Here is a 144,179-nt window from a genome sequence, read left to right as displayed (position 1 = left end):
CAGTCGTGGCTTTGAAGGGGATTCAGAATAAGTAACCATAGCTCTCTACATAATCAGAACATAATCGCAGCCCCAGGCCAAAGCCTAAATGTAATCGAAAGCCGCAACATTTGAGCTGTCATTCAGTGGCTTCTTTAAAAATGCAGCGTACCATCACCTGTCTTCCCCGCGCTCTCACCAAGACGGAACGGCGCTGAGTGTCCCTCGCTGCTAATTCCCATGCAGATTAAACAGCGCTACCCGGAGTGACGAAACGGATCTCGACAACTTCAACGGCAACATAACAAGTCAGTGCAGGCGGAATGACGGTGCCGATGTGAGAGATGCAGATGCAGCGGTCATAAAAGATCCAAACACTGACTCACAAAGTGTTTGGAAGTACAAGAGCCTTAAATCAGAGCGATTAAATGAAACCGACTGTGTGAAGGTTTGGATTATACCAAGAACAAACAGTACTGATCTACGCTCATCTGCCTACAAATGAGTTCCTGCTTCCTTCCTTTAAATGGATCCCTGTTTTGTTCTCCAAATGAGATAGAACACAGTCGCTGCTGCGTCAGGATGTTGCTGCATAAATTTGAAATGAAACGGCTCAGAGTGCAGCATTTGCTGCTGCAAGTTGAATGCTAAAGATCGTGGATCAGCCTCTCTGTCCGCAGCATCCACAGCAGCCGGTTCGTCTGGACCAATCGCTCCTGTCGTCTCAAGGCTTCCGTCACAGTTTCTCAGAGTAAACAACGCATGTTGAAAGTGTCTCGTTATCTGGTTGCTTGGCAGGAGAAGCGGTGCTAAAAAGTAAACCTCAAACTTGCGAGATGTTGCAGGACTGGAAAGCAGAGCTGTGAAATTTAATTTTCCTGCGCTGTTTTCTTGTAAACGTCGACAAAAGGAAGGCTGGGACTAAAGCGCAGGTGGCTTACATCACAAATTGGATTTCACAGCCAAAACTTTTATGATTGAAAGTCACTCAAAAAAAATTATATGTAATTAGTCACATTCAATAGAACAGAATATGCTTTTTGGTTAGGCTCATTTGTCAGATTCACAGTACATTTTGAAAGTTACAACCTTTCAGCTGATATTGAGCATAGTTTTCATTAAACCCATATTTCTGTATTACATTTTTTCATTTTATTAGTCTGATGATATATTGTAATTTTAAAGTGGAAAATTATAATTAACAGAAGTAAAAGGTGGATAATACCACCTTTTGTGTAATAATCTATATGATGCGTCTCACTAAGCAATAAATATTCTAATTATGTATTTTCCACACCCATTAGTGTCATTTTATAACACAATCAGGTAACCATGTTAACTTAAGTTGTTATAACAAAATACTACATATATCAAGGATGACTTAAAATAAATCCGAATTTGCAATTTAACACTTTGAAATTGGGCCTCTGTCTCTTTAAGAAGCTCCTGCTCTTTCTGAAACTCCGCCTTCGGGAAGTCATCACAACACGGCTCCTTTATTAACCCTTTAACTGGCTAGTCTGAAGGAGCTGAGTGGGGACATCGGAGGGGAGCTTGGAAACTTGAAAATTGTAGCTCAGAGGAGGAGCTTTGTTCTCAAAGGCAGAGCTGGGTCGACCCAGATGTTTTGGACAGCTGAATGGTTGCCACGGGAGATTAAAGGATTTATCAAACATGCAAAAAAAAAAACAAGGCAATACACCAGGTGTGTTTTTGATGAAGGAATAACAACATGATTTGAAGCTCAAAAAAGTTGATTTTACATAACACCGCACCTATAGTATTCAAAATCAGAGACATGTTGCCAGAGCAAATGAAGAAAAAATAAAAAATAAAACAAGCCCACCAATCTGTAATAAAATAATTACTTAGACTTTTTGCAAAATACACAAGTTCAAGTCATGAAGAAACCATCATATGGTTTAAGTAGCAGTTCCAGAGGTTTTAAAACGGAAAACTTTGTGTTTGAATTCAGCTTGTATACAGACAGAATCTGAGCCTGTTTCAGGATGTGGGCAGAAACTCAAAGCTGATTATTGGCTATTCATACACTTTTATTACTGCTTTTGGGCAATAAGGTGCAGGTTTGAAGTAAACATATGGCTCTCATTAACATCTCCAACACATCACTCAGGCAGAAGGAAAAAAAGATCAACATCCACCAGAAATTTACTGGTGAAAAGAAAACGACACCAGGACTTCAGTGATCGAAGGAATTCGTGTCTGCAGGAAAACGTCTCAGTTTTGTGTGTCTGAGTGGCTTGCGGCTCTAGACGCAACAACATGGTTACCCGGGGGATGAGCAGCGCTGTGCACCGCACAGAGCAGCTGCATCTAGTAGCTGTAACACCCAAATTAAAATAATTATAAACGTTGGACTTGTTTTCAGGCTGAAAGGAAACTTTGTCTAACATGTTATATTCATCTTTTGCTCGTCCAGGAGAATCCTGAGCCGTTTCCCGACCAGAAACAAAGCCCCTCCAGTGGTTCAATTCCACTAAAGTTCAGAGGTCACACGTATGATTCCGTGACAGAAGCTCACAGCTAGACAAGCCAAACAAAAGCTCACTCCCAGTTGTTCATGCTGTTGCTGCTCATGGTCCAGCCTGGCTGGACCATGAATTCTGCAGACGCACAGAGAGGCGATAGTGAAACATTTACTGAGAACTGTGTACTTTCATAGACCACTGGAACGAAACACGTAGACAAAAAAAAAAATTACGGATGAGGGAATAACAACATGATTTGAAGCTCAACATCATTATATTACTCTGAGTTTTGTTCAAATTTGCCAGATGAGGATTTGAATTTCCAACCTCCCTGATTCCATTGTTGGATTTTACTTTTCATTTCCGTACTGGGACATCTGACTTTATATTTAAACTTTGGAGGGCACTGCAGTAAAACTGATTGTGCACATGAACGGTATAAAAGAAGAAGAAGAACAAATCAGAAGCCAAACTAATGCTGAGGTGGGACTGGAGCGTCGTTAGCTCATCCTCTCACCATTTAAAGGAAAGCTAACAGGAATATTTTCCCTTCCTGAAAGGAAACTACCAGCCTCTGTTGGCTCATGGTTTTCAGTGCATCAGCTTCTCTCCCATCGTTCCTGGTAGCTAACGCTTCTCACAATAATTTAGAGAATCAGCCCATCTATATGATAAATGATTGATCGTGGTCATTAGCGAGGTGGAACGTTAAGCTCTCTGCTGCGCTCCAAGCTAATTGTGGCCTCCAGCTTCTTAGTGATTCAGGTGATTCACGCCACACTTCCACTTTTCCTGCCGACTCTCAGAGCCGCTCGCTGAAATGACCCCGGCGTTCCAGGCTTCCCCCTCGCCTCTAATAACAATCATCTGTTATCCTCCCGAGCGAGAGGAGAGGAGAGATCGTCTCTGTCGGACACGAGTCGTCGCCGCGGCAATCACAATCAGGTCTTAATCCGAGTTCAAACACATGGAAGGAATCTAATTTACGGGGACAAAACGTCTTCGGATTGCGGGGATTATGGCTGAGAGCGTTTTGGCGGTGTTGTGTTGGGAGCGCGCTAATGTTTGCTGTTATTAGAGAAAATACAGAATCACTAACGTTTTACCTTCATCTTGCTCCCAACATCCACTGTCGGCTTCGTTTAGTTTGGTTTACAGGAAATAAACCAATTTGTTTTCCAATTATTTGGTCATTTTTTTTGTGTGGATAGAAATTAAAGATTATTGAGTCATGAACAAAAAGCCGCAGTTTGATCTCATAAATGATACTCAAGTCAAAGTCTGATCACCTCACCTCTGGAATAGCGTCTAACTCGTGTTTTATGCTTTCTACTTCCTCTTTGACTTTATTTCTTAATGTTCCTAATAGGTCTGTCGTAATAAACGATATATCAGTTAATCGCACGATGAGTTAAAACAAACTCAATAAAGTCCATTTGTATGAGTTAAGTTTATTTTCCTTCTCTCTCTCTGGTGTTTTGTTCTCAACTAGTTTTTTCTTTTTTCTTCTTTTTTTTTTGAAGGATAATTTTGTTTGCAGAGACTTCATAATTCATTTTATTTGTCGTTTTTGTTGTTTTCTTCATCTGGATTATTTAAAATGTCTTCCAGTACCAGTGGTTAAATGTTGGTTACATTTGAACTCTTATTGATTGTTGAGAATGTCTTCTTGCGTCATTGTGTCATTACCATTATATTAGTTGAAATATAATGGTAATATCATTTATGGCAATAACTTCTGGGGTAATTTATTGTTATCGGGACAGGCATGAAGTCCAAACATCCAACACCAAAAAAATAAATCTATACAAAGGGATAGAACTAAAAAGCTTAGCTCTAAATAAGCTTTGATTAAACATTTTTGCTCCTCTAGAAAGAGCAGAAATGACTCTGATCCATTTCTGCACTTCCTGAAATAAAACCCTAACTAACAGCCATCACTGGTTTTATTAGACTCATAAAGCACTTTCTGAAGGTCTCGTGTCAGAATACGATATGTTTTTCTTCACACCATTTCCCTCCTAAAGGTTTCCGTGGTGACAGACGGCGCCACTGCAGATTTCATCTTCTGCCGTGTCCTCTCTGATGCTCTGCTGCTTCAGCATCACACCCTCACAGGTGATGAAATGATTTCAAGTCGTCTTTTCAGACCGGCGGTTTCCAGGCCCGTTCTTGTTCTTTGTTCGAGCCTTTTCTTTTTTCTTGTTGTTTCCACGGATTCCCAGTTAGATTCTTTTTTTTTTTTTTTTTTTTTTTTGGGAGAGGGGGTCAGAGGTTCAGTCAAAAGATTAAATATCCACTTAAACGCTTCAGTCATGACTCACACTGCTGTACCAAAAACAAGCCTTTTATATTCACTCTAAAATGCTAATTTGCCAAATAGAAATAAAAAAAAAAAAAATCAAAATCTTTTGTTCCAGTTGGAGTTTGAAACAAAGCAAATATTTCATAATATTGTGATGGTTATTGCTGCTCTCTTTTCCCTGAGCTAATATTCTTCTTTTCTTATCAAGCCGTGTGTCAAAAGGACCAGCGGGACTCTGATCCTTTGGCCAGATTGTCCAGCTCTGAGTGTCATAACTCTCCTCTTACTATTATCCCTGTGACTCCGACTTGTTATTCTTATAGGTCCTCACCTGAATTTTATTTAAGAATTTCTTTTAGTTTTTTTTTTTCTTGCTGTTTTTGGTGCACTTAAAGGTTTACATCGTCAAAAGGAAAAGCTTTTTAAATTTTTAGGAGTGTTTTTTTTTCTTCCTGAAATTCAAGAAGTGATGAGAAAAAGTCACTAGCTGCGTTTCCTTTGACCGTATAATTGTGCAATTTGACATTTCGAAAATAAGTTTGCTTAATGGAAATGTGGCAATTTGGAGCAAAACCTCTCGTTTCTTGCTAAAACGTTTTGGTGCTGGGATGACGTGGTTTTTAGGCTGAAATTGGTTTATTTTGCAAAACTACAATGGAAACACTTTTTCCCATCACATGAGTCACATGATCAATAACAGGATGTCACTACTGGTGGAAACCACGAAGGAGAAAACAATAGGAAGTATAACATACACCTACACAGCCTTTGCTTATTAGGTGTGGGCATTCACAGTACCTAAAACCTGTGTGTAGGAAACAAAAGATCCCTGACCGTCGTATCCGTCCAGTGAACCGTACACACCTTGTTCTCCCAGGTCCTCGGGGAAAACTGTTGTGAAAGTTTTAAACATGTTCCTGCTCCAACAAACCTGAACAAAACAGCTGAATTACCTTCATGGCCCTGTATTGAGTTATTGACCGGTCGATTTAAACCGGCTCCACATTTAAAGTTTGGACAAACGCGGCCTCCAGACGACTGGACTTGGGGATGGCCAGCATGCAGAACGAGCTGAAACTCTGCCGTTCCAAAGCCGGCATAGGAACGAGTCCTCTCAGAACGGGAGCAAAATCTCTGCTGGAGAGACGGACGTACGCTTTGTCTCTCTGTCCAGCCACAACACCAACTCCAAGCTTTCATGATTGCAGGTTTTTGCTGAGGTAATTGAAATGGGGGAACCAACTGCAATTACATTTTTTTTTTTGGCCGATCTTTAAAAAAGCCTGACCTGCTGAATCTGATTTAGGTCTATACCAGTTTCTTTTTGTCTGAAACGTTGCTAAATATATCAAGAAAGTTGAGTTGGCAACAGTGACTATTGTCAACTGATATTGTGCAGATGTGACCCTGGTGGGCCGGTCAGTCAGTCAAACAAACCGAGTCACAGAAGACGGTGGTTCATTTTTAGCTGAGATCATTGGAAAAGATCGGCTTTACATGCAAGTATCAGCCGACCACTGAGCTCCCAAAATGAAGGAAATCGTCACCGATAAATCACCAGTTCAACTGACCTCCATCAACTTATTATACTTTCAGAACCTCAAACTGTATTTTATTAAGATTCTTGAGCTAGACCAACAGAAAGCAAACTAAAGTTGGGATAAAATACCAATCAATTGGTTGCTCAATAATAATTGAAAATTGTATTTTTTCAATCAAACAATGTACATAATCACAATACTTTGACCTATTTGAAATCTGCACCTAAAAATGAACCAAATGTGAACAAACTAGAACTGCTGTAACTAAACAAAACTAAACTAAACGATATCAAACTAACAGCAACAAATAAAAACAAGCACTCTCTAAAACTGAATTAGACAAAGGAAAAGTTACTGTAATATAAAACTAAATTATAATGAAAAGCCCAAAACTATTAGAACCCAAACGGAGTACACATGGATACCAAGCCAGATGTTTTAATTTGTCTCTTTTTCCCTCCACCCGGCAGCTACGTAATGTGGCAAAATGAGAAAAAGTTCAAGGCATCTGAATATTTGCAAGGCGCAAATAGACCTACTTGCTCAGGCACGCTTCCGTCAGAGAATAACGCGAGCAGCAAAATGTCGGAGAGAGAAACGTGCAAATGTGAAGATTAGAGCGCGTAAAAGGTGTTAATAGCTTCATTTGCACCTGTTTATATTGATGTAACTGATGAAACAAAAGCAGCTTTGTTCCCCCCCCCCCCCCCAACAGGACAGGCTTCTGAAATTCGCTCGCTGTCATGTGCGACCTTCAGCCGCCTGCCTCTTCCTCAGGAGGAGACGGGTCAGCAGTGAGACGAGTCGCAAACGTGAGGCGACTTCTTCCCGCTCTCATTCACAAAAAACACGAAAAGTATTTTCGGTCCAGCTTCTACTGCAAAATATCTTAGTAAACATGAAACAAGACAAAATAGTATCTTTACAATAAGGCTCCCCTTACGGATGGCTAATATGTAGTTCATAATAGAAGTACTTCCTAAATCATTAGTTACTGTTTATTTCACATTAATTAATGGTAAGAAGGAGACAAAATCTATTGGTTGCATGTAAAATGGTGTGTCAAATCTTTTCGCCAGTACATTTTGTCTCGAGTTGTTATACATTTCAGACCACCTTGTTGCACTGGAAAAAACACAAAATCGAGTAGTTTTGGTCTAGATTCAACTGTAAAATATCTTACACTTGAAATAAGACAAAAATAACTTACAAGTTACTTTTCAGCAAAACAAAGGCAATAATTCCTTGATATTTATGAAAAAGAAGAACTTTCACTTAAGGGGAAAATGTGTAGTTATAAGTGAGATAACCTGCCAACGGAACTAGCACTTCGTTTTCATCTATATCAAGGAATTATTGCTGAAACGTTTTCTATGAGTCAGTTTTGTCTCATTTCAGTGTAATAAGATATTTGCACTAGAAACTAAACTGAAACTACTTGGTAAGATTTTCTGCTTTAGCAGTGTGAGCACAATTAGCATTTGAAAGCTTAATTTGTTAGCATATTGTCGACTTCTTGCTCTTAATTAATGAGAAACAAACAGTTATTAATTTATAAACATGTTTATGGATGACATACAGCATGTCTACAGCTCCACTGGCAGATTATTTCACTTATAATGAGACATTTTTCAGATGCTGTAAGTGAAATAATCTACCAGATGATCTGGTGCTTTCTCATCAATATTCAACAATTATTGACTTAAAACAAGCTCCTATATTTTTTTTGCTAAAACGTTATTTGTAAGTTAATTTTGTCACATTTCAATTGCACCAAGGTATTCACAGCAGTCATGATTTGGGAAGACTTTGGTTGTTTTTTTTGCAGTGTGTCCCATGGAAACTCAACCGTATCCACCGTTAGCAGAAACGCGCTCATGGCGGCGCACCCACTTGCAAAAGATTGAAAACCCTTGATCGTTCAGAACCCCGTGGAGAGCTCTCAGCGCGGCGGATCTGCATACAGACGGTTCCCTTGCCAACCGTGACAAGCACGCACACACATCCACACACACAGACGCATGCAAACGTACAGTGGTACCTAATAAATTGTGTTCAGCCACTGCCCTGCTGTGCCCTGTGGGTCAGTGTGTGGAGTAAAGAGCCATTAATCATATTGATGGGGTGTGTGTGGTGCATTAGCGTGGTGTGTGTGTGTGTGTGTGTGTGTGTGTGTGTGTGTGTGTGTGTGTGTGTGTGTGTGTGTGTGTGTGCGCGTGTGTAAATTTTGAAGTATTTGGGTGGGTGTGAGGTTTAGCGTGTCGTTAATGTGGGACGTTAAGGTGCGGTATCTCCTGCTGTCTATGTGTCTCTCCTCTGCGGTGGGTTTCATGTCTGTGGTAAACGCTGATGGACCTCTGCCTGCCCTCAGGCCTGCTGTAGCTCTTCACTACGGCTTTATTACTTTTTCCTCTCCAGCTTCGTTTCGACTTTTCTTCCTACTTTTATGACACTTTTTGTTCAAGTAATTCATTTCCCTCACTGATTCCCTCCCTGTAACCACTCCCCACTGGGTTGTTTTTTTTCTTTTCATTTCCCTCGCCCGTTAATCTGGCTCTTCCTCCCCTCATGCATCATCTATGGGCTTGCGGCTCGTCGGGTCGCCGGCTCCTGCAACGGGAGACGGGCGGGCCGGATTGCACGGCGTCTCGTTAATTCGCTGCGGCTAACTGTTGGCGCATCCGAGAAGAAATCGATGCGCCGACTTCGACCTCCGTCTCTGTGGCGTCGTCAAGAAGAAGAAGAAAAAAAAAAACACCGGTTGCCCTTTCATGGTTTCTTATGTCGACTCGGACATTAATGTCAGCTGATGTCCTTCCATCCACATAGAATTCAGCCTTACAAAACATTTTTTAAAAACCAATCAGAGCCACGAGGAGGGTCTTAGCACTGCCAGTCATGCTTACGTACGCCCAGTTCACACTGTTAGCTCTCTGCTACGCTTCCCCGCAACACAGCCTGCCTTCAATGCTAGTTAGCTAGTTAGCATGGCCACTGAAGATGGCAGGTAAACAGAATTTCCTCTAGACTAACTGTTTTTGTTGCCATTAGCACAGCCGAAGCAAACCGACAATCTTGAGCAGCGCATACACGGATTTCATTGACAGCAGTAAGACCCTCCTCCTCGTTCTGATTGGTGGTTTCCCCCCCAGATGTGGTGTCTTTCTGCAGCTGGCAGTAGAAGGCAGAGAAGCTTCATTTTTTCACAGATTATCTCTGTGAAAAAGAGTTGTTACTCTATCTGATAGAGTAACAACACGGTGGCAGTTCTAACAAATATGTAAAAAACAACATTTTCATTAAAGATAAATACTGCAGCTTTAACTCTAAACATATATATATATATATATATATATTTATTTTTTTATTTTTTATTTACAATAATTCCTAACAGCTCAACCAATCAGATGTTCCACTGCCAGTTCATTGTTTTCAACACCACAGACAACCTAGCATGTCCTTTGGGACAGGCTGAGTTTTTGTGACTTTCACTTTGAGGTGTAGCTGCTTCCTCAGCGTCGCTGCATGTGGTTTTATTCCTTGAAGGCCGCGGCCTCTTTCAGGAGGGAAGAGAAGCACAATTAGTTGACCTGGCAGTCAAATAGATCGGATTCCTAGACAATCACGCGTGATTTGTTGGTGTATAAAAGACGGCGATTTTACATTTAGCTCGACAGAATTTCAGTATTGTGCGGTTTGATTAAATTAACGTTTGATTCACATGGGATTTCAGTCTGCCTCAGCTGGTTTTGTGTTTAGTCCTAATTATCCATGCAAAGTGACTGAGTGGAAGTGATCATATTCTGGGACATCAGGAACTCAGATGCTGTCCACTACAAAAACACTAAACCCTCTAGATTTTATTTAAAAATATCTTGAAATAATGCAAAACTAACTCACAAGTAACTAACATATAGGATACAGGAGATTGTTGTAAGTCAACAATTCCTTGATATTGATTAAAAATGACTAGATCCACTGGCAGATTACTTCACTTATCACCAGACATTTTTTCCCACGTTATTGGGAAAAAAATCTCTTGCATGTTCCTTTATAGCCGCGCTGCCACTGTGGAACAAGTCAACTAGCAAAATGAAACCTGGAGATGTGATTCAGTGCAGCGTGCCACAACAGAGGGCAAATAACAGAACATGTTCAAGAACAACTCAAAACCATCCGTCTATCCTTTTCTTTTTTAAATCGCATGTACATAAAGATTTGGCCTGTGATGTGGCACCGTTTGCATCCAGCAGGGAGCTGTTGGGCGGGATCTTGCGCATGTGATGTAACGTTGCAACGTGTCTATAAGTGAAATAATCAGCCAATGGAATTAGGACTTTTATCAAAATTAAGGAACTACTGACTTAAAATAAGCTCCTATGTATTGCTGAAAAGTTACTTGTAAGTTAGCTTTGTCTTACTGCAACTGTATGTGCAGTAGAAACTAGATCAAAAATATTTGGTAAGATTTATGTTAATGTGGTGTACAGCCTACCCAGGCTAGGTAACACTAACACTAACCGGCTGCTGTTAGAGCGTCCCTTATTTATTTCTTTTTAGACTACAAGGTTTCTCTGTTACACTGCAGCCTTTCTCTGATCAACATTTTTCCGCTTCTTCTGAGATTTTTTTCCTTTTCTCTCTCTTTCATTACGTGGAATCGTCAGACGCCGTCGCACCTTAGAGGATGGGAAAATTTAGTTTTCCTGCCCACGAATGATCAAGGGGAACCAAACGATGCCGACGTCCGACTTCCCTCTCATCTCGTCCCCATCGGTCAGAATCAAAGCGGCGAAACGCTCGCGCTGACAGACACTCATTATGCGCGCAAGAAAATCAGGAGAATGAGTCTCCATTGTGATCCTGACCGAGGAGTTTCTAAGCAGAATTGGGGGCGGGAGGGATAAAACTAATTATGATTTGAGATGAGGAACAAAAACAAAAAGAGAAGTATGATTTTGTCTCCGAGTCAATTCGTCACTGCGGGGTTTTGTATCAGGAATCTTTGTCCTTCAGCAGAGGTCGCAAGAAGAAATGTTTTGATGAAGTATGCATCAAACAGCGACGCTGCCCTCATCAGCGAGGCTCTTCGCCGAGCGTTTCCTCACCGAGGCGTCGAGCTGGATGACAGGCCGGCGTGGCTTTTTGTTTGGTTTGTCCCCCCATGTGGAAGGAAGCGGAATGGAGGCAGATGCCAGCTGAGGACTTGAGCTCGCTTCCTAATGCCATTCTGTTTGAAGCAAATTAAAGCATTTCTTTTCAACATTTTTCATTCTAATGAAATATTTAAGGCAAACAAGACTGTGAGGAGAGTAATTAAAACGGAGCCTAGCACGCGGAATGATTTTTATTTATTTTTTCTTCTTCTTCTACTACATCGTCTTTCGTCTCATTGTCTGTGATCAGGAATGTTCTCTTGTACTTCAAGAACACAGGGAATGTTTTCACCAGACTGGAAACTTTCCGAGGCGGATTCAGACATCCTGGCTAATTAACATATTGATTGGCATCAAAAGAGCTGGTGTCATAATCGGGACAATTAGCACACATAGCCTCTGATTCCCCTTCTCAAGACGACATGAAGGGTGGCGAAGGTTTCCGAGTTCCCATCTATCTCTGATAGATTACATTACCACATTCCTGTTCACCTGCGTAGATAGTTTGACTGATTGCTTTAGTTGCTATTTAAGAACCCTTATTTACTGTAAAATAACAAATAAATAAAACGTCCTCCATCATCAGTGGCTGTGCTAACTAGCTAAACATTGCATTACGAGGAAGGTACATGTCTAACTACTGGTAACCATGGAGAAAATATCCTACCATCTATTAGCCTAGTATGTACGAAAAGAACAGGTTAGCCTCTAGATTTTCGTACACTTTTAAGTCTGCTTTGGCATGAAAGGAAACGCTGTCTATGACATATGATATAAATCATGTGGTGTGAGAATTCAGGCAAAGTTGGCAATTTGTTTAAGCCAACAGGAAAGAGAAAGTATGTCGGTTTCTAAGCTAGCTGTTTTAAACTTTTGTAAATATTGTTGTGATTTACATAACACGCAGGTGTTAGACTGGACCGCACTGCCCCAGTCTAACCAGGTGTTAGACTGGACCGCACTGCCCCAGTCTAACCAGGTGTTAGACTGGACCGCACTGCCCCAGTCTAACCAGGTGTTAGACTGGACTGCACTGCCCCAGTCTAACCAGGTGTTAGACTGCTCCAACAGTTAAGGCAGTCTGTGAACAACCACTAGGTTTGCTACTTCCACAGACAGCTTAGCTCAACTTGGACAAGTAGATGGCTAAAGTGGCAAAATCCATTCAACATTCCCATCGCTCATTTCTGATGTCTGTCATGGCGCCTTGTCATGGCGCTCTGGCAGTCCTTAGAGGGGTGACGCAATTGCAAAAAATCAATACTAAAAATTTTGTAGTGTCTTGTGGTAAAGCTAATTATAGATCTCGGTTATAACAGCTGCATGCCGTTAGCATGAAGTGGGAAAAATTCAGACAGATTAAGAAACGACTGTCTGCGTGAAGACTCAATGCTGCAGCCTAATGAGGATTCCCTTCATATTGGTGCTCTTCTTCAGTCTGGCTACCGCACCAAAACGCACATAAACACACACAAACACACACTGTTACACTCATGCATCAGTATGAAAAACAACAAGGTGTCGTCGTCTTACCGGGAGAGAGCGTGGGGGAGAAACGAAGGAGGGAGGGAGGCATTTGTAATTTCTTATCAGCCACTAATTACAGCGGTAACAAGACCCAGGAGAAGTGACGGCTCCTGGTTTAGACGTCTGCCAGCCTGACAGCAGGGTTAATTAACAGCCTTCCACTAAGATTAAGACGGGACAAGAACTAAATACATCAAGCTACATATACATGGTTTGCTGTGGCGCTCACTGAACAGACCTTCCATTAGGCACTTAAATCAAGATAGCCGCACCACCCTATCTATTTCAGCAGAAAATTAGCCTCCTGTTCTGTCAGACGGGTTCAGCCAACCCACAGACATTTGCCTCATACCTAATGCATTTATTTATACGCTGCCGTGACTTATTGATACTGGCATATTCACAGGAGAACAATTTATTTATTTATTTATTTATTTTTGCAGATGCTCCTAACGCAGTTTAAAGCAGTGAAAGTAAATGGCGATAAGAGGTTTGCCTGGAAACCCTTCGGCACTTCATATTGTAGTCCCTGCTGAGCGCGCACAATGCTCCCATCCATCTTCTTTTTGTGTAATGTCATCACTTGAGGATCTGGGTCTAAAAGATTTGTGTAAGGCCTGCTCTAATATGCCCCCCCCCCCTCTTCCTAACCTTGCCAGTTGGTGGGTGTGTTTGTGAAGACATGGAGGCTCTCGCTGCCAGGTTAATGTGGCACCTCATTCATCGAGCCGCGCTGCCTCCCTCACCAGCTGTTCACATGCAACCCCTTTTAGAGGGGCTGCGTACCAACAGAGTGCTTGTATGAATAAAAGAACGCGCCATCCCGAATGTTTTCTCTCCGTATCCCCGACCTCCGCTCCCGTTTGCTTTCTTCGGGCCCCTCGGGGCGAGAGCGCGGCGGCGTGGAGATGTGCCGAAATGAGGGGAATGACGGATGTTTGAATTAGTCAAAACAGATCAACATTTAAAGCTGCAATATGTCGCTTCTGTTTCAAAATAGTTTTTCTTTTTTTTTTAAGTTTTAACTACCACTGTGTCGTGACAGCATAGCATGAGACGGGTAATCTGTGAAAAAGAAAAACATTTTTAAAAATCCAGCTCCTCTGCCTCGTCATGGAGCTGTCATCTCCACAAAACACCGCTCCATCAGAAACAACCAATCAGAGCCGGGAGGCGGGTCTTAGTGCTGTCAATCATCCTCAAGTAAAAGCTGATCACTTTCTCCCTTGTCTGTCTGTTACTCTACAGGTAATTCACCACAGCCATAGCTTGCCACAAATGCTAAGGCTAGTTAGCGTAGCCACCAACGACTGCAGATAAACAGTTTTCCAATTACGGTACATTGTTTCTCTGCCATTAAAACATTTACAAGCGCGTACACAGGTTTGATTGGCAGCACTAAGACCCTCCTCCTGGCTCTGATTGGTTGGTTGTGAACAGGAGCGGTGTATTTCTTCAAACGCAATTGTGGCACTGTGAGGAGGTTGAATTTTTCACAGATTATCTCTCTCATATTATACTGTTATGACATGGTGACACTTTGAACAAGATGTAAAAACATTTTTGCAAAAAATGACACACTGCAGTTTTAAAGTTTTTCTTTGCTGGATGATATCCATGTGCCACCCAGGTTGTCGAGGGAGTGATAAAATGACAATATTCTCACACGTGTGGTTTGTCACCCAAAGTACGTTCATTTTAATCCTTTTATGAGTCGAGCAGGGTCATTTCCACGGTAATGAAAATATTAATAATACATGCGCACTGATTTATAACATAGATTAAAAGTTGAAAATTGAGGTGTCTTCTTAAGTAACTTTAGACCAGGAAATGAAAGTACCTTTCTGAAAGTTGTTGTAATCTTATCTCAGCTAGCATCACGCCTGGACTTCTCCATGTGAAGTGATAATGTGTTCGGAGTGAGAGGGGTGGAGAGGTTTGGAAGGTTCTGTTCAACACTGACGCAGGTCAGAAGCTTCGGGTTCTTTGCAGCCATGTAGAGCAGTGGTTCTCTGAGTGTTGTACATGTCGCCCTACTTGTGGTGATTGGTCTACCTTTAGAGGTACTTAGCAGAGGTTTTGGTAATGCTTATGTGCAAGATGAGTACAACTAGTGGAGAGAAAAATAATAAACACAAAACAACACAAAAAAAAACTTGTTCCAAGCTCATAATTCTTTGTTTCATCACAAATCTGTGAAAAGTGGTGTACTGTGAACCACATCGAAGAGCTGTTGGTTATTTATGCCTTGTCATTTACTGCAGAAGTTGGAATTTGGATTTGGGAATAGCTAGCGTACAGTAATTGTGTTCCTTGTCCAAGTTTAGAAAGCTGTTGGATTTGCTGATCTGCGTGTTCAGTGGTCAGGCTAGCCACAAATAGCTAAACAAGCTAGTACCTCTCTGTATGTTGTTCTAGCATTAAGCCTATTGTGAAAGATTAGATAAGATAAAAATAATCAAAAAAGCAAACTAATGAGGGCTATTGCTTGGAAGGGATTTACTTAGTTGGAGTTCTGATGACTGTTTCTGTTAATTTTTCAAACATGACACTGATATTTTTCCTTTTGAGGATAAATCCACCCAACTCATATAAATAAAGTTGATTGATTACATTTCATCCTTCAAACAATCATCAAAATGAACTGGTGAAGATATGCAATACAGTACAATGTCTAAAATCTGAGGCCTGTTGAATTACTGTCTAAAATCATAAGGGTTGGTGGGACAACTGGAGGCTCTTGTCATCTGTTTGGGTGTAAATGTGTAGAAATGAGGGACCATCAAGTCCTGCCATGTTTAATAACTAAAAATGTCACCGATTTATCCAAAAATGTTAGTGCGTCTTTCAAGCCACTTGAAGCATTTCTTGATCCATTGTAAATGAAACTTCTTTAGCGCAGACAGACTGTCGGCATGGTTTAGCGTGAGATTAAGTAGTGCAGATTTAAATATTATTATTATTGAGTCATTGTTGCTTAAAGTTTAAGCAGAAGATGAATTCAGTAGAAGGGCTGTATTTGAAATCAATGACCAAGCATTTGCAAAACTTGAGGCAAGGAGGTTAGCTGTCTGATTCAGGTGTGTTGGAGTTTGGATGCATCCAAAGGTTGCAAGATATTAAGGACAGGAGTCACAGGAAGGGGCTGGAAAGGGATTTACTTACAGCTGAATGTCTTCATACATCATTTAAACTCAAGAAAGATATGGAATAGCGGGACAGGTATATTAGTATTCACCAATATTTACCCCTCATACAAAGAAGGCTTGTCAAATGTGTCTGCGGGGAAACAGGGGGAGTTAAGAAGGGATGTAGAGCAAAACTCAGCTAGGAAAGAAGTGCAGACATTTTTGGTTGGCATTGTGCAGTAATTCCCATGTAGCGTGAAAACTTTCACAAAACGAACCTCCATGAGGCTGGCAGAATCCTACTGACAGGAAAAAACTTGGGACCAGGAACAACAGTAAAAAACCGGCAAGGAGTAGTTTGAAAAATGTGATAAATATTAATAAATACAGAAAATCAGCGATTGGTAGAGTAAGGGACCGTTGAGTCTTATTAGCAGAACAAGCAACAGAGCATGTGAGGAGGGAGGTTATGTGAAGCTGAGAGAAAACACAAAACCTTACCTGCTGTTTTTGGTCTAGTATCAAATACCTTAGTACACCTGGAAAAAGACAAAACTACAGGAAAAGAAACTTTTCAGCAAAATATAGGAGCTTGTTTAGAGAGAATAATTTCTTGAATGGTAAAAGTACAAGTTATAAGTGTAATAATCCACCAGTGGAACTAGGACTTTTTCATCAATATTAAGGAATTACTGCCTTAAAACAAGATCCAAATTTCTTGTGGAGAAGTTACTTGTAAGTTAGTTTTGTCTTATTTCAAGTGTACTAAGATGTTTGATTTAAAAACTAGAGCAAAAACACTTTGTAAGATTGTGTTTTTGCAGTCGCAAACTGAAGAGGCTAACAAAACGTACAAAATACATTAAATATGTGCAAGTGCTGGGAATAATCAAAACTACAACTGAAAAGAGAGAACCGTTAAAGTCAATATCAGGTTGCATGTGGGGCCATGTTATTTTCTTTCGCCATACTACGACCTTCTTGAGTGTTGAAGGGTATGCCAACTTTTTCTCAATGTTCAAAGGTAGTTGCTCTGAAGAGAAACCACAAATAAGGATCTCCTTTTTTCCCATCACAACTGCAACATTTTGACCGGCTCCGTTGCTTTTCCCTGGCAACAAAACTTCCAGAAAAGGGGTCCACTAATGTCCCACCATTTAGCCAATGATCCCAAGCAGATTAGGCCTTCATCTCCACCGGAGACACCACGCATCGGACATAAACTGCAGACGTTCTCTCCTGATTCATCGCTGCATAAATGGTGCTTTCTGCAATCTATAATGCAAAGCCAGGGTTTATGCACAAAAGGGAAGAGACTGCCGGTCCCATTAGAGAGGGAAAAAAAGTTGCAGTGGCATGGCTGCAAACAGTTCCTCGCCCCCTAGAGAGTTGTGACTTAGCGACAGTACTGTGCTCAGAAAAAGAATCGAGAGAAAGGAATCGGAGATGGAGGGGGGCAGAAGGATGGAACAAAAAGAAAGAGAGAGAGAGAGAGAGAGAGAGAGTCGTCTGACCTTAATGTGAGAGGAGAAAAAATTGCGGAGAGGAAAAAGCAGCCTGAGGGAAGGAAGGGCGGTTAAATTAAAGAAGACGAGTTTGGGTGTTGGGAGCTGGTGAAGGGAACATGGACACTGCAGAAGAGACAAGAAAGAGCTAGTGGTAAGTAAAAGAGGAGAGCAGAAGAGCTGGGGGGTTAGGAGGGAGAAGTTTTATAACGGCATCACAATGGAGGCACCACATCTCCCCTCCGCCATCTGCGAAAGAGGAAATTCCTCTGGGGCGGCTGATGCAAGGCTTGTGTGCATTGGTGTGCAATGGGAGTTGGTGCGTTGTGGGGGACTGGAGGACAGGACGTCTGTCTGGTCGGCCAGCTTGTTCTCAGTAATTCACATAACAGTGAATTCAGTGGGGAAGGGGAGACAGGAATGGAAGAAAAGCAGACAGAACGAGAAATAACCCATGTATCGTAGCTCTTACGGCATAATTCATGTCCCTAAGCTCTGCAATACATATCGCCCTCTGAAAACTCTTTTCTTACTGCATCCTGTTATGAAGCAATCGCCTTGGTTCCTTTTGGTGTCCATCTTTATCTGTAGTCCTGTGCAGAAGTATTTACACCCCTTTGGCACCTTCTAGCAGTTTGCCACTATACAAGCACAAACTGTGTTTTTACACCTGATAATTCGGCAACATTTGTTACATTTTCAGCTGGCGAGGGTCGATTTCATCCTGCACTGTGTCAAACAATCCAAACTAATCGAAAAACCTGGTTCCCTCCTCGCCTGTGGTGGCGCTGCACCAAAAACTACTGAAGGAAACGACACAAAAACACTCGAAGAAGAGCAGAGCAACTTCCTTCTTCACAAAATGTAAAAAAAAAATGGACTAGCATCAGATTTTAGTGATTGTAGGATTCCTCTTTTGTCTCTGGCAAAAGACAACGAGCCATTTCTCCCTTTAGCTAGACTCGTTTACCCAGAATGCCCTGGTCTGTAGTCCACTTCCTGCTTTTAGAGCGGTCTCCGGTCCGCTTGGCGTTCACAGACGCATTCGAACTGCACCAGAGTTCACTTCAACCGAACCAAGACAGAGGTTTGTAGGCGGACCAGAGTTTGGCTATTTTGACACCAATCAGAGTTCGATTGCACGTTCAGACCTCCCCAACCGAACCGGACTTTCTAGGCAAATGAATTAGAGTTTGATTAAAGCGGACTAAACCTGACTGGTGTGAATGCACTTTAAATCAGGGGTTTTGGTAATAGAGCATCACAAAGTAGTGCATAATTGTGAAATTAAATTAAAATGACTTTTTGCTATGTTCACATTTCAATTAGGTACTACTCTATATATTGGTCTGTTATAGAAAATAATAATAATAATAAAAAAAAATAGGTCAGTGGTTGCCGTTAGACAAAAAAAAATTGCTGGTGTAAACATTTTGGTAAGACAAGTTATTTGTTTCCACAATAAATTCAGTTTTTTTCTTTTCTGGTTCTATTTAAACTGGGGGAAAGCCAAACAAGTGATGCCTGTGGTCTATTTGTTATTAATTGGCACGCCGCAACCATAGATTACCGAACATGACAGTGTCTTTTTCGGAGAAATCTATCAGCTGTGACCTCTCCGCCGCGATTACAGCAAGGTCAGGAAACGCACAAGGAAACCAATCAATACCATATTGAGTGCGAGAACGGCCCCCGAGTCTGATGCGTAGGGGGTAAGGCGGGGGAAGTGGGGGGGTGGACAGGAAGAGTGAAAAGAAAATAGGAAGCTTAGACACAAAGGAGTGTGACGGGGGGGAGGGGGTTGTATGTGACGATAAATGAACAACGAGAAAGCAAAAGGGGGTAAACATGTCAGAGACGGCGAGCCGTGGATGAAGAAGCGGGGAAAGAAAAGGTGAAAATGGAAGAGACTGGAGGAAGGCCCTGAAGGTGGCTTCAATCTTGCGGGTGGCAGAGGTATCAGTCTACAGCGGAGCCACAGGCACAAACACACAAACACACACCAGTGGTCGACTGCAGCATTTAAGATGTGGTCAGTCGGGGAATATTATTCTACTGCCACGGGCACAAACACACTCTGCCCAAGGGAGGTGTTTGATAACACAGCGCACTAACCATATGTATGAGTTATGGTTTACTACGCCGATTTACTGAGCGATTGGTGAAAGACTGGAAACTCACGTTTACTACAGCAGGGAGATACCAAGATGTCAGGCTAAAAACGGCCAATTTGTGTAATTTAGGCCACCATTCTGGATTCAGGTTTCAGCTTTGGATTCAATGTGTGCCTTGTGTTTCAATGGTACACAGACAAGCGACTTCAAAGAGGCTGTTTTGAAGGCATATAGTGCTATTTTACAGCATAATCAAGTAATTATGTCAGCTTCAGTTGTTTTAAAAATGTTCAAACATTCATCCAGCCTGAAAAGAAATCATCTGAAAAGCAGAGGAAAAAAATACAGGTTTCCAGGGAAGCTGTGGTGGTGATCTTTACCGCATGTCTTCCTTCACTCTTATTGCCTACTTCCCTGTCTGAGCTCTTTCAAATATAGGCCACTACAGCCAAAAAAAAAAAAAAACACATTTCCTCAGACGTCACAATTCCACATCTCAGGTAGCCATATTGGATTTGGAGGGCAATTTTTATTTTCTTTTTGTATTTTTTAAAAACATTCAGCAGTTTGAAATTTTGATCCCCCCAACTTGAATGAAGTTCCAACTTGAATATAAAAATAAAATTCTACTTTAAGGTAGAACGGCTTTGCAGTGACTTTTTTTTTCCATAAACATGAACGTTAGCCGCAGTTTTCCCACAACTTTGTGCAACCAGGTGTTAAAATCAGGCAGCCAGATACGGGAGACGCAGCGTTTTGGCACTCTGACGTTGGCCTCCATTTTCTGGCTGACTGGAACCTGTTGTCACATGGCTGAGTGCTATATGTACCATGCAATGGGTCTGTGCATGAATCTATCTGCGGCACACAGTGCAATCTCTTATATGCAAATAAGAGAAGCGCTCGAGTCCATGTGTGCGTCGCCTCTGTCCTATTTTTTCCCAACTTTTAGCAAAATCAAATCGAAAGCCAAGTGTTTATCATGTGCACAAGCGCTCCTCTAAGCCTTTGTTCTGCTGCTTTATGCTTTGAATCATCCCAATCTAGCTTGTACACGCACGAATGCGACCCCCCGACTTCACCCTCCGTCAAAAAGTGCACTCCCTGTTAACTAAACCGGCGCTTCGGTTTTATTCGTTGCCGTTTGGCTTCTTTGCCGTTCAGAGGTTGGAAAACAGCTGTGGCTTTTCTCTGCGACTGCCTGTTCTCCCCTCGTGAAGCGATGAAGAGGAGCAGACAGAGAGGATCTGAATTTGGAACAAAGCAAACGGGGCACAGAAAGGAAATCTGACTGAGGTTAGCAGGGACATTTGGAAGTGTGGAAGTTTTCAAGCAGCTGACAGACGAAGCAGAGATTGGATAAAAGCAGGAATAAAGACACTTGGAAGATTAAAAACCAGAAAGAAGAAAGAAGAGAATAAGATGATAAGAGAGGTTTGACATTTTAGGCTATGAAATAAAAAAAAAGACAATGCTGGGGGTGTAATGGTACATCTGGACTACAAGATAAGATTATAAACATTTTGTCTAAAAGAATGAGAAGAAAAACTATTTATCCACTATTAAGAAGTCTATATGCTTTGTTTGTAATGTATTATTTTAAGGTGACCTCATCCAAAGAGCCATTACGGCCCTCTCTGTACACAAATACAATTTTAATTAAGTTTTAAAGTCAGCTTTAAGGTTTGATCACTCTAAATATTTTACATTTTCTGTTAGAGATGAATAAATGCCGTCCTGACTACAGAAAAAGCTAAAACAAGACCTCAGTTTGGTACTGTTGACAAGCCACAAAGCCATATGCTAACTGTAGCGCTGTTAGCAGCTAACAGTTAGCCAGTCGCAATCTTCTGTTAGACTGTTTTCACAAGAAAGAAAAATGCGGGAAAGGGTTGAAGTATTTTGAAGTCTTTAGTCTCTCATATTTATAGATTACAGTGAATTCTGTAACTTCTTTTGGAGTAAACAGATACTTATGAGTATCTTGAAACTATTGTGTTGTTGTTCTCCTTGTCCTTGTGGCAGACAAAATACATTTTCTGCAACTGTTTATCCACAGCTCTCCTAAAAGGTTGAAGTTAGCATCTAATCCGAAGCCTCCAATTTAGTAGCTAAATAACTTAGATAACTTTTGAACGTTAGAGAAGCTACAAATTGAAGACCAACTCCAGTTTCAGTTTGCTAATAAGATTTTGCTATCTGTATTTTAGGCTAAATATTCACCCTGTTTACAATCAGGTAAAACTCTTGGAACTGCCTCGCTGCTGAAATGCGCTATGCAAATAAATTCCCCTTGCCTCGCCTCAAACACTTTGTAGTACATAATTAAAACGCAGAACAGAAAACATATCAAATTGAATAATTTAAACGTTTATGTATTTTGGGTTGGCTGAGTTTGGTGTTTCAGTTCATCGCTTTGGGGGATCTGAAAACCTAATGAAGATCTTCTATAGAGCTCTGTGTGTGTTTGCCCCTTTGGATAGATTTTTTTTTTCCTGTTTTTGCTTTTTTTGTGACATGGAAATGTTTGATATCAATAAGCCAATGTTATATTCAGAGATAACCTAAGTAATACAAGAAGCAATGTTCAATGATGAGTTCATTTATCGAGGAAAAATTGCTATAGAAACCAACCAGACTGTATGTATGTCATAGTATGCTTGAAAGTTTCTTGTTAAATCAGGAATTGTGCATCTGTTCAGTTTCACAGGTTTGGTAATGGCCAGATCTGAAGAAATCACTTAAATAGAACCTGTCTGACAATATGAAATACAGCTGGCTTGTTTGGGACGGCACTTTCTCCATAATAATATTATTGTTATTATGGAGTTACAACAATATTCATCCAGCTCTCGCTACACTCCAGGATACTCTTTAAGATCTTGGTTCTCACTAACAGGGCTTTGAATGGTCCAATGGTTGTGACACGTACAAGGCTGAAAACTGAAGGCGACAGGGACTTTTCAGCAATACCCCCAGGACTCTGGACACTAGTTTGATGTCGGTGGACTCTGTTGGGCCTTAAAGAGGCAACAAATAGTGGACTCCCACCTATTTATGGATCGATTTGTGGAACCAAATTATTTACAGAATATTCAATTAAATTCGGAACTATTTTATTGATCTCAACAGGGGGGAAAAAAAAGAGGTTGTAGATGGTGATGCAGTGTGACCTGACCCTGTTTGTTTTTAAATCTACAATCATCTCCTTTGTTTGGTTCACATTCAAGATTGCAATAAAGCGGTTCACCAGCTCTCTACTCAGCTTCTTGTCCATCTCTGATATGCCTGATGATTGCGGAGTCATCTGAGTATGACTGAAAAGTAATGGTGTGAGTACAGTCCCCTGTGGTGCTCCTGTGCTGCCTACCACCTGGTCAGGCACCCAGTCCTTCAGTCTTACAAACTGTGGTCTGTTTGTCAGCAAAGCATTGATTCGGGCGATTGTTGAGGCCTCTACCTGTGTTATTGCAATAAAATTCAGTTTGTGAAGCTGAACTACATAGGTCAGTGGTTCTTAACCTGGGTTCGACCGAACCCCAGGGGTTCGATGAGTCGGTCTCAGAGGTTTGGCGGAGCCTCTGCCGCGGAGGTAAAGACACACTTGTGTAAAGTCGTGATGACGCCCCGCTTTGCCATCACTTGCTGCAGAGGATCACGTTACATTGCTTAGCCAATCAGGGCTGCGGAGGAGCCCTGATTGAAGGAGCTCCACTCAGCAGGGATTTGAACTTGTGTATTTAATTCAGCAAAGCTCACCGTTTTTACCAAATTCTGTAGCTTTCGGTGTACTTCTAAATCTGCTCCTTAGTCACATCTTTTCGGGTTTGCTACTGCCTCTAGTGGCGTGGGGTGGTGACACAACACAATTACATTACTAAATCAGAATACCGCAAAGTCTTTATTTATTATAAATGTTTCATTCTCTTAAAGAATGTAGAGCTAATTAAATGATTTAAACAAGACCTTAAAGTGATTAAAGCTTCTCTCGATGGCCAACCTGTTGAAACTGTGGCAAATTTTAAATACCTTGGGTCGTTCCTGGACAGTCAGCTCAACTTTGCTGAAAACACTGACTACATTTTGAAGAACTGTTGTCAGAGACTCTACCTTTTAAGAAGACTTGGTGACTTGGTGATCTTGTGGTGACCCAAGATCACTGGTGTTGGTGACTAGAGTCTAGACTGTGTATAGACTAGAGTCTAGTTGGGTCACCCCTATGTCTTGAATTTGAAGGAAAAAAATCATATTTTATTTATCACTACAGAAGGGTTCAGTGAGTGTGCATATGAAACTGATGGGTTCGGTATCTAAAAAAAGGTTAAGAACCACTGACCTAGATACAATGACAGTCCAAGAGCGCCGTTCGTATTTCTTGGCACTGATTGGCTGTAGCACCAAGAGTAAAGCTAAGGAAAACTGTAGATACTAGCTTCTATGGTAAAGCTAAGATGGCTTCCAGTGTGCATTGACGCATATTAAGGTGTATTTGATGTTTCAACTATTAAGATAGAAAGTTATAGGATTTCTGGTACTCAAGGACTTTAGTTCTTTGCAGATAACTGTGGCTCCTAACCCAGGGGCTGTGCTGATGCTCCATGTCTTTTGCTTTCGTTTATGGAGAATTTTGTAATAATTTTATGGTCGAGGGTTTCTCGATGGTTATGTAAGCTCGTCGAGTTCTTTGGCCAGCCTGATTCCTTTACATCCACAAAACAAGGCAACAACTAATGAACCCTTTCCTTTTTTGCTTCAGAGTAATTCTTAAGCATAGACACAGGGTCAACTACTCCAAACAAAGTTATATAATTACAACAACTACATGATTCTACATAAAAAAGAGAAAATGCTACTGAAATATTATCCCGTTTTTATATCGCAAGATCTCGTCACATCGCTAGAGAAGACTGAATATGAGTGTGTGCAGCACGTGAGTGGTGTGTGTTTGTTCTAATTAACTATCAATACTATCAAGCATCTTTTCTGGTTTTGATCATGCGCTCCGCTCCTCCAGCTGGTCAGTCAGTCGTGGTGTCGAGAGCGGCAGAAATTTGTTCAGCTTCCCGGAATGAAGCAAAGCTTTCGCCCGTCCGGCTCGGAGAGCTTTCCCTGATTATGATTCTGCACTCATTTCATTCTGTTCCATCCACTTTCTCCTCCACCCATGGCTTTTTCACCCTCATCCAACCAAAACACACACACACACACACACACACACACCAACCAACCCCAATCCACACACCTATGTACACATGCACCTCTGGTCCGATGTTGAATATGTAAATCGACATCTGCTCCAGCACCCAATCTCCAGCTCTCACCATGTGTCTGATATGCTAATGCAGCCAACAGAGGGATTTTTTTCTTCCTCTCTCTCTCTCTCTTTCTCTCTCTCTCTCTCTCCACATCTCCCCGTCCTCTCGCCTTCACTCTTGCTTCCTCTCCTCAGCCCTGACATACCCGGGCCTGCCAACACGAGCAGATGAGGCAGAGGAGGGGCGGAGGGAAAGAGGAGAGGCTGGAGAGAGGAGAAGAGGAGCTTCAAACAAAACCTGATAATGATGTTGTTATGGATGGATGTTACACACACAAACAGGCATGTGAGCAACGGCGAGGAGCCGGGCTTATTAGAGAACAATGGTGTGGGAATCCAGCAGAGGGAGGCTGAGTGTGGGAGGAAGGACAAAGCTCCATCCTCTGGTGCTACTCAACCGCCGCCATCCTCCGCCTTAATGAGCAAGAGGCGCGTTTTGCCGCTACCACCCCAACTCGTACGTTTAAAGGCCCGAACAAACACGGCCATGGCGACGTGATGGATGGCGGCCCGTTCCAGGGAAACATTGTACTCGTTCCAAGGCCTGGAGTGTGCTTTGATTTATAAAGGATGAAATGGGATGGGACCCGTTTCCTGAAGATCCCCACTTGGCCGTGCTCGTGGCTTTTTGCCGCTCTTGACAGGAGTTCTGAGCGAATACATGAATGTTAAAAGACGCTAGCGGTTGGCAGTGTGATTTTTGCCGGCTCCTTGTGAGGTCAGAGACTCGCCGCAACTCGGAGTGATGCGGAACAATGGGGGCGGAGCGGAGAATCAGGGTGCGTGGCTCACACGCCAAATTGGTGTCACGCCACTTGGCTTTGTTTGTTTTCTCCCGATGAAAGCAGAAGAGGGCCACGCTTTAATGTTCCTATGAAACGCTTCAACATATTTTCATGTATATTCACAGGGAGGGCCATGCTTAATCTGTCAGGCAAAGCAGAGATGACGGGAAATCCATTTAACCCATTTCCTTCAGAGGTCGAGTCAGTATTAGATAGAATGTCATTTCACATCAGTGTAAAGGAGAGAAGACCTTCAATCAGAGGCACACGGCTACTCTGGAGGAGATGCAGAGATCAACAGCTCAGGTAACTGGACAACTATTACCTGACTAAGTTGCCCCCCCCACCTTCTTCAAGTCAGACAAAATTGGTGTCAAACGTTAGTGCTACGTTTGTGGAACAAAAATTTCCGTTTGTGCCACTTTGACTGCTATCATTTTAAAGATATTAATAAATGTTTCCAGAGGTTATGAGAGCTCAACCGGCCCCCCCTTCCTTCTTCAAATCAGACAGAATTGATGTCAATCAACTTATGTTTGTGCTGGTTTGTGCAGCAAAATTAACAAAAATAAATATTAAGCTTGCTAACTATATATGTAGCTTGGGGCTAAACATTTGTTTTGTAAGCAATTGTAAGCCATTTAGCTTGCTAATATTTAGTTTGGGACTGAGATATTTATGAATGAATGAATATAATGGACTTTTTGTCCAACATCTAAAGCTCGGTTGGAACTGGGTCACGACTGAAAACACACACGGGCAAATCAACAGCAGAATGACTATTAGAAGAAAAGAATCAATGAGTTTAACGGCCAAACGATGCCAAGATTTTATCTGAACTAAGATACTAATGGAACCAAAATAAAACTGGATATAATTAAGTGCCGCAGACCTCAATTAACTGAGGCAACATTGAATAAGAGAGCTGCACAAACCAGATGAAGTCAAATGAATGTTTCCATCAAGGTACGAATGCTAATGCTGGTTCCACTGGTAACAGAAACAAGAAGTTAATTTATTTTTTTTTTACAGTAAAGTTCAGACAAGTTTTTGTCAAATTAATAAGTATCCAGTTTGGAGAGTTCATCTGCTGTAGCCGATGTGAGATTGCATTCGCCGCATTTAATTCTACAACTTTTATCTGGTCATGAAACTTTAAAAGGCAAAAAGAATTCAGTTCAGTCTCTTTTTTAGGTCAGCATTCCAAGAGAAAAAAATAATGAAGAAGAAAAAACAAGCCGGAGCATTTATCAGGCAAGATCTCGTTTAACAAGGAACAGCAAGAGGCATCTGGCTTGCAAAATGAATCTGAAATAATCCCCCTGAAAAATGAAATATTCATCTGTTTCTTCTTAGCTGCATTTCAAAAAAGAAATCTTACGCCAGATCGAAAGTTGTCACCAGGCGCGTCGGCAGCAACCAGCACCGGAATGCTCCGTAAGCCACATGATGAAATCTGACTCTGAAACGTTCATCCAAACAGAATCTTCAGCTGTGACGTGTGTACTATTAAAAATAAATAAATCAATCAACGTTTCCTTTAACTCATCTATGCTACTGTACTCACATTTGTTTCCCCAAAGTCAAGTTCCGAATACACATCAGCTAACATCACTAACGGACGTTAAAAAAAAACTGAGAAGATTTGAAGCATCAAATTAGTTCTGGTCAAAGCCAGGCTGCCTTTGAACCACTGTGTGCTCCAAGCAACGGACACAATAATAGGAACACTTCAAGAAAGACAGAAAAAAAAGAGGAGAGCAACTTTGATCTAAGCACATCACAGACGCAAAATCAACTGAGCATCAAGTCGGTCGACTTCCAGAAACATTCAACAGTCTTTACTTTTGAATCTTCTGATTTTGGTCAAAACTGCATGAATGTTTGTTCTGTGTTGCGTGGGCCTGAAGAAGGCAGACAGGTTTTTTTTTTTTGCCTTTTTCCAATCTTTTTTTTACTTTTTTGCCTTGATGCTTACGTCAACTTCTAGCCAGATCGCTGTGCTGATCAGACGTTCAGTTACATTATTTAGGATGTTTATCTCTACTGCTCCCTATGAAGAAAAAAAACAAAACGGTAAGAATCTCCCCAAAACTTTTTTTTATTACTAATCATGTCACGTACTGAAACTGACTGGGATTAAAAACAGACAGGGTTTCTGATGGATTGTATTTTTTGGTGCTGGGTGAAAGATGACAGTTCGTTACACCCATGTGATAAGAACCTCTTAAAAAATGACTTTTTTTCATAATATAGGATGCAGACGTGGCATCGGAGCAGCACTGGGAGCTCCGACGTGAAGTAAAGCAGAGAACAGTGTGTGTGTGTGTGTGTGTGTATGTGTGTGTGTAAATCTATGGCTTAAGGCAGCGCCAGAATTATTAAAACCAATATGTGCTTCGTAGGAAGCTAAAAGTGTAAAATTCTTTGGGTAAAACTGTGGATTTTTGTCCAATATCAGATCATATGACTGAGAGCCTGCAGTGTATCGTATGACGCAAATATAGCGGAAACCGAACATTTATGCTGCATTGAAAAGAAAATGTAATTTACCGTTTTCGGTCATTTTGTGGTTACCAAGATTATTTCTATTTGCCAAATAACGAGAGAGAATTTGTTCTAACCTTTCAAGTTCTAAGGTTTGACTGCATTTCAGGATTGATTTCTGCCTCCTTTAGATCCGTTTCAGCTTTTATCTCACAGAGATCAGCGCTTTGTGTAGACCAGGTCAAAACAAAGATGTACTTTCCTTTAAGCTAGTTTTGTTCTAATTTTAGGAGGTATGCTAAGGGTCAAGACACATCTTGGTTCTTTCTTCTGTCTTGAGTTTTGACCTCAGTATTTGAAGTGTTCTTTCGCCACTTTGGCCTTTGGTCTGCTCAAATTCGTCGTCTTGGGAGACGAGAAACAATCATTTTTGAATTTGAGTTTCAGAGTGGACACATTTCAAGCTTCCTTTTTTCCGTTTTTGTGCTGCTCTGTGCAATGTTGCAGCACCACCAAATGGTCCGGCAGACCAACTGCATTGTTTTCTGCGGCGCTGCATCCCGCTCAGTGGATGCACTTTTCTTAATTGTTCACAAAAAACATACCGTACCCGTATTGTATGGAAATTTCCAGATGTGAATAGAGTATTTTTTTAAAAATATATGAAAATCTCTCCCTCATTATTGTGACGTTTAGCAAATAGAAATCATTTTGGTGATCCAAAGTGACCTAAACAAGGGAAATTTGAGTCTGGTTTAAGGAAGAAAAACAGTGCAACAATTTCTGCTCTCATGGGTGTGGTACGTCAAACGTTCACACATTCAAGAGGAGGACAACATACCTGTGTACCATCTTGTTTCTCTTTAGTAAAATATTTCCACCTTATCTGAACAGATATCCTGGGGAACAAAGGCAAACAAACAATCCTAAAGGGAAAAAAACACTGTGCCTGTCATTCTTTGAGAGGAAGCAAGTGTCCCTCGGGGCTTTATTCAGATGTAAAGAACTGGAACGTTTTGTAGGGATGGAAAATATGCTTAGCTTGTTCAATGCTGGCAGCTCCGAAACACAAGAAAAAATAAATAAATAAAGATCGTCTGTCACAAAGAAAGACTACTTCTACTCCTGGCAGAACCACACACTGGTAAGCCCACACTCTGTCCATCCAGTTATTGACCCCTTACACGTAAGGTCACGGCTCACTCCGCCACGACGGACAACAAAACAACTTATGCCAACTCCTGTAAAGCTTGTCAAAAAAAACAGACATTCTTAGCCTAATATAGCTTTTATTTAGCTGATTTCACTTTAAAAAGTAGTTACAGGATTCTTCGCTTCCCAGGACGCAAAGCAAACATGTCATTTTACTGTAAAGCTGATTCTGTGGCAATTGATAACATCAGTCAATCGTAAGACCTGGCAGCGCTTGGTGCATTCGCAGATTTGCAGCGAATTTTTATAAGGTAAGAAGATTAACGTTCATACATACTTTGGAAGTACATATGATTAGTAAGATGCAGTGAAATATTGAATTATGGAGAGGGTATGTGTCTAATCAGTCGTAGCCATGAAGAAAATGCCCCACCATCATCCGGAAAACAACAACAACAAAAAAACAAGTTAGCATCTAGACTTTGGTATGTTTTTATGTCTGGTCTGGTGTAAGAGGAAACACTGTTTATGACATTGTGGTATAAATCATGTGGTGTAAATTCAGCTGAAGTTGGTCATTTGGTCATTTGCAACAGGGGGAAGAAGGTATGTGTTGGTTTCCAAGCTAGCTATTTCCATCTGTTGAAGATCCCACCTTCTATGAGCCCCAACTAGATTTATTGCATCCACAGACAAATTAGCTCGACTTGACGAGCCATATTAGCATAATATAGCTAATATAGCTTTGGAAAACATGCTAGACTGGAAAACCAATTGCAGTCGCTCTGTTTAATACTCCTATCCTTCACTTCAGACGTCCATCATGGCGCCTCGCGGGATCAAAAGACGTAGTTGCAAAGGGTCAAAACGTGTTTATATCGATAACCAATCAGGTCATAACCTGGAGTCATTCCAGTTTTGATCAGTTTATCCACTCTACTCCCTCTGGTTGGTGCTACACTGCAAACTTCCCACCCGTCTTCCTCATCCTCTTCCTGCATTAGCATTTAGATTTAGCTGGATGTTTCTCAATATGTGTCCCCATCAGTTGGATGCTGCGTACCCACACAGATCTGCAGAGTACCAGCCGGATTTAAGCATTTGTTTTTGTTGTGTAAAGACGCGATGCGAATGCTGTGCCCTAAAAGCATTGTAGATCACCACTGTTGATACAAAATGTATGTGTAACTTGATGAAGCGGAGGAAAACAAGCAGAGCCTGGTACAAATGCAGGGCGAATCAAATCAGACGTTACGAAAGCGGCTGCAGAGGCAGATTCTGCTGCACTTCCTAAACATCTGTTTTAGTAAAGAAAAACAAATAAGTTTGATACAAGGATGGAATATAATCACCAGAATTAGTTGAAACCTTGCCTCAGTGTAGATATATAAATATATAAAACCTTTAAAACAGGGGTGTCCAAAGTGTGGCCTCGGGGCCATTTGTGGCCCTTGAAATGATTTTGATCCCTGACCTCAAGTTGAGAACAGTAGAAATCTGGCCAACAAAATAGAAAACAACTGATAACCGCCAAAGTTTGAAAATTGTCTATTTTTTGTTTTGGATCACTGAATTTTTAAAGATTTTATGAAAATGTGTTTATCTAACAGATGTTAGATAAACCACTTTTTTTTTTTTTAATCTAATGAATTTTGTGGCCCTCAAGTAGTTTAGATTTGCCAGTTTTGGCCCTGGGCGTTACGAAAGTTTGGATCTCACTGTTTTAAAGCAAATGTCCGACATGGAGACTTGGTGACCTTGATAACTCAGGATTGAAAATAAGTTTTTTTAAATCTCTTTTTCTACACTATTTACTGGTGGCAAGATAAACTGTTTTTCGCACCTTTGCCAATACATACGAAAGGTGCTGCATGTGTTCTGGTCAAAATTTGAAAATGACAAAAATAAATAGATTCTGTGCAAAAACGTTGCTCCGCTCCGCTCATTTAAAATAAACACTTCTTTAGTCTCTTTATTGTGTTTTAGCAGTGTGTGTACAAGGCTGTTCTGAATTATTTACTCACTGTCTGCTCAGGGCCTCATTTGTCTGATATAGGTTTATAAATCTTCAGGACATCCATTCTAGTCATATGAAGTTTCTCTTTCACACACAGAAACTGACTTCACTGGAAGTTTTGTTTTTTTGCGGAGACAGACAATTTTGAATGTTCGTGACAAGACACTATAACCAAAGTACCATCAGTTATTTACCATACAGAAACATACTTTCCCTCATTCTCTCCTCAGTACAATATACAATATTCCTTTCTCTCTATTGCAAGGTTATTCATGAGAATCCATCTTTTTTTTTTTTTTTTTTACCTGAAAAAATGGATTCTGCATAACATGGCGTAACAAATGCAGGTTCACACTCCCACTGTTGTACCACAAGAAAATCTTTGAGATGCGATCTGAAAACCAGAAAATCAACGAATCTGTGGTAAATGTTTGTAGAAAGCACAACGTGCTGCCTAAACCAGCTTGGTCATTTTAGGCTTTTTTTTTTTACTGTTTATTTCATAATTTGTACTTAAAGTTGCACTTGGTAACTTTTAGAAAAGTGTTATTTTTTAAGAGATTTGCTAAAACTGATAGTGAGAGTGTAATATGAGGTCAATGACTTGAGAAAAAATTAAGCTCCTCTCTGTGGTCCTACTGCTATCTGCAGAAATGAACAGCTCCCGGTCAGAAACAACCAATCAGAGCCTGGAGGATGGTTTTAACGCTGTCAGTCATGTTTGTGTATACGCTGCTCACACACCCACCCTTTCTCTCTGATATTCTACAGCTTTATTCCCACAGCGGAGCCTGCCATGAATGCCAATGCTAGTTAGCATTAGCTAACTATGCTACCTAGTTCATGCTAACTAGTTAATGCTAGTTAGCATTAACTAGTTAGCATTGTTGAGCTGTACAGCTCAACAATGTAGAGCTGTAGAGCTAATAATGCTAACTTACTAGTTAGCATTGTTAGCATATGCTAGTTAGCATTGGCATTCATGGCATTAGCCATCACCAATGATGGCGGATAAGCTGTTTTTGTGTAACGGTAAGCTGTTTTTCCACCATCATTTAAGTGTGATTGACAGCGCTAAGACCCTCCTCCTGGCTCTGATTGGTTGAATTTCTGCAGATGGCACTAAAACCAGAAGGCAGGAGATTGATTTTTCACAGATTATCTGTAGAACTGTCACTACATCAACACAGTTTTAAGAAAAACGTAAAAATAAATAAATTAATTAATTAAAAAAACATTTTTAAAGTTATCTTTTGCAGCTTTAAATGGGATTTATCCTAATCTTCAGTTGTAGTCGAGTTTGTAGCTCATGAAAGGTACGTTAATTTCCATCCAACATAAAAAATAGTTTGAAATTTAAAAAAAAACTGAGCCCAGAATGTATCTGAACATTGCTGTAGAGTGAAACATCAAATCCAGAAGACTAATAAATATTCAGCTTTTCCTCAAAACCAAAAGAACGTCCTACATTGTGACAGAAAGGCAGACAATTAAAATAAATCTCTAAATCCCAGTTCGTAGATATGAATAAAATCCTAATTTTAGTTGAGAAAAATGACATCTGCTTGCAAATTACAGACATCTGTGTTATTTGGCAACATTTACGTATGTGATAATGAGAAAGAATAGCAACAAGACTTACAAAAAAAAAAGCTTGTTACAGAGTGAGGCTCAGAATCGGGTAACAGAAGAAACACCCCGAATCTATTTGCAGGAATAGATGTGACGTTTATTCCCATAACCTGTTTAAACAGCACAGTTGTTTTGCATGAAGAAGAAACCTGATGTCTCACCGCTGGCAGGAGACAAGAAACCGTCTGTATCTGGAGGAAAACAAGCCCAGCAAACACTGTGGATCCAGACGACATCACCATCCATTTATTTACTTCTCGCTTTTAGCCGCAAAGTTTTTTTTTTCTTTTTAAAATCTCGTCAGAAAATGCTTTCAAAAAGACAAATCTCCTTTGAAATCAACGGAGCGATTATGATTTTATTCAGTATCTGTAGGTTTTATGCTTCTAAACATTTAACAGATCATACTTCTTGAATTGCTTCAGCATTTACCAGACTGGCTCTGCCACAATCTGCACTCACTCCCACTGAAAACCAATGCAGCCGTTGACTGTGTACAAGACTATGCTGATAATATGAATACAAATAAGCACACCGCATGCCAAACTGTAGGAAAAAAACAACAACAAAAAAGCAAACACTGATGCAATTGAAATGTTAAAAAAGTGACTTCTGTTAAGATCCCCACCGGCAGCTAAGTGGATGGAAGCTGATGAATTATACAGTTTATAGAGTACAGAAAACGTCGACCTCACGCCTACAGGCATGTAAAGGTCAGCTAAATTATGCATGTAGGACACACATATGGAACATCTTAGATACTCCATGCTTATAAAAATACAGCAGAAAGTTATGTTTAAACAATGAAATTCTTATTTTTTTAAGCTTTACAGCTCAGAATATGACATCTGAGGTTATTTTAACAATATGTATTTTTATCTAATGATGCTGGTGTCTATGTTGTCCTCCAAGATGCAGCTTCGGAGTGGTTTAGGTCTTACAGGACGGAACGTTCTGAGTTTGTGTCGTCTAGTTTCTTTAGGCTGTGGGATGCCTCAGGGATGTAATCTAGTACTCTTTCTTTTTATCTTTATTTGCTGCTTTAGGGCTTAAGTTTAACTTTATGTAATTATGTTAATGACTGTCTAGTTTACATCCCTTTGAAAATAAAAAAACACACCAAGCTCAAAGAATTTCAGTGAATTTGATACATTTTTTGGGCTTCAGTAACAAAAAGATTGAGATTGAGATTGTGTTTTTCCAACCAGGTAGTCTTGGCAGTCTTGGTCGTCTTAATGTCAAACTTAATTTGACTTTAAATTTGAAATCCATTGTTACCAATCAAGGGGTAAAAATTAGTTGGTGAACTAGATTTGGACAAGCTTTTTCAAGTTGCTCAAATCTAGACAACTTTGTCCATGTTGGAGTTTGAACAGATTATTGACGCCTTTACTGCCACACAACTTGAACATTGTGACCCGCTGTATTATAGGGTGAGAAAGGATTCCGGCTGTCACCTTCAGTTTGTTCAAAACACTGACAAGAAAACATCCCTCCTGATCCGGAGCTGAAATTCTTTTGCTCTTGAATGTCTTAATGACCTCGCTTCACCTTCGCTCTCCTTTACGGACTCTGAGGTCGGCTGAGCGGCTGCTCTTATTCGCTCCAAAGACGACCTCTGCAGCGCACTGCGAATGACTTTTAAAAAGTGTGCGTGTGGGCGTACGGCAAGTGTGACATCTGAACACAGGCTTAATAATAAATGTGCAAATGTCACCACCTGAATATCTGAGTGCGTTTCTGCTTGTTTTGTCTTGTACTGTGAGCTGCAGCGGCGACAGATGTGCTGCTCTGCTGGAGGACTGACCCCAAGGGTTCGACCAGGACACGGGTCAGACGCCTGAACACCAAGCTTCTGTTTTCAGAAAGAAACTCCCATTCAGAGTTTCTTTCTTATCTGTGTGTCTGAGTCAGTGTTACAAATCCTCATCAGGACTTCCCACCAACACCTGTGGAGTAAGGATGGTTGAGTCTGACAGAATTAGCAATAAATGTAGATTTAAGTGGCTTGATCAAGCAATATGCCAAAAATTGCATTAAAAAATAATAAGAAAAACAAAACTGATATTTTGGCACGAAAAGTGTACGGCTGGACTCTAGTGAATTACAGAGTGAATGTCAAATATCCAATATAAAACTAAGTGCACATCAGGAGTAAAACCATCATGTGGCTAAAACTGGACATTTGGAGTGAAGGAGAAGGATTGTCCAATCAAAACGGTTTGAGGGTGGAGTTGGAGGTCCAACCCCGCCCACTATGTGGACTCTGGCTGGGCCTCTACAAACTTTCAACAATACTTTCCATTCAGGATAAAAAGCGTGTTGGGAAAATAATAAGTCTAAGTATCAGTAATATGTAAAATTGATGTTTTGTAGCTTTATAATTATTACCTCACCAAAAACAGACCTGGAGTATTGATTTGATCCTTTCATGAATGTTTGAGAAATCCTTTAATCTCACAGAGCAGCTCTCCTCCGCCACTCAATTCCTTCAGACTAGCCAGCAGCATTTAGCAAACAGCTGGTGAAACTTTGGAGCTCAATAAAGGAGCTACTTCTCAGAAAAGTGCTGGTATAAAAGTCATTAAAGGGTTAATAGAGGAGCCATGTTGTGATGACTTCTTGGAAGAGTTTCAGAAAGAGCAAGAGTCATATTTGATACATATATAATTTTTATGACAGCTGAAGGTAACAGTTACTTAATTCTGCTCTAAAATGCCTCCATGCACCTGGAAAGTACATGATTGTGCCCCTGTAAGCCTAAATCTACCAGGGGTATGAATAATTCCAGACTCGACTGCAAATGGTAAAACAGCTAGATATATATATATATGTATATATAAATAAGACGACAGCAATTTATCACATATAAAAGTGTGAGAAAGCAGAATGTGAAAATATGGCTCATTTCACATGTGATCCTGCAGAAAGTAGACCCAAGTGACCTTTAGATAACAAATCTCTTAGAACATGACGCCGACCATGGCAACATAAACAGCATTATCAGGGCAGCTTAACTAATAGGGGTTAGTATATAGAGAGCTGGAAATGACTGGTTTGTGCTCTGCGGTTCTTCCTTGCATTGTGTGGACATATGTCTTAATTCCATTATCTCATTAGATGCCGCAGGGGTTTTCACAGCTTTTCGTGACTCACACAGATGAAGCCAACTCCCTTATGACAGACGCCTCAGATGAGAAACTACACGGCAAACCGAGGAACACTCTGTGTCTGGAGGAATATGGATGTAATTAGACTTTGAAAGGGAGGAGACGTAGGTAAGCCGAAGGAGAACGAGGTGTTGGCATGAATTAATAATCGCGCCGTGGTCCATACTGTCCACACCGGACTATGAATAGAATGTCTTACATTCAACTCATGAAGAAACACAATGGTCTTTTTCTGAACTGCATCAGGTCGATGGTTTGACGGATTGCTGTCCGTGAAAACTTTAATAACGGCCGTGCTTCAGGGTTTCGACTCTTTAAGCAGTTCTTGTTTTGGTGCTCTGTCATCCACGGTGGAAAAGTGATTGGTTCCCCCCGCAGCCTCCCCCATTATCAGAATTAGCACTTCTAGAGCTTTTTAGACATAAACATCTGAACTTTTAATTCAAACTTTTTCATATTTTCGGAACCTCAAGGCTTTTTGTCTGAAAGCGACTTGTTTCTGGCGGTACATGTTGAGCAAAAAGGATAATTACTAGATTGTTTTATGGTTTGTGTCTCATTATTTCCACTGATAAAGTGAAGATTTGCATCAACTTTAATGATTAATACACGGTGTACTAGTATTAACAATTAATCATAAATGGTAAAGACTCAATTTTTTGGGGGCATGGTGATTACTTTCAAACACCCCAGTAAATATTCCTCTCCTAATAAATGTTCACATATGGATGTCTATATAAAATTATCTTCTATAAAAAAGTTGCTTACTAACATACATCTAGTCTTTACCACTTTATGCTAAAATAAGTGTAGCTATCTAATGTTTAGAGATTGTATATTAATCTCTACCAACAGTTGACATTGGTATGGTACTAATGTAGCAAACCAGAGGAATTAACAGAAAAAAAGAAAAAAAAAAGGGTTTTCTTTTTTCAAAAATAAATGGTGTTTATTCTGATTTGTATGAGCTGGTAATATCATATGACTTTATATAATGTGGGATTTTCTGCTGACCGGTGTGAACCATGTCTGAAGGCCTTGATGTGACCGAGATGTTTTATGGTTCTCACAGCTCCGATAGTCAACAGAGAAGCCAACTCATTTCTTGGTAATCCATTGGTTCCCGTGGCAGCTGGCTGGATCTAAAGTTTTTCTTCTCTATCAGTAACTCGTATGAGGTCACATAATTATTCCCATTCAAATCTCCCTAATTTCTAGGAGACTTTAAAGCTTTATCCAGTCATACAGTAGACATTACCATGTTGTTTGCTCTCACTGTCTTTATGAGTGAGAGCAGAAATAAAACCAACCTGGAAGAAACTTGACTTGATCCCTTGAAAGTGGCCTCCGTCTTTTTAAGAGCCTCCCAACGTTTCGGACACTCTCCCTTTCAGCACGTCATCACAACAATGCTTCTCTGGTTGATACTGTTTACAGCCGTTCTCAGGAGCCATGATGAGCTCAGCAGAGATGCTTTCACCAGGTGTTTGCTAATAGCCGCCGCTGCTGCTGCTAGTCTGGAGGTGCAGCGTCGGAGTGCGCGGGGGAGGGGTGCTCCGTTTGGCCAGAGCTCAGCTGGGGACTGAAGCTCCAAGGTGGAGCTTTAGGTAAATAGGATGCATTTGTAGGCGCTATGGCACCTCTTGATGGTTGCCATGGTAGATTCAAGGATTTCTCAAACATGCCTAATTGAGTCAAAGCAACACAGCAGCTCAATGTTTAATTAAATTATGACATTGCAACATTACATAAAGCTCAAAAAGTTTATTTTGTGTAATTTCTCTCCAATGAGGACTCTTAAAAGTTTTCTGATCTGCTGTCCAAAATCCTAAAGACCATCAGAGGCTCTGCTCAAATTTCTCATGTGGCTAATTGTGCAGACTGCAGTTAATCCCCCTTGCTAGCACTGGCTCTTTACATATTTCCACACTGTCTGTAATATGTGTGAATTTCTAGGTTTTATAACAACACCTAGTCTGGCTCCATCGTAGGTGGACACCTCGTTGTCAAGCTCGGCATGCTGCACGAGCACACACACACGCACACGCACACACACACACAGATTAGAGGCAGCCACACAGACACCGCCATCGTTAAAGTTTGGAGAACAGGAACAGACACATTGAGGGGCGGTGGAGTAGAAACGGACAGGAAAAGGTCGAGGCAAACGAAGATGGATTTATGGATTTAAGGAGGGGGGGCGATTGAAAGAGGGGAGAGCTCAAGGAAAGTGAAATTGACTAGATAAATCAGATAATTGTAGATTAACATAAAAGTAATTTCGACAGAACATGGTTATTAGAAATAGTGTTTAAGTAGCTTACCATCTCCGTAAAGAGCAATGCTTAACAGGTAAAGTGGACATTTTTAGACACTTCACAATTCAATTATAACTCAGTAGGGTATGATGTGACTGTAAACCCACTGAAGTGACATAATAATAATAATAATAATAATAATAATAGTGGCTGACCAGTGGAGCATTTGCCCAATGTGACTCTTATTCACTGCTGCTTGTCAAAGTATCCAACACTCTAGATGCCACACATCTAGAAAGACAAAGTTGCATGATCTTGGTGATCCAATCACTTTGTTTGGTCTTGCTGTGTCCTATGAACTCCATAGCACCAAACCCTTGGGCCTCAACTGTAGACGGCTGTCAAGTCTTGGCAGTACAAATTTCTTCGCCTTTTTTATAGCTAGAGAGGAATGGCAACATCACTTGCTCGATGATGTTGCCATTCTGCAGAACAGATGAGGCAGAAACAACCAGCTGTTCTTGCTGTTCATCAAGCCACTTGTTCCTCTTTTAAGCATTCACCATAAACTGTCTGGTAACTCACTTTTGGAGATTTTTAGTGTTTGTTGTTGGATTTAGAATCTTGATGCATTGAAAAATAGTTGACTTAAAATCAGAAATGTACCCAACCAAAGAGAACAGACTCCTGCTGACAGTTTAATGAGCTCACTGACTGCTATAAAGGAGAGGCGTATGCACTTAAAATCTGTGTTCTTTCGTTTGCTATGGTCACCTCCAACACTTCGGGACGTCAAAAACATTCAATAACTTTGATGTTGAAGGCCATCACTTCAACATCAAGTACAGACTAGAATCCTACAGGAAGCAGAAAGTTGGATTGCACAGTTTCGTCCTTAGAATGTACCATCCAGTTATTTGGTGCATATGAGAAAATCTTTGGAGAACTACAATAGCCTGGCAATATGAATCAGCAGGGAAGCATGTTGATACCATCCATGTTCGGAGTTGGTTAAACCCAAGGAAATAAGTTGACTCACATTTCTACTTATGAACCACGAATAAAACGAAACAGGCTTGATGATGATCTCTGTATTTTCAAGCATTACAAGGCAAAAATATCAACGCTTATATTACCAAATGTGAGCAAAACTTTGTTGATGTTCCGCCAATGTCAAAAAAACGCAATTTCAGTCTTTCCATTAAATAGGAAACGTACCGTATTTTCCGCACTATAAGGCGCACCTTCAATGAATGGCCCATTTAAAAACTTTTTTCACATATAAGGCGCACCGCATTATAAGGTGCATAGAATAGACGCTATAGTTAGAGTTGCCACGTGTCCCGTATTGAACCTATATGGGACGCGATTTGTTCCTTACTCCACAAATGTGGATGTGTAATAATAAAGAAGTGGTCCTGAGTACTTTATATAGTAGGCTGCCCCAGTCATTGTTTCACTCACGGTGTTGGTGTTGTGATATTGTGCCCAACTGCTTTCTGGGTAACACAGACCAACCGGCACGCTGCCGTTGCAGTCTTTGTCTCTCTTCCCCCGCCCCCTGGCTTTATGTCAACAAAACAGTCCGACTCGGGTCGGCGAGGAGAGCCTTCCGCGACTGGGCCGGGGCATGGGCGGACAATGGTCACCCTTCTCCGTTCGCGCACAGCATGTTCGTGGAGAATGTGGTGCTAAATGACCTGCAGATGACCTGATTAGCAGGTCGGTAGGTAGATGGGTCAGTCAAACTTTATTAACAAACCAGCGTTCTGACAACTATCCCAGCATGCACCGCACACTTCCTCTTCTTCTACGGGCGAAAATGAAGACGGTGGCTGCTTACCGTAGTTGTTAGACCTGTTGTGGCTCAATATTGGTCCATATATAAGGCGCACCGGATTATAAGACGCACTGTCGGCTTTTGAGGAAATTGAAGGTTTTTAGGTGCGCCTTATAGTGTGGAAAATACGGTAATCAAAAATCACGTGAATAAGTTTACGTCATTTAAAAACATGCCGCACCGTTTTCCTCCTGCCACTTCCCGTCATTTTCATGTTTTCTGCTAGTAGTCACATCTGGTTATGGTTTGTAAATTTGTAACATTTGCAAATGAGTCTTTGAGACAATATTTTTGTATGTTCTTGAGTGAGAAATAACAGAAGAATCTCCATTTATAAAACATTATGTTTGCTCATTAAGCTTAAATGTCCAGATTACAGTGGAGGTTTGAAATCACAGGCAGGAATAAAGGTGGAGTGTTGGGTGGGCACGAAGGGGAGAGGAGATGAAAAGACCTTTATTCAAACATCAAAACTGAAAATAATACCGTCTTTGCCAAACAAAATCAAAGCACAACAGATGAGGAAAAACAACGAGGGACTGACAGAGAATAAAAGAAACCGAGGAGTATTTATGGAGACTGACATGGTGCTGGTGATGTAATCCGAAACTAGGCGAGATCAGAAAGCAAGACTGACTGAAACAAACCAGGGAACAGAACGAAGCACAAAAGAAGAGCGGGTGTGAATCAAAAGCAATAAAACTAAATCAATGTGAGCTTAACAGAACCAGACACAGGAGGACAACACATTAAATCATTAAACCAGAGAGAAAATAGAACCAAAGAGCTAAAAAGTCAGAAATCTATATCCGTAAATTCATTTAGCCCAACATATTCTTCATCTCTATGCCATTAACGGATGAGCTAGAAGGTTCATTTTGGTCCTCCACATCACTCTCCCTTAAGATTTTACTTTTTTTTCCCCATGCTGGCCTTAAATAGCAGCAGTGCTCTGAGTGTGATTATCATTAATTCAGTTTAATTTCCTCTGCCATAATGAAACATTCATATCTGCACATGAATTATTGGGCTTAGGTCTATCACAGGCCGCATCGCCAGAAAAGAAGCAGAAAATGGAGTTGAAGTTTTAAGTAGTGCTCAATATTTGAATGGCGAGTTCCAGGAAGCCGGATAGAAGTTGTATTGACTTCTGTCGATTGTGTTTCACTTTGTCTCTCAGAGAACATCGAGCACATTGGAGCATCGGCTGGTCTCTGAGGTATAAAGATGGCGCATGAAGAATAAAACGGACGAGAAAGACTGGAAATGACGAGAAAACAAGAAAAAACAAAGGCTGCACCAAAGAAGAGCATTTTGATACGGCTAAAGTAATCTTCTCTGTTGTTTCTCTGAGGCATTTTCTATTGAATTTATTAGGTTTCTATGGTTACCTGGGAGCTTTAATATCTTTTTTCCACACCAGTACTCATAGTTCAAATTTGACGTGATCACAGATGTGTTCAAGTGTGCTTGTATGATTGTTTGATCTACGCTAGCAAACAAAAAGCTAGCCAACAGCATAAATGTTTTTATGAACGTCCACTTTCATTCCTAAGTTTGTCACACAATTCTTAAAAAAAAAAGTAAAAAAAAAAAAAAAAAAGTTTCAACATTGTCTGTGTTTCCATTGACCAGAAAATTGTGCATTTTGATATTTCGAAAACACATTTGCTTAATGGAAACAAGTCTGGAAAAACTCTCAATTTTGATTAAAACATTTTGACACAAAGATGAGGTGTTGTTTTTGGATGTATTGAAATTGGTTTAGTTTATAAAACTTCAATGGAAACACGTTTTTGCGTCACACTATTCACATGATCAATGACTGGAAGTTTCTGCTGGTGCAAACCACAAAAAAGAAGACAATAGGAGGTTGTTGGAGGATGACGGCGCAGCATGTCTTATCGCGTGAACAAACCTATTCACGTGTGATTTTAAGTGCGTTTAATGGAAACACAGCGACTTTTAAGCAATTGTGCTTAATGCAAACACAGTATGTGATGCAATAGTTGCAGTTTATTTTTAATTTTGTAATGAAATCTCTGGATTTGGTCTTTTTAATAGCATTTTGCTAGCTTGGCTACCATTTTTTTCCCTCTTAAAATTAAAAAGTTCTATCTTCTTCCTAAAGTTCAATTTGTAAAATAATTTAAAATTTTCATTTGAACTTTATTCTTGTCCATTCAGTCTTTGCCGTTTCTTTATCTTGGGTTTGTGCCACACATCTTTGTGCTCCAGTGACACAACTTTGTTTTCATATTAGCGGATTAAACTCACATCCGTCTATCGCTCGTCTTCCATATTATCTGACTTTAGTTCATAGAGGTTTGTACCAGAATAAGGAAAACCCATAAATCTCTCTGCCCAGGGACTCCCCTAAAGCTTTGGTTATATCCTTCAGCACCAAATATCAAAATGTGGAAAAACCTCATTTTAACTCTCATATCTTTATTTAAGAGGAAAGGCCTTCACTGTAGTTGTGGTTTTACTGGTGGATCTCACTGCAGATCAAATCTGCCTCTACATCTGTAGAAAGTACAGGAGTAATCAATAGGATGTGCAATCCTGCTACTTTAACTAAAAATTTTTACCTTACATGTAGTGATCAATAAAATTTTTAACTTTCTATAAAACCTGGGATTACTTAAAACTGGCAGCGCATATCAGTGTGTCGCTGCTGACTTAAATTGTAAAAGCTTGTATCTAATCTTTTTTTTTCTTCTTTTTTTTATATATCTGTGCAATATTCTGTAGTTTGCCTCATTGCTTACTTTTGAACAGAAAGCCATTAAGCTGTCAAAAGAAATCACTTTGCCAATATTCTGCCCCTGGTGGCAAACTTAGGTAAAACCTTCAGCTACTTCTGTTGACCTACCATTTCCTCTTCTGTGAAAACTAGTGCGTTAGCTATACTCAAAATGGATTTCTTTGTTCAAAAACACAGAAAATACTGAAAGAGATTCATGCTGGTAGAATTGGACAATTAACACACAGCTGACGTATTAATATAAGTACGATAGCTTTATGTACGACGTACATGTAGAGCATTTCGAAGCCATAAGAAGTGGGAACGGGTAAAAGACCAGGAGAAGAAAAGAGGCCAAGGTGGATAATTATACCACAGAATTAACTGCTGCAACTGGAGAGAAAATTCTCTTTCAAAGCACTAAAATTGTTAAAAGTGTGTGTGAGCACGTGCGTGTGAGAGTGCCTGTGTGTCTGTGTGTGTAAGGAAGCTGTCAACTTCTCCAGGCAAGAGAGTTCCAGCAGTGTGTCAACCTAATGGGCAGAAACTGGGGCATAGTGAATTATTCAGTAGCTTTTTTCAGGGGAAAGGAGATGCTTCCAGTATCTTCCCTTTGGAAAAAAAAAAAAAAAAGCGCACCCTGCTCTCCCAGAACCCTCAAACACAAATTTGAGCTGAACAACTATGTGATCAAATCAGTTCCAGCAAAACCAGTAGCACCAGGATGAACATTCCTGGATTGAAAGACAGACAGAGCACAGCTGGCTCTGACCTATGGGGACCGACTTCAGGTTAGTAAACAGAGAATCATTTTTATGTTCTATACGCTGGATAACTAATGTAACAGTACATCTGTCTAATAGTAATAATTTCTTCAACCGTAATTTAGTCTGAGAGGCAAGAGTGTTGACACTAGAGATGCACCGATCCGATATTAATATCTATATCGGTCCCCATATTAAAAAAACATTCTAGACCGGGCATCGGTGACAATGTGCCTGATAGATAAGGGTAGATCTATTCAGTTTAATTCTATGCTTTGTGCTCTGAGTAATGTCATGCTTTGTTTATTTTAGATTATATTTAGAATTCCTAAATTTACTTTCTGAACCATTTGAAAAGATAATGTCCAAAAAAAACACACAATTTTGAGATTGCGGTGTTTCCATCATTTAAGAAACGAAATTAAAATCCTACATGAATATGTCTTATCATGTGATATGTCATTAAAAACGACTGCCTGTATTCTTCTTCGTGGTTTGTGCAAGTGGCAACATCTGGTTGTTAACCTTGTGACTCGTGATGCAAAAAAAAGTGTTTTCATCACGATTTTGTGAAATACACCAATTTCGTTACGGCCAAAACAAACAAAAAAAAAACCCGACCTCATCCTAGCATCAAAACTTCTTATCAAAAGTTTTTTTTTTTTTCAAAAATGGGTGTTTCGATTAGGCAAGTTTATTTTCAAAATGTCAAGTTGTGCAATTATACAGTAAAAGGAAACACAGGCCGTGCCAAGACCTCAAAATCGATGTTCCGTTCAATATAGCACAGCTCGATCAAAGAGGAATGGGCAAAAAGAAGAAGACGCATAAATGTACTGGCAACAATTCATTTGTATATTTTTCCTCTAGAAGGTAGCTAAAGACATGCTTCACACAAATGCAACAGGAAAAGCAACAGGCAAAAGGAAGCTAACAGAACCTGAACAAATCATACGTCTCTAAAAGTTTCTTTCCTTTCAGTTCCTGCTTTCTAAGCTGCCAACAAGTCAGACCTTATGTAACACATGACATTTACAGCAAGGTCCATTCCCTGTCTACTTGTCTGTCTCGCTCACACTTTTTTTTTTTTTCCTCCTCTTTACCTCAGACTCTCTCCTCCCCTCTGCTTCTCCGTTTTTTTGTTCAGACTGACTCGCTGACATTTAATTAGCCGCTGAGTGGAGGATGCCTCGCCACATCAGCCCTGTAGTGTGGGTGACCTTTTCCGAGTGGGTCACTCATCTACCTTTAGCGCGCCGCCCTAGCATCGCCGATCGCACACGCACGGTCATTACTCGCTCGGCGTCAAAGAGCAAGCAACGCGGCGTGTTGAAACGAGCCGCCAAGCCAACGCCCGTTTGGCAGGAAGTTGGAGACGTCTTGTACAAAGTCAAGCTGACGCGAAAGGAAGCGTTTGACGGTCTGTGTGTTCCGACATCGCGATTCATTAACCGAGGTCTGATATGTTGTTGTGACGACTTTCTTTCAGTAGGTTGCATCACTTTCATCAGCCACCTGGAGAGGAGACCAACAACAGTAATCCTTTCATCTCAAAATGCGCATGAAAGCGCACACACCTGCATGTAAAGTCAAAGCCAATCAGGAGCTTCCCGTACTGGTGAACCCCTCACTGGCCATCAGCGGCCCCCGTGTCTTCCTCGGCTCCGGAGCAACTGTGAACCATAACCCAGTAACGTCAGCTGCCAGACACCTCCTATCAGGAGCGGTTTGGATGCCTTTTAATCCCTTCTCTAAAGAAGTCTTTTCTGTCAAAGCAGAGAAGCGTGACCCCAATACTAAAAGTAGGGGAAAAAAACGAAGAGTGAAAGCTACGGTGGAGGAATCCAGCACGAGGGTCTGGCAGAGCAGACAATCCAACTGGCCCCCGATGTCTGTGCTGGGCTGCAGCCCAGGCAGTCTGGGTTTTGTTCTCTCTGGGTTTAGAGTTTGGAGGTATCGCATGCATAGACACATCATGGAGGATGGAAATGATTTGGATCACTGATGTAACCGTGGGTCAGCACAAGCAGAAATGTGTGACAATTGTCTACTTACGATGGCAACAAATTGACAATTGGATAGGTTTTAAAAACTTCAACTTTCGGTAAAAATTTTGATTTAATTATGTTTGTGTTGCCATTACAATCAAGGAGTTCCTTATTGGCAGAATATAATCAAATTCTGCTCTGTGACTTTGAGTTGATGGTATTTAAGATGCAGTTAATAAACACTTACAATTTTATAAAATTAACATAAAAATATATCAAACTCCACAAAGTGTAATATTTATTTTGTAAATCTTAATTTAGCTCTGTTAGACTTTTGCATGAGTGTGGGGGATTCTCAGGGTGTAGTAACCTTTAAGTAAAGATGATGGTAACACAGAAAGTTAAAACAAAACCAAAATACACACTAACAGCACAGGCAACCACGTTTTCAAGAATAAATAATTTAACATACTACCATTTCCAAACCGGTATTGTTAAAGTTACTCATCCAAATCACAGTTTTACTATTTATATCTATTTTATGACACATTTCCTGTCTTCTTGCATCACAGTGAATAGCGTTACATATGCAACGACTCAAGTTTAATTGGGGGTAATTTTGCATGTTGAACGCTCTCATCAACTGCCAGAGGTAAATAACAACTATGGAATCTGTTCCGTGGTAAACAGTATTTTTCACTGTCTGTAAGTTTAAGAGGCGTCCGCAGTAAAAATCCCAATGAAGAATTTTTTTAACATCTTCCATAAGGACCCTCGAATTGCCAGTCTATCCCATTGCAATGCTTGATTTCAGATTAATAGTAGTAGTTTGACTTTATTGAACACAGTATACTAAAAAATAAACAGAAGAATACATTTTAAACAAAAGGACAACAGCAATAAAGTACATTTGCACGTTCAAAGGATGAACTTAATTTAAGTCAATACATTTTAAATTCAGCCAGATTAAATTATCTTCACCTCGTCTAGATGCCAAGAAATACTGAGCTGCCGAAATGTGATTGGCTAAATTGCTATTTGTTCAAGTCTAATCCTATTAACTTCTCCATGAACATCCATCAACCCTTTGACCAAAGCAGCTTTTAGAAAACTTCTTGGCAGAATAGTTGAGTTGAAAGCCAAAAGCGAGTGTACTCCCTGGCTCAGGTGTTAAATCAACAAATTCACGTTAATTCTACAAAGTGTTCCACAAAAGAAGAGATCAGAGAGTTGATCAAAGATATCAAATTGATCAGAGCGGCTCTAAGCTCAACAACAAAGGCCACCGGTTTGATTGATTGTCTCACATCAGCCACACAAATCAACAACTGTCTCATCGGAAAACACTTTCAGACATATGTTCCTCTGTGGCCTCACGGCCCTGAAATGGAGAACAGAGTGCTGAGAGCCATCATTATTGTCCCTTCATCATTATGCCACTGGCATGATGTTTGACCATATGTCATCCCACTTCTTAACTCTTCCAGGAGCCAGTGGAGCTCAGCCCAGAGCACTCCATCATCTTCTCTGATTCTCAATTTAATCCATTTTCCTAAAAACTCATCTGTGCCGCGGTAACCGCGTCCAACTTTGTTCCGAAGATGGTCTACACAGGCTTGCCTTTTACTTATGCTACCAGTCAGAGAGTGAGATTAATCCAAGCCATCATTACTTCATTACTGATGTAACCATTCTCAATAGTGCAGCATATTACTGTAAGAATATTTCACGTGTGGATACAATCTTAAAACTTAGCATGCTCACCCCTTAGGTTGTTAGCCACCATTGAAATTTTAGGATGACGCATTGTTCAAGATGGCTGGCGTTTTTTGAGCGTTTTAAACCAGTTATTGCATACTTTCATGACATGAATGAACTTCATGTCACATCATGTTTGTTCATCGTTGGTCATTCTGATCAGAAAACAACACATTAATAATATGTAGCAAAATCAGTTCGACTTTGCTGTTCATGAGTCTCGCATCAGTTATCAAGTGGAAGGAGATGAAGCAAACAGTCATCTAAATGGTTAGCTTTCACTAATTTTTTGTTATTAATGGTTTAGAGTTAGCTTGCGCAAATTTTTGTGTGTTTAGAGTTAGCTTCTGCAAATTTTATGTTCAACAGCTTGGGATTAATTTCTGCTAATTTTCTATGTGTTTAGTGGTTTAGTGTTAGCTTCTGCAGATGTTTTATATGTAGTGATTTAGTGTTACATTGATTTGACACCAAAACAAAAATTATTTTCCATGACCGACATGGTGGACATCTTAAAATCAAAAACCTCTCGGTATATGATTTCTATGGTAAAAAAAAATGGTGTATAAATTGATAAAGGTATTCAAATTTAGTTTTAAAAAAAAATTCTTTAATGACTGCCATCTTGATTCTTTTCAATGGCTAACAATTTTTTAATTTTTTTAAAGCAAGTTCCTGACAAGTTTGCTTTTTTCTGTGCCAAGTTATGTTCTGGTATCCGCATATGAAAAGATTTTGCTGAAATATTCATTTATCTGCTACACTTCGAGTCCAACCCTCAACCAGAAAACTGCAGCGTTAACCTGTATTTGAACACTCGAGACATGGTTGCTGCAGTCAAGCTGCCAGCTAATGATTGTAAACAGCTGCAGCAGTAAGGGCCATCACTGGCCTGTATTAGACTGTCTGGATCTCCTGTGGAGTCCGAAGCAGAAAAATGTGACCAGGGCAGCCGTGGACAACAGCTTAGCCATTTCTTTTTTTTTTTCTTCTTTTCACAACAGATGACACCATTAGGTCAGAACAGATTGTCTTTCCATCACTTCTCCACTCGTCTTGGTTCAGTCAGTATCAGACCAGGCTGTTACACAGACGTGCCGGGGCCCCTCGGTGCCTCATTTAGCAGCTCGGTTGAGGAGTGAGCTGGGTAAATGAACAATCTGTCACCATGGTAAATATACCATCATGTAAGAAAAAAGGAACCGTTTACATTTAATTATTGAAACGCTACAGCAGTAGAAGACTTTTCCATTTTTGCAGCAAAATAAGCAAGATTGGGAAGAATCTGACATTACCAGAGTGCTGCTCTGGCAACTCTGAGGTGAATGAATATAACATGTTCAAATGTAATTTATTTATATTCATTCATTAACCTATCTTTTTTCACAGATTCTGACCAGATAGCCAACAATCCACAGCCCTGAAACGTGAACTGGAGATTTGAAGAGGCCAACTGTTTTGTCATGGCTCTAGAGATGCACCAATCTGATATCAATATCTGTATCGGTCCCGATATTGAAAAACATCCTAGATTGGATATCGGTGACAGTGTGACTAATCCATAAGGGCAGATCTATTCAGTCTAATTCTAAATTTTGTGCTCTGAGCGATATCATACCTTTATTATTAATTTTACATTATAGTTCGAGTTCCTAACAATTCTGAACCATTTGAAAGAAGTTTTGTTACATTTTATTTTTTGTCTGTTTCGGTTTCTTTTCTTTTCTTTAATATTAAAAAAAATAAATAGATATGAATGTAATATAAATTTACATTAGGTTAGCTGTTATACTCTCTAACTGCATTGACTGAACAAATTAAAGTTGTTTTGTTTTTACATGTTGATCAAGCTTGTGAAGTTATAGTGTGCTGTACCGGTGCAGCTACTAAATATGTTTGGAATTCACTACATTTATGTTTTTGTTTAATAATAGAAACATTTTAAGTCAATTCAGCTGTTTTTGTGTATCGGATTGGTATTGACCTACAATATATCGATATCAGTATCGGCAGTAAAAAAAAGTGAATCAGTGCATCAATAGTCCTTTCTGAAGTGTACACCATCTCTCACCTGTTCTGAATGATCACAAATCTGCTAACCTACTGCATCAACAGAGGAAATATGAAAGCTAATATTGCTTCATCTTTCAGATTCCTAAATATTCCCCTACGCATTTGCCTGTTTATGTTTTCAGCCTCGTAAACACCACGCCTTCATGTTTAAAAGACGAACAGGGACAGCGCCGTAATGTGATTGTCCATTCCCTCGGCGTCCCACACGGCTGTTTTTCACGTCAAGCAATAACTGCAGTGACAGCAAACTGAGGGGAAATATTATCCCTTTTCCATCTAAAAGGACAGTTAGGTGTCCTGATTAGCGAGACCGGGCGATCCCTTCAAGCCGAAGAGTTTCGCTAACATCTCACAGGTCTGCACTCCTCCGGTGTCCTTGAGCCATTCAAAGAGATTTTGTGGGCTCCAGGGATGCTCCTGTAAAGCAGACCCTGACCTCTAATCTCCAAGAGGTGGGAGGGAAACTGAAATTTCCCCAGGGATCAACAAAGAATTACATACTCATCATTTTATCCAAAAAAAAAATTTGTGGATGAAGTCTGACACCGGAGGAAGTTTTAAACATTTCCCTATTCACCTTTAGCCAAATGCAAAACCAGCGCACACAGCCTGAGGCATGACACAAACCTATTAAGAATTTAATACCCTTGGAAATAATAATAGAGTAAAACAAAATTATAATCTGGTTCAAGATATTTTTCTCCTAAAAAAAAAAAAAAAAAAAAAAAAAGCACAACTCTCCTTGCGGACATGTCTTAATCTGCTTTGCTTCAGAATAAATAAGCACACAGCACAAACGTTCTCTTACTTTTTCCTAAACTCTACTGCCAAAAAAACTTAATATCTTAAGGTATACTGGTATATTATGCCTTGCTGCATTTTTTTGTTTTTCTTAGTACACAGCATTTCTCCATGCTGTACAAAAAAAAAAGTACTGCCCTTCTAAAACGAAGCTCAAGCCTCTCGCTATTGAAACAGCGGCCAAGTGAAGCGGCGCATAGCTCGTCCTTTAGTCAAACAACGGGAGTTCAAGTACATTGCAACAACACACACTTCCTTCACCCCACTGGCAGAATACCGAACGTGTGCTAGCTGCGGGGCAGCTTAATGCCAATTAGCATCAAGTATGAACTGTCCGTGGCAAACACAATCACAGGAAATGGCGACCACAGAGAAAACCAGTGACAACACATCTCATTAAAAATCTTGGCTCTTAAATCAAATCTTTCTTTTTTTTTTTTCTTTTTTTTTGCTGTTGTTCACTCTATTGATCGTCCAAAAGAGTTTCAGCAGCTTTGTGCTTTTTTCTTCATTTTTTTATGCCTGGTGCTGTTTTTTTTTGCTGCATTAATTTTATCTTATTTAGCTTGTGTCTGCAAAGCTGCAGATTTGCTTTTGTGGCTATAACTGCCACTCTAAAAGAAAATTAATCATCCAATTTGGAGTTGTGCTTTGGATATTATGCTCTGTGTTTTGGAAAGTGCCAGCTCTCGCTGTTCCAGGCACAAGTGTCTCATGAAGCTTACTTGTGGGTTTTTTTTGTCTGTCTTTTTGTGCTTCTTAATGCACTCTGTTGAAGGTTTTAGAAGTATGTGTTTACATCTAAATAAATGTTTTAATGGCTTGGTGTGATGGAATCTTACGCCCTGACATCTTCCAATATCAAATCATATCTTGCTTCCACTGTTGGTACAAAACTTTGTCTGGTACATTTAAGTTTTTAATGAGTCCTGGACATGATGATCAGTGCTTTAAGATGGATGTTGCATAAATATATTTTATGCTTTTATTTTGAAATAAGAAAGTTTTCGGTTTTTTTAGGTCTGTTAATAGAAAAATTCAGTTCGTAACTAAAGTCCTCTACAGACTCCTTAAAACAGATTCCGGCTAATCCAACTCCTCCCCAAATTATTAAAAAGTCTTGGTTAATCTGGGATATGTGATAATTCCTTGAGTTTCTCTTCTTGTGTTCATTATTAAATGTGTGTTTAGGTCGATAACCTTCAAACAGCAAAGAATGAATGGATTCTTAATTCTCATTCACAATTTTAAACACTTAAAATCAAGTTCATTGAATCCTTTGCCATCACCAATGAGGTACGAGATTAAATCTGAAAAACCATGATCTTTAAAAATTAAAACAGTTGCATTAAATTATTCTTCAACAGTTGAGGCAAAGTTCGTACTTACTCAAAATTAAATTAAACAGGGGTAAGTTTAAACATAATTATTTTTCACCTGACAAAATTTTAAATTCTCTACTTTTGTTACAGCTTCTTTTTTATAGTGCATCATTTGCATCGTTGAAGGGGAGGTATTTATGTATTATCCAGTTACATAGTGTGATTATATAGCATAATCAACTAATTACATAGCCAGTTATGAAAATGCTATATATGTCAGACATGACTGAAAAGACATTTGACTTTGCAATTTGATGCCTTGAAATTGCTCCGTCTCTTTAAGAAGCGCCTACTCTTTCTGACACTCCCGTCAAGTCCTGGAAGACAAACAAAACTTCAAACATGAAAAATCAGACATTCCTGAACAGCTGTCTCAAGGTTCTCCACATTTGCTAAGAAGACGCCATGAGTGACATCAACCTGTGGGAAAAGATCTGCCAACTCTCAGTGGAGGCAGAAATTAGGAAGAAAAAAACAGAGCCAGGTAGGATACACACCACACAAAGTGCCAACCAACATCCCCAGACAGGCTCTCAGACAAGCAATACGCCGTCCAAGAATCACCAGGCGATGAGTTGAGAGAGGTAGATGGAGATCTGCTTCTGCCAGCCCACACTCTGGGACAGGGTGAAGGGCTATAATACAATGATGATGACTGTTAAGTAAAATAATCATAGAAGGTTTCTTTTATCAGGGGCATCTTGATAAAATGCTGAACACTGATGTCCGTTGTCTTAATGTGTGTCTGGGGATGTTGATGGTGTCTTTGTATTTAGGCGTCCTCAGAAACTTAGGTTGGAAAGAGCTGAAGAAAGTTATTGGTGGGTTTAGAGTTCAACATTAAGCAGGATTGCTTCTCATCTAGCACTTCTGTGGGTTGTAGTAGGGATTCTAGTTGCACCTTTTATTTTTATTTTGACCCATTGTCCGTGGTTTATAACTCTGCCTAAGGCCCTTTGCAACCTCAGGATCTGGACATCAGTGCTTAAGTTGTCGTCTCCCTCAGCGCTTTCTATTGGTAATCTACTTGTAATGGCTCTACTTACGCCCTTATATTTATGCGTTTCAATAAAAAGGTCCAAATCGGACCATTCCTTCTGGGAGCCAAATTCATTGCCTCACCATTTGTGTAATTTATTGTAAAGTGCTTGGTACACGTAAAGGTCTCCTGTTCACATTTACTCTAATATCTCCCTCCAAAAACACAAGGCCTTGTACTCTGGAATCTGTGGAGGCTACGGCTGATGTGTGATTGGATGCTGCTCAAACACAGCTGGCAAGGAACTCTTCCTTTGCAAAGATGGCTTCATCAATCTAGAGGATCTAACGCAGGTAAGAAAATAATGAGGACAGACTTCAGAGGTTTGAGGTCAAGCGGTGTGAGGGATGTTTGCTTTGACCAGCATGTGTGCCGAGGAAGATGAAAAACACAAAGACAGTCCAACTCTCATTTCTCGCCACCAGTTACGGGCGTCGGCTCATCATTCGTCACATCAGTCGCTGGCTTTAGGGAGGAAGTTATCCTCAGAAGTCTGAGCTAATTTTTTTGTCCACTTTTCTGCATAAAACAGAGTATCTAAACCTCGTGAATACTTTGTAGTTCACCCTTAGCCATTATTATGGGTGCGGATGTTTTGGGGTTATGGCATTACCAGCTTTACATCTCAATAGGAACATTTATGCCTGTTCCTTTGGAGAATAGTTGAACCTCAGGCTGACTTGATGTAGAGCATTTGCGAATATCAACTTTCAAGTGTATCCAATGTAATTGGTTTTAAGACTTTGACTGGGCCTTGTGGCTTTGACTTTGACTTCCCTTTGATCTGAACCATTACATTGGAGTTGTGGCTTCACGTTTAAGGTTGTTGTTCTTCTAGAAGAAACATTCTCACTTCACCACATTTATAAGTCTTTTATGCCTCTAACAGGTATTTCCCAATGAATTCCCAAAATCCCCACAGCATGACGCGGTCACTACATTGTTTAATAGTGGGCGTGACGTATTCGGGTTATCTCATCTCACAAGTTCACCTTCCATCGTGTTTCTTGAGTTCCTATGCTGTAGTCCTAATTTGTCTCATTTGTGTAATTAACACTTGAGTGTTTATTTCAGGTCAGATCATAAAACTACTCGTCTCCATTGTGAATTTAATGAGGACTCTGGGATTGATTGGTAACACGTCGTCTCTCCACAGTGAACGCCAAGGCACCCGGGGTCCCAAAGGGGAAGCAGCAATCAGACAATGCATACATGTTTTCTGTCTCTCACTGGTCTTTTTATTGTTCAGTTATTCTGGTAGTTTGTTGTTGTGAGGAGGCATCGTTAACATTCAACTCTAAACACTTAAACATTTTACTGTCTGGACTCAGGTGTTTTGTCAGATGCACTCTCAGTTGGGCTGCAGCTGTTACTAAATGCATCATGTATTACCATGATCTGTGTACTTTCCAATGATCTTATACCTGCTTTTCTCATACATACATGTGTTTGTTGTTTCTCTGTTTTTCTTTTTCTCTCTTTCTGCAGGTTTAGAGGCAGACTTCAAGGGTGTTGACTTGTGTCCTGTTTCTTCCTCTCCTCTGCTCCTCTAAGCATTTTTCTCCACCTTTCACCCCTTCTTTCTAGTCTCTGTGTCCGTTACATTTGAAAGTAACCCAAAGCAATTTCTAATAAAGTTGTATATGAAAATATCCAGTAGAGCATAAAGTTGCAATGCTCCGCTTGCGAAAGTCAATCTGTTGCCACTCCGACAACAGTTCAAAGTGCTACACTGCTGGACAGGACACGCCAAGAGAAAATACATAAATATGACTCGGTAAAAATGCTCAGTAACAAAGACCCGTCTGGGCCAGACGGGTTGCTAAAGCTTCTGCTGTGTGTTTATCAGAAAAGCTGCCGAGCTCCCACAGCGTTTGGCCTTGGGGGCGATCGGGTCTGAGTCAGACAACTCTCCCTCACAATGCAACTGGCTGCTGTTTTGGCCTTTTAAAACACCTCGCTACAAGTACTTACACAGCCTTCTCCCCCTTTTTAAAAGACTTCCTTCCACCTTCTCAATGCAAAACCACAAACTTTTACCAAACAGTTTTGCTCTAGTTTCTAGTGTAAATATCTCAGTACACTTGAAATTAAACATATCTTACAGGTAACTTTTCTGCAAGAAATGGAAGCATGTTTTAAGTCAGTAATCCCTTAATGTTGATTTAAAAAGGTACTAGTTCCACTTGCAGATTATTTCACTAATAACATGACCAAAATGTCTTCTTATAAGTGAAAATCTGGCAGTGGAACTAGTACTTTTTCATCAGTATTGAAGAAATATTGATTTAAAACAAGCTCAGTATATATTGCTGAAAAGTTACCTGTACGTAACTGCAGAGGTCAAAGCTCTGACTATATGCGTTCAGCTAGTCATGTCAGCTACAGCACTTCTGCTTGAAGGACATAAATTAGGTCCAAGATTGAAAGACGAAGTCTGTTACAACTTTCATCCCCATTACCAAACCCGGCTACACCTGCAGTACAGAACCCAGAGAGAAAGAGCTTCATTAGGTCAGAGCAGAAGTAGAAAGTGAACTAACATCATGCAGGTATGTGCATATGAGAACCCCCCACCCCCACCCCCATGCTCTCCAAGGAACACTCTCTGGTGATTCGCTGTTCCACAGGATGCCTCCAAAATGGTGGCTCAGGAGGCGCAATTTCCCTGCCCCCCAACCCCCAGAGACACAAGGTTCTCTCTAGACGGCAACGCCAAAAACAAGAGGAAGTTGTGTGTGTGGCGCCGCACTCCCTTTATTTTCCTTTATTTTTTTTCCTCTCTGATCTGATCTGATGTGAAATCACAAATTGGCCCCTAGCCGCTGCCCCCTGAGTACATAACAGAACTCATTAAAGAAAGGAGGGTTATTAAAAAGTGATGGAGCAAGGGAAGACTCTGACAACAACGAAAAAAAAAATAAATGGATTCGGGTTTATAAAAGGAGGCTGAGGAAGCTCCAAAGAGGAACTCACATCCGGGGAAAAAAAAAAAAAGTCGTTGAGAGAGCTGGTGACAAGAGGAGCTCGCTATTCCCTCTCAGGGAAACGACTTCTGCAGGCGCACGAGAGTCGTGCAGGTCTTACACGTGCGCCAATATTTACTTTTCCAACAGATTACAACATGGAATAGAACATCTTTCCCACCGGCTATGTTTCCGTGACCTACATATGAGGCTGTAGCACAGACAATACGCCAATAAGAGTAAGACAGTTGGGTGCAGAGTGAACTCCACGTCGCTTCTTAAATCTCAACAATCTGCAAAGAGCCCCCTTAAGGTCTTGGCTAAAAATACAACATGCATTACTGCTCACTTTAGATAAAAGCATTTGTTAAATGACCGCACCATAATGACTCCGCTCCTCGGGGGGAAGTCTCTTTGTGTGAAGCGGCAGCAGGAGATGGTTGGTACTCAGCTTCGACTCTGTTTATTTATAATTAATCTGCTGCGACTCGAAATGCATGAATAAAAGTTGCATGTCTCTTAGAGGTCTGAGAGCAAATGTCAAGACAAAAGCGTACGAGTGGAGGTTGAAGGAATCCCACCGAGGTGTGGAGGACAGAGGCAGCGCGTCGGTCTGGAGGCGTCTCCATCGTTCCTGACCGGGCAGAGACTTTGGTCCACACAGGTTTGTATATAAAGCCTCTCCTTACAGATTTATTCCAATTATTTCAGTTATAAGGGGAAAAAATTTATCTAGGCCAACTTTTTTACATTAGTCTTTTTTACATTAGCAGAATATTGACAACTTTTTGTACACATTTGTAATATTTCTTTGTTCAATGTTCATATGACATACCACTGATTGGTGTGTATTGTTAGTGTTGCCATATCATTCTGTTGTCATTTCTGCCTTATTGGAAAATTTGACAATAAAGTGTCAAATTTATTGTCAAATTTGACAATTTATCAAATTGTCAAATTTGATAAAACAATCACACATCTGATTGTTTTTTTAAAAAGTGAAAACTGTATATTTTGGAGTGGCCTAATCAAAGACTTGACAAATCTCATTGGTGTGATGTGGCATGACCTTAAACAGGCTGGTCATTAAGGTAAAACAATTTAGCAAAGAGTTGGCCAAACACTGATGGCCAATTGTCTGAAACACCTGATGGCAGTTCATGCTGTCAAGAATGCAATTTATCAGATGTCATCATCTGAAAACTACTTTTTGTACTCGATGGAGTTGTCTTATATTTTTGGAGAAATCTGAAAGATTCATGTGTGACACAATAAATCTGTATGAAGCCAGATCCTTTTTCCTTCACCGCACTGCATCCACAAACAGAAGAGATTAGAAACATGGCTGTGGGGTCGTCCGTGTAGGAAAAGGTGTGGCTCGCTGTGTGGCTGTCTGACACTTTATAGCTGTGTGTAAAAATGGAGCCAGTGACCTGAGGGAGCTGCAGACAAAAGAGGAGAAGAGGGGCCCTTCTTCCTCACTCCCCCCATCCACCATCCCTTCTCCACGGACAAGTGAAATGGAGAAAATCACGACAGAGGGAGGATGGATGAGTCAGTGATGCCTGTTGGCATTTCCGTTCTCGAGCGAGTCATTGTGGAGAGCAACCGGCAATATCTGGGGAGACAATAACCTGTGGCCTGCAGCAGCCCACCTGTGCGCCACAGCAGAAACAAAACCACCACCACCACCTCTACTCAGCCGCTTCTTTATGAACACCACATGCAAGCTAAAAAGAGAAGCAAGGAAAACTTGGAAAACATGACTCTTCTTAAAAAGAAAAAGAAGTCAGGCTCAGAAAAAGAAGTAAATCAACAGAACAGAAACTATTCACCAATCCACCTGGAGTGTAATCAAATCATTAAAATGTGTGGTACTTTATGTGCTAAATTAGCCTGCTAAAAACCAGCCCCTTGTTCTACGCTTCACTTCGTACACAGGGTCTGGAACTACAGCTATTGAGAAACAAATGCTTCCTGGAGGCGTTGAAGTTTACCCAATAACCAACGTCGGTCCATTAGAAATTCAACAAACGTCCGATTGCAAACGCTATGAAGCTTACCGGAAATTTCCTGCGCTGTAAACAATCATCCTCCAATGTGAAGAGAGAAGTGCTGATCTGAACAAGATGGTTGTTGATCTTAACTCAAGATGTGGATGCATGGTCAACACAGACAGAACGACTCTGTTCGCTTCCTCTGCTGCTATTGTTAAAATTATAAGCCAAACCGGAGGAACCTTTTGTTCTACCAAGCAAAGCAATTTGCGAGCATCTTTCCTCTCATCCGTTTGCATAAAATAATATTGTATATGATCTTTTTTGATGGAAAGTAGAAAATTTGGCTCTCAAAAAAAAAAGCATTAGTTTGAATGCTACCATAACAAAATAACAGCAGGATTTCACACAAGGTAGGACTAGATCATAACGCCTCGTCTCTTGAATGAATAAAATGAGTCAAACCTAAACTAAACCTATTGTGGTGATGCAGTCTGGTTGGCATTCTGTGTGAACTCTTTCCTTATAAGTTATAAATTGGTACAAGAAAGAAGATATTTGTCAAGCCTGTGTTTGACGTCTTGAACTGGAACGGACCAGTAACGTTCCAGTTTGTGGGTCATTTGATACAGGGCAGCACAGAAAGAATAAAATAACATGCATTATTTCTATTTCATTGTTTATCTGAGTCCAAAAAATGTTTATGTTGAAAAATGACCAGATTCTTTCTGCTACGTCCGTCTAAGACTAAATCCTGACTTATGTCAAGATGCTCGTCTCTATCGCTTTTACCCTTTTATATACAATGTGAGTAAAAAGCAAGAGTCTCTCAAAAGTTTATTGGGAATGGGAAAAGACGGAAGGAGAGCCCACGACTTTCAAGAAAAATGCATTTCATAGACAACATGAGGTGCCCTGCAGAAAATATGGATCTATAGCAACAGGTGATTTCCATACACCAACCCTGCTCTGAAAAATATGTTGCGACCGGCTTTCTACCGAGGCAACAGAGCTTTCAAAACTGTTTGGTCACTCAAAGACCAATCACCCTTCCCTGAGAAACAAGCCTTTTGAGTATTTTGAAAAAAAATGTGCGAACAAGAACAGAAGCAATTAGTCTGGTGCTGTGGTGAAGACATGACAGAATACTCTGAGAATGCCACAGCAGCACTGAAAACATTTCTGACATGGTGTCTGTGTGAAGCGGGGTTGTCTGCAGTGACAGCAACTACGACAAAATCACAGAGCAGACTGGACATGAGCAACACACTGCGGGTGTCAATGTCTCCCATTAGCCCCGGATGGGGCCGTCTCGTTACAAGACACAGGACTCCCACTGTTGCTACAGGGAGTTGTATTTCTCTTGAACTTTGTTGACTTTAGTAGCATATCTAACTTTAAAGTTCTGCTTAAACATTACGACATTTAACCAAAGGTAGCTAGGGGGAAGAGAGTAGGATTACTCATGTTACGTTGTTAGCGCAATGATACGAGGACGCCGGTAGTGAAGTTATGAGTTCAGATCGGATTTATGCTCTTTATTGCTGGTTGTGTCATTTTGTTTTGTTGTATTTATCCACCACTCCTTAAAGACTCATCCACCCATCCATCGTCTATACCCATCTTTCCTTTTTGTGTCATGGAAAAGCTGTTGCCTATTGCCATCCATTATTGGATGGCAATAGGCAACAGTATTGCCATCCAATATTGCCAACCATTATTGGATGGCAATAGGCCATCCAATAATGGATGGCCTATTGCTGGTCTGTGAAAATATTCTCTTGGCAGAAGGTAAAGAGTATTTCATTTGTTTTTCATGTCACAACATACATTAAATCTAAACTGCATTGATTTCATCTAGAAAGGATGTAGCAGTGTCATACTACAGATAATTCAGAGACCAAATGTCAACACCTATCACACATTCAACAGCAACACGGAGAACTTGGCAAGAAAGTCACTGATTCCTTGATAGCTATGTTTGGTAGCTATCAAGGTCAGTGTTCAGTTTCCATGGCAACCAACTGCTTTTCTGCCCTATGGGTGGTGGTAGTCTATACTGCTTCCATCGCCGCCACAGGTTTTAACTCAGCTATCCACCAGAGTATCAGGATATACGTTTTACCACAGCCAACAGTTTCAAGTGGACAGAAGGACGCTATTGGCCATGCGAGCATCGCAAGTCTCACGCCAGTCTGTACACGTGGACCATGCTGTTATTCAGGGAGATAAATATTAGAATGACAGAATCAATCAGGTCCAACCGACTCCACAGTAAGGCTGCAGTCTGTTGATAGCAAAACAAAGAGCAATGTCTTGTCATTTTTCACACCGCAAAACCCATAATTTCTCACCCTCACAAATGAGTGCCATGTAACTAGTTCATTAAAGCCAACCCTGTCTTAATCATCACTCCCCGCTCCCTGCCGTGCTGAGCTCGGCGTCTCCACGGAGTGAAAAGCTCACTGCATAGACACCCGCATCAACACCAGACTAATTAACGAGCTGGCTAAGCAGACTGAATTAATGAAGATCTTGACACAGGGACTCCTCAAGACACACTCTCAGTATCAGGTAATAAAGCAGGACTAAATAAAGTGCTTCGCTGTTATTGTGGAACTGGTGCTCTCATTATTGGAAGGCCAGAGCAGATTTGTCCTTCTTAAATGTGTCTGTTAAACTTTTAGCAAGAAGCATAAATAAAAACACTAAAAAGGTTTTGCTTTCCGTACGTAGACTTTAACATTTAATGAAGCAATGAGTGTCTAATGGATCTCTTTGAGGAAGATAATTTAAATAACCGTTTAAATGCCAGGCTTCCCCTCAGACGTGACCTCGCTGTCTGACAGCGTTTAACAGCCATTAAAAATGTGTGCAAAACTTTGTCTAGATTCCGCTAATGTCCAAAAAACTCAACTTAGCAATTAAAATCACACGTGAATGAGTTTGTTCACATAAGCCACTAAAAAAACATGCTGCACCATGGTTCTCCTACAGCCTACTGGGTTCTTCTTCATGGTTTGTGCCACTGGCAACTTACGGTTGTTGATCGTGCGACTCTTGTGATGCAACAAAAGTTTCCCTGTTGCAGTTTTGCAAATTAAACCAATTCTGATACAACCAAATAAAAAAACGAAACACCTGATCCTAGCTCCAAAACTTACCAAAAAGTTTTAAATTGGCGTTTCACCAACGGCAATTTTGACATTTACTTTCAAAATGTCAAATTGTGAAATTAAATGGTCAATGGAAATGCAGCTAGTGACAATATCTTTGCCAGTGGAAGAGTTTCTTAACATTGGTTCTTTGGTTTTTACTGCTGCTGTTTTTATTTCCTTGTTCCCAATGAAAACAACTTGCTGCTCCGGAAATATCCAAAGGAAATATTTTAGTCTTCACAGTCCCTGCTGCAAATTTACAATAATAAGAAATTTAGAAGTGTCCACTGCATGTACTGCCAGTTTCAGACCCATGTCACATCGCTTCAGAGCGCTTTGACTTAGTCAGTCCTCATAATTTTAAAAGTACCCTGGCTTAAGCTTTACATTTTAAACATTTACCCACATATTTCAGCAAATCTTTCAGATCTACCTCCATTTGTCCCAGAAATGTGGCTTGGTACCCGCTGATAACTGCTGGCTGTTTTAGTCTGTAATTCATTTTACACATGACAGGCAGAGAACAACAGATACGGCAACAGCTGCTGAACAAGTCGAAGAAAGTTTCCAGATGTTCGATGACACGAATAAACTCGCTCTTTTTCATCATTTTCCACTGTTAGTTTGAGTGTCAATTTTATGTCCATCATTTGCAAAGGATATAAACTAGAAGTAAAAAAACAAAAACAAAAAGTAGAAGTATAAATTAATCACTTTTTCCCTTTCTATTTCATATTGTTGCAGCTTTCGTCTTTTTGCACTTTTTCAGGTAAAGGAGCCGTTTGTCAGTTTTTACCTGCCTTGAGGAGATCTGTATTCAACAAATGATGATTGTAGCTGATTTTCTGTCCTCTGGAGTTCTCTGTATTACACTAGTAGTAAATGTTGCTTTGAACAACCTTCTACACAAAAACGTCTCGCCATCTCTGAGTGTTTTCTAAAAGGATGGAGCAGTCACTATTGGCTGTAGTCAACTCCCACGCTTCATGCCACCAAGGCAGCCACAACCCACATGACAGCTGACTTCTATATTAGAACAGTAAAGCCCAAAATTATTGATACCGTTGACAGATTTAAATTTAAAGTAAGTTTTCCAAGACTCAATAAAGAGCCCAGAACTCCACAGATGCATTTACATGGATATTAAATGGAAGCAGGTCAATTTCAAAAAATGAATTTTTTGATACTAAGTTTTGGCGTTAGGATAAGGTGGGGTATTTTTTGGGCTACATAGAAATGTATATATTTCACAAAACTCCAACAGGGAACACTTTTTCTTGTATCACTTGAGTCACATGGTTAGCAACCGGATGTTGCCACCGGCGCAAATCATGAAGAAGGAGGAAGTCGATGGAGGACGATGGCAAGGAATGTTTTTTAATGACATCATGTGAACATGTGATTTTAATTGCGCCTCTTATTTAATGGAAACACTGACCAAACTATTGACCACATTTTGAGCACATTTGTAATGGAAACGCAGCTCATGGCTCCTTTGGTTCCACAATGCTGACTTAGTTTTCTGAAAGCTCACCGGTTTGACGACATCCTCAACTTGACATGTGATTCACTAACAACTATAGGAGACTTTGAGCTGGGCTCGTCTTTGCTGCTTCCAGGTAAGAACGTGTTACGAAACTAACTACTATCTTCCTAATTTCTTTCGGCTTTATCAGGATTCAGGGAGCCTAAACAGACCCCAAAACTAATGTAAAAAGGATATGATATTTTAGACTCATGCCTGGTCAACATGGCAAGATTTTAAAATTTTCAGCTGATTGTCAAAACCTGTGAGATCCCACGCAATGATAAAGAATAATAGGTATAACAGGTTTGGTCGCACGACAGGAGCAACCATGGTTGGGAATTTAGCGTATCATTTATTGTGATAAATGTCTTAAGAATTCTGACCTACCATTGTGACGATAAAGTCCAATGTTTAAAATCCACCAAAACTGTCCGTATTATCAGGATTGTTGATTTTTTTCTTCAATGAGGGCATCAATAAATTTGAAAGTATGATTAAAGTTAGTGTGCAGTTTGTCACTTTTATCGATATTACAATAGCGGCACAAAATTTCGAGATAAAAGTTTAAATCCATATCATATCATATCAAACCAACTGATTTCATCCACCAAGAATGAAGGGGGAATCTCGCAAAATCTCTCGAGACCAAACGTGAGTTCAGAGGAGACAAACATGGCCGACATGGGACATCTCAAAATGACTAACAGCCCACCTAGCAGGAACTAGCATTGTTGTGTTGTCATTGCAAAGCTTTGCTTGAGTGACCTGCTGACTATCTGCTGACAAGCTTTTACAGGGGGGGGAAAGACTACAAGCAGGGATTGAGGGAAATTAAAGCAGAATACTCTTCACATAAATTAATATGTAGGCTAATGTATTCTGGTCATCACACATGAATTAACAGTAATGAGCTAATTTGAGTTTTATTGCTGATTACAGTTTATGTTTCCCCATCAGGGATGCTAAGAATATCCTCTGCCTACACATACAGTGCCTTGCTAAAAATAATTATGGAGGCTTTTTTGCTCTGTGATGGAGCAAAAACGGTAACTGCACACAACTAGAAAGAAAGAAAAAATATATGTTTTTTTTAAATAAAAATAAGCAAAGCATCATCACAGATGATAGTGTGAGATCATCCCTGACAGATTTATATGTTAAAATGGAAAATGTTGGGTACAGTAGAAAGTGTGACTCATATTGTCACCTTTTGTGTCTTTTCTGTTGCTGAGAAAAGACAATAAGTTTTTCCTGACAAATTAATTAGAAAACTCATGATCCTTTTTCATAATAAAATAATGTTTTAGGAATTTTCAAATAGAACAAAAAAACAAAAAAATTTTTTTAAAAATGTCTAACAAAAAATGTGAACCATGACTAGTTTTACCATAATTCTCCTGTAATGGACATTTTCAGAGTACAACTCAGTTTTCTTATCAAGAAAATTTTACAGCTAAGATACAGATCTCTTAGTTCACTGAGTAGGTTTACCGTCATATTTTCTTATTAACCAACTTTACACCTCGTCAGATACTTTATCATTGGCCTCTCTAAAGTGGTCATAATCATGATAGTTCAGAAAAGTAAAAATAAACACTAAAAGATGTTGAATACTTAAGCATACAACTAATTTGCGATTTTTGCCTCTAAAAGGAGAAGCTCTGTTTTCTGATTCAGGGTCTTTTTCTTGGATATCCTCTATTTATTGTCCTAAAGTTGAGATACAAAATCTTTTCTTTTCTGAAAGGAAAAAAAAGGTGTCATTTAATATCCGTTTTTCTTTGAAACATGCACTTCTGGTAGAAGTGTTTGGTCCCGTTCGATGGATCCGGAGAGGGAAGAAGAGCTGCTTAGTCAGGCGTCCCCTAAACAGGCATTGACAGAAGGACCCTGTGGACCGGGAAGCGATGGCGAGCTTTGACCGGGGAATGAACTCGGTCGCAGGTGCTCAACCGTTAACATCGACAGTCAATGAGCCACAGCGGGATAGCCGCCAAATAAATACAATTACTGCAAATTTGCAGTTGACAATTAGCAACCGCTACCTCAGCTAACCCTTGTGGATTCACGCCGTTTTGCTCCTACTTAGCAAAAATCTATTTCCCCCCCTCTCCTTCTGTTCCTGATGGTGGTATTCCGTCCACTTATCTTCAAAGCTTATGTCAGCTTGAGCCCGGGGTAAATATGACAGCCGAGGTTAAGTTGAGCACATGACAGGAGGGCAACGAGGAGAAACAAGACGAGTGGATTTGGGTTATCTTCCGGCCGCAGAAGGCACCTCTGAGTCGGTCGATTTTCTGCTGTGTCCATCCTCGTCTCACCTGCTGCCGTTCGCCTTTAGGAAGGCCCGCCTACTCGCATGTCAAGGACGACTTGATGTCTTTGTCCTGAGCCGGAGGAGGCTTCTGGGTAGGAGAGAATAGAAGCACTTGTTGGTTTAAGAGTGTGTCCTATGAAAGCTTACCAAAAAATAATAATAATTAAAAAAAAAAGCCTTTCTCCAGTTCTGCTCACCAAACTGGACCTGCCTCAATTTTACAACCAGCAGCAAACCAGGCTTTCAGCTTTGGAGTAGCCCTTAGCTTCCAGCTAAATGGTAATCCCTCCCTTTGAAGGCTGGCCAGCCCCAATCCCACAGCTGACATAGCCACAGAAAATAAGGGTTTTGCTTTTGTGACCTTTATGGTGCTCTGACTAATCTGTCCTCCGCAAGAGAGGGGAAGGTGAGGGAAACTGGCACGGCTTTTTATGACGAGCTCACCGCTCTACCTTCCTGCCCGTCCTCTGGTGTCTCTCTCAGAAACCCTCGCAGTCCTTTTTCCACCCAAACACTATAACGCTGTTGTTACTTTCTTCACAACAACAAGCGCAAAGTCACGCTGCCGTTTTAGTCGTTTGACATTTAGCGGATGCTCTTGTTTCTGCCTCCGGCCCCATGTTCTCGGTGAAAAGGAGGGTCGCTGGCGCTCTCGCTCCCCCGGCGGCGTTTGGCACATTTACAAACGAGGCATCATTTAAGGCTGTTTCACACCTAGCTGGATCGAATCACTTACATCACTGGCTTCAGCTCTGATTTGGCTGCATGGGCCACTAAACATGCGAACCGGACTGCCTGACGGGTTCTGAAGGGTTGTAACGTAGTTTGGATTGTGAAATTAATTAATGAATCGTTTTTTGAACAGATAGGGAACTAAATAGAAATGGCTCACGAGTCTTGGCATTACATTTAGCCATCACTCTGACAGTGACAGTAAAGCCGTTTGTTTTTTCATAGATGATATGTAGTAAACTGTATTTGAAGAATTCTAGCTAGCTAACTAAGTCGCTAGGTAGCCAGATGGCTAGCTAGAGAGATAGTTAAATAGCTAGCTAGGTAGAGAGACTTATTTATTCAAGGAATAAAATGTATAGAATGAATATTTTTTAATTCTAGAAATACTTTTCAAGTATGCAGAGGGTTTGAAATGCATGTCGTTCTACTCTTCATCAAGTAAAAAAAAAAAAAAGAAGCACAGTCAACTGATATAATTAGCTGTTAAATACTGGGCCATCTGCACATGTAACCATCTTGTCGTTGCCTGTTTAACAGACATGTGACTCTTGCGTTTCTTTATTGTGTGTCTTAAAACAGAAGCATTAGTGGGAGATAGTTGCTAGAACTGTCGCCTTGGAACAAGAAAGCCCTGGTTTCGAATGACGTCTTTCTACAAGTGCGCTTCATCCCACAGTCCAAAACATGACTGTGAGGTTAATTGGTCTAAATTGCCCTTAGGAATGAGTACGTGCATGATTGTTTGTCCACTGGGTTTCTGTTGCTGTGTGATGAACTGGCAACATGCCCATGGCGTACCCTGCCTCTTGCCCAATGACTTTGCAAGGACAAGTCGGTATACAGACAAGAGATGGACGGTTTATGTAAAACAGCGTTAGCACTTTTCAAATCTAATATTGAGAGTAAAGAGGAGATAATATCCTGACACCCAATTACTGGTTTTCTAACCAAAACTGCCATCAAACATTTGGAGTAATTGGAAATAAGTTTATTTCACTTTGGAGGATGTTTTCTCTCTTTTGTCACCAATGAAGACTCCTGAGTGAATCTTCATTGCACCTCTTGGAATAACTTTGGTACACTTTGTAACCCTGCCCAAACTAATAGACATCAAAGACTTTATTTCTCATCTGTTCTTAAATCTCATTAGATTGGGAGCATGATGAACTCTTTGAGATATTTAAACCTACTTCATGTAGGTAGATTCAATTTAAGAGATTGTTTGATTCAACAGGGCTGGTGGTAATCTGATCTACTTGTTGATAGTCAAAGTTACATTTATGGAAAATTTACAAAGGAGAAATTGTGTTTTCAAGTGAGGCCTGTATGGTTTGAATAGAAATCATCACTTGTTTGAGGAACTGAAATATTCAAGTGTGACAAAAAACCTATTCAGAAGAGGGAAACATTTTCTTCCTCTAATGCATTTCCATTACAAATATTCGCAAAACTTTGTATTTTGCTAATGTAAAAAAAAAAGCACAATTTCACAATTGTTTTGTTTCCAATAAATTAAAAAAAATGTAAATAAGTTTGTTCACATGATAAGTAATTAAAAAACATGCCGCATCACAATCCTCCAACTACTTCTTCAAAGTTGGCACCAGTAGCTACGTCCAGCTGTTGATCATATGACTAGTGTGAACAAATAGCTTTTTTAATTGTAATTTTGCAAATTAAACTAATTTTGATATGACTAAAAAAAAAAAACTGCTTCATTCTGGTGCCAAAACTTTTTGTAAGAAAACTTGACTTTTTTTTTCTTTAATTGGCCCGTGTCCATTAAGCAAATTTATTTTCCAAATGTCAAATTGTGCAACTATATACAATATAAGCTGGAAAAGTTGTTTGTGTTCCAAAATCTGAAAGTGCACCTATTAGTGGACAAACTATTATTAAGGGTAATCGTGAAATGGCTCCTCTGCAGGACGGCATTTTATTTGATTTATCAATTTTCAGTCGTCCAACCCATTGTTATCTCTTCATCTCTTTTGCTCCTTCCACATCCAACCAAAAGTCGGTGCGGCCTCGACATGAGCTCCAATTGACAGGTTGCCTCCAATCTCCAGCAGTTTTCCAGCATGCTACCAATCAACACTTTACTCCCACCCTGGAGAGATGGAATGCGTGTGAGAAAAAGAGAAAGAAAAAAAAAGCCAGGGGCTGAGGAGGGTATATAGTGTTCGGAAACAAAAATGGGGACAAGAGTAACAAGAAAGCTAGAAGGCAACTTGTTGTCCAACATCCCAATTTTACCCCCAGATCTGAGACGCCCCATCGTCCTCTGCTGTGCCTGCGTAAAAAGATCTGTGCTTCAGCCGAGGCCTGACGTACACAGGCGGTACAACCTCCACCGATCCACAACCACCACCAACCACTCATGTTTAAATAGAAGCATGGAACCTAAGGGCAAAAGATTTTCCCAGGCCTTTGCTAATATTTAAAAATAATGTGCTTGCTCTGAATATGAAAGAATCAGTCAAATCGCACTGCTGCAGATATTAATCTTTCGTTTTCCCCAATAAGACCTTCTGTACTTTCACATATTTCTGCAATTTATCATAGTGTGGCCTCGCTGCCTAACCCCTCGCCTCACAAGCGTACTATTGATCCGAGCTATTGCAAAGATAAATGCAATCTTTTACCCAATGACCAGATTTTACAAATGAGAATATAAATGGCTTTGCACACACAGCCTTTATCTGTGGCTCGGGTCCGGAGACCTCGCTGGTATACCGTTTAGTTCCGATGTAAATTCACTTTGATGCACGTTCGACTCAAACCGATGGAGGTATGATGTAGAGGCGGCGGCAGAAATGGGAATTGTAAAGCTAATTACCAATAGAACTGTGAAGAAGGTGAAGAACAAGAAGGAAAAGAAAAAAAGTCAAGGTACAGTGGGATTTCTGACAGCTCTGGGGGTAAGTGTGGTAGATTCTATTTTCTGACACTGGCAACATGATGAGATGAAGAATGCTCCCTGTGATTAAGCACAACTACTAAAATATAGTGTCTTGCAAAAAAATATGAACACCCTTTAACACATTTTTACATCTTCTCACTTTTTAACCACATTGGGATTTTGTGCGACAAACCAACACAAAAGTCTGAAGAGTTTGGCATGCTTTTATATTCAACCCCCTTTACTCTAATGTCCTTATCGAGAAAGAGACACAAACAGCTGCCTGTAGAAGTCACCTAATTATGAAATGGTTTCAGTCACTCACCGATCATCCAGTCATGTCTGCATTGTTGCCCAGAAACTGGGCAGAAGTTTTTTATAAAGACTGAACAACAGTATCAAACCCGGTGGTGTTCCCAATGTGGTTTCCAAAACTATATCCATTTTGTTCCTCCACTTCAACAAACCGTTCTGTAGTTTGAAGGTATGATTCAAGCTAAACAAATGGTTGTTTTGTGATAGGAGAATGCAGTGGTTGATCTCATTCTCAGATCGAGGTCATTAACACTCACAGGCAGATCAGGCAACTGAAACCAGACAATCTTTATGGCCGCATGAGAACCAAAGAACCCAATCAAACCATTAAACCCAATGCAAAGTACCAACCTACAACCCAACCTGACCTGACGACCCACCTCACCACCCCAAATGGCAAACACACAACAGTGATGGAGGGAGACCATAGTCCTCTCTCCACCTGCTCAAATGTGGTGTTGATATGTGTTGTTATAGAGAGTATTTAAAATAACAAAGTGAATGACAAAACTTGGTCTAAAGCCATTGTTTTTAGCAAGGTCAATCATTCGTGTTACATTTCTCTCAACTACCTTTGAAAGGTAAAACTACAATGGAAATAGGACAAAAGGCTGAACGTTCTTTATCCTTTCCTGGAATGAACCATAGGAAACTTAGGACTTTTTCTCCAGCTATAATGAAAATATGCAAGAATAAAGATGAATTAGAACAAGAATAAGTCCTCATACTAAATCATAGTGTTGCAGCTTTATTCTGGTGATATGACTATTCTCGTAATTTGATGACTTTATTTTCATAATGCATTTTTTTATTTTTATTAGTATGGTCCTAATACATGAATAAAGTTAGTGTGCTTTGGGGTTTTAATGCTTTTACAAGGTACAGCAACTGCTTCTCATAAACAGAAACCTGCGTAGAAGTGAATGCAGGCAGTTTTTATTTAGCTGTGACAAAACGCAGAAATTAACGAAGACAAGTGCAATTAGTAGGTGAGGCAGACAGGAGAAAAAATAGACTTGCTGAGGTTAGCATTAAGTGAAAAAGTAAACACATAAGGAGAGAAAAATAGAGAGAGGTGGCAAAACAGGCTCGGGCTAGTCGAACGTGAGGAGGGAGAGGAAGAGCTCAGGAGACACGGAGTGAGAAAAGGCAGAGTGAAAACAGCAGATATACACCGGGGGCTGTTTGTGGCCAGGTCAAGAGCATCGGTGGTGACAGTACAGGAGCCCAAATGGAAGGCCGAGGAAGCGGCATTTGATGATTTCACAGAGCGCCGCGGCCCAAGCAAAACAATGTTGAAGCAATCAGAGGGTAATTGCTCTCTAATGGCTCCCTTTCCTCTCGGCTTTTCTAATTGGCTGGAACGCCATCTGCCCGCACGTGCGCTCCCCGCGTACACAAGCCGGCCGGCAAATGACACAAAGGTCTTTCAAATGAAGAAATAATGTCTTATGAATCAGACAAGTGGAGCATGAAAGATTTTTCTTCCGGTAGGGAGTGACCCAGGGGGAGCGTTTACAGTTTATCCTGCTATTGAAACCTTCAGCAGGTTTGCATTGATTTTTTTTTTTTTTTTTGCCCTTGCAGTAGAGTGGATTAAATAACTGTACAGACGTTTCCTTTAATAAATGGATCCTGGTTAACATGTGAAGCGAGTTTGCGAGTCCAGCCAGCTGCAGCCGCTGATGGATGCGCCCTGCGTCATCGGACGGAGTTTGGTGCACACTCACACCTTGACTGCCAAATCATCAGGCATCTCTGGTAGCACTCTGCGGGAAATCTGTTTTGTCCGTGCGGCGCAAAGCATCCTGGCAAGACACAGGCACAGGTGAAATGTCGTACGACTAGGAAAAGTGTTTTAGAGAGTAGCAGTTGCCACGGCAACCACCTTTGCCCAGGTCCCCTCCCTCCTTTTTGTTTGTTATCCTTGCAGGATCTTACCTAATTGACAGATGCAGAAACTCTGACAAAGACGCTTCTGGAAATGACTAAAGTCCCAGCCCACCTGTTTCTTTTTTTTTGTTTGTTTGTTTTTTTTTACACACCGGCTCTGCTTACCTCATTTCCTATTTACAGAGACAATCTTCCACACTGCCATATGTTTGTTTTTCCTGTGTGGTGCATAATACTTTTCAGAATACAAGCTAACAAGAGCGCTACATCGGTTCTTCATATTTCACATCGTTCCAACTACAAATGTAAATGTACGATGCCCCAAAATAGTATGTTTTGCCCTTTCATTGTTGTTACAAATCAATAGCTGTGTTTTCATTACAAATGTACAAAAATATGTTGATATTCAGCTAATGCTGAAAAACACAATTTCGCAATTGTCTAAATAAGAAATGCAATCAAATTACATGTGAATAAGCTTGATAAGTCATTAAAAAAATGCCATGCCATCATCCCCCAACTACTTCCTGTTTTCTTTGTGGTTTGCGCCAGTGGTAACATCCGGTTGTTGATCGCGTGAATTGTGAATTGTGTTTTTCAAAATAAACCAATTTTGATATAACCTTTTGGCTACATTTCATCCTACCGCCAGAACATTTTCAAAATCAGTTATTTTCAAAATGTCTAATTGCAAAATTATGTGGTCAATGGGAACTAAGTACCAACAAAATGTGATCTTACCTAAAAAAAAAAAAAAAAAAGGAACATTTAATGTTAAAGTGAAAACCAACTTTCACAAAAAAATGACAATAAAAGCAAATTGCTTAAATATTCACTGACCTAATTCAACAGAGGTCCAGCTAGTTGGTGCTTATATTCTCACAATGAGTGGAATGGAGGTCACCAGAGTGCAGTGAGTTTTTATCAAGTGGAAAGCCCGTTCACTGGTTCGTCAATACTCATGGCAACCGTTACAGTCTACATCAGAACGCCAAATTAAATATAAATGCTATTTAATTACATTTCTCTAGAAAAAGCATACATTTTAAATCCCTTTGAGAATTTCTAAAATATATATCTTTAGTATTAGATATATTTGGAGCTTCAAATAACATACACTGCATTGAAATTGAGCATAACATTTTTTTATGAGTCAGAGGGCTTTACTGAGAGTGAGCTCTTTGATTCATTAAAATATTGCATCATTAATTTAATGTTAAGCAGGTAAAAATAGTTTTAAATATGTTTTTTTACTTGATTTGAAATATTGGCCCATTGGCCCAAAATTTGGACACCAATGATTTAAATTGTGTTCATTTATGAGGATCCATATTTAATTTTCCCAAATAATTTCCCCGTTATGCACTACTTTGCATTATACACTGAAAGCTGGGTTTATAGCATCACTATATAGTATGAAGTTTCATGGTAATGTATAAGACGGTAGGCAGAAGATATTTTGTCTCAATCATCCTCTTCACACAGCAGTTGTATAAACATTGTGGGTTCACCAGGCTGAAACAGAGGTGTCAAGATACCAGCTCGGAAAGCCAAGGACAGCTACACCTGGCTGAGATTTAAAAGAAAAAAAAAAGTGATCGCATGCCTCATACATAATAGATTTTGTTTTCTTTCATTGCTCCGCTGCTCCAACAGTGACGGAGCTGGCCGCGGGTCTGTCTGAACGCTCGCCTTTCTTTGAATTCCTTCTCAAACGCTGCCTCCGTCCTTTTTGAGTCAGTCGCCACAAACACCACATTCATCTGAGCTGATGCAAACACGAGCAAGATAACCGAGTTGGAATCGCTCCATTGTTGTCAGCTCAGTAAAAACAAAGTCTTCAAACATCAGCTTGAAGAAACAATGTTGAGAGCTCAGCATTAAAAGGCGGTGCGCTCTCACACGGAAAAGATCAGAGGTAAAAGCCTTTTTAATTTCAATCTGTCTGCACCTGCTGGACGTTGTTCCAACCCAGGGCAAAGTGAAGTTTGCTTTTATTATACATTTTGTGATGCAATGGCTTTTCCCAACCATGCTTTGAGTTAGCTTCATTGGTTCTGCTGTTCTCAGATAATGGCTTTCAGACATGGCTTTTATTCTCCTTTACCGTCTTTTTCAAACTGTGCATCTTCAGGTTTTGCACTGGTTTTCACATCGTTGTTAGATTATTGTGCAGAGTGATCAGATTCGATTCAGTTTAGTTATATGACACTAATTCACATGATGCAACCTCCACAGGGTTTGTTAGCAACTGACTAATCGGCGTTTGTGATCTGCAAAATGCCAACTACCCAGAGGTACTGAAGCTGCCTAACCTCCGACAAGGTGTTGGGGTAAAGACAAGAGAACTGTACAGAGCACCGAACCCTGTGGTACTCCAAAAGTAACGCTGGAGTGTGAAGAGCTGTCATTTACAAGTCAAACAAAACAGACTTAAACCAGCCCAGTGCTGGTCCTTTCATCCATAAAGACATTTTGACCAGCGCAAATGTAGACCTGTTTCAGCACTATGATGAACTCAGACTTGACTGAAACTCTAACTGATCATTTTTATGCAAATGCTCATACGTTATACATATCAAACTAGCATCCATAAGGACAGAAGAATCCAATGTTTCCCAGCATAACATTTCAAAACATCATTCACCAAAGTTCAGTTCTGACACTGGTGCCCATCGTTGGTGCTTTCAGCAGCGGACAGACCATATGAACCCGATGGATTGGTTGAGGCCCTGACAGATAAATTGTAATGGACAATGTGTCCAGACATGTTGCTATGGGAAGCAAAAGACACTTCTTCAGAAATTTAAACTACATGGAAAATTTAAGCTGGCTTTTAAAATGTCGCAGGAAAAGAAAAAGTGATTTAGCCGTGTTTACATCCACTGGTTTGCAGCGAATTAACCAGGCTGCACAAAGTGTAACTTAGTCAGATGTTGACCATAATAAACAGGAAGTACGGGCTGCAAACTAGCATGAGGCACACATATCAGAAAAAAACAGAGAGAGGTTTTCAAGAATGCAATGTAATTCTGTCATGTCAACTAGTATTGGCAATGTTGCATACTGTCCAGAGACAGCAAACTAAAACGGAGACCCTAAAAGCGGAAACAGCTGAAAACAGCTGGATGTTCGCTGCGTCAGAACTCATTCGGAAAATGCGCTCCCAAAGCCAAAAACCGCCTCAAGCTAGCATAAAAATGTTATTTCAAATTTTGCCATTCCCATCAAAGACACACATCAAATGAAGCCCAACCCGAGACACAAACATGTGAAGTATGTACGGTAGAAGTTGTTTTTTTCTCTCTCACCATGGCTGTACTCGTGTGTGCTGTGAGCTGCAGCCCAGCACGCCACGGCGCTCTGCCACTCATCCCCGAGTGTGACAGGAGCAGATGTTGAACTCGGCGCCAGCCGCAGGGCTTTGAACACAACTCCCATCAAACAAAACCGACTCCCCGCGCCTTGTGGACAGTGGCTCTGCAGGCCACTTCAGGTCTTCACCCACCATTCGCTCCTTTTTTTGTGTGTTCATCATCTGCTGATAATGCCTGAAGGAAAAAAATATATATATACATATACATATACATACACATATATACATATACATACATGTACATATACAAAAAGTGCCACTTAAATTAAAGCCCAGGCAAGCGTTTCGAAAAGCTGTTTTCATTTTCGTACCTTGTGGCACTGATGTCACTGCGCTTTGACTGATTGAGTTGTCAGAGTATTTAGGTCACCGTATGAGGTTTGATGGACGTGGAAGTGCAGTGGATGATGGGTAAATCGAGCAGCACGGCCTGTAAAAAGGTCAGACAGGTTTGCTACATGAGCAAATTAAAAGGACTAGGGCTTTTTTGAGTCTGTAGAGCATTTAGACTCAACAAAGGCCAATTGCTGGAAGAACAATATGCTAAGTAATTAAGCCAAAACTGTACAAAATAATATATAAACATTTTACATTTAAGATGAACAAAACCTCTGTCTGTAACCCAGAGTTCCTGAAGTGGCATAGTTTTAGTTTCACCTTGTTCAAATTTAGTAAAAATAAAAAAATAACTCATTAAGCACATTTTACAATCCAGTTATTAATAACTTTATTCAAACAATCAAAAGATCATCCCTACACTGAACTGATGTTTTGCAATTTTTGCTGTAGATTCATTATTTTTTGCAACAAATAATCAAGTGTCCAATAAAGAAATGTCAAGTTATTGCATGTTAGGCAATAAAATGTTTATTTTCTCATTTTAAAAAGGAACTGAATCGTTTTTAAGCATCTTTTAAAGATGGTTAAATGGAAAATCAGCAGAATGTGACTACGGTTTTTAACCAATTAATTGATTAATCGTCAATAGAATAATCTCTAGTAGGAGCCCTAAAAAGAACTAAAAGAGGAACAATGGGTGCTTTCACTCATTTGTCTCCTAGGTGTTTCCAGCTCCTTCTCTGTTACATCCTAACTTCTTCCTGACGTTGAGGCAGACAGCAGGTTGGGGTTCTGAACTAGGAACCTGGTGGCCACTATAAGAGGGAGCCGGTTCCCCTCAGAGGCGTGCCGGTTCAGAGCTCCTGGCAGAGCCTTCTGACAGGGAGCAAACACACGTGGGAGTCGGCCCATCTGTCTCGGCCTCACCTGCAGCGGTTCACGTCTGAACACACTCACGTACGCAACTCGGCCGGACAGCGAGACGTGAGAACGTGTTGGCAGTGACTAACGATGGGAGCGGTGAGGGAGAACCAGCCAGGAGATGAAGTGATCAGTGCATCAGGCAGACCAGACTTTTCCTATTTTCCCCCCAAAACTTGTTCTTCCGATTTTTCTTGTCTTGCTCACAAGATTCGGTTTGATGGATGTAATATTGTTGATTTCCTTTTGAAATGAAATGTGTGGCTTTACTAAATGCATTGTTTGAGGTAGGTAACACAAAGTTTGAACTTTAAATAATTAAAACCAGAAATTAGGTATGGGCTTTGACTGGCCCATTATAACATCACAATACATTCTGATCTAAACTGTTCCCTTGAGGCTTTTGTTGGGTTTTTAGGGTTGTTGTTTTGCTGGATGGTGACCTCAACCACAGCTTCAGACCTTTAGCAGCCTTTCTTCTAGAACTGCTCTATATTTACTGTAGCTCGGTTTCCTCTAAGTTGTCATGAGAATTTTGAGAGAACTTTTAAAATGTCACAAAAAAGAAAAAAGAAGATGCAAGTTTTTAGGCGTGTTTTCATCTACTGGCTTGGAGAGAATCAGATGTCGACGCAACACATGGATGTAATAAACACAATGTAGAGGTTACAAAACAATAGAAAAATGGGGCGTCCAAGATCAAAAACTGATTTTTTTCTGAGTTTTGTGGATGTGAGTGTTCGCTACTTCAGAACTTATTTGGCAAACGCGTTTCCATCTCATCTCAGCTTTGGCTCTTTTTGTGAAAGCCAAAAATCACTTAAACAAGCGTTAAAACATTTTCTTTTACAAAACTGACAAAGTTGTTTTGAATTTTGGCGTTTCCATCAACTGCCTCTAAATAACCCAAAAAACACAAGTTTATCACATAAAATCCCAATAAAACACATTAAATGTTGTGCTTGGACAAAACTGGGATTCATTTAAGGGATTTGAATACTTTTTCAAGGCACTATTATAATTTTTTATCCCTATATAATATCTGAAACATATTTATTGATTAAATGTACCGTATTTTCCAGATTAAAAGGTCACATTAGTCAAAAAATGCATCATAAAGAGATGGAAAACATACACGTCACATGATAAGGCAAACTATGAAAAAAGTGTGACTTATATACTAACAATATACAATACTAACAGACAGTTGATTAGCATCAATAGATAACACATCTAATAGAAATCTCATGAATGTCGCTGAACTCTGATCCAGAACAGCAAAGCACTCTGGGAGATGTAAATAGAGGAAAGGCTGTCGCTGCTCAATCCCTCACAGCCAGCTAAGCTGGGATGATGGCATCAACTAACATTCACTTTTTGGGTACCTTGAGTAACTTGCGCAGCAGCAGCTTCATGTTTCATCACCAGCGCCTCATAACTGCTTAATCATTCTTAGAAAAAAACAGCATGGAGTAAAAACTGTGGATGAAACATTCCAGGTCGTGTCACCAGTTTGTCAGAACTACAGATATTTAAAACAAATAAGAAAATCAATGATTATCAATATTGACCGATACGATACGCTTACATTGCATCAGCCCTATTCTCCAGCCGTAGCGATTTTATAGTTCAGAAAATGTAGCGCAATTTGTTGTGAAGAATAATTTTGAGTAAGCACTTGTTGTCACGGTAATGAGGAGCCGGAGGAATTACCAAAACATTTATCTGAATTTGAAATAAATAAGCTGTTTACAGCTGCTTTGCATTTTTTGCTGCTTAGTTTCTATTCGAACAACACAATTAGGACTTCATACATTTTTATTGTTCATTTCTTTCGCCATCCTGAATCCAGTTGAAGTAAGTGACTAATTTCTCAGAGAATGGTCTGGGCTCTTTAATTCCTGTGGCATTCGGCGGCGGGGATGGAGGGGTGGAAAGGTGTGTGACAAAGAGAGAGGAGGGGTGAAGAAAGCAAGATAAAAAGAGAGCAGGACAGATTGTGAACGTGCAAAGGAAAGGTGGTGGCGGGTTCCACCTAAAGCAGGGATTCATTACCATGCATCTGTCAAAGCGCCGACGGAGGTCTTGTTGCCAATGGCAATGTGGAAGGGAGTTAAAGAGCACAAGCAACCCCCTCCCACCTGTTTTCTTTCTTTCTTTCTTTCATTCCCTCCTTCCCCTCTCTCTGAATGTCTCGCCTGTCTCTCCGGCTCTCTCGCTCTGAGCTGGAGCAGTTAAACACATCAGCATGTCTGTCATTGCTCCGGCTTCGCCATCTGCAGAAGCCGACACTGTGCAGACAAGAAAAGTCCATTATCGCTTCCCTCACTGTGACTATTTATCTCTCTCACCATCTCTCCCTGTCACTTTCAAGCCCACCCACCTACCCCACCCTGCCTGCTCTGCTACCACCCACCCACACACACACACACACACACACACACGCATACAAACACGGCATCGACTGGGACTGTCACGGGCAAAACATTGCATCACTTGTCTTTCCATCTTTCCTCAGGAAAAGTGGCACTCAGCACACCTTTTCCTCCAAAAGGGAGGTGGATGTAAACAATGTGTTTGTTGGGGAGAATCTTTTACGATATGTGTGTGCTTGCGTGTGTGTGTGTGTGTGTGTGTGTGCGCGCGCGCGCGCGTGTAGACTAACTGAATAATACCCCAAACACCTATCGTCTATGTGTTCCCTCCACAAGACATTTAAACCCCAACTGCTCCAGCGGGGAGGCTCCAAGCCAACTCACTGGATCAGAAAGTTTGGTTTCTACAGGCGTCTGGGACCGAAGTCAAGGCTGGAAAAATTCACAGGAGGAAAACAAAGAATTTTAGAGAAGCTCCGATCTGATAATATCAGCATCAGTCCTGATATTGAAAAGAGTTCTAGATCGGGTATCGTGACAATGTGTCCAATCCATAAGGTCAGATCTATTCAGTCTAGTTCTATACTTCGTGCTCTGAGTGACATCAAGCTTTATTATTTACAGCTCTGGGAAAAAAAATACGAGACCACTTAAAATGATCAGTGTCTCTGATTTTACTCTTTATAGGCATATGTTTGAGTAAAATAAACATTGTTCTTTTATTCCATGAATTACTGACACCACGTCTCTGTAATTCCAAGCAGAAATTTTATTTGCAGAAAATGAGAAATGGTCAAATAAATAAATAAAATCCAGTGCTTTCAGACCTCAAATAACGCAAAGAAAAGAAGTTTATATTCATTTAGAAATAAGAGTCCATTCAGTGCAGTGGTCTCTTAATTTTTCCAGCGCTGTATTTTACAATATATATTCAATTCCTACATGCACTTTCTGAAACATTTGTTGCAGTTTACATTTACATGTTTGACCATGTAAATGTAAACTTACAAAAACAAGTTGTTATTGTAAGTTTCAGTTTCAGTTTCTTATTTATTTTTACATTGGCTGTTCTACTCCTAATTGCATTGACTGAACAAATAACAGTTGCTTTTCCATGTTTGACCAAACTTATGAAGCTATTGGGGTATTTAAGTGTGCTGTACTAATGCAGAGTTAGGAAATACATGTGTAATTCAGTACATTTATGTCTGTGTTTAAGTCAATTCAGCTGTTCTTCTTTATCAGATTGCATCGACTGATACTAAACCTCAGGTATCCGTATCAGTATCGGAAATGCTCTCAGTGCTTCTCTAACGGATTACTGCAACTGAATAAAGGAGATCTTTCTTTAATAACAAAACCGGCTGAACTGGGGTTAAGACATTTGTGGACATTTAGGTCATTCATGTAGTCCGCTATGATGCCCTTAGAAGCTGCGTATCAAACTCCCTTCTTTGAACTCTTAATACAGAACACCTTAGAAAAACCCAGCACCAATCCGTTTTGCTTTCCCTGGACAGTTTGGCATTTTGTGCTATCTGCGGAATTGCATTCAGGCAATGCGCTCCCCCACTGTGACCTTCATTTTAAACTACAAAAACCCCGATGAGTAACAAAGCGAGCCCTATTTCAGCTCGCTGAAATCCCTGCCCACACACCCTCTGAGCACTCGCTATCTGAGCTGGAGGCAGCCAGTGTCTAGGTGAGAGAGGGCCGGTCGGGAATGGAGAAGGGTCACGCGTGGCCTAACTGAATAGATAGGATCTCTATCAGCGCTACAGAGGCCTCATACCTTTCAAGCCTCCAACCATGCTAACAGAAAGCCAGGTGAGAGTCCTTCCATGTCCAGGATATCTTAACAGAGAGATCAGCACAAGCTCACAAGTTATAACTCTGATGTTTCCTGTGAGTTCTGGCAGAAGGTAAATGCTACTGATGTTCCGGTTCTTTTTATGTTCCAGACAAGGGACAAATGCTAAGGCTAACTAGCATATGCTGGCAAAGGAAAGGCTTCCCTCCTCTCTCCATTTTATCTGCGATTGTACAAAGAGGCTCTTCCCATCATGCATCTATATACATTTTTGACAACTTTGACATTTTTGACGCTCAGTATCAAGTGTTTGACTTCAAAGTTCACAAGCGTCGAACTTGAGGTATTGGTGTACAGTCTGAACACACGCTCTTTTAGCAAAACACCGACAGAAGACATAGAAGTCCTCAAGGTTTGACTACATTGAGTCATTGTAAATGACTCAGTGACTCAACATTTACATTCAGTCATCTTAAACTGAGGTTCGAGGCTGAAGTGAGAAAACCAGATTCGTCTAACTTCATGTTTTCTCTTTGTTTTTCTATACTCCACACAAGGCCCTGCTAAACCAACAGGATCCGATGAGTCTGAAAGCTCTCCTTCATCCCCAGTAAATACATCAGATTCCAGTATGCTGGAGGAAAAGCAGTGACGAAGTCTCCGCCAATCCAGGCAACCGGTGATCCCTCTGTTGTTCTCTTCAACCAGCATTTACTCCCGTGTTTATCTACATCGCCAGGCCCAGCTGCCGTCTGCTGATTGGTTTTGCCTGAGTAATGAGCGCGATCGACACAGAGTACAATTTAATTAGGAGCCTCAAACAGCAACGCAGAGATGGAAGATACTGGAACAGGACGGGCATGACGATTAATGAAACGACGCCTTCCCGGCGTTCCATCATTTCAATCTGATTTATTAATTATCCGTGGCGGTATTCTTTTTGGTTTTTATCTTGCTTGTCATGCAAATTGGCAAAAGAGATGCACTAAAACAGAGAACACACACAGACACATACAGAGACATCATGGGGAGGCCTTCGTTCGAGCCGCGTAATGCCGAGCTGTGCCTCGCAGCAGGTGGATGTGAAGTTGTACATAAAATTTGGTTTGACTGGCAGTTTAGTAAAGTCACTACATGCAAACATGGCAAAACTTGGCTGAGCTCTTATATGCACCCATTATTTGATTTTTTTTTTTTATATATATAGGCATTTTGATTAAATGCTGCATGTTTTCTGCTGCTGAGATGGTAGGTAGTGGAAAATAATAAAATAAAAAATTAAATCCCACTTTAATTTCCAGCTGCTGGCTGCCTCTGGCACGGATTAGGACCAGATTACGCTCGAGTGCGCTTTACGTCCTCTGTGGTGCCCTGTTGTTAACCAAACGCGATCAGACAGACGGTAATACAGAAAGTGCAGAATGGCAGATAGACGCAGTGTGAGTGTAAACAAGCAGGCTCTCGGCCTTTAAAAAAGCAAAGCTGTGCTGTGATAAAGAGATGGGAATCTCAAACAAGAGCGCTCCGATTTTAACTTCAGTTTATATAATTTTAAAATCAATCTTAGTTTAAGTTTATATGTTTTATCCTACATGCAAGCAAACTAGCTAAAAAATCCACAATTATTTTGAACGAAGGTCGGATGTTGTTTTCCTGACATTTCTGTGGGAAGGTATATCACAATTTATCATTCCTAAAGACATATTTCAGTCATTATTTCTAGGCTGGAATGATTCTACAACATACAACTTCAATGAATGAAGAACGTTTTTTCTCTGAAAGGTACTTCCAAATTTTTTGCACAGAATTCGTCTATTTGTGGATTTTTGTTGTTTGTTTGTTTTATAGACCAGAGCTAAAATATCCAGAAAAAAAAATGTAGTTTGGAAGCTGAAATACCTTGGCCAAATGCCACCTGTTGTGCTATTGATTGATGTTTACAAACCAGTCAGTCCAGGAGTGCCACTCTTTATCCATCCTTGGTGCTGATTGACTGTATGACCAAGAACGGAGACAAGGAAGACTGTAGATATTAGCTTCTGCAATAGCAGTGGTGGGAAGTAACGAAGTACAAGTACCTCGTTACTGTACTTAAGTACAATTTTCGTGTATCTGTACTTTACTTAAGTAGATTTAATAATGGATACTTTCTACTTTTACTCCACTACATTTTACAGTAAGTATCTGTACTTTCTACTTCACTACATTTCTACAAAGTGTCGCGTTACTCGTTACATCCAAGTCGCGTTGAGCTTTTTTTCCGTTAAAATGTGAAGTTCAGGGATTTAAGGTGGCGCCGTAAAATCCAAGCAATAACGTGTAGACAGCTTTGTCTCAATAACGGTGTCTGTTGTCACCCATCGGCTCCACCTTTACTCGCACTCGGAGCTCCAGACATGCGCAGTGGTTTCCTCTGAGCGTCAGTAATATAATAGCGCTTCATAAATCAAAAGATATGGCGACATGTAAAATCAGCAGCGCTTCGCTTTCACAGACGGTGGGAACTTCGTCCAATTTTTAACGTCACTTGGAAGGAAAGCTTAAAGAAAGGTAAGCTCCGTGGACGTGATGCTAGCAAAGCTAGCTGTATTGACTGAAACACATGTTGCATCTGCGATGAAAAACAGTTGTCACTCATGCGCTAAATTATTGTGTGGAGGTGTTGACTGAGGTGTTGCATATATGGGACAACGCTGTGACCAAAGTGCAATATAGTAATATGACATTCATGAACGATCCGATTCTTCTGGACGGATCTTGACTAAGTCCTATAGTGCTGAAACCTCACTGAGAGCCGTTCTTTGTTCTTGTAATGCTCTGCGTACACTGCAGTAGCTATTTTATTTCATTAAAATATCTTTATATTTAATTGGCGAATAAATAAAACAAGAACGTAAGAACACAGAACATGCTCATTGCTCTTTGTTTTCGTCACCCGTCATGGTGGCAGACGTTGCAGCAGGAGGGAGGATGAGAACAGTCGCGGTGCTCCTCCTGCTTGGTTACTTCTTGCTTATTGGGCCTTGGACAGTGTTCATAGTTGAGCGTTGTTAATTGCTATGTTTAATGGTGCAATTTCTGACATTGGCAATATGGGCAACCACCCAGGGTGTTATTTTTTTTAGGGATGGCAGGAGACCTCTGTGTATTGTGGCACAGAGATGAAAGCAAAACAGAATGAAGAAGAGTTTGAATTGTCACTGGATAATTTATTTCAGCTCTAAGTGTTTAATATCTAGGTGTTTTTATGGGAAAGTGAATCTTTCAGATCAATTTGAGAAGCAATTTTGATAGGTGCACTTAATTTTATTGTCATGTAGCATGGGGTGCTGGTTTTGATTTGGTCTTGGGTTCGGTGGTCTAGACTACAACTCTGCTACGTGGCTCCTTGGTTCCATGTCCTCCTCTGCCAGTTGGATTTCTTTCAAAATAAATGTGTGGCAAAAAAAGTGAAGTTCATGTTATGTTAGGACAGGAGACGAGATGTTTCCATCCGTGAAATTATAATGCATAGAATCACATATCTAAGTCTAAACTATGTTACAGAGTAAACTCAATAAAAACATGCTTTATCTGTGGCATTGTTCATTAAAATGGCACATTTCTGATGTATTAAAATTAAATACGATCGGCACACTTAATGATATTAGTGATTAGGCAATGCATTCAGCAAGTACTTTTACTTTTAATACTTAAGTATTTTTAAAAGCCAGTACTTTTTTACTTTTACTTAAGTAAAATGTTAATGTGGTACTTTGACTTTTACTTAAGTACATTTTTGACTGTGTATTTGTACTTTTACTTAAGTACATTTTTTGAGTACTTTCTCCACCACTGTGCAATAGTAGTAGGATGGTTTGTAGTAATGAATATTAAAATAGATTTGGTTTTTGAACTATTAAAATAGGCAGTTTTCTGAGTTTTTATAGGGGATCTCAAGTTGAGGGCATTTGTGGGTGCTAACCACTACAAATCCCCTGAAGGTTACCGTTTTGTGATTTTTCTCTAATTCACACAAGGTCATACTTCACATACAAGCACAAATATATACATACACTTTCACTCGCAGCTGGATAAATGTCCTGTAGCAACACCCTTTTATAACCACTCTTCTTATCAAAAAACGGTAGAGCTCATTAAAACTGATTGTCTTCCACAGATCTGACTTTTAGGCACAATGTTCTGACTTTCCACAACCGAATGACACTGGATTGGATTTTACTTTTTATATATATGTATATATATTGTAAACTGTGTTTTTATCGTCATTTTCCACAAATATTCAATCGAAGAGAATGTGTGCATCCTCTTTAGCAAAAGTTTTATGTTTTCCTTTAAGAAAACCTAGAAACTGCAATAAAAAATATGTTCTTTAAAAGAAATACATTTTCTGTAGTTATTTATCAAACTGTATACCTTGTCGTTTTTCAGAAGGTCATGTAACATTAGTGGTTCTATGAGTTTTATTCAGGTGGACTTGGGGCAAAAATGGCTTTGTGGATTGTAAAGGTCGCAGGTCCCTGAGCTAAATGGTGCAACGCTGTGAGCAATGAGAATGTTTACTTAAACTACGAAGTAATTTAGCAAGGGTTAATTCAAAATTTTTGCTCAAGTACATATATATATATATATATATATATATATATATATATATATATATATACATCTATATATATATATATATATATATATATATATATATATATATATATATATATATATATATATATATATATATATATATATATATATATATATATATATATATATATATATATATACAACAGATGCTTTTTGTGTTGAGGGACAAACATTTTATCAAGATATACATTTTTGATTAAAACGTTTGAGTTAGCACAGCAGTATTTCCACTGAGGGTGGATAAACCAGTATAATTATGCTCCTCCCTAATTATGCGCAGCATGCTTATGTATAGGGATAACATTTAAGTCCATGGCCTGTCCAATCAGGAGGAGACTCGGGGGGGAATCCAAAAAAAAGCTGTGGGGGATTGGAAATATAATCTTTCAGGTCTGGTAATACCAAGGAAAGTCTCATTGGGGATGACTGGGATATCGTATCTGGATTTGTAACTCTCATAACCCGATCTTCGATAGGCGGAAAATTCTAGATGAACAGAAGATAAAATCCACTGGATTCCAGTGAATGCTTCCTTGTGAAAATACTGACTGGGAGGCCTCTTGGGCGACTCCCATTGGAGGCTATTCTTGGCATGTCCCACCGGGAGGAAACTCTGGGGCAGATCCCAAAAAAGCAGGACGAACTACAGAATATAATTGTTTATGTCTTGGAAAGCGTCGTTGGCGATGTCTAGGATATTGTTCCCCCCCTAACCTGATCATTCATTCATTGATGGATTGATGGATGGTGAAATGGGTGGTAAAACTCACTGGATTCCAGTGGATGTTTTCTTGTGCAACCACTTCCACAAGAGTTGATCGAACGCACACCTTTTCTCTCTAAAAACAGCCTTCGGTCCCATTCCTCCTCCACATCTCAGCAAAAGACCTTGATATTTCTTTGAGTGTTTGCCACGGCACATTTCCACGGCAAATCTACCGTGATATGCTTGTGCCAGTGTTGCCAAGTCCTCATCACTCATTATGATGACTCACCAAGCAAGCCCATAACACAGATGTATCTCAGCCACGGAACCCCAGGGAATATTTTGAAAATCCTCGTGCATTTGCATCAAACAAGTGTCCCATTTAACTCACGTGCGAGGAGCAAACTAATTTCGATACCCTGGGAAATTAATTATCCTCCCTAGTTACTCATCATCCTCCCTGTGGGTCATCCTCCCTGCTAAATCAGGCAAAACAAATTGAATCCCAAGTCAAATCGCGCGGAAACATAATGTGATATGCGATACCCGCCAACTTTCTTGCAAACTATAATCCTCCAAATTTTTAAATTCCCCCCTCAAGGTTATTAGAATTAACACCCGGCTCATGCAAAATCAATGATCATTCGAGTTCACGGTACAAAAGGAGGTGGCTCTTGTGCTTGCAGTGATCAAACGGAACGGCAACAAGTCCTTGAGGCATGCCATCTTCCACCCACATGAAAAAGTGCTCTGTGGTCCCACATACGTATGCACGGGCACCCGAACCTTTGCAAAGCAGCTAACAAAAAAAAAACATCCAATAGGAGGGAATGGATATGGAGGAATGCAAAATTCTAATCCTTTGACAGCAACTCAGTGGGGTCCCAGTGGCGCTGCAGCATCTGCCTAAGGGCACTGGTAAACGAATCTGTCTGCCGTCACGAAGGCAAATGAACACAGGGAGCTAAGTAAGGGAGCAGGCGGATGCGGCAGTTAATTTGTGAAATATATTAGGATTTATGAGGCAATGAAGTGTAAAGGTGTTTTATTACTCTCCCACTGCCATCAGTCCACCAGGATGGCAGAAATGACACTCGGAATGTTTCGGCTCCTTTTTTATTCGCTCCTCTCTGCTGGCAGGAAATGGGCATAATGTAGGGAAAAAAAGGGTGAACCGATTTTAAAAACATCTCATTTTTGTCACATCCTAGATATTTTTCCTCCCCTTAAACTGGAAAGCGTCATATTTTCTGCTTCGAGACGAGGCTCTTCTCCGGGTCAAACCGTCAGCCAGCCTGACAAAATACACCTGACGCTGTATTTGCAGAAACTTATTTCCAATATATGCTCCACGAGCTGAAGCCACCATCAATATGCTACTCTGTGACCCCCGGCTGAACCAATCCATGGACCAAATGCCGCTGATCTCCACAAGCTATCTGGAACACAGCATAAAGGGGGGATCTGATGGGTGTGTGTGTTTGCCTGCGTGTTTGGGCACACGTGTGTGTGCCATGGGACTGGAATGCGAAGAGAGGTTTTACTGGTTCAGTGCATCCTGGTCGAGATCAAAATCATCTAGAAGTTGCGTGAATGAGGTCACCAAGGAGGGTAATGAAGAAAATAAGTCATCTTGGTGGTTTGAGGGGGAGTATGGGTATATGTCTCTGTGTGACTCCATCTTTATAAAGTGGTTATATTGCACTTAATAGCTGGATTTGATCATTAGTTTGGTCAGTAATGGCTGACATTGTCCCTCAGTGTGAATATTTTGGTGATGGATGAGTTGTTTTTTTATTTTTGTTTTTTGGCAAAATGCAGTAATGTTTGTCAAGAGAAGCCAATTTTGTGGAAACCAGTTAACAGGATGGACATAAAGTGCAGCAGAACATGCTTAATTGTCTCATTTATCTGTTGGTTAGCCATGGGATTTACTGATGGAGATAAGAAGGGTGTACGGCTATCCAGATGCTGTCTCTCAAGGCTGTACTCTGATGGCCATATGTTTTATACTCACTAAACATCGTTCATATGCTTGAGACTTTAACTAAGTTATTTAAACTTTTCTTTTTCAGGTTTTACACTCAAATATAAAAACTACATTACCAAAAATATTCACTTCCCATTTTTAAACTGTTAGGTTTATCAACATATTGGCCCCAAAGTTTACAGCTATAAGAGCTTCAGCTGTTCTGGAAAGGCTTTCCACAAGGTTTAGGAGTGTATTCATAGGAGTTTTATGTCTTCCTGTCCGGTGTGCACTTGAGAGGTCAGACACAGTTGTTGGACTAGTTGGATTTTCTCAAAGTCAACACTAAGTGTTTCCACATCTGATCGTCCGGTAGACTAGGTTTGCAACATTTGTTAAATTTTTAGTTGGTGCAGTTCACTTTCACACTACACTGTGTGAAACCAAACCAAACCCTTAGAAAAACCTGTTTACTCCCTCGCACATGGTAGCGCTGCACCAAGAACTACTGACTAGAACGATGCAAAAACCTCAGAATTACATACTGAACTCAACTGCCTTCTTTGCAAAAACGTAAACAAAACGCAGTAACATCAGATTTTAACGGTTGTAGTTATTATCTTGGACAAAAGATCACAAACCATTTCTCCCACTAGTGCTGGACTAGCACGTTTGTTTTGGTTGTATTAACCCAGAATAAATACAGAGCGATAGTCCCTGCTTTTGGACTGGTCGCTGGTCTGCATATGCATTCGAACCACACCAGAGTTACCTTCAGTTTTATCTTTCTTCCAGTTGTGCACTTGAGAGGTCAGATACCTCTCAAGTGTCTGACCTCTCAAGCGATCAGGCACTGGAGAGGTCTACCTTGAGAAATCTAGTTCCGCCTAAACCAGAGTTCTGGTCTAGGCAGACCAGAGTTCACTTTTTTTAGTCCGCATCAGAGTTTGATGCAAACGACATTCTAGGCAAACGAACTAGAGTTTGATTAAAACGGAATAAGCAGGGCTGGTGTGAACGCACCCTACAGGTATTCTACTGAAAATACTTTTGACTGTGAATCAATGGGTAGAGTAGTTGTTTTGCAATTGGAAGGTTATAGGTTCAATTCCACCTTCCCTGTCACATGTTTTCCTGACCAAAGCATTTAACCCACAGTTGCCTATTTATCAGTGTATTTGTGAATGTGAATGACTGTGGCTTTGAGTGGTTGGTAAGACAAGAAAAGTCTTATAGTCCTATTACTGAGGGCCTGAGTCTAAACAAACACCATAATCATCTCTGCACCAAACTTGACACTTGACACAGAGCAGTCAGGCTCCTAGCAACTGCCAAATTAAAACTCACTTGCACTTGATGATGTAAAATTAGTATTCAAGCCGTAGGGCCATGCTATGAGGTGTTCTTTAGCTAATCTGAAACCTGCTTTAAGCTAGGAGGCTATTGCAATTAACTGCACAGAAACTAGGTGACCTCTACCCGACCCCAATTGGGGATTTCAAGAGCCCTTCCAATCTGAGGCCAAGTTGTTGCCGTTCCCAATCGCTTCCACACAGTGAGCATTTTCTCTTTGTGTTGAGTGCAAGTCTAAACAATGCCTAAATGGCTCACAGGCGACCAGACTGTATTTGATACGCATTTGATTCAAAAGTGAATGTTTTTTTTATATCCAAGATGTTTATTGGAAGTCTAAATATAGACTTGTTTTTGTGAAGACTGACTAGCGTGCAAGAAGAAAGAGAGGAACAATTCCCAGCCTAGAACTCCTGACACCTTACTGATCCTGAGTTTTTCTAACAAAGCTATCCGACAAGCTACGCACCTCTGTGCAAATAATACGTTTTATAACAATTTTACTTTTGTTGTGATGCATTAGTATTCACATTATCAGTTGCAAACATTTTTACACAATGGTGGATATTTCTCTCAAGGCAAAAAAACTGAAGTTTGCCTCATGATATTGTTTAAGTGTCTGTCAGTGCACACTAATTAATTGTTTACCACACCTTTAGATTGAAGTGTATGTTTCTGGGCTAGTGTCTGGTCCAGCAGTCAAGAAGGCGCCCTACATAAAGATTGTTCTCGATGTCCATGAAATTTACAAAAAAAAGTTAAATATTGGTAACACTTTATTTGAAGGGGGGTGAATAAGACTGTCATGACACTTTCATAAACATGGCATGTGTCATTACTGTTTAAACTTTACCTTTAATAACAAAGTTACCTAATTTTTAAAGTGCAATCAGTAATACTTTTATAACAAATTTATATCAATAATGATTTCTTGGTTAATGTCAAGTTGTCATAAAAACATTGTGAATAATGTCAACTTTGTATTAAAAGTGTCATAATTTACCGAATGACGCTTTATGACAACAGTCATAAATATTCATGAAGGTTTATTCATGTTCATGACAGGTGTTATGTCATGTTTATGACAGTATCATGACAGTCTTATTCACCCCCTTCAAATGAAGTGTTACCTAAATATATTTTCATATTTGATGCTATTCATCAAATTTTTCACCCATAAATAAGAAAAACAATACAGAGTGTTAACATTACTACAGCAACATAACTGAAAAATGGCTGAATTTAGTTAGATATATTAAATGAAGCTGCTTACTTTTAACTTGGAATTAGAAATGCTAAAAAGCTAGCTAATGGAGGTAAGAAACGGATTGATTATATCTCAATGAAATCTCATATAAAAAAATAAAAATTTAATTAAAAAAATCTAAACTACATCTTTGAGGTGCTGCCAGAACATTTCACATTTAATTTGGTTCTTTTCTTTTGATGAACAACACTAATTTAATGTATGAAATGTTTTTTATTTACCTTATGTGTAGCTAATTAGCATAGGTAGGAAAAACTACCTATGATGACGTTTCTTCATATTCTCTTATGTAAAAGCCAACAATGCATCTTTTAACCTCAACTGCAGGTGTTTGAAAGAGCAACATCTCTTAACTTTAAACTGATGCACTTGAAGTACGGTAATAAACTTCTTGATATAAGCTATGGTGAACAGAAAACCTAAAGAAAAATCAGCTTTGTAAATATTTTATTAGGAAAAAAGTACATTCAGAGCCTTTACCAACCCCTGCAGCGCACATCTTTTTTCTTGGCAGAGCAACATTTAATATCAACCAAAAAAAGTTTGCTTACAAGAAAAGTTAATGTGTTACCTTTCCATTTCCTGACGTATGATACTGTTTATACAGCAAAACTGAGCAAAAACAAGGATTTATGTTCCTCCCCTGCTGTGGCTCTTACTTCCTCCTCCCAAGATAGTCAGGAAGTTCTTTTTCTGAATTCACAATCAAGCAAACTTTTAGCAGTTCCTCCACTGTCTCACTCTCGGGGCCCTCACTGATTCTAACTGGACCTAGAACTTAAAAATGTATCTATGTAAATGCACATAATAATCCAATATATATACTATTATGCTTATTTCATTTTTGGTTTAAAGACAAAAACAATTGGATACTTCTCTGTAGCAGGACGACTGTAACATGAGCTTAGTTTTGTGTTTTCTTGCTTAGTTTTGTGTTTCTTTCGACTGTTTGCCTTCAATCTGTTAGTCTACTGCAGAGGTTCCCAAACTGTGGGGCGCCCATTGCAGGGGTGCGCGGGATGGATGAATGAAAAAAAAAAAAAACCACACACACAAAAAAAAAAACCATTGCTTCAATGACAAGACCAAAGTCTAACTTTCCCAATTGTAATCCACTGGGGGGGCCCAGAAAGTTTTTGAAAACACCCTGTGGGGTGGGGGGCAGGAGAAAAAGTTGGGGAACCAGTGGTCTACTGGATGATGCTGCGGTTTGAGGTTTGGAGATTTGTGAAGAAATAGCTCAATCCTACTTTTCATTGACCATAAAACTCGTCTTGTGTGTGGTGTACATAATGAGGATAGTCTCTCAACAGGAATTCTGGTGTTTCAGCAGTTCCTAGTTCAAGGCATGGTCCTTGGTGATCCCTGGGGATCCTAACCAATTTTCTCTCACTTGAAAGGTATTCAGCAGGAAAAAAAGAGATCCCAGACTTGCGTCACAACCTGTTGGAATAATAAAAACAGACTATTATTGAGCTTCCTGGATGACCTTCCTGAGCTCTGACTTCCACCCTGCTTAAAAATTCGTGGATTCTGCTTAAAAGTCGGGTCGATCAGACGAGCGGATGAGTCAACTGTTAAATCAGTGGCCAGCGCGTAGACACGAGTGTCAGGAGTGATTCATGACAGCGGAAGGCAGCAGAAGCGAAAGTTTAACAAGATGCTAGCGAGACGTGCCGGTGCCAGGATCCACGATGTGAAGAAAGAGGCTCTGACTTGAGGTACAGCTGAAGGTGTCAGAGCCAAAGATTGGGGAGATTTTTATAGAACTGACCAAAATGGACAGAAATGAGCTTACTGGCTGGCAGCTCAGATTGACATGGAGTTAAAAAGACGAGGCTGGGATGGTTTGGACTTGCGCTACCAGAGACAGTGGATATTTAGGATAAAGGGTGATGAATATGGAGCTGACAGGAAATGGAGAACCACAGGGCACGTGGCCGCCTGCACTACATCACGAGGGTTCATGGAGGAAAATGTTTGGGGTGCGTAAAGAGGGAGCAAATTGTAGAAGTAAATAAAATGAACACCTCATTTGTTTGCTAATCTGGGCTCATTTCCAAATACCTCAAAATAAACCTGCTGGTTTCTCAACTTTCCCATCATTTTTATTGGTTATTGATTCTATTCTTATTTGTTGAATGTTACCCACTTTACTTTTTGGAAATTTACTACTTTCCATTACTTTTTCATTTTTCACTTAGGAATTTATTTGAGTGTTGGTAACTTAGTGAGTTTGTGGATTAAGGAATTTTTAGCTGGAAGGCTGAAATATTTTGTTGATAAGCTAATATTTTGAAGTGATAGTTGCGTTTGCTCCATATATCTGCAGAACTATGCTGTTTGAGAATAACAGTGGTGAATTTAATCGTTCATCTATTATGATCTAATATTTGAGACTTATTAGGCACATAATCATGAATAACAACTTACTGAAAACTATTTGGATTTTATTTCCTGATAATCCACAACTTGGCTAGTTTAATCTAAAAGTCATCCTCTTTGGCATGGATTATTATTCATACCAAACCCATTGTTACATCAAACTTCTTGAGTTTTACATCACATTATAATGTTATTCTCTCATAAAAAACGTATCTGTAGTGTTGCTTTGATTCTTTCATGCATGTTCGAGAAGTCCCTTAATCTCCTGTGGCAACCATTCAGCTGCGCAAAATGGCTGGACCTAGCCCCGCATTTGAGGTGCAGCTCCTCCTCAGAGCTCCTTCAGACTAGCCAGTAGCAATTAGCAAACACCTGCTGGAACTGCACATCTGTTGCGCTCATTATACGAGCTACTTCTCAGAGCAACGCCTATTGAAAACGTTGCTAAAGGGTTAATAGAGGAGTCATGTTGTGATGACTTCCTGAAGGTGGAGTGATGAGTTTCTTAAAGAGGCCGAGGTCCAATTTCAAGAAGTTAAATTACAAAACCAAATTTTTAGGTAGCAGGTTTTTAATTGTGCTATAAAGTGGCATTGTGTGGCTGGAAAACACATAATACTGCTTCTTTAAAGAAAAAAATTAATTGATTAATACTTGTTAATCATAAAATCTAACATAAATGGCTACCACATATGTACTATGCATACCTTTTCTGCTTGTGCAAGGAGTGCTTACCAGATGTGTGTGTATGTTTTCTACTGCCTTATACCTGCCAGCCCATCAGGCCTGCAAACTTCCCACCCAGTACGGAGTATTTCATTAGCAGCCAGCAGGAGACGAAGGAGGGAAGGAACAGTACCTGACCCGAGGAAACGTTGCGTCGAAGAACAACCTCACCAGTCGGCTGCGCTGCTGTTGTTGCTCTCGAACACACCAGCAGCTTCAAGGAAGACAGAGCTGGGATGATTGTTCTCTTCGTTTATTAGGCCGCCACTTAAAAGCCGCGCCTCTTCGACACGCTTGATCTTCTAATGACACCTAATTATGAGGCTGGCTAATGACGGGTTCTTGGAGGTCAAGGCGTTGGCTGGCCGCCGTGCTGAGAAGGATTTTTTAGAAATACAGAGGTAATTATTGGCAAGAGCTCCCCTCTCATTAGAAACGCTCTGTATCTGAGCAGTGCACAGAGAGTGAGAGGAGAATCTAATTATCGCCCTCTTCTCACCAACCCCTCCGCGACATCAATACTCCATTACAGCACCTTGTCCCTGGAGCGCAGACAAACTCCCGACTCCCACGCGTATGCGGCGGCCGTGTGCACGTGTAGCTAAAACGCATGAAAGTCATTAAAATGACACGCTTTGTGGTATTTGCCGCAATGTCGGCACTGAGCGTTAGAATCTGAAAGTTGAAGCGACGTCTTCGCGACTTCACATGACGACAAATTTTTGTGAGAAAAAAAAAAGATAAAAAATAAAAAAAAAACTTTGTTGAACTTGAAGACGTTCCCCAGAGACGAATTCCGTGGGAGTTTCCATTTGGATTTGGATTATAACGAGGTGTTCTGCTGAAAACAAACGAAAGAGTCCTGACAGGATTTCATGTGACTTCACTGGGCCAGATGGAGCTCGACATGGAACAGCAGCTCTTCGTAATTGTTGCCTTGGTGAAGATGACAAAAACAGACGTGCCTGATTTCAGGCCGAGTCTCCTGCAGAGTTCCAGGAGATCTACGTCATCGCAAACATCTTTTAGGAGGATTAAGCAAGATGTACTACACTGTATAAAGAAATAGTTTTCAACAATGTTCACAAATTTCTATCTGCAAAAGAATGACGTGCATTTGCACTCACACCACCTGACTCAGAGCTAGTTTCAGTCAGAGCTGGAAGATTTTTGGGGGAATATCTCAGATTTTGCACTTGTAGATAACCACTGCTGATCTCGATACAAAACACAACGCCCAACTCTTTGGAAATCGCATCCCAAAATCTTTTGATTTGTGTTGTCAAAAATAGTGGTGAGAATAGGTTCTAATCTCTCTTCCACATTTACTGCATAGGGAAGAGGACTGATGATCCATCTTACTCAAAATGAAAAAACGGTGTAATATTTTCTAATGTCTATTCACAAATCCAAGTAGTGAGAAGACTTTTTGCGAGGTACTATAATTCCCACCCAGCTGACCAAAGCACCTTTTCAACCCGCGGCCCGTCTCAACACGAAGAATTTGTTACGCTCCATCTCTTGCAACATAATAGCTAACAAGCATCCCTTAAAAGGCAGACATGCCTACAGAGGGTTGCATCAGTCTGTGTGAAGTTGACCTGCTGACTTGCAGCTGGCGGGCTTGAGTCTCTGCAACGGCTCTGCTTTGACGCAATTACTTGTGATCTAACTGAACGGTCTGGGAACAGCTAAAGCCAGGCTTAGTTGTGGACAAAAGTCAACTCTTAGACCAACGGTCCAAAACTGTTGAAATAAATGAAATATCTGTTGTTTCTGAGTCAGGATAGATAGTACATTTTATAGGACTCTATAAAATGTAAGGCTGAGAATACGTTAAGTTGTGATGATGTTAGTACCTCACCATTGCAACCAATCAGCCATAAACTCAAATCAAATGCAATACCATTTAGATATTCATATAAGTCTTTGACAAAGGTTTGGACCAAACCTTAACTGCCTCCTAAATTTCTGTGAACATTGTTAAAGTAGCATTTCTGTCACCCTGGCAGAAATAAAATTTACCAATGTTGGTAATTGTCCAGAAGTGGCCCTGGTACTTTGGAAATCAATATTTTGCTTAAAGGCGACAAAACATTTGGCCCATTTTAAACACATGAGGCAAAATGGTACAAGGAATGCCACAACCAATCAGCTGGTGGAATACTGTCCTATACCGGGTCGGTGGGCCTGCCGTCAAAAAAGGAGAAACCACAAAGAGAGGATGAGAATGCTGGAGGAAAAACACTGAAGGACTTCCAGATCTTAACTAATCCAGATGTAGCAAACAAATAAAATGTGAGGCTAACAAAATGTTGTATTGTCTTTTTAATTACAAGAGTAAAGTAATATTACAAGAAAAAAAAAGTTACATGAGAATGACATAATATGAAAAGTCACAATGGGAGAATAAAGTCATAAGACAACAAAGTCAAAATGATACGAGAATAGTCGTGATAATCCAGAAATAAAGTCATGTTACAAGAAAAAAGTCGTTCCATTACAAGAATCAAATCGTATGCCAAAAAAACGTCGTAATATTAGAAGAATAAAGTCATAGTAATATGAGAATAAAGTAATGTTATCGGAATAAAATCATTGTATTTGGTGAATGAAGTATTAACTTTATGGGAATATAACACAAAAAGTATTTTAAAATAAAATGAGTAATGTTGAGCATCTTATGAATTTAGCTTTGAAGCTTTTTGTCTTAGTAAAACAACTTTTTTCTTGTAAGTGCATAACTTTTTTTGTTCCTATTCTGCTAATACTATGACTTTATTTCCATAATACAATGACTTTACTCCTATATTTAAATAAGAATAATTCCAAAATTAAAACACTGGTGGAAATTATAAGTGATGAGCTATGTTGCTTTGACCGGTGGGTGGTTATTGTGCATGTGTAATTAAAGGCGTCGCCCTATTCCATCAGACAGCAGTGATAATTCCAATCACTAGATAAATCAGGCTGAAGGAAGACTTGAAGGCTGAAAAATACCAAGACCTGAATGAGGAGGATGCTGTGAAACTGAAAGGCCTCAGTGGAGCCTGCGGTCTCCTTCACCACATGAGCGGACTTGAGATTGTGAAAATACTGAAATATTGACTTCGGCAGATTCCAGGAACAATCTCAGATTTCTCTCTAGTGGGAATCAGTTCTAGGAACAGCGGAGGCACCGCAGAGGACCTTCAGTCGTAAGAAATGAATAATATGGTGAATTATATGTTGTTAGATTCAATTTTTAACCATCAAGAGCAGCATTATTGGGTCTAGTTTTTACAATTCTGTCCGCGCATTCCGTATTACGGACCCATAATACAACAAGCTTGACTAGACCGCAGAAATAGAACCAACTAAGGTTGAAAAAGAAAAAAGAGATAGCAAATAGCCATAATGTAAAATTCTTTACCTTTTTGTCTTTCTTTTGGTTTGTTGGTTTGTTTCCATTTCCTTCCAATTTATGTAAAGCACGTTGAACTGCCTTGTTGCTGAAAATGTGCTATATAAATAGCACATTTACATAGCACATACCCACAAACATCAGTATCAAAAAGCAGCATTAGAATCTTTACCCAAAATAATGACATTAATAGTAAGGAACCCAAGTCACAGGAGGGACAGAAAAACTAGATATCAGTCTACAGCTTTTTTTTTTTTAATTTTTATAACATTGGTTTTAATTGTGGAAGTAAAAGCAATGAACTATGTTGCTTTCACAAGCAGGTAATTATTGCCTAAGTGTAACTCATCAAACATTAGCAAAAACAAGTTTATTTTACAAAAGCTTAGCCTGGCATGAGTCAGTAAACGGTAAACGTTCACTGCAAGTTGCCTTGGGAACCTCCGGAGTCTGGATCTGGTCTCGTCTTTAAAGTTCCAAGCCCGCGGGTTAGAGTTCAGGAGGCCAAGGAGGAGCCGAGATGCGTCTGCGGATGCACTTTGAAACCCCGTGCTTATTGTTTCACCACGGGCGCTTTGCCGCCACTCTAATATCTAACGTTGAACTTGGACGTCTGTAGGCGAAGGGCAAAGGCTTTCGGGAGGAATTGAGATAAGTTGGAGCGGAGTTTGTTTGGACTCTCCCATTCAGCACTCAAGCAGAACTATAGTAAGTGGGTGGGTTTTTTTTCCCTTCTTCTCTCTGACAAAGAGATGGAAGGAGATGGAGCACAGGTAAATGAGAGGGAGGGGTGACTGTGTTCCAGACGGCATGTGGAGGGGAGAGAAAGGTTTGCGTAGGGAGGATATATCACATGCGGCTCCATCAGTGTGTGTAATGGGGCTGAAAGACTGCGCTCTATACCGCTGACCACTGTGATAGTAGAAGTTGAATTAAACGGTCCCTGCCGGGGAGCGCAGGTCTCATACTGAGCTATCAAAAAAATGAGAAAAAAAAACAAACAGTTCTTTTCATACTCCGCCTGCCGGCACACATCAAAACCGAGCCTTCTGGTTTGCTGCTCAGCGCGAGATGAACTCGGTAATGACGACTCTTCGTTAATTACCTTTTGTAGCGCGAATGAATCCGTGCTCGGCGCGGTGTGGGCCCAGGTAATTAGACGACACGCTACCAGTGGAAGGATAGTGGTAGTTTGATAACTGTGGGATAATTGTGGAGTAGCGAAAAGGGGTTAAAAAGACATGTGAAGTGCCTTTTAAGTGAAAGATTTTAGCTTTCAAAACTAATCAGGGGCTTGGGGGTTTTTTTTCCCACCAAACTAGTTCTAGTGACTATGTCTAATTAAAACCAATTTTTTTTTTCTTTTGATATTTTTTGGTCATGCACCGACTCTTGTCAGTCAGATATCCACTTTAGCTAGTGTTTGAGGCCAGCAGCCATGTTCAAACTCCCACCACTCAGTTGGAAGATTTCTTCCTGATTAAGTCTTTCACATGTTGTCACAAACTTCAAGATATTTATTGGGACTTCTTGTATCTGGCCACTCAAAAATAGCTTTCAAAATTTTTCACAAACAAAAATCTGGAAATTGTGGCATGCATTTGTATTCAACCCCTCTAATCGGATCCCTTTAAATAAAATGTTGTACTTCCAATACAAGCTGGCTGCACACGTTTAAAAAGCAAACTTTTTTAATTGTAAGAATGAAAATAATTTTACCATAAACCAGCCTCACTCGTCGGCTCCTTGTGAGATTTCTGGCAGAAGAATCAAAAGGATAATGAAGGAGTTGTCAAACCAAGGAGCACTTATAGAACGCTTCTGACTGACCTGGACATAACAGGGACAGCATTTTCCATGAAAACAATAAATAATGCACTAAATGGCAATGGCTTCTATAACAAGTTGATGCACAAGACTTCACTGCTGAAGAAAAATCACATTAAAACCTGCTTAAAATTCGCTGCAGAAGATTTGGACAGATGTAGAGTAGTCAGATAAGTTCAAAAGCTGAACTCTTTAGATGTCAGCACACATGTAATATTTGGAAAATATCATGCCAAAAGTGCAAAACATACAGTTGAGAACATGGTGGTGTGGGGTACCTTAGAGCACTTAGTGCTGGCAAACTTCAACTAATCAAAGAGAGGTAGCCAATCAGAAAACTCTACCGGGAATCCAAAGACGAAACAAGTGTGGATTTCCAAGTAAGACAATAATAAATAATAGAAAACTCTTAGCTGCTTCCAGAGAAAGAAAGTTAAAAAGAAAACTAGAAAGTCACAGTAAATTACCTCGTATAAAATCTACTGGATGTACTGGAAATAGTATAGTTATGGATTTCAAAGTGACTCCCTTACCATGGAAAACTAAAATTGGTATTTTGCGTTTTCCTTTTGGTGGAACTGTTTCAGCAGATGCCATTTAAAGTCATTAGCAGGGTGCCAAATCAAGAAGAGGCGTTTAGGTATTTAGAGTAAAATATTCCATGTTGCATGTCAGCACAAAACATTTTAAGTTTTCCACAAACAAAATTTGAAGTAAAAAAAAAAAATCCTTCATCTGGAGTCATGAGATATTGTGACAATACGATACCGCATCATTTCCTTTCCCTGCATGTCAAACCAAGGACATCCAAGTTGGGATAAAATATAGACAAACACTAAACCCATACTTTGTTTTCTTAGCTGTTAAATTTGTACCAAGTCCAGATTTTTTTTTTCTTGCCTTCGCTGTCCAAACCTTAGTTACTGCACAGACCCTACGGCTGTCCAGGGTCATAGTGAATTATGGAAGCCAAAAAGGCAAACGGATCAATACAAGTTTTAAGTGCTGTAAGTCCAACCTGCACAGCATATTGATTAAACAGCAGGCCTTGTTGGCGGTGCATGAAATTCACTGTGTTACAGCAGGCCCTTTTTTTCCAATAGCAGGGTCTTAAACTTTCCAGTTACTTCCCCTCTGTTTACCTTTAACCGAGGCAACTGAGGACACACAAGATCCATCAAGTTTCTATTGATCAGGTTAAGATTTAAGATTCTGGTAAAAGAACAAGAGAAGAAATCTGCTCCTACAGTTCACAGAGTGCAGGAGAATCTGAACAAGCATCAACATCGTGGTCGTCATGACCCAAATAAGTGACAGAAAACACCGAGGTGAGGGGTGTTAAGATGATTAGAATTTCATTTTAAAGGTGAATAACATAGATTTGCCATTAGTCTTACAAAAGATTAAAAGTCTTGGTCATAAATTGATTACAAAGTAAAGAAATGGGTTCTGTTGACGATAAATCCTTGGTTTATTGACTTCCGACCAAGCTTTGCACACAGCAGATAGTGATGCTTAGCTTTTCTGTTATTTTGTGCTGCAAACTTCACAAACTACTGCAGTTATTTGCCAAACTGTAAACAACATAAAAAATAAAAAGACAGACAACCCCAACAAGCTGAAAGAAATGCAATGGACCCCCTAGTCACGGTTCTGTAGTCACAGATTTTTCTGTACCTCTAAATTCTTTGCCGAAAATGTACCTACTGGTGGGAGCTTCTTTGGAACAGATATCTAAAATGAAGATTAGGAAGCTGAAAAAGCAAAGCCCAATGCCTCTTCGAAACTTACTGACTGGCATTTTCAAAGAGACCATTACACCACCAAATGTCAATACAAGGCATTATGGGTCCATTGGTTTACACCAGATTCTGACCCAACCACTCAGCAAACCATGATATATTTTTCCAATCTCATATCAATTTGATTAGGTCCAGACAACTGCATCTCAATAGTTTTTTATAATTTTATTGGACCATCCTCTGTAATTCTGAGAGATTGTTGTATGAAAGACTTAGCAGATCAATATCGTCTGAAATACTCTCACTCATCTGGCCCAAACAACTTTGCCATGCTCCACGTCACTTAAATCCCTTTTCTTTCCCATTCTGATGCCGTTTTAAATTTCAGAAAGTTGGCTTAGCTAATGTTGGAAATACCTAAGACAACATCGACAAGGTGGTGCTGCAGGGCATCGAGTTCTAGTCCAATGAATCAGCTGGCACAAGGTCAGCAGATCCATTACTTGTTCCATCAAACAATTGAGGATGTTTAAGCATTGCTTCACTTTACATGAAGATGATCAGACAGCACAAGTGAGTTGAGCCACAATAAGTCTTCTGACTTTTGAACTGTTCAAGGTATAACTCACCACTTACAGTAAATACTGACTGCTGAAGACGGGCACCAATCCTGTCTTCAGTAAGGATTGTGGAGGTACAGTATACAGATCATTGTTCTGATTTTTCACTTTCATTGCCCTAATAGTTTGTGATAGACTTGTGATCCATTAAGGTTGAATCTCACCTCTTACCTTGAGGTAGGCCAAGTCTCCCAAAGCCCTAGGGAGATTCTTTGGGAATTTGTCCCTTCTCCTTAACATAGGGGAAACTATTTTCTATAGACAAAGGCATTTTCTCTATGAGTTGGCCTTTAGTGCCTGTAGGCACGGGCCGGTTCCGGTATTCAAGGTACAGTGGTCCCTCGCTATAACGCGGTTCACCTTTCATGGTCTCGCTGCTTCGCGGATTTTTTTGTGCAGTTTTTTTCACAGTGCATTGTGTTCTGCGTCCTGATTGGCTAAACAGTCTCCAAGCTCCTTCTCTACCTGTGTGTCAATAATGTTACGGTATTTAAATACAAGTAATTCAGATTGGCCATTCAGGAGATGAAAGCTGAAAACTTTGAATGCCTGCTGGAAAAAACTGTGGCCCCCATCTAAAAGAATAAAGTCTGCTTTATGGGAATATGTTGGCTACCGTAAGGAGACAGGGCAACTTGTGACTTCCAGGGGAAGCGAAGATTATCGCATATCTAGCTAAATTCAAGGTAACGTTTATGCTGTCTTGAACTGAACGAGCTTCCTTTAGCATCTGGGATTGGTGACACAATTATCACCTTGTTACTGTGGCACATTATGCAGGTCACAACTTGTCTGTATCAGTGTTTAGGAGTTGTTGGATTGTGTATTTGATTGATGTTAAGTGAAGGGTAAAAGTACCAAGTGCCTCCATAGCTGTGACCGAGCAGCTCTTTAGCCTATGCCTAGCTTCCTTGTACACAGTAACATATTTCCTCAACTACATGTTATTATTAAATATTCTACTTAGAGAGCAAACAAATCCAGAAAGTTCCTGTGAAAAGCTTTTTAGCAAGTTCCATTTTCCTAACAGGCCCCTAATGTATTACAGCTCCAGATGGCTGCGTTGACATTACCTCCACAGGCTTTTACAGGAGTTGTAAACAATTGATTTTTCCACCGGCTTTCTTCCAGCCCGGCAGGAATCTCTGAATGCAAAGTTGAGCAGAGGTGCAAACTTCCAGGCACATTAATTATTAAGCATTTAATTAGCGTAAGCATCCCAAAACAATGCCCAATTATAATGACAAGCATAATGCAATGTTTGCTCCATTTCAGCAGTGGACAATAAGCTCAGACTCGTGAGAGTTTGGACAAACGTGCAGCCAAACGGAGGGAAAATACAGATGGAAGCGAGGAGGAAGATTTGGGGAGGAATGGGAGAAGATGGAGGTAAAAAAAGAAAGGTAAATAGCGTGCCATTAAGTTGTCTTTGGTCTTGGCTTTTAATTTCCTCTCTCAAAGTCTTCTCCCTTTCATACATCTGTCTTCTGAAGCCTGATTCCCCGCCTCTCTGCCCCCCCACTTCCAATCCCCCTCCTTCCTCGGTTCTCAATGTCTTCCTCTTGTACTTCTTAACGCTGCACTGCTTGGTGAAATGGGTATTATTTATTTATGGTCAGGCATTGTCTGTCTGCGTGGGCTTAAGTAATATTCTTCTAAGCTGTGCCACTATAATACAAAGCCTCGTTCCTTCTTATGTGCAAGGGATGAAAGACGGGCCTAGGAGCTCGCTACGGTCCCCAAGTCTGAATACCGCCGATTCCAAGGCGGGAAGAGAGCGAGGCGGAAGAGCAGTGGAGCTTTGCGGAGCTCAGCGTGCTTTCTTACAATCTACAAAGAGGACAAAGTCACACCTTCTCCCTTTTACATACATGGCTTTTTTTTATATATATATATATAGAGCAGCGGGGGAGGGGGGGGGGGTTTATCCCACCTCCTCATCTTTGCTTGTATGGCCCCGTTTTCTTTTCTAGTCCAGTACTGCAGGAAGGATTTGCTGCTGAGAAAGTTTTGGTGCAGCGAAGCAGAAATAATTCATTCAATACAAGGTGTCTTACCTTATTATATTTGGCTGGTGTTTCCACCTTTCAGAGAATAAATTCAGTTGTTTTTTTCTTCCATAGAAGGCGTTTTTCCACATAAAGTAGTTTTTGAAGCAAGTAACATTGTTTTGTACAAGAAGAAAAAGAGGAATTTTTAATTTTGCTAATTTGTTGTCATGCGAGTGCTTGTGTCAAATCAGAAGTTCAGTTTGAAAACGGAACCCATTTCAGCTCATTAGCTAGTTTTCCATTGGCCATATAATTGAGCATATCGGAGTTACAAAAAGAAAATTGCTTAATAAGAACACTAATTTTGGAAAAAAAAAAAAAAAAAAAAACCCACCCTCACCTTTTATGATGAAAGGTTGTGGTGCTAGGATGAGTTGCTTAATGCATGTATCAAAACTGGTGTATTTCGAAAACTGCGATGGAAATCCTTTGTTCGCATCACGAGTCACATGATCAGCAACCGGATGTTATAGATCCGGTCGTTGATCACGTTGTTGATCCAGTTGGTGGAAACGATGAAGAAGACGGTCGGAGGATGACGGGGCGGTGTGTTTTTAATGAATTATCACGAGAACTAACTTATTTGTGTGTGATCTTTACTGCATTTCTAATTTAATGGAAATACCGCAATTGCGAAATTGCGTTTTTCAACATTAGGGTAACATCCACAAAGTTTTGCATAGATTTGTAATAGAAACACTTTGACCTTGACTTGCAGTGGCTAGAAAAATTATTCATAGACCTCTGACGTCCTCTATATTTTGTTGCATTAAGAGAAAAACGTTTTCTTTAAATTTCCAGCAGAAACACCAAATTTTGGGGCCTCAAAGGTTTTTCTTTCAGGATTTCCCTCTTTGTAGTTCTGTCCTTCTTTCCATAATCTCAAACTGACTGACTCATCCTTGCTAATAAAACACGTCTCACCACATAATACGATACTTTTCTTCTGATCTGACCAGAGCACCTTCTTTCACGTTTGCTGCGACCCAATTCTTTGAGGTGTCTTTAAGATGTGTTGGTCTACCAAATAAAAATCCAACAGAAGACACTGCAGTTTGTAGTTGTGACGTGACAAAGAAGGAAAAAATGCTCAACTGGAATGAAAGCTTCTTCCAGGCTCTCTTTGACAGTAAAGTTGTAAATAATAGCTGACTTCAGACAGCTTCTACAGTATTGATCTGTAGTTCTGACAACGCTGACATGGACCGAGCACTTACTCAATCATCCCAAACTTGACAGTTGGGACATTTCTCATCAAACATCTGTCAACCATCACCTCTCCATCAACTGTTCGGACCAAGAACACACCATTTTTTGTGCTATTTTACAAAAAAAAAAAGCAGAAACCGATCTCTACTGACTCAGGAATAGAAAAAGAACGCAAGAAACAAATCAATTTGAAGGATTTACGTATATGAATTTAACCTCCATTGCTCATTTCACTGCACTGTCCATCAACTTCACCTGAAACAAGTAATAGGATGATGACGCACAGATCAACGCATCTTCAGGAAACAGAAAAACAACAGAGCAGTAGCCGTGTTGTGGTTTGGGGTTCAGCACCAATAGTAGTAAGGTTGGCAGTAGGAATGTCATCGGCGCAAAGACTTTATAGAATATTCATATTCTTCCCATACCTGAATGTGTTGTCTTAAGGTCTTCCACTAAATACATTCACTCTGGATAAACCGGTGATTATAGGTTGCTATAAGTGAAGGTGCATTGTCTCATCTGTCTGTCTGTCTGTCATGTGATGGAGCTGTCCAGGTTGTGCTCTGCCTTAGACAGAGAGAAGCAACTGTATGGAGAAGCAAAGTGTGAAAATGTCTGGATTTTAAAAATAGAGCTATTGTTCAGCTCCAACTTGGTTGCCACCAACATCTTTCAATGATATTTCTGGTGGCTATTTGATGACTTTTGTTGGCAGAACTGGTAGAGTTCTTCTAAAATGTCTGGTTTTCCGGTCTTATGATCTATTTTTTTTAAATGTGGTTGAGGTCAGGACTTTGGGAACACTTCAGAAAGGTCAACAAAAACCTCAAAAGACATTCCCAAATAGAATAAATTTACCATTGTCTTATTTAAACTTTATTAGAGTTGCACACACTTTTCCAATAGGTCTGAGTATCGATTAATCCGATGATTGCCAACCAACCAACCAGTCTTTGTCTCTTCTCAGTGAGACATGCCTAGAATAAACCTCCAGGTGTGTTGGAACGGTGACACATCTAAACGTTGCAGAATATCTGCTCTTGACGACTGGAGTTGCAGACTTGTGCTCAAGAGAAAATGAAGGAGTGCTGTATCCAGGATCTTATTTTTTTGGTTATGACACAAATAACCAAATAGACAGTTGGATCTATGATCCAACTGAGGCTTGGCTCATAGACAAACCAGTAACTCAACTGCTTCACTTTTTGACTTGTGGCTTTCTCTTACCATGATAGACATAAGCAGCACCTCAAGTACTCCAGACCAGGTCACCATCTGTCTAGCCACCTCCATCCTACTCTCCCCTCAAGAACTAGTTACAAAGCTACTTTAAATGCTCCAGTTGCAACTGAGACTGACCCTGTATCTACAAGGGTTATTCTATCCTTTTCCTATGGAGAACCATCACATCCCAGCCCTTTGCCACTTAGCTATGAACTCCTCACACCCTAAAGATCCCAACAGATCCCTTATTCACATCTGCAAGAAACAAAGTTAAGACCCTCAGGCAGGCATGTCCAAAGGCTCTGGAATCATTTGTGGCCCTTGGAGTAATTTCATGTGGCCCCTGACCGCAGTTAAAGACCGCAGGTAAAAAGCAAAGGGCTTTTTCAGTAACAATTCACAAAATGAAACATTTTAACAGACCATTAGACACAGATTGATGTTTTTAGAATTTTGCATTTATCTTTGTTAATTCCGTTTATGCTTTTCACTTACAGCTAAAATATGACATTTAAGATTAGAATGTCACATTTCATTTGTTATTTTTGTATTCTAAATTTCGGCATGAAGTTGTACCCAATTAAAATACCTGTTGGTGACCAGATGAATTTGAAGTTGGGGGGGTTATGATGAAACTTTCACATTCTATTCCAGTTTTTTCCCTACTTGTTATTGTTGCTCTATATAATTAGCAGGGGAACATTAAGTTCTTTAGGTGCAGCCAATTGGCCCAAACTGGCATTTTGCTCTGACAAAGATGTGAGCTGTGGAACGTAGTTAGGAGCCCACAATCTGTTGCTAGAGCAATAGCAAGGCTGTGTGGGTGTGAGAGCAGAACAGAGCAAGGGAAGGAAAACTAAACTACGTAAACTTCCACTCTCATAATCAACCCCTCACTCTGAAAGCACAAGCTTCTCCTCGGAATTGCCTGAAATTTCCGTCTCTCCCCAAGCTTCCATCTTCATCCCGGTTTCTGCCACGCTAGGCCTAATGACGTCCCATGTGACAAGCACCGGTTAACCATTTGCCATCAACACTCACAGGCACACAACACACACACACACACACACTAGACTACCGCTGCGTACAAACTGTACATACTCTTACATTTCTGGCCAGCAGCTGGCAGCTTTGCCAACTGTGTCCCCCTGAATTGAAGGAGATATGGGCGGAGGGGAGCAGATGTGACTATTCTGCCTGACAGGTCTGAAGGAAGAAAACAAAAGCCAGCAGGCTGTTCAGGGTTTATGAAAAAGATAGAAGTGGCAAAACAAGTGGCTGACACCAGCCTTTCCTCCAAGGAATCACACGGATTTATTTTTTGCCTGGCACGGCTATGGTCACATTTTTAGCGCATACTGAGCAGGTTGCATTCCATTACCCCAACAATGCCTCACCAATCCCCTCACTGCTACCTCTCCTCTTCTCTGCAGGCGTGGCCCCTGCCGTCAAGCCACAGGAGGAACTGCAGTGAGCTGCTTCTTTATACTCTTTGCAGAGGCTTTGTTGGAGAAAACAATGGAATTACCCTTTCTGAGAGCACATGCGATAGGATAACATAAAGTACTTCTTACTGTGAAGTAGAAGGAAAATTGATGGCTTGTTAAGCGCGGGGTGCTTTTGTTTTCTTTTGAGCCGCTGACACTTTGTGAAACTTAGAAGGATGCACAGTGATGCAATTGCTGGCAACGTTGCTTTGACGCAAGAAGGTCCTAGGTTAAAATCTCAGCCAGTCTTTCATCCCCCGTTTCATTCTTGTGTTTCCTTACGTCCAACAGTCCAAAAAGAGAGGATGTTACTTTGATTGGTCTCCTTTAATTGCCTATAAGAGTCTTGTTTATTCTGTGCTTTATGGAATGGTAACATGTACCATTCCAAAAAGGGCGTACCCTGCCTCTCTCCTGATGATCACTGGATAAGCACAACAGGCCCTAAAAGCTGCAGAGCTTATTCAAATTTGCAAAACTGCTTAAGCCCAGACAGATTTGATTGAAAGCATCTGTGAAAATTACATTTCAACTCTTGCCAATCTATAGTTAAGTCTTTGACTTGGCACCCAAATTCATGAATGTGCCCTGATCTATAAAGCATTCCATTGTATCTCTGAATGTATGTTTTTTACTGATGTCCTGTTGGATGGGGAACTTTCGTCCATTTTCAAGTTTCCTGTAGTGTGTTGTCTTCAAAAGCATTGACTTCTGTTATCTGACCATCACCTCTCACCAGTTTCCTTGTCCATCACAATGCGTCACAATGGGAACAATACGCCCCTTTCAACGTTGGCCAGAATAAAACTGAGCTTTGGATCTCTACAGCTCCCCCAGAACTACCATCCATTTATTGTCTTCTCTGAATACTTATTTTCATTTTTGAAAGGTAATTTTGTCTACAACGCAATTAGCTAAATTCAGCATATTTACAATATTGTACTTTCATTAATATGCACTGTCCCATTTAAATAAACTGAATTATTCCATTATCAAGATATTACTTGAAAATCGTCTCAAAAACAACATTATCATTTATCGCCGCAACTACTGGAAGAATTTATTGTCCAGCAAAATTTGCCAACTTGAAAGGCCTACAATTTCATACTACTTTGTGCTGAATCCTGTTATTAATATCAGAGGCCTATATGCTAAGCCTATGAAAATCCTGGATATTATTTAGCTTTAACAGAGCATTTTGCTGAAGTTAACGTTAATTTAAAGAATAAAACAAACCCGAGCTTGTGGGAACTATGCACCGCCTTGCAATACTCCCAGTTTGTCATGGAACTCATCCAATATATTACATTTTAATGGCATGTACCAGGAGGAAGAGAGTGCTGTAAAGTTTCATGATCCTTTGTCTTCCCCCGCCACTCAGTTACAGCATCGCTGATCACGGCTCATACTTTACGCCGATGATACGCGACTCGCGCATCTCCTCGACGACGAGGGCGTGCAGATAGAGTCCTGGGTTTAAATTAAAGATGCGACTGTTTGTGCATGCTCAGCTTGTGAATATTAAGCGTTCAAATCCAGCGCTGGGCGCAAGACATGGTGTGAGGGCACAAGTTTAGCTGAGCTACAGCGGTTTATAATGAATTCCCCCCATGAGGCATGACGGCCAATAAACACACTGTACATGTAAATGCTAAATGATCAAGTGAGGGTATCTCTTAGTCCTTGTCGTCATCCATCATATCCTGTCACTGCACTGCGTTTTGTGTGTGTGTATCTGTGTGTGTTTTTATAGCAGGGTAACACCAGAGTTTCCTAACCATTTCATTAATCTTTAGGTGATGGTCTTATCTGCAAGCAGGCTCATTTCCTTTATATGGAGATTAAGGCAGAGTCATTAATCTCTTATCTCATCAGATGCGCTGCTCCGACTGGAATCAGACGCTGCACTGAAGTTGCAGCTACAATTCACAATGCCATGCATGCACGAAGACGCTGACACACACGCGTATACTTGGCCGATTAATGGGTAATTTGCATTGTGTATGTGCTAATCTGCAACAAGGCTGTAATTACATCAAGTTGCAATGGCACAGCATAGTTATTAGACTACTCTTTACAAGAGAAAGCTTGAGGGGCTGTCAGTATCTGTAAGCGGAAGAAAAATACTGATTTCTGCAGCAGTTTAAAGGGCGTTTTTTCTCATTATAACACGGGCTAACAGCTTATATTGGACTCTATGAGCAGAATCTTACTGGAGAAGACACACATTACCCAACATCTACCAGCCCATTAATAGCACAGCTTTTACAGTCTTCAAGTTTAACTGTGTGTTGTACACCTAATACCTCCGAATTTTATGGTTTCCAGCTAAGCCATTAAAGTCACTACAAAGTGCTCTTATTTGCCCTCAAATTATTTGATTAAACATCATCACAAAAGTGTCAAAAATAAATTTTGATAACTTTATTTTCCTGACTCACTCATATGATATAACGATAGTGACCGGACAACAGAATGTTGATATGGACTCACGAGTCAGGGACAGATTATTCAATTGTGTGTAAAGTTTTTTGGCATTTATAGGTTGATTCATTTGCTGCTACAGTGTGCATGACATGTGACTACAGCAAGAAAAAAAAGATATATTAAAAAATGAAGTGGCAACTTTAAGTTATGATTAACATACAGTATTGTTTAAAAGTACTAACCCTCTGATATTTTACCCTTTTATTGACGCTCAAAATCAGTCAGGATGAACTAAATTTGACTTTTTATGACAATTTTTTTTGACAAAGACAACTAACTTCTAAAAAAGAATGAAAATTAAATACAAATTTAAAAAAAATAATTGATTGCATAAATATTCACCCCTATCTTATTATGCATTAATACACAGAGTGGAAAGCATCCTAGCTCTATCACAGAAGAAGCTTTTCTTGTTGCCTTCCTATGCAGTTTTGCTTGATACACAAACCTCTTTACTGCTCCTATACTGCTGCTATTGAATTAACATTAACAGCCGTCTGGTCTGGTTGTTTACAGCGCAGGCAATTTCCAGTAAGCTTCATAACATTGAACTGGCACACAACATACACCACGGCCAAACGTTAAAGACTGTGTGAAATTTAAAACTTCAACACAGTTCACGCTTCGAGGGAGCAATCGTTTCTCAATAGCCGAGAGACCAGACCCTGTGGGACAAAGCAAACACCAGGAGCTGGATTTTACCTCGCCACCACAGAAGCTCACATCTACAGTCTTCTTTATTCAATGCCAATGAAATGGATGTAGCTCCTATATTAGCTGCTTTGCAGATGCTAGCTAATACCAAGTCAACTGGCATTGCTCCAGGTGTTCCAGTTTCCTGAGCCGTTAGAGTACTTAGATATGAGGTTGATGATCATCTTCAGCAGTCAGTGAATGAAAGCTAGGGTATAGTACAAGCCGCCAGTTTATCGCAGAGCAACACAAGCTGCATTGCATAGTCCACAGACTACATAATTACACACAATTTGATATTTGCTTAATGGAAACACGGCAATTAAACAAAAAAAACCCTGTCTTGTTCTTTGATAGAAAATTCTGGACCAAGGATGATGTTTTCTTTTTTTTCTGACCGTATTGAAAGTTTCATTTTAAGTGGAAACAACTAAACAGAAATTGGACAAACAACCATTCACAAGGACAATTCAGACAGACCAGTTAACCAAACAATCATGTTTTTGGACTGCGCAAGGAAGCTGGAGTACCTCCCAACTCAGTCCTCTGGGCAGGATTCAAACCCAAGACTTTCTTGCTGCAAAGGAGCAACTACTCCACTGTGTAGCTGCCTGTAGCCTCAGTAAAAAAAATGCTGATAAATAGACAGCTTAATATGCAGAAAGCAAACATCTTAACCATGACAGCACTGGTTTTCACCTCCCCTTTATAAAACACAAAACTAAGATATCACTGACATTTATGCTCACATGTAATCCTCCACAGTGAGCCCTTAAGGTTTATCTCAGGTCACCCTGGTTTTCTGTTTTTGCACTATAACCATCTAAATGACAGTTAATGACAGCAGATCATTTGCGTCCTTGCATCTTAAAAGAAAAAAAGGCTTCCATTAAGATCCCATGGTTTTGCAGGAACAGGTTTTATAACACAGAGACTACATTTGAAGCAATACATCAGCTAATAGCTAAAGGGCCAAACACACACACACACACACGCACACAAACAAATGCACACACACCACCTTGTCACAAGCCTTTTTAGAGCTCTAATCTGAAATGAGAACATGCCCTGGGTCACACTGGGGGAATGGAAGTCAAAATACAGAATGAAAAAAAAAAGAGGAAAGATGGAGAGGGGAATGAAATGAAAGAGAAAAGCCAAAGGGGAGAACACGGAGAGATAAAAGGCTGAACCAGCAGAGAGGGGGAGATGGGGCAGAGGGGGAGTGGCAGCCACAGCAAAGCCGACAGGGACCGTGGATCACCCCGGAGGGTCAGAGGTGTGAAAGAGTTGTGGTTGGGTGTAATGCCTCACTCACCCTAACCGAAGCAACCCCCTCCACCCACCTTCCCTTTCCCTCCCGTCCCTCCCAGCAGCTATTTAACATAGAAATTGATTTAAACAGAGGGTGAGATATCCGCTGTGGGACCGGAGGACAGGTGCCTCCAGTCAGCAGAGGAGAAGCTAATGAGAGGTGAACGAACTGAGCGGCGCTAACGAGAACAGCAGAGGGAACAACAAGACGGGGCTGTGGGGGTGGAGGGGAAGAAGTAGGGCGCCAGAATTTTTAAGTTTGTAGTTTTTGGAGAGTATTTATCAAAGAGTTGTCGAGTGGTCGGTGGGAATGGATGTTGGGTAGCAATCAGCCTCTGACTAAAGACTGTTGCTGTATGACAATCATGACATGCTAACAGCTCAATATCCTGGCAGCAAAGAGAATATTTCACTATTGAAGACAATGTAAGTTGTTTGCAAGCGCTGCTAATTCGGCTCATTTGCTTTTGCTAAACCACTTTCTGGTCGAATGTCTAGAGGGCAAAGAAGTTGGAGTAGGGGATGCAATCATTGCCCATTAGGATTGATGGAAGAGATAGTGAGAACATTTCTCCTCCCTCTGCTCTTTGGTGTAGCCGTTCAACTGGGTTAGACGAGCATATGTCATGCTACATGTGATAAAACATATATAGCATGACATATGTTATATCATGCTATAACATATAGCATTATATGTTATAGCACTGCCAAACCGCTCGTTTGAGGAGGAGTGTGCGAATGACGTTCATTTTTTGTGCCATTTTAGAATTGTAGTCTGCCCAGATAGGGTTGAAGAAGTTGAGAAACGACAGCAGAGGAAGTGAACAAAGTCATTCAGTCGATGTTGGCCGCTCTTTCAAATATTGAGCAATTAAGGTCGGACCAAGAGGAAGTTTTAAGACATTCTATTGCTGTTGTCTTAAAGATGTCATTCGGCTCGGCACCTTTTTCTTCGCGGTGGGGGTCCGTCCCCCACCACGACCGTTTAAAGTGCACACAATTTCTGGTAAGCTTCATCAAGCTAGCATATTACATACAACACAGATAAATGTTAGCAATTGGGTAAAATCAGATTCAGTCGTTTACAACTTCAACGGAGTCCATGGGTCTAGGAAGCAATCGTTTCCCAACGGCCTCTGTACGAAGCAAAGATTAGAACAAAGAATTTGGTTTTTACCAGGCTATGATAAATTAAGAACAATAAACAATACATCTGTGACCAAAATCTCTCAATTCAGATTAAAACATCAAGAACCCCAAAATCACTAACTAGGTCTGCTTTCTCTCCTTATTTAGTAGTAGGAGGGTCCATAAAAAAACCCTGGTAAAATCTCAGGTGAGTATCAGTGTTAAAATCACTCTGAACTCTTTTCCTGAACCGTCGGTTCTTTGCCACCATGTATCTGCACACTCGGCGCCGCTGCGGCTGACATTAGAGTCAGCACCGTCAATATTTTTGACAGGTGAGACGCTGCAGAGGCGCGAGGACGACCAGCGGGGCCGGCCGGAACGCCTCTCCTTGTTACCATCGCTCTGAAGCCGAGCCGTCTGTTCATTAAGGAAAAGCTGGACTTCAGAAAAGGCGTGCGTCCTCATTGATCCCCTGCCTGTCACTCGAAGGACGGGAGAGTTCGACACGCCGAGTTGACTCCCGTACGTGCCCGTTTGTGAATATCAACAGGATTAGTGAAAGGTCTGGCTGTCAGGAGAAGTCAGACTGGAACCTGCGCCGAAGAACGGGCAGGGTTGCTCTTTAGGAGTAATCTCACATTTTGATAAATGTTACTTAGGAAACACGACAGGTGTGGCATTTTCTGGTTGGGTTTTCTAAGATCAAATATCCTCCCCAACCCTCTCTGAATCTGATGCGTTTATGTATTTAGACTGTTGAGTTGCATCTTTAAGCAACCCAAGATGGTCACACACATCACATACACGCTCCAAAGTGTCCAGTTTTGCACTGCAGCATCTTGTACATACTCCATGGCAACCATTTCAAAATGAAGATTCATCCACTTTATATAGTTGGCCTAGTTTGTGTACCGCAGCCCCCGCTGAGCACTGCCATCCAGGATGACGACAGGGCCCTTTGCAGACTACACTGAGAAGGTGTGTGTGTGTGTGTGTGTGTGTGTGTGTGTGTGTGTGTGTGTGTGTGTGTGTGTGTGTGTGTGTGTGTGTGTGTGTGTGTGTGCGTGTGTACGTCTGGTGGACTGAGGGGGAGCAGGGGGGGAGGGGAGTGGTGCAAAATCCCAACGCAAATGCCAACATTTAGTCTTAAAAGTTATGTGTTCTACTTTGCGAAGCTTTCAAGAGACCTACATAAGAATTCAAAGAGGCCTGATTTTAAGCTCTGGAGTGCTGGAGCTGCAGACTTCAACAGTAGCTGAGGAAACAACTGAAAATGCTACATTGCTCTAGTAAAACAGAATAATGGTGGTCCTTTTTTTTCCCAAAACCCCCATTTCTATACATAGAGATGCAGAGTAATAGTTCTACGGTTTAATTTCTTCTGAAAGTGACTCGGATAATAACAGTTGTCCAATATATACTTGTATCCCTTTAGTACAGAACAAACAGAGTTGTTCCATTATGGATGTCATTTTTAAAGGTGATATTTGTGGTAAATCTTTTTACGCCTAATTGATTTGGATCAAAGACATTTTTATGTTAGCCACGCCTCCAGCTTCATAGCTATAAACACATAAATGAGCCGGAAAATGGTAGAGTGCCTTCTCCCAGTCGGGTGGGATGTCCTGCCGCAAGTGGAGGAGTTGAAGTATCTGGGAATCTTGTTCACGAATGAGGGAAAAATGGAGCAGGAGATCAACAGGCGAATTGGCACAGAGTCTGCAGTGAAGCGGGCACTGTACCGGTCTGTTGTGATGAAGAGAGCGCTGAGTCACAAATTGAAGCTCTCGATTTACCGGTCAATATACCTACCCTCATCTATGGTCATAAACTTTGGGTCATGTCCAAAAGAAAGAAGTCATGGGTATAAGTGACCAAAATTAGTTTTCCCAGTAGGGTGTCTGGGCTCTCCCTTAGAAAGAGAAGGTCAGTCATCCAGGAGGGACTCAGAGTAGAGCCACTGCTCCTTCACATTGAGAGGAACCAGTTGAGGTGGCTCGGGCATCTGGTCAGGAGGCCCCGGGGAAGACTCAGGACACACTGGAGGGACTATGTTTCTCAGCTGGCCTGGGAATGCCATGGGGTTCCCCCCAGAAGAGCTGGCCCAACTGGCTGGGGAAGTCTGGGCCTCCCTACTTTGACTGCTACCCTCACGACCCGACCCCAGATAAACGGAAGATGGAAAACGGAAGATGGATGGATGGATGGATGGATGGATGGATGGATGGGCATACACGTATGTGTGATACACATAGCACAATAGAATACAGACAGTGATGCTAGCTAGCTAGCATGTTTCTTGCTAGATTAAAGAAACATGCTCTTTCCCCTCCCTCCTCCAGAAAGTAATACAAAACATTATTTTGAATCAAAATGACAAAAGTAGCATAAAAACACATCGATTCTAACACGGGCCAAAAAAGACGCACTCATGGAAGACTGTGTAGTCAGTCACTCACTTATCAACTTTTTAAAACTGTAAACAATAGTAACTTGCCAGCTTATTTTCCAAATGATAAATAGCTCCCAAAGTTTTTTGATGCAAAATCTGCAACAATATTGCTTTTATTTCAGCTTGTCAGAAGAGATGAAAAGTAAAGCGTCACAGTAAATAGGCGCCGTCTATTTCCTGGCCTTTTTCTGTGCGCTAGTTTCTTGCTCGCAGCAGGTCCAGACCAATAAGTTCGGTTTGTTTTTAATACGAGAATAAAGTCATAATTTTATAACAACTATACACCGAACTGCGTTACAATGGGAAATACTGAGCATCTTGTGAAGATGTGGTAGCTATCTTCCTTACAAATAAGGAAACGCTTAAAAACACATTAGCATCAAATATTGTCATAGTAAGATTTTGTCTAGTTCAAAGACATAATCACGGACTTGCTGAGCTGGTCATGTCAGCTCTTAATAACTGTATTGAAGCCTTCCCCCGCCCCCATTAAAACAACTTTTTTTCTCATAATTCTCATAACTCATGACTTTATATTTGTATTTAAGAAAAATAAATAAAAATTATCGTATCTGTGTGATACTTTCTTTACTAACCTCTGCTGCCATTTTTTCTTTTCACCGTCACAAACTTTTCCAGCTCTCTTCTCTGGAGGTGGCTAAGTTTCAAATCATCCGCGCTTGTGTCTTCCTTCGTCAGCTGTTTACGCCATTGTGTTGGTTCAGGCTACTCCTTCTGCTGGGTTCAACAGGTGGCAGGCTGTTCATTCATTCGAACACTGCTGCCACCTAGTGGCCGGAGTTTTGTTTTCCAGTCAAGACTAAATAAAGACAATAATAAAGTCCTCCTTCTCGTGCCCCCTTACATCTCACCTATTGACTGTCATAACCCAAGGGCGCTTGAGCTTATGCCTAAACATTCTAATTTTTAAGGATGTTTTTTTTTATAATGCTTGGTGATCTAGTCCTGGATGAGTCAACGATGCCTTCTTGGAGTAATTTTGATAGGCCAAGACTAAGGTTCACCACAGTTTCATGTTTTCTCCATTTGTAGGCTGATATATGATTGCCTGATAGCCAGTGACTTTGCTTCTCATTTGTTCTTGAATTTGGATGCCTTGTGAAGATGTGGTAGAGGAAATGCAATCACAGGTTGATTAGCAACCCGGAGACCAAGAGAGAGTTCCACTGTTCACAAACCCCCCAAAAAGGGAGCACTTCCTTTAAACTGATGAGAGAAAACTTTTTTCCCAGTCCACAAAATTTCAGATTGTTTTATTTACTATGTTATTGGGGAAAGCTACTATTTGTACTATTTAGTGCATATTTTCTTTGCAATTTGATGTTTGTTTTTGAGGTTTGTCCCAAATGTTTTATCAATATATTGTAGTACTGCTCTCAATTTCCTTGCATACAACAGCTCAAAAAGCTGGAATAGTTTGCAAGAGTCAGCTAGCATCAAACGTTAGCAGACGTAAAATATTACACTGCAAACAATGGGAATCAAGCCAATTTTTATTTTAGGCAAAGACACTTTTTAATACAAAATGAAAATCAGTCATCTATGTTACTGACGGGAAAGGCCATCTTAGTCAGATTTAGGTCTGGACTTTTACTAGGCCATTCTTATTGTGTGTTGCATAACTCACTGCAATCTTTACCTTAAAAAGGTCTTTGAGATAAAAGACCTCAGGATGGGATAATGTAAGGTTATTAATTTTAGAATATTGGGCATAATTTGGATTAGTAACTGAACTTTGACTTAGCCATTCTACCACATTAATAATCTTTATTGTCCACAGATATGGAAATTTGCCTTTGGCTTCGCATAGTTGTTAAAAATTCTCACAATACACTAAAAGAAATAGTCTTTCAAACCTACAGGTAAAACTTCACATCTGAGCAATGGTCAAGTTATTACACTTGGGATATTTAATTTCTTATGTTCTCAGATGTTCTTGCAGCTTTGTATCACTTTGTATAATTCTCCCAGCATCCTTCGCTTTGTGCTGACATTTTAGACTTAATCACTTTCTGACTTTTGTGTTGTGCTCCTTGGTCTTCATGAGTCAATTCTTGTTCTTGAACAAACCTCTGAAATCAAACTGAAAAATACTTCTGTAGTGGTCTGTATCACAACTAATCCGAAGAAGTCTCTGACTGAAGAAAACAGCTGAATTAATGATTCGACTCCTGAAAGTTAGTTCAGAGCACCTTTATTTAGGTACATCAGAGTAAACGGGGATCACCAAACACAAAGCACTTTTGAGAGTTTTATTTGTAAAAGTGTACAATTTTCATTCCTCTTCATAATTATACACTTTGTGTTAATTACAGAAAATACAGACGTTTGCAGCTGGAATGCAAGAAAAAAAAAGAGAGAATGCAATCACAAAATGCAGGTTTGGATCCTGGCAGCACATTATGACATGAAAATAAAATAACCTTCATTTTGTTTATTAGGATTCACAATTAATAAAGCCGCTGACCTCCACCTTGTATCTTTGAGACTAGCATTTATTTTCCCCATACCTGGTGTAAACAGTGCACACACACAGTATTTATTAATAGAATCCAGCCATATAAATCTTCAGAGGTTTTCCTGCAGTTCCCCTGGACCATCAAGGACACCAGGCATGAGGCGGGCATACATTAAGCCCCCCTCCTGCCCCCAGATTACCGCCCGTCCTGCTGCGTCTGGAAGAGTGTTTCACTGTCACCTTTCTTCCTTCTTTTTTCATTTTTTTAAAAGGCATCAGCATGCGATGTTCTTCTGATGGTGTGAATCCGTCAAGGCCAGGGGGAAGCGATCCAGCTGTCCGCTCTGCATTTTAACACATCCCACCCTCGGCGAGGCACCGCCGACCCGTCGGACGTGGGCAGAGAGGAAAAGCGACGGATCCACGGCCCGGCTCATATTCAAAAGTCTACCTTTCATCGATCGGCACCCCGGTAACGTTTACTTTCCTCTCCGCCCTTATGCTTCCTGACAGTTTGTCGATTCCCAAACGAGACTGCTTCCACACCATCACTTATCTGGCATTAGATTATAGGAGACGTGGGGATCATTACTCAAGACGTAATAGCGCATAAAGACTGAAAAATGGTGTGTTTTGGATATGGCTCCGTTGACGTTTCATCTCCAGTGATGTTTTTTTTTTTTCTCCCTTCTCTCCCAGTCCTGATGCCTAACGTTCAACAGAGGCTTTTTCCAATAAGCCGAAAGGAACTAATGCTGCCTCTGACCAGCAGATCAGCGCCAGGAAATTTGTTTTTAATACGGGAAAGTAGAGTTTTGACCTCTGAGTGTAACTCGGCACCACGGGCTGCTGTAATGTCATCAGTGATAATGGCTGAAAACGGCAGATCGAATCAACAGAAACATGATGGACAGATGGACGGATGAGAGGAGGATGCTGGTGATGACCGTCTTTGTTTCCCGCCCCCCATCCTCCCCTTCCCCTCCGGCTCGGCTGCTCAGTCGTCTCACTGAATTCTAACTATCTAGATGTGAAAGCGCTGAGAACAGGACGGCGTCTGGATGCAAAACGTGCTTCTGCGTTGGCGTCTGACATCTCCGGATTCACACGCTTCCCGTCTCAAACTGCTGAGTATCATTTCCTGCAACGATGAGGCATAAAATTTAAAAAATGATTCCCTAATAAAAAAAAAAAAATTATTTGGAGTGAGTATGACTATGTGCCTCAGTCAAAGAAAAAAAGGAAGCGTTTCAGGTCGAATACAGGGGGGTTAATGACAATTAAAAACAATTTCACGGCATTCTATATAAAGGAGTGCTCATTTTCTGCTACATTAGGCACCAGAGGAGAGGAAACGTGAACAGAAGCATTCGAAAGTCTTCGAAGATAAGAAAATAATTACACAAATTCACCAGTACGACTCAAAAGTTCACAGAAGGTTCTTGTTGTTTCTGAGGGACAGCTTCTGCCTTTGGCCCCGACTCGGCGGCCATCTTTGCGCTCTTTCCTCCCCGTCGGGATGCCCCAGAGTTTCATCCGACCACCTTCTTCACAGCGACCTGCTCCACTTTCTCTGCCGAACAGGGAAAAAAAATTTAATAAAAAAACAGGCGATTTAGAGATGGGAGGTACGAGATGCCAAGAAGAAGAAAAATAAAATAAAATCTTTTTTTATAAGCTGTATTAATTAGAGGCGTTATTCCTGCCAACCTGCATAGCTTTTCTACAGTAGCTAAGCAACATTTTTCTTAAGCAAGTTGTGATTATAAGCAGGTCTTGGAAACTTTGAATAAACTCCATTATTGTTTCAATTAACAGTGAATGTGTTCGTGATTCTTGGAATGGCGGAGAGACGGTGTGCAAAACGCCAGACGCTGTCTAGTAAATCAAGGCTATTGGACATACAGAATGCATGATGGCTAAACCACCTGATATATTAACAACAAATAGTTTTCTTATAACATTAACCTTGAAGTCTCATTGTTTTTCAAAGCTGTTGCTTTTTTGCCATAAAAACAGTATTTGGAGCTACATCTCTCAGACTCCATTTTTCTGCTAGCTTGCAACCTCTACTTCCTGTTATTAGTCATAAGTAGTGTCTACTCTGGGAAAAATCGCATTTTGCGTAACCTGTTGGCTCAAAATTCTTATGACAATTGGATGAAAACATAGTTACTGTAAAGGAAAAACTCCCCTTTAACAGGAAGAAATCTCCAGCAGAAGCAATGCCGGGCTCAGTATGAGTCGTCCTGCTAAGACTGAATGTGGGTTTGCAAATACAAAGTGTACACTCACACTAAAAATAGCCAGATGAACTGATCCAGCGGTACTTTCTATGTGTGAGGAAGATAATGGCAGCCTGGTTAATATCAATAACAGCAACTTGTTGATCCTCATAGACTGAGCCAAGTCATTGTCACACTGTAGGTCAACATTTTAACTTCTTTTCAAAGTGTAGCTGATGCTACACACTTAGCATCATCTTTAAGGGACCGTTCAACATGTTAGAAAAAATACAAACATTCATGTGCTTGACAGACTGCGTCCTCATATGAAGGTGCCAACAGCCTGTTGCTATGATGCAGTGATGAGTAGGACATTGAACAACTCCAAGAAGAAAAGTGTGACTTTAAGCTTCTTCCATTCACTTCCACTAGGATTTTATGTAAAATACAATATTCTGCTGAGATTGTTGTTGAAAGAAATGGAATTAATAAAGCCTGAATGGAGAATAGATAAAAAAATTCAAGTTTCCTCATCACACACAATGTGATGTTGTGACAGAGCCATCGGCTATAGTGGAATATAACTGGTAGTGTGCTGGGCTGGTGAAGGGTATTAATTTCTTTTTTTTTCTGCCATATTTCTCATGTCGGCCATTTTTGACAGAAATCATAACATTCCGGAGTTACAAGCCCAAATGCAACCAAAAGCAAACACTGTAAAAACGATTCCATATAGAAAACAAAAAAACAAAAAACAAAGGCATTGCGTCTGTTCTTTCATCTTTACGCTGCGTTCAAGGTCCAGTCTGGACATCAGGAGAAATCCTAATCCCTTTCTGGACTCCGAGTCCCACAGTTCCTCCGTTTTCCTTGTGTTGGCAAGCCTACAGCTCCCACTCCCCTCATTAGTCATTTCCCCTCATGCTGCCCCCGCCTCGCTCAGGCTGGCTGAGGGGAGGAGAGCGCCCCAGCCACACACCGATTCACAGCCACCGTCAGAAGCAAGGCCACTTCCAGAAAGCTGGGCAATCATCGGAATCAGTCGAGCTTTGAAATGCTGTGAATGTGGGAGATGTGGAGTAAAGTTACAGTGGCTGAAAAGCCCGCGGGCGTCGGGAGCACACTCTTTTACACGAGTCTTTAGGGGAAATGGAGACGTTAAAGGACTGCACTGGCGGGTCTGAATTATTTAAACTCTTAAATTGCAAATATTAAGATTTAGAGTTTTAGATGGCCGATGGAAATGGGGGGTGGAGGGTTGGATCCACCAGGCTACTTTAAAATGAATTTGCCATTTTAGTTGAGTGAGAGACATAATAGAAAGCCAATTCCTCCACGGGACGAATAGTAGATATGACTGATTTTGTCATGTCAACTAGGGGCGAAGCCTTTGCTGCATCGTTTATCATTTATTGTAAAAAATGTCTCGCTGTGTGAAGATGTTTGACTAATTGTTGCCATTAACTTTAGATATTGTTAAAAACGTTAGTCTTACCATTTTCTGCCATGAAAAAGTGGGGTATAATGTGACAAATGATTGAGTGAACACAAAACACTTTACTTAAAAAAAAAAAATCGTCATTTGACTTAATGTTTCACAACACTTTATTTTTCACTCATTGAAAAGCCACAAAAAAAAAAGAATAACTGAAATTTGTGGTTATTGTGACAAAGTGGTATAAATAAATCTGAAGGACTGTGAATATATTTGCATGGCAGTCAATTTCTTGAGTGGGACCAGCAGGAATGATGAGGCTAAACATGCTAGCATGTGCTAAAACATCAAACGGGCTTGTCTGAACAGTGGCCCATGGGACATTACACATACTCTGAATGATATTGGTGTTAATTTTATTAAAATGGAAAAGATAGGTTTCTAGTTTATCTACACTTACTTTAGATTTGCAGTACAAATAGCCACAGCTTTTCAGCTAGGTTTGCTCAAAAGTACCCTTTGGTACTCTTAACAGCAGGAGAACGTGACCTATGACCTATTCTTTTTTTCTGAATGATGCTAATAATATTGTTGTGAGCTTTTTTTTATAACTCAGTGTTTAACTGCATCATTCTCAGGACACTCTTGTACAACAAACATTTGATCTCAAGGAGTTTAATCCTGTCTCACAAAGGTTGAATGAATGAATGCAGAGCAAAATCTACAAAAAAAGAAAATCTACACCATAAAAATTTAAAATTGTAGGCCTGTGTCATAATAATGCAATAAACATTTGTTCCGTTATGATTTACATGTCCCTATACTTATAAACATCTGACTATTTTGCTCATTTCAATAAAAATTTCCATCTTTACGCTATTTATACATTTAAAAAAACATGCATATACAAATACTTTTTTTTTTTTAACAGACAGCATGCAGCAGCAGACTAACCTGAAGGCTCGGTCTCCAGCAGACCGTCTCTCTGGACGCTCAGTGACCAATAGTCGTCCCTGAAGGAAGGACAAAGCGCTAATCAGTACCTCGTCTAACAACGCTGGGAGAGAAATAAAAACTTGAAACATATCATGCAATGTCTGTAGGAAAAAAAATCATGCAACTCACTTTTTTTTTTGTTAAAGTTAACTCTACAGGTGAAACATTGTCAAAAAATCCTACAGTAAACAACCTTTACACAGCAAAGAAAAAGTAAACAGCAGAAGATCTGGACACAGATTTGGCTCTGTTCATTTTTAACACTACCCTGACATATTTTGATAGAACCAAAGAAAAAAAGAAACAAATTATTTTTGTCCATTAAAAAAAGTGTATGATGTTGGAAGTTACTTTTTTTCTCCCCTTTACTTTTGAACTGAATTTTTTTGTACTCATGATTGTAAGAATATTTTTTTATGTCAAAAGGTTTATGTCAAAGGATAAAACACACTAAGAAATTAATAATTAAACATTTAGGGTTAGGTTACCTTTACAGTGGAGTTGTCTAGGTTATAAGCATCCTCTCCATTGCACTGCCATTACTCTCTACTAAAGTAGCCATCGCGCCAGCATCGTTCATGACAACGAGGCCTAGACCTGAATGGTGGTTTGAATTCAGTTAATTTTCAAGCGGCTATGAAAGCAAATTCTCATTGACGATTACGACCACAGGTATAAGGATTGAAAAAGTCTTATACATACCCAGGCATTCAATGCTTTAGAACTCTATACACATTAGGAAGCTATCCAGGTTATTTTAGAGGTCTTACCTCTGGCTCCTTTTTAAAAAGTATAGAAAGAGAGAGAGAGAATAAGTTGTGCTCTTTTGATAATCAGTCAAGACATCATTTAGTACGGTTAAAGCCTCCAGACGTCAATACATTCATTTAGATTTAAAAAGCGCTTTTGAAGAAGGAAACAAAAGGGGAAAACCAGCTACATCTGACTGCTCGTTTAAAACCATGATGTTGTTTTTTTAACAGGACAGGAGACAAATAAAGCCAGTTAAGGTTTCATAAAAAACAAAAAACTAAGCTTTATTGACAAACTGCTGCAAAAAACATCTTTTGGACAGATTTAGTAACCTATTTAGCCAAGCTTACACATGGAGCATAATGCATTTTTAATGGAGAGGGTACAGATACTAGTGGCAGAGTAAGTACAATTAGGATATTTTTAAAATATGTACAAGAGTTCGGATTGAGCTGCAGGATCCCTTCTCTACAGGAAGAGAAGACCCATGTGGAGATTTTTGTCCCAATCCTTCTTTTTCTTTTCCTTTTGGACTTTGTGCATGCAGTTTGTATAGAATCAAATCACAATGAAGACCTGAACTGTGTTTAAATTACCATTTACCAGCCAGATTCTCATTAAAAACAATTATTTTATTTTTCTTTTTTAGATTTAAAAAAAATGAGGATATGAGGACAGTCCATCTCAACAGTGTCTATTAGGGCTATATTTCAAAACTCTACGCACAATAACAAATATTGCTGCCTAAGGCTAATTGGACAATTGTTTTAGAACTATTTAAAAACAAACCATTATAGAGAATGAATTGCACCGATTCCATTAACTTTGCTTTAGCCTTAAACTTAATTTAGGATTTTTGTTGTTGTTTTGGTTTAGATATTACAGGATTTAAAAGAAAGAAAGGGTTAAAAGGTCATTTAATAATAGGCTATATTAACAGAATTTTGAAATGTAGCCTAAGTGGGAATCTGCAACTGACCCTTAACAGGTGCTTTATATTTAAAACAATTAAAACTGATTCTTTAGACAATTAGTTCTTGAGCCACTAATTCTACGAGAACTAACTATTCCCAAACATTGAGAAACAGAAACAATGCAAAAAAGCCAAAGAGGGGGGATAAAAAAATATACAGCAGGAAAGAAAAAAAAAAAAAAAAAAAAAAAAGAAAATAATCAAAATGGAAGCTTGACAAGGTGCCCACGAATCCTCTCTGACCAATCGAAAAGCCACTTTGGTTGGCTGGACAGGAAGTATGACAAAAAGAGGGTGGAGAGTAGGGGATGGGTTTGTGGTCAAATCTGGAAAAAACAGTTCCAATTTCCAGTTCCCAATTGGCTCTGTCGGGTAGAAGTCCAGTGAAAGGGGGAAACCAAAAACAAAAAACAAAAATAAAAATAAAAAGACCAACCCAAAGACAAAACGGACAATTACTTTTGTCAGGCTTGTTAAAGCGAGAGCTGCCGTGGTAACGGGCGATTTATCGGGGCAACACTAAGGGTGGAGAGGGTCCGTTTCACTTCAGTACTGTCGGTAGGGGTGCTCCCGGTAAGCCGTGCTGCCGCCTCTAGAGGGGGGAGGCGCTTTCCCTGGAGCCGTCCGCTGGGTGCCGTTCCAGTCGTCCTGGGCTGGACAGGAAGTAGACGGAAAATAAAGTCAACATCAAATGGTTCAAACGCACAAATGGCCCTATAACACCGGCACGGCTCCACTCTACCTGGATATAGGGGGTTTCTACTAGCAACAGCTACATGGTAACAGTTACTTTTTGGGAATCCAAGAGTGCAGAGTTGGCCATAAAATGTAACATCAGAAGACTATTGGTCAGTGGTTGATAGTGGGTGGAGTCACTGTGGGTGATGCAACCAGTGAGTGATTCCCAAACAATTTCCAAAAACTAACAACTACTGAGCAGATCTGGAGTCTTTTAGCAGACTAAGCAGAACACCCGACATTCACAACCAGTGTGTGGTTCGTTATTGGGTTTTTCTATTTCAAAATAAATCGCAAAAAGGAAATAAGAGTTTTGTTTAGTTTGTTGTCCGTTTTTAAAACCTAAATGAAAAAATGTCCATCCATAGTTCAGCTATCTAAATCCAGCTGTGCTGCAAGTACCAGAAGAAGAGTTTGTTCATGGTAACATCATCAGATCTCAAAGACTCAATGACAAAGTCTCTAAATAAGACAGACGTATCCATGGTGAGACTTGGGCCGTTTCTAAAGTGCTAAGTGAAAACGTAACACGCCCAGAGTTTGTGCCATGATTTCCAGTTCCAAAAGGTGCTGGTCTTTGCTTGAACCATTTAAATATACATAAAGGGGAGTTTTTTTTTTTTTTTGTAATATGCGTTCCTAATTTAGCTTAAGAAAAAAAAAGAAGAAGAAGAAAAAAAAAAAAAGAAGTATCTAATTTGTTTTTGTCATGTTTTAGTTTGAAATGGGGGGGGGAGAATGAACCATACACAGATTCTCCATGTCAACCGTTGTGTTGCGTTTGTCATTGTGCTACTTTTCAGATTCTGGTGGTTGCCCACAACAACCTCGCTGACCAAAGCTGCTTGGTGGTCAACAGTAATGAAAAACCACCTGAACTGGGTGGAGTAGAACCAAGTTGAGAAGGGCCAGAACAGAAAATAAAAACAAAACACACCCACCACCAAGTCAAGATTCACAGCATCAAATTTGTCCCAAAAGAATTTTAGGTAAAGCTCAGAAGGAAGTTATTTAAGATTGTTGATATAATGGGCAAATTTTCAAAGTTAAATCTTCACACATTAACAGGAAGGAGAACAAGGAATCCAGGAAAAGACAAATGGATCGATGGACAGTTTCTTCTTTTATACTAATCCAGCCGAGAAAAAAAGACAAAATTTCAACCCAACACCAGATATTATTCACCATGATCCAAACAACAAGCTACCCACATATACAGCGTTTTGGTAAAGTTTTCATACCCCAGGGGCTTTGCCACATCTCCTCATGTTCTATCCAGATACAAAGTAAACTAGAGTTAGAACCTGCTGTGTTCACATGAGACCAACATTAAACTCTTTGTATGGCAGAAATCAAACATTAACATAATTTAGGATCTGCATTCCAGTATGCCACACTTCAGATTTACATTTCTTAAAAACAAAACAGACTTTCTTCCTACACTACTAGCACTACTTTTATGGTCTATTACATAAATCCTAAATAAAATACATTCAGGTTTATAGCAAGGCTCTGCACCAGCTTTGATTTTTCACTGGAACTAAACGACTAAAGCGATCTCAGCTCAGCGAGGTCGGCTCTTACCGTATGACTCGTACGACTCGGTCGTCTCTCCATGTCCGTAGTCGTAATATTCTGGTTCTCTGGTAGTTGCAAAAAGAGAAATGAAACAGTTGAGAAATGAATGTTTCATCTCTGCATAACATCACTAGCTGCTGACTGCAATAACCAGGGAGATTATATTTGTCTTTTACAAATGAGCTCTAATCTCAGTGCTCCATCAGACAACATCTGAGCTCAATCAAATCTTCCTAAATACCACATGAAGAACTGAAACTGTACTTCTGATGTTTCCCAGTGTGATGCAGAGCGAACGTGGCTGATGTGAGAAGCAGGTGAAAACCAGAGTCGTCTGATTCACTTACGCCTGCGGCTGGCTGTAATAGCTGTCGTAAGACTCGTAGGCTGTGTCTGTGTAGCTCTCGTCGTAACCCTGGAGACCAGAAGAATCAGAGAGAGATTTGAGGGGGGCTTGTTCTCCGATCCTGAGTGTCAAGATGTCCCCTGGAAAACATCCTGACAGTAAAGCTACCACGATCCTTATGCTCACATCTAGAACTGCTCACTAGCGCGCCGTCGACTTAAAGCTAGCTGTTGGAAAAAATTAGGAGTTGAAAGTTTAGAAACAACTTACGTATTCGTCGTAGTTCTCTGCGCCGGCGCCGGCTGTGTGCTGGTGAGCAGGGGGCGGCGCCATCCTCTGAGGCGGGCCGCCAGTCGGGGGTCTGGCGCGTGGTGCCACGGCCCCTCTGGCGGGGGCAGCGGGAGGTCCTCCTCTGCCTGCAGGGGCGCCCCTCACCGCTCCACCCCTGGCTGGGCCTCCTCGAGTCACACCTCCTCTGGCCGCAGCACCGTGAGGAGGCATCCCCCTCCCCCTAGAGGGAAACAAGGGCAGAGTGAACACACATGGTTTTCTGCATGAGGGGAGAGCAATGGTTCAATCCAGCCAACATGTCACTCGGTAATCTGTTTAAGACCTGTTAGACTACTTCATTCATTTTCTTCATAGAGAAAGCACATTATATTAAGTAGCATTATTGTACACATGGTTTTGATTTTTAAACATCAGGGTAGCAGGATACAGATTAAAATCACAAATTTTATAACTTCACATCAAATTTGCAATATTAAGCATTTTAAAGCATTGTATGTGGAGGAAGGAACTAGTAGCTAACTTGCTACTGTTAGCCACAGGTAAAATTAGATAAATTGGGACACCTGCAGATTTCAGAAACTTAGCATACAAGCTAACATTAGCACTTAAAATATTTCAGCTTTTATATTGGTGTATATTGCAATCACAATCATAATCTTAACTTTGCAATAGAATGCTGTTTAGAACACTGTACATGGAGCAAGTCATTATTAGCCAACTTGCTACTGTTAGCTACTATACCAAAAATGAGCATTTTAGCAAATTTATTATTGCATCATGAACAGAGTATATTGCAATCAAAATAATCAACATTTTTACCATGCCATCTTTGCAATATAGAGCTGCTTAAAGCATATATGGAGTAAGTCGTTGTTAGCCAATGTTAGATTAAATCTAAACCAACATTAGATTTAAAGCTTTTGTGCTGATTTTTTCATGGTGAGTGTATTACGGTATATACTGATTATATTACAATAACAATAATCAACTTTTTATGTTACCTTTACAATATAAAGCTGTTTAAAGCTTTATACAGAGAGCAAATCCCTTACTAGCTAACATGCTACTGTTAGCCACTATAGTAAAATTAGCATTTAAGCTAACATTATCATTTCAGTGGATTTTAGTTTTATGTTGGGTTTTTCATAGTGAATGGAATATATTACTGTATATGACATCCCCAATAATCATAACTTTATCATGATAACTTTGCAATATACAGCTACAGAGATTAGATGAATGCTGCAGTACATATGCCCTGAACCTTATAATGAGTGTGTAAACAGGGCTGCCCCTCTACCTGTGTGCTCCAGCAGGGGGGACACCACGGCCCCTGACAGGCATGCCCCCTCGGCCTCTGCCTCCGTGCTCCTGGCCTCCATTCAGGTAGCTCATCTCCATGAACTGGCCCTGGCAGATATCATCCATCATATCCTGCAAAAACACACACACAGCACAAAAACACAGAAAGAAACCGTTAAGACGCATCAGTACTGCACGTTGGAATGTGACCGTGCAAAATTCAGGAGGGGGGGAGGAAGGGGACTTAAAACAAGGGGGAAAAAAAGAGGATATACAAGAGCTTAGAGCAAGTGGGGGGAAAAAAGCCTCTGTGCCAGTGACTCAGACTGTTAAGGAGAGGAAGAACAGGGAGGTGGGGTGGGCTGGAAAGCTTCCATCCACACTCCATCCCTTCATTCCATCATGCAGAAAATGTAAATCTCATCTCTACACAGCCTTGACAAGTCTAGTGTGACTGCATCAGCAGCTACCTTATTTTATCTGCAAAACAATAAGTTGGGCTGAATTAGTGAAGCGGCGTGCCTGAGCAGCGCAAATCCAGAGATGCGAGCTGCTGGTTTTTTTTTTTTTATTTCTCTCTCTCTGTGACCCAATCAATTCTTGTTCATTCATCAACCCCAATGCAGCCTTGTTAAAGACGGCTCTGTAGACATGTAGTGCTGAGGACAGGAACACTGCGGCAGTGATCTGCTGTGGCATTTACAGCAGTAAAATATGAGGCTGCACAGACGCTAGAAGGATGTCAAATCCTCGGAATACCTGAGCACAAATACTGGAAGGACAAATTTTCTCCAACAACACAGCCTCGCATTTTCTATAACCGTTTCTCAAACTCCAGCTTTGTTCCACATGACAGCCCGACAGATTACAGGCTTTAATTGTTGTGACAGGTGCTGCAGGGGACAGCCCTTTACATGACAGCAATACTAACGCTGCAACTAGTTCTCTCGCTTATTCATCTTGGTTCTCGTCAGAATGAGTCTGTTGTGGCACCCTGAACAATAAGAACCGCCTTGTACAACGGCGGGGGCCCCGTCGGCCCGACTCGCCCTCGTTGGATTGTTGCGATCCAGAGCTGAGCCCGACACGCAGACCCTCCCTGGCTCAGCTGTGGCAGATAGAAACCAATAAAGCTGGCGTTGGACATTTCCAGGCAGGGACTTTGTTGAACGTGCAGTGATGGACAGACATGCGGGTACCGTGCTGACACGCCAAATGCAGCCCCACTTCCTCCTTTTGAAGCTGATTGCTTCACATTTCTGGACTGACGTGGATTGTGTTTGCTCAAGGTAAACACCCACTCCATTTTCCCCAGTCTGTCTTTGCTGGACTCCCACCTAGAGCTCTTTCCATCTATAATGCAGCAAGTCGCCCTGGTAAGGCGCTGAAGCCCTGTACGAATCAAGTTTGCATGCAAACAGCTTTCAGATTCCAGCGATCAGAAAAGATGAGGTGGAATCGGAATAAAAATACAGTTTGAAAAAATAAAAGAAACACCTCACCATATGTAGCTTTTAGAAAAAAATAAATAAGTCATTTAACACTAATGTACTGAGCAGCCATACTGGTATGAGGCAGGGACCAATATGGGATTCTCACTGTATGATTATGTTGAGTAAAAATAAAACAATTTGATATTATAAAAAGAAAATGTATATAATTCAATTGCTTTTATTTCTAATAGAGAATCAGCAATTATTCCTACTGCTGATTATGAAAAATAGGATGAACTTTGACATCTATAGCAACTGACAATATTCTCCATGGGCTGAAGAATTACACTCTTCTTCCAGCCTATTGAACAGGCAGTGCAGAAAGGCAGCAGGTGGGGGAGGGGCAGTATTCTGTAAAAATAGAAATAAAAACTTCCAGTCATTCTTCAACCTTCTCTGGCCTGTGATTAAATAGGACACCTGCAGATTTCAGAAACTCATATTTACAGGGTTTAAAGTAAAAAAAATCCTGAGCCTGAAACTTATAGTTATGATAGAAATGAACTATACCGTTGCTATTGCCACAGTTTAATAAAAAGCGTCTTTGAATAGTGCAAACAATGGCTTCCAACAATACAATTAACAAGCTAAACACTCAAACTTAAATAAGACTTCAGTACATTTCAACTTAAAACAAAATGTAAAATGTCTGTGCCCTAAAGGTTTGCCTTACAGGCAAAAATCCCTCAACATTAAATAAGAGTCCTTTCAGTCAATGTTTTAGCAAGTAATTTAGAACAGTGGTCCCCAACCTTTTTATTACTGTGGACTGGTCAAGACTTGGAAAATTTTGCTGCGGCCCGGGGAGGGGAGGGTATTGGTGTTCCCGCTAAATCCTGAATATACCCAATTTGGGTTGTCTTGGAGTTTTTATCGCAACCTGTGGGTTTTTTTCTTGTCTGGGAACGAGAATACGGCCTGCTGAATGTGACAGGTAGCCAATCTAAAAGCGCAGTGACGTAAGAACAGAGGGGAATTACGTCCTTTATCTCTAAAAATGACTCCACAAACTATCACTGTTGCTTCTACATCGTCATCAGTGTTTGCTTATTCTAAATTCCCGCTATGTTGGGGGTTTTACTGGATTATCCTCTGGAATCGGGATGTTCGTGACTGGAATCGGTTCGTGCAGCTCCTGCCTTGGACACACAAACCGATCGAAACTGTTGGACTTTTATCAGCTCTGTGGTCACAGAGGTTTGGAGAATCGGCCGACAATTCTTAAATCTTTCCGTCTAAACCAGACTTAAGACTCACAACCGCAGCCCAAACGCTCTGACTCTGGTCGCTATGGTAACGTTTATATATCCCTTCAAAATAAGATGCAGATGCGCCACAAAAACGAACATTTTACTTTCGTGAAAATTGTAACTCACGATACTGACTAACGGAGCCCTGAGCTTGTTTCTCTGCAACGAGACGGTTCCATCTGGGAGTGATGAGGGACAATTACACCCGAAGTGTTGCTTATATCCACAGCCTGCTTGGTCTCTACGTGGTGAAGCAGTTTGAAGCTTCATTGCCTGATTAGCAGCCAGTCGCCGCATGTCACGCAGAGCGGCTTGTAATGTGGGACTCACCTACCGGTCCGGGATAAAACCATTCTCCTGTCTCTTCTCTGGGCCTTTTCCCCTTTGCAAAGAAACTTTCCAAAGACATCTGATCAGTTTCTTACTCATTTTTCTGCTTGTGGCCTCAGTGTTGGCGCGCAAGTAACCGAGAGAATCCGGGTAAAGGATTTTCAAAATAAAAGATCCTCCAGACTCAAATAATACATAAAACGGAAACATTTCACCAGTTCTTGCGCAGCCCGGTACCAATTGGTCCACGGACCGGGGGTTGGGGACTACTGATTTAGAACATGCAACATTACCAACTAAAGCAGTGTTTCTCAACCTTTTTTGTGCCAGTACACCCCCCAGCCTTTATCCAGGTGCCTCACCGCCCCCCACCAAATAATTTGTAGGCTACTTTGCACTGACTATTATTTTATTATTAATGTTACTATAATTATTGTAGATGTTTTGATTTTTATGCTATCATCAAGATAATTTCCCAGAGAACAAAAAAGCCATGGGAATAGAAATTATTTTCACAGTTGTCTAAGAAAAATGCAATGAACATTGAAGTTAAAATTGGTCGGTCTAACAGCAGCCAATCAGAGTGGAAAAAATATTCTTATTCTTTGCCATTTTCTAGTTATTAAATATTCCACAAAATGACCAGATAAAAGATGTGCATCATGCCAGTTTAAACTTTGAACTATTTGCAAACGATTGAGCTCTGCAACATTAAAACATGGATAGAACTGTAACTACATTAATTATAGCTCTTCTTCTCTTCAGTGTTTGTTTCTGGTGGTGCAGCTCTGTGCTGCCTTCAGGAGAATGGGACATCAGAGTATCAACCATAAAATTTCACCCACATGGCATTTATTGTGCAAACCAGAGCTTTCAGTGGAAAAACAAAAGTTCCAGATCCTTTTAATGCCATACAAATATGAGACAAACATGGATTATATCTTTATATAGACCTGTCTATTGATTATAGATTAATAGTTTTACTGGACAGAAATTACAAAGAACAAATCTGGTTCTTAATCAAATCCTAATGAGTCAAATTGAAAGTGTCATGGAGTCATCAGCCTCATGACATTAACACTGACATGAAAAATAATATTGAAGAAATAAATATATCAAATCTAGTTAAAAACATAAATAAGTGATAAGTTATTTACTGTTATGGTCTGTAAGATATATTTATTCTCAGTACTAGATGTGGTCTCAACAAACCCATGGCACTTCAACAATATTATTTTACCTTTTATCTGGAAATAGTGTCTGTTAATTCTTGCCATACAGTCTCTGTATTAAGTATTGCTCTAAAGGTCTTGCCATACCAGTTTATTCCTCTGTATTTACTTTAGTTTCTTAGTTTATTCTTGCATTTTGTTCTTCATTCATTCCCATTTAGTTTCCTTTGATTAATATTATCCTCTCTTGGTTTATTGCTATGTCCACTTTAGTTTCTTTCCTGTTGCTAGACTTTATCGTTTATTGACCATCAGTGATCTTCACTCATCACCTGCTGCGCCGCCTAATCGTCATGTGTTTCACATCATGTGTTGATTTTTCACTGTTCAGTGTCGGATTCTCTGTTTTTATGCCATAATTCACATCTAGTTCGTCGCTCCATTTTATGTCCCGCTTCTCCTGTTTCAGAGTTTTGCGCAATGTGTGCATCTTTGTTTTTGTTTTTTTTACCCGTATGGTGCAGGGCGTTCGGGAAGCGTATCGATGGGGAAAAGGCAGACTGACATAAACCTTTTAAAACAACGGAAACAATTTCGGTATTCTGATTATTGAAATTTAAAAGTGCTGCGGTACTGTTGTTTTATCACACCCGTTTCATACCGGACCACTTACAGCACCGGTGTTAACGCTACAAAATGAACGCTACAAAACACAGTTTTAGCAAGTTACTCAAAGTCTAAACTGGTATTGTTGTGCATTTAAGGTGTAAAGTTTACCTTCGACCAAACGCCCCCCAAAGGAATCCCAGCGCCCCCTTTTGTAAAAATGTCCGCTAACTTCCCGTCTTGTCCCCTTTCCTCTAGCCATGCCCAGCCCCACTTGTTTTTCATTCCGTTCTCAAGTAAACACGTTTCTTTACCGGGTGAGACAAACTCCATCTTCTTTCATATCGCATTTGATTTAACCGCCGAACCGAACGCTGCGCTTCTTTTCTACAAACCGTTTTACAGTCATTGGTCAAGAACGCGGGAGCTAGAATTCTGATTGGCAGACATCTTTGTAGACGGAGCTCTTTAAGCCCGCAGACTACAGTTTGGTTGAGGCGGACAGTCAAGAGCCGGAAATCCGTCCCCCGGCCGGAGCTCTTTAAGCCCTGAATTTAAGACTTTTAAGACCTTTTTAATGCCACCTTGAATGAAATGGGTATGTTTGGTGGAGACTCTTGCTACATTATAATCAAGCATAGCAAAAACTAAGAACCCAGCTTTCTGCCCATGATGGCGTCAAAAAAACTTGCTAGCTAGCAAAGCTGTATTAACAGCTAGTTAGCTGTAGCCTCAACCGCCTCAAGTGACAGGATGCATTCAAGATGTTTGCATGAGAGTCGAACTTTTACCTGCCAGAAAAGCCCCATGAGAAAAACAAAAAACTACATAGAATATTCTAGATTAAATGGTCATGTAACAACAAAATTTAAGACCATCTCTTCACAGCCTTGACAAGTCTAGTGTAACTGCATCAGCAGCTACCTTATTTTATGTGCAAAACAATAAGTTGGGCTGAATTAGAGAATTAGAGAATTGGTCCCCACAAAACATCCCCTAAAGGTTTATTTCAGTCATAAATATTTAAGGCCAACTGGATTTTTAAAAAATATGAATTCAACATTTTTAAGGCCTTAATTTTAAGACAAGTTTAAGACTTTACAGATGTGCAGATTGAAAATACCTTACGCAGTAAAAGCGGTGTTAGAGCTGAGCAAATTATTGAACTGCAACACCATCGTGTCCAAAAACAAAAATTGCATATTAACAGTTAGGCCATTATTTATCAAGTGTGACACAGTTAAGTTCTGCAAGGCAATTCTATCTGCAGCCAGATGGATGAACCAACTTGGCTTGATGCCCATAACTTATACAAGACTTGTAGGCCAGGATGCTGGAGCTCGTTAAGAGTCTTAGGGACACTGAGATAGTGGCAAAGAGTGGGGGAAATGTGGGTTAATTACATCTTGTTATATTACAACCACAACATTTTTGCATGCATAAGTAATTCTTAATTTCTAAAACCTCAAAACTGTAATCACTTTGGTCACATTTCAATCTGGTCAGACATGTTGACTTCTTGATCTTTTTTGTAACCATTTTCTACTAAATAATTTTATATGCCGCAGTTTAAAAACAGTCCTGTTGTCCAGTCCTGTTGATTGATGAGCCCAGGCTGGTTACCAGTGCTAGCTTATTTAATACAGGTTAATTCTTTAATGTCAAAACCACACAAATAGCAAGAGTGGCTTTCCTCCGCTGAAGTAGTAACGCTACACCTCCAATATGTTTCTGAGCTACTACACTTTTCCTCTCCTTCCAAAAACAAATTCTGGGACTTTTGGACGCATCAACAAGGACCAGCAAGATACGACTGGAACCTTTTGCTACATTTACCTAGTGTTTAATCTAATGTTTTTGCTTTAGATGGAGCAGCAAGATAAAGATCATCAACCCAGACTTAAACTCCTTCCACTGGCTCCCTGTAGCTCAGAGAATAGACTCTAAAATACTCTTAGTTTATAAATCACTTAATAGCTTAGCACCACAATACATTAGAGATCTGCTGTTGCATCAACCTTCCAGACCCCTCAGGTCTTCTGGTTCTGCTTCTGCTGTGCAACCCCAGAACCAGAACCAAACATGGAAAAGCAGCATTCAGCTTCTATGCACCACAGATCTGGAACCAACTTCCAGAAAACTGCAAAATAATCAAAACACAGAGTTCCTTTAAATCAAAATCAACCTGTTTAGAGCTGCCTTTGAGTAGTACTAACACTAATCAACATGTTTGATGTAGTTTCTTGATTTTGATGATAGCATGTGACAAAATGTAACATTTATTGGTTATTTTGTTGCTGCATGATGTTTTTATGATGTAAAGCACTTTGAACAGCCTTGTTGATGAAATGTGTTACACAAATAAACTTGTTCAAAATAACAGAAGCAAAGATAAGATAGTTGGATTTAGTGATCAAAATGTTATTTTAAAAACAAGTAGGAATACTAACAGCTGTTTAAATAAAATGACAGTGCAGTTTTTATTCCAGGTCATCACAACCTGAGAAACGCCTCAGACCTCATTCAGACCTCATTCAGACCTCAGTGCTACAATCACTGAATGGAAACCTCAAAGGGCAGATGTGGCTACAATGTAGCTCAGCACCAACAGGGAATGTGTGTATTACTGTGGTGTAAAACACTTTGGAGTCCTTAGACCTTTACAAAGGTATAAAATACTTTTCAAATTTGAGGTTTAGTTGAAAAAAGACAAGAAAAAAATAAATACAAATAATAATATTAATAATGATAATCTCACAAGGAACAAAGATAAAAAGTCAGAGGTCAGAGGACCAGATAATGGAACGCTTGTAGTTTGGGAGGGAGAAACTTACAGGAAACAGGAACTTCTTGACCTCCTCCATGGCGTGCGCCATGCGCAGGTAAGCGTCCGGCACGGGGGCGAACACCTCGATGAAGACGTGCAGCTCCATGGACAGGTGGGCATACTTGGGCTCGCCGCCTTTCCTCAGTTCCTCCTCCTGAGACGAGCAACATCAGAGCCGTGTCAGCGAGCCAGAGGGGGCGCAGCCTTACTCAAATATTACATGAATTATGCAAGCCGTTATCACATTTCATCCACCTCGGGGGCGGGAGAGGGGGTGTGATATTGCTGCTTTTACAGGACCCAATAATCACACCGAAGTGGAAGGGTATCCTAAACCAGATGTGCAGCGTTCTCCTTTCCTCTGCCTTATGTTTAGACTTCCTGCAGGTTAGCAACATCTGGCCTCCTCCTCGTGGGAAATCCAGATGTGTTGCCGCGACGACGCAGTGTGTGACGCACCTTGGCTTTGTCTCTCATGGACCCCTTGCCCAGCACGGAGATCTTGGCGCCAGTCTCCTCCTGCAGACGCTTGATCGTGTTGCCCTGGGGTCCCAGGATCTTCCCCACGAAATTGAACTAAACAGCAACAAAGAGGAGCAAAATTAGCCCGACAATCAAATTTTAGCTTCACATGGTCTGAATTACATAAAAAAAAAAACAACACTCCCAATAAGCAAAATCTGCAGAACGCACCATTTCCCCCCCAACTAATCATCTGAAAAATCAAATAATCGCCAGAAAAACTATTGTTATAATAATTGATTACCGAAACAATTGCCCTAAATGTTTCCGCCGTCCTGTTTAAGGGTTCAGACTAATAACGATATTACTAACATTTCTGAAACAAAATCAGTACAGCCAACATTTTAAACCATCTTTAACATCTCATAATATATTACTGAATTAGCCCGTTTTCTCTAGAGAATATAGATACTGAGCTTATCTCAGATTTCCAAAGGCCTAACTCTGAAAAGCTCAAACAAATAAATAGAGAAGCTTTGCTGTAATATGTTCAGCCTTCCAGTTACTTCCTTTAATGGTCAGCTCTGGCTCAGTTGGATTTCTATTGAAAAATTGACATCTATTCATTCACTTTCTTAAAAAATTAAAAAAATTCTGAACTTATTTAACCACGTAATAAATACATTCATTCATCAGTACTTCTATTAACGTGAAGAGTTCTCATCCAATTCTGGCCAACAGTAAATTTCTTAGTGCATATACAAGAAATTAGTTCTACCCAATGTTAAAAATAAATAATTATTTTAGTGCCCAAAACTACATAAAAAAATAATTTAAAAAACCTTTCCATAAGTAGGACTTTTACGATAATTTTTGCTGGATGATAAATTGTCAAAGTAATTTTTGCAATAAACGATAATATTGTTGTATTGAGATTGTTTTCATGCAATATGTTGTTAATGGCATAATAATGAAAGTTTGCCCTCTCAAAGATGAACAAACTTTAATCGTGTAAAGAACTTAACACTGGAACCAGAAGACATTTAAAATAGTCAACACACAACTAAAAAAAGATAAAAAATAAAAATCCCACTTACAACCAAAACCATAATCATAATTATGGTGCCTGAACTAAACTGCCTTGAAAAAAAACTTTAAGGGCAACGATTAATTGCTTATTGAGACAAGCTTCTTCACAAGTAAAAATTTCACAACTGCTGAGGTGTTTCTGTACCTGTAGAGGGGAGGTGCTGCACTTATGAGCCTCTTATTCTGAATCACTGCTACACTTTAAACACAAACCCACTGAACTGATACAGACTAATCCACATGCAAGGCTCAACTTTAAAGGAACAGCAAGATCTGAACATGAAGGGAATCAAAATGAACCTTTTGGTCCATTTGTTGTTTGCCGTTATAGTCAGGAGTTTAGAAAGCAGAGGTCAGCACCAAACTAGGAAGCTACTGAGTAACACATGGCTTTGTGAAATTGAAACATACAAAGCCATTGTGGTCAGCTGGTAAACGATCATTTGGAGGCAGATCAAACGAGAGCAAAGCGTCTCACCTTTGGGTACTGTTTGACAGGTATGAGCACTCGCTCCTTGAGTTTGATGTTCTTTGTTGTGAAAAGGTCCAGGTAGGTCTCCGTCTCCTTCTTCGGCTCTCCTTTCTGCACTCTATCGATTTCTGGAGAGGGGAGGAAAACTTTTTTAATGCTTTTATGCAACCAAACCGTATCATTTGTATCTTGTGTCAAGAGAATTATGAACGCAGAAATAAAATAAAAGAGCAACAAATCAGTTTAAAGATCAAACTTGAACCAGATAGTTGATAGTTTTACAAACTTTGATCTAGTTTTAACATCTGGAAATGTGAAAAATGAAGGGTATATTTAAATAGCACTACTGGGGGATTTTGTTATATTCAGCCTTGTTTTAATACAGAAACAAAATCCTGGATTAATTTGCTGATGCTTATCAAATAAAAAACATTCAATCATTTTATTGTTTAACGTTGTCATGACAACCCACATTTTTCTCATTACAGCGAAGCCCTGGTATTCGCATGGTTCAGGGACCAAAACCGCTTGCAAATACCCAACATCAGCAAATACTTCAGACACCCTTTATAAACTAATAACTGACTATTTTAATAGTTCAAACGCTGAATAGAACTTAATATGCATTAATAAGCACAGTGGAAACTGTCTCAGCACGACAGAAGCCAACATCTATAGTCTTCCTCATCACCACTCTTAGGGCTACAGCCAATCAGCAAACAAGGAAGGGCAAATGGCGCTCCTGGATTGGCTGCTTCACAAACTCCAGCCAATAGCGTGCCAAGTAGCATTGAGGTCCCAAAAGCATTTTTTTTTTGGATGATGTAGAGAAAAATCCACAAATAGGGAAATTTTACACAAATAATTTGGAGTTCTACAACTAGGTGAACATCCACTCTGTCTTTTGATGTTGTCATGGTGCATTAGGATGTTGGCATGAAAGACAGTTAAAGTTCTTCCAAGTGATAAAAACACTTATTTCTACGCATTACTGACTTAAATTCCACCAACAAGATATTGCACCCAAGCAGTCCCTGCACAAATTCATATTGAAGATGTTATAATTTCATCATTTTAGCTGTTGGTAAGCAACATTTTACGAGCAGAGTATTTTTTACAGACTCTTCAATGTAGAGAAATTGTACTTTTCTCTGAAAATGACTTTTGGTCTGCTGCCGTGGTGAAATAATTAAAAATAAACACTTTAAAAAAATAGTTTATGGACCCCTCATACAAGTTTTAAAGCAAATAAAGTAAATTTTTTAAAAAGACTTGATAAAAAAAAAACTCTCAAAGTAAATCACAACTTGCTTACTTTCCTTTCTTGACCCTTTTTCCTGCAACTAGTCCTGTCACCAAAACAACTTTACCTGAAAAATAAACCAATGCATATGTCTATCTATACAAGGATAAAAAAAACTTACATTTTTGAAGATCTTATAATACTTTAACTAAATAATTTTAAAAATCCAACATTTTAACATAAATTAAAATGGATTATGAAGTTTCTGTAACCAAAATTGCATTTTAAAGAATAATACTTAGCTCAGACTAGCAAAACAGGCAAAAGTGGCAGGTAGTGCAAATTGTCAAAAGTATTTTCAACAATATTAGAGGAGAGCATCTCTCCAACAACTGTTGTTCAAATGGAAAGATTGCACTCATTCTAATTTATCATTCCCTTAACTGACTTCATGCTTATTGTGACAGACTTATTTGCAACACAGCAAGAACAAAAAGTACCTCAAAACCCCTTTTAATGCCCGGCACCCATTGGTGCCACTTTTCCCAGTACAGACAAGAACGCTGGATATTTTTCCTCCCCAATGTTGTTGGACAAAAGTGTCCCATCTAAATCATGTCCCATTCACAACTTTCAGACAAAAATCCGCCAAAATTGGAATCGGCAGTCCAGGCTGTTTTAAAGAATGTGATCGGACAGAAACATTAAAAGTTGAAAAGTAAAAAAAAAAAAAAGTTATGATGCACCAGTTAACTGGCTATTGATATCTAAAAGTGAAATCTGCCAAATACTGAAAAATATTGTATTTCCTGAAGAGACACCAATTATCAGTTGGAATCAGTCAACTGTTCCATCATTGGGTCAAATATTTAAAGACCACGTTAAATATTTAGGGTTCAAGATTTTACTTTTTCCCCAGACTTATCAAACATCAGAACCAGATTTCTGTCTCAAGACTCCTCAATTAACAGAATGTACTTTAATAAACGTCTTTGATTTATTTATATTGATCTCTTTGGGATATTTACTTGAATACAGTAAGGATAATCCCATTATTTCTTATATTTCTGACAGATTCAAAACTTCTTCCTTATCATTTTTCCTGTGTCCTACCACTTTTATGGTCACTTGTAAAACCATCAGTAATAAGCATATTTAAGTGATGTTTAGTAAAAATAAGTGAGGTACTGTAACAGGACCATTCACCCCTTCATTCCCACAAACCACCTTGTGCCTGTGTAGTGAAATAATTTCTTATTAGTTTACTTTGCAATAACTACTTTAACAAATCATATGAGATAAGTGCTTGTTTGTATGTTATCTAAAGACTTTCTTACAATCTATTCATTTAGTTCTGCTCCCTGTTTGGGCTGACTGGAACTTGGCTTGAAATCCTAACAACTGATTGACAGAAAACAGCCCTTAGCAAAACACCGCTCACATTTATATAAAACATAATCACATTTACTTAAATTTAACTACAAGTAAATTAAAGAAAATATGAACCAAATATTCCATCTGGCACAGATCAATTTGGCACCCAAAAAAGTAAGGTGGAAAACAAAAGTAGTAAAAAGAAACATAATGGAGAATGGATATGGATTTATGGAAGATATTTTTTATTTGATTCAAAGTGCCTCTATCAAAGAAGTTGCAAAAAAATAAATAAATAAAAAACATTCAGTGTCAAAGTTTGCGTGATCCAATTAATTGAAAATTTGACCAATGCATCTCTATTTAAATTATTTTTATTTTTAACAGTGTCACTGCTTTGACCCTGCAGAACTTCATCGTGTTATATAATAATTTCAATGTATTAAGAGTTGATTTTCTTCACTTGAACAAAAGTTCAAACATTAAAAAATAGATATATTTTTAAATAGCACAATAAAATGAAGTTACATAGAGACCAAAGTGAAGAACTAAAATGGGCAGAGAGGGTGTTTCCACAACGCAGGAACGAGAAGGGCAGCCCCAGATCCGCCATGGCTGCCGTCTCTGTACAGAACGGCGGCTCACACCGGGACCTCGAGCTCATTTACACCGTTAATAGAGGGCCGAATCTCGGCTTTCAAATGTTGGGGTTAGCAGTGTCCTGCTTACTTGACTTATATATGTACACTGCTGTTCAACAAAGCTGGCAGACACGTAGTGAAACCAACAGAAACACAATGACGAAGACAAAGGACGGTTTGTCCGGGAGCCATTAAAGTTTGCAAGTTTAAACTCAGCACGAGCCTCCACTGTGTGACCGACATCTGTGACATGTCGCAGCTGCACGAGGGGGAAACGGAAAACCTTCAGCTGACTACATGGAAGTGTGCGACGCTGCCCGAGGTTTAGGCTATTTTCTGTTTGAGTCATAAGTCATTAACCGCCATTTATCTTCGCCACAGAGCTACAGGAGCCCTCCGCGTTAGCGCTGCAGTTTTTGGGGGGCATTCTAGTAAAAGCACACTGCGCTACAAGAGTGCAACTGTGTTCCTCTGCTCCCTCGCGCTGCTAGTCAAAGCACACGATAAAACACAAAAAGCACAATTTAGTAGTTGTCTACCTGCGCTTAAAAGTTTCATAGCGTGCGTAAATGACGAGTCCAAGCTGTCCTTCTCCGCCAGCAGTTCGGGGAGATATTTATCGTCGTTCTCCATCTTGTTGAGTTCGCAGAGGCAGTCGGTATGGATGGTGGAAGATGAAAAAGCGTGGGAAAACTCCAACAAGAAGACAAAAAAGTAGTCCGTTTATGTTGCTATGGCGTGCCGAGTATCCCAAGAGTGGACGGGGCTTCGCATGTGGTTTACAGTCGGACGGCTCCGCGCTTTGCCTCGTATTGGTTCCCTTCGCAGGCTGACCAACCTCTTCTCGGAAGCGCGGACTCGTTGGAAATGGGAGAACAAAAGCAGTGAAGGGTATGCGACTCCAAAAAGCGGAAGTGAGCTCAGAGGGACGTGGTTCTCTGGTCTGACACCGCCTACCGCGCGTTCACTGGATTACAAGAAAGTTAAATATGAAAACTGTCCAGGGTGCTCTTAAGGTGGTAAAATCTACAAACACTTGATTCAGAGAGAAATGAATCATGAAAAGTTGTATAGTAATCCTTCATATAGAAGTGGCCAATAGGGGCGCCTCCATAAAGTTTTGTGCGGGTTGCCACATCATGGAGGTAGGGAAGATTATCTGTGTGACACTTTTCACTGGATTATTCAAAATGCTTTATAGAAAAATTAACAGACTCATTCACTGATTCACTGTTTAATAATATTGGCTGTAGTGATTGTAAAGACTACAGTCATTCTGTAGCATATAATGAAAAAGTTGTGTATCAGCATGGAGGGGTAAGGAATATTTTTAATATTCTACAGGGAAGCGCCTACCTTTTAAATAGATCGGCGCCTTCAGTAACTTCATATATGATTGATCTGACTTAAGGAAACAAATGTCACACCAAAAACCAAATTACAATTTTTGCTATTCTATTTAGGTATTTTGCTTTGGTAAAACTTCCAAACTTTGGCACAAAAAAATAAGTTAAACATTTCTTTGTTGTTGTTTTTCAAACAACCTAACAGCGTTTTAAGAATTATATTCCCAAAATCAGATGACTCGTTTGCATATGCGTTTCTAACTCCCACAAATGTTTACATTGTTTGCTTTATAATAATAATAATAATAATAATAATAATAATAATAATAATAATAATAATAATAATAATAATAAACTCTCTTAGTTTTTGACCTAGATTTTCATCCTGGTATCACTTCAAATCTGATACAAGCTCTTCCAGATAACAAAATGTGTTCTGACATAAAACTGTTATGCTTTAATGTACCTTTTATGTGAAATATGATACAACCATATACACAAAAAAGCTAACTTTTCAAAGCTTGCATTTTGTCATATGTGTTTTAAGTGTTGAACATATTTTTTGGAAATGAATCTTTAAAAGAAAGTGTATGTTTATTCATAATTTTTACCTTTGTCCTTTTTTGTTTTCACAATGAGCCGTTTTCAGTATATGTCCCATAGCACAATAAAACATTGTGAATCAACACATCAACGAAGTATAGTTCAAAAAGTTGTTTTTTTCTTAGTATCTTTATTGATATTTGTGTTCCATAAATAAAATTAGAAAATATCATTGCAAGAAAAATATGTTCTAGTCTGATTAGTCGAAATTGATATTCATATTCATTGAAGCTCATGTATTGTATGTGGCCTTTTTAGAATGAAAGAAGTGTGAAAAACATGTCATATGATGACAAACACTCTATCAATTACTGAGTTTAACTCCAGATAACAGGATATATGGATCGTGCAGCACTTTTGACTGAGGCTCTCTACTGCCCCTTAGTGGTCGTCAGTGAGCACGACAAACAAAAAGGATGCAACCGAAAGTTCTCCACATAAGCAGAGACAGTCCTTTTCTTAACCTAATCATCCATTTTCCTCTCCTCTCACTGTATTGATTAAAAAATGCTTACCTGTGAGCGAAGAGCTTTGTGAGAAGAATTACTTGGAGAAGCATTTCAAGGATTGATTTCTTCCACTCAGGCACCTGTAATGAACCTGCCTTCCTGTTCAGCGAAGCACACCGGGTCAGAGGTTGGAGCTGGCCTGTGCATACAAAGCAAGAGAAGGTCTTCCCTCCATGTTGGGCATCTGGTATAAACAGGGGCATGCATTAAGTGCAGATGGTTGCTCCTTGAACAAACAGCAGAGAGCCTGCAGGTCATTTGTCAGTCCGCTGCCAGAGTGAAAACTATTACAATCGACCGCAGGTGTACCAGGGCGTGCATCTGCTCGAAACAAATGAAGGCAAAAATTGTCTGCAATAAACACTTACAGGAGAGCGAAGACCTACTCTAACCATCAGTGCTCAGCTTGATCTATCTCTGACCATTACTGTGTTATTAGTGTTGGGGGGGGGGTTGCAAGGTTGTTCTAGCTCCTCTTGCCATTGACAGAACGAATTGCCTGTGAGCTGAATTTCAATTGGCTCATAAAACGAAGACTTACTTCTCTTGGCAGGTGCAAAGGTTCCGACCCAATAGCTTGCACTCTTGCCTTCTGCCTGTGTGGATCTTTGCTGTCCCCCAACATACAAGTTCACACTGGGGTAAACAGGGGCAGATGGAGGGAGCTAACCACTGGGGTTCCATTTGTAGGCAGCCGCCTCCACTCGAGATCTTTATTACCATTCCTCATGCCCCATAGATTCCAACAAAAAGGCAAGAACTCAACGTGCCTATAGAGCTCGCCCCTCATTAGAGCGGCATTTGGGGCATCAAGGGAGTACGAAACTCCCTCTGAAGTACAAATAATAAAATCTTAATGGCTTCATATGGCATTTGTGACTGCCAGTTTTCACAAACTGAAAAAGTAGAGGACTTAAAGTCAAGAAACAGGCTTGGGGGAGGGGGTCTGTTTTGCACTGGCAGGTGGATCCCCACTCACTGGGCAGGTTGTCAGTAATTCATATGGCAAAACAAACAAAAAACGCCATGCACACACACTGAGGGAAGTTCAAAAAGATCATGTAACCTAAAATAAATTTTTTTGGGGGGTGGTAGAATTAAGCCAGAGTACCTGGAGATGACCAACACATGAAAGTGCAAGGAGATCATGTAAAATATATTCAAGAAGGCCCTGGCAAAGATTCAAAGCAACACTGCTTAAAACTGTGCTACACAAAATATACAATATTCAAAGGATAAAGTAGTCTTGCTTAAGATGGAAAAACATCGAACAGTACTTTTCTTAATGTAACAGGTGGTGCGACAGAGGGAATAATCAGTATTCCGTACAATGTCTTGGTCAGCAATAATGTTGCTGACCAACTATACTACTCA

The 144,179-nt window shown here is 40.2% G+C and overlaps 1 protein-coding gene and 1 long non-coding RNA gene across 4 annotated transcripts; both read right to left on the bottom strand.

Annotated features, from left to right (window-relative positions):
- Positions 1 to 72,069: 72,069 nt before the first annotated feature.
- Positions 72,070 to 115,718, bottom strand: LOC103472040 (uncharacterized). Its single transcript, XR_534792.2, has 3 exons — positions 114,869 to 115,718; positions 74,449 to 74,567; positions 72,070 to 74,312 (listed from the first exon to the last, which is right to left on the bottom strand). It is a non-coding gene; the product is annotated as an uncharacterized LOC103472040 (long non-coding RNA).
- A 753-nt stretch (positions 115,719 to 116,471) lies between these two features.
- Positions 116,472 to 141,238, bottom strand: khdrbs1b (KH domain containing, RNA binding, signal transduction associated 1b). 3 transcript variants are annotated; one of them, XR_014089709.1, is made up of 12 exons: positions 140,887 to 141,237; positions 137,096 to 137,217; positions 135,526 to 135,642; positions 135,074 to 135,220; positions 127,387 to 127,520; positions 126,066 to 126,306; positions 125,797 to 125,864; positions 125,456 to 125,514; positions 125,113 to 125,142; positions 123,593 to 123,786; positions 121,366 to 121,424; positions 116,472 to 118,324 (listed from the first exon to the last, which is right to left on the bottom strand). XR_014089709.1 is itself a non-coding variant. In XM_008421395.3 (10 exons), exons 1-10 carry the CDS (start codon positions 140,978 to 140,980, stop codon positions 123,680 to 123,682), a joined length of 1,119 nt encoding a protein of 372 aa, XP_008419617.1. In that variant the 5' UTR covers positions 140,981 to 141,238; the 3' UTR covers positions 122,419 to 123,679. The 3 variants fall into 3 exon arrangements, 2 of the variants coding, with proteins under 2 accessions (XP_008419617.1, XP_008419622.1); XM_008421395.3 differs by lacking the exons at positions 116,472 to 118,324; positions 121,366 to 121,424 and having other exon boundaries at positions 122,419 to 123,786; positions 140,887 to 141,238; XM_008421400.3 differs by lacking the exons at positions 116,472 to 118,324; positions 121,366 to 121,424; positions 125,113 to 125,142 and having other exon boundaries at positions 122,419 to 123,786; positions 140,887 to 141,234.
- Between the last annotated feature and the right edge of the window lie 2,941 nt (positions 141,239 to 144,179).

Source organism: Poecilia reticulata, chromosome 11, assembly GCF_904066995.2.
Source record: "Poecilia reticulata chromosome 11, P_reticulata-male-v2, whole genome shotgun sequence".
Classification (NCBI taxonomy): Eukaryota; Metazoa; Chordata; class Actinopteri; order Cyprinodontiformes; family Poeciliidae; genus Poecilia; species Poecilia reticulata.
Note: the sequence above shows the minus strand (reverse complement) of the source record. Positions and strands in the feature narration are given on the sequence as shown.

Excerpts from the sequence above, each read along its gene's own strand:
- khdrbs1b (XM_008421395.3), bottom strand. The coding sequence starts at position 140,980 with ATGGAGAACGACGATAAATATCTCCCCGAACTGCTGGCGGAGAAGGAC. Across the intron at positions 125,515-125,796 it reads TATTACAGCCAGCCGCAGGC|AGAACCAGAATATTACGACT; the intron begins GTAAGTGAATCA and ends TGCAACTACCAG. Across the intron at positions 123,787-125,112 it reads GATGTGGCAAAGCCCCTGGG|CCCAGGACGACTGGAACGGC; the intron begins GTATGAAAACTT and ends CTTCCTGTCCAG.